At 31.6% G+C, this 144,179-nt stretch overlaps 14 protein-coding genes across 25 annotated transcripts; 5 read left to right on the top strand and 9 right to left on the bottom strand.

Annotated features, from left to right (window-relative positions):
- The first annotated feature begins 14,559 nt into the window (after window positions 1–14,559).
- On the top strand, window positions 14,560–16,085 carry LOC137809672 (uncharacterized). The gene is made up of 5 exons (XM_068610772.1): window positions 14,560–15,124; window positions 15,210–15,338; window positions 15,424–15,526; window positions 15,606–15,696; window positions 15,780–16,085. Exons 1-4 carry the CDS (start codon window positions 15,026–15,028, stop codon window positions 15,629–15,631), a joined length of 357 nt encoding a protein of 118 aa, XP_068466873.1. The 5' UTR covers window positions 14,560–15,025; the 3' UTR covers window positions 15,632–15,696; window positions 15,780–16,085.
- Window positions 16,086–22,627: 6,542 nt separating this feature from the next.
- On the top strand, window positions 22,628–28,546 carry LOC137811155 (putative disease resistance protein RGA3). 2 transcript variants are annotated; one of them, XR_011081037.1, is made up of 3 exons: window positions 22,628–26,042; window positions 26,186–26,278; window positions 28,361–28,546. XR_011081037.1 is itself a non-coding variant. In XM_068612781.1 (2 exons), exons 1-2 carry the CDS (start codon window positions 22,757–22,759, stop codon window positions 26,194–26,196), a joined length of 3,297 nt encoding a protein of 1,098 aa, XP_068468882.1. In that variant the 5' UTR covers window positions 22,628–22,756; the 3' UTR covers window positions 26,197–26,481. The 2 variants fall into 2 exon arrangements, 1 of the variants encoding a protein (XP_068468882.1); XM_068612781.1 differs by lacking the exon at window positions 28,361–28,546 and having other exon boundaries at window positions 26,186–26,481.
- An 844-nt stretch (window positions 28,547–29,390) lies between these two features.
- LOC137811156 (probable methyltransferase PMT20) lies at window positions 29,391–34,182 on the bottom strand. Of its 5 annotated transcripts, none has more exons than XM_068612782.1 (8): window positions 33,722–34,182; window positions 32,046–32,331; window positions 31,815–31,963; window positions 31,518–31,713; window positions 31,096–31,306; window positions 30,237–30,921; window positions 30,056–30,133; window positions 29,391–29,953 (listed from the first exon to the last, which is right to left on the bottom strand). In XM_068612782.1, exons 2-8 carry the CDS (start codon window positions 32,307–32,309, stop codon window positions 29,731–29,733), a joined length of 1,806 nt encoding a protein of 601 aa, XP_068468883.1. In that variant the 5' UTR covers window positions 32,310–32,331; window positions 33,722–34,182; the 3' UTR covers window positions 29,391–29,730. The 5 variants fall into 5 exon arrangements, with proteins under 5 accessions (XP_068468883.1, XP_068468886.1, XP_068468884.1 ...); XM_068612785.1 differs by having other exon boundaries at window positions 33,524–33,889; XM_068612783.1 differs by lacking the exon at window positions 33,722–34,182 and adding an exon at window positions 32,477–33,101.
- Window positions 34,183–57,419: 23,237 nt separating this feature from the next.
- On the bottom strand, window positions 57,420–58,757 carry LOC137809296 (uncharacterized). Its single transcript, XM_068610428.1, has 3 exons — window positions 58,522–58,757; window positions 57,739–58,450; window positions 57,420–57,581 (listed from the first exon to the last, which is right to left on the bottom strand). Exons 1-3 carry the CDS (start codon window positions 58,755–58,757, stop codon window positions 57,420–57,422), a joined length of 1,110 nt encoding a protein of 369 aa, XP_068466529.1.
- A 2,828-nt stretch (window positions 58,758–61,585) lies between these two features.
- Window positions 61,586–63,404, bottom strand: LOC137811153 (uncharacterized). The gene is made up of 3 exons (XM_068612778.1): window positions 63,167–63,404; window positions 62,557–62,843; window positions 61,586–61,865 (listed from the first exon to the last, which is right to left on the bottom strand). The coding sequence occupies exons 2-3, from the start codon at window positions 62,819–62,821 to the stop codon at window positions 61,786–61,788; spliced, it is 345 nt and encodes a 114-aa protein (XP_068468879.1). The 5' UTR covers window positions 62,822–62,843; window positions 63,167–63,404; the 3' UTR covers window positions 61,586–61,785.
- A 2,104-nt stretch (window positions 63,405–65,508) lies between these two features.
- On the bottom strand, window positions 65,509–68,089 carry LOC137811151 (uncharacterized). Of its 4 annotated transcripts, none has more exons than XM_068612774.1 (4): window positions 67,990–68,089; window positions 67,050–67,209; window positions 66,661–66,954; window positions 65,509–66,311 (listed from the first exon to the last, which is right to left on the bottom strand). In XM_068612774.1, the coding sequence occupies exons 2-4, from the start codon at window positions 67,188–67,190 to the stop codon at window positions 65,667–65,669; spliced, it is 1,080 nt and encodes a 359-aa protein (XP_068468875.1). In that variant the 5' UTR covers window positions 67,191–67,209; window positions 67,990–68,089; the 3' UTR covers window positions 65,509–65,666. The 4 variants fall into 4 exon arrangements, with proteins under 4 accessions (XP_068468875.1, XP_068468877.1, XP_068468876.1 ...); XM_068612776.1 differs by having other exon boundaries at window positions 67,050–67,172; window positions 67,990–68,039; XM_068612775.1 differs by having other exon boundaries at window positions 67,779–68,025.
- Window positions 68,090–71,036: 2,947 nt separating this feature from the next.
- Window positions 71,037–74,831, bottom strand: LOC137811150 (replication protein A 70 kDa DNA-binding subunit A). Its single transcript, XM_068612773.1, has 2 exons — window positions 74,301–74,831; window positions 71,037–73,544 (listed from the first exon to the last, which is right to left on the bottom strand). The coding sequence occupies exons 1-2, from the start codon at window positions 74,576–74,578 to the stop codon at window positions 71,222–71,224; spliced, it is 2,601 nt and encodes an 866-aa protein (XP_068468874.1). The 5' UTR covers window positions 74,579–74,831; the 3' UTR covers window positions 71,037–71,221.
- Window positions 74,832–86,058: 11,227 nt separating this feature from the next.
- On the top strand, window positions 86,059–90,682 carry LOC137811149 (uncharacterized). 3 transcript variants are annotated; one of them, XM_068612772.1, is made up of 6 exons: window positions 86,073–86,542; window positions 87,261–87,391; window positions 88,358–88,483; window positions 88,651–88,778; window positions 90,000–90,078; window positions 90,380–90,682. In XM_068612772.1, the coding sequence occupies exons 1-6, from the start codon at window positions 86,323–86,325 to the stop codon at window positions 90,404–90,406; spliced, it is 711 nt and encodes a 236-aa protein (XP_068468873.1). In that variant the 5' UTR covers window positions 86,073–86,322; the 3' UTR covers window positions 90,407–90,682. The 3 variants fall into 3 exon arrangements, with proteins under 3 accessions (XP_068468871.1, XP_068468873.1, XP_068468872.1); XM_068612770.1 differs by having other exon boundaries at window positions 86,059–86,542; window positions 90,000–90,682; XM_068612771.1 differs by having other exon boundaries at window positions 86,094–86,542; window positions 87,274–87,391; window positions 90,000–90,682.
- Window positions 90,683–93,571: 2,889 nt separating this feature from the next.
- Window positions 93,572–99,018, bottom strand: LOC137811148 (protein CYCLOPS-like). 2 transcript variants are annotated; one of them, XM_068612769.1, is made up of 12 exons: window positions 98,912–99,018; window positions 98,209–98,615; window positions 97,137–97,183; window positions 96,745–96,885; window positions 96,504–96,555; window positions 96,371–96,423; window positions 95,561–96,228; window positions 95,103–95,146; window positions 94,969–95,014; window positions 94,516–94,564; window positions 94,287–94,415; window positions 93,572–93,963 (listed from the first exon to the last, which is right to left on the bottom strand). In XM_068612769.1, the coding sequence occupies exons 2-12, from the start codon at window positions 98,392–98,394 to the stop codon at window positions 93,840–93,842; spliced, it is 1,539 nt and encodes a 512-aa protein (XP_068468870.1). In that variant the 5' UTR covers window positions 98,395–98,615; window positions 98,912–99,018; the 3' UTR covers window positions 93,572–93,839. The 2 variants fall into 2 exon arrangements, with proteins under 2 accessions (XP_068468870.1, XP_068468869.1); XM_068612768.1 differs by having other exon boundaries at window positions 98,804–99,005.
- Window positions 99,019–110,239: 11,221 nt separating this feature from the next.
- Window positions 110,240–113,130, bottom strand: LOC137811154 (ATP-dependent Clp protease proteolytic subunit 4, chloroplastic). The gene is made up of 2 exons (XM_068612779.1): window positions 112,577–113,130; window positions 110,240–110,884 (listed from the first exon to the last, which is right to left on the bottom strand). Exons 1-2 carry the CDS (start codon window positions 113,011–113,013, stop codon window positions 110,401–110,403), a joined length of 921 nt encoding a protein of 306 aa, XP_068468880.1. The 5' UTR covers window positions 113,014–113,130; the 3' UTR covers window positions 110,240–110,400.
- A 5,200-nt stretch (window positions 113,131–118,330) lies between these two features.
- On the top strand, window positions 118,331–124,791 carry LOC137811147 (protein NPG1). Its single transcript, XM_068612766.1, has 6 exons — window positions 118,331–118,572; window positions 118,963–119,133; window positions 119,944–120,193; window positions 120,341–121,551; window positions 123,271–123,418; window positions 123,932–124,791. The coding sequence occupies exons 2-6, from the start codon at window positions 118,981–118,983 to the stop codon at window positions 124,249–124,251; spliced, it is 2,082 nt and encodes a 693-aa protein (XP_068468867.1). The 5' UTR covers window positions 118,331–118,572; window positions 118,963–118,980; the 3' UTR covers window positions 124,252–124,791.
- A 1,925-nt stretch (window positions 124,792–126,716) lies between these two features.
- LOC137811146 (uncharacterized) lies at window positions 126,717–128,819 on the bottom strand. Its single transcript, XM_068612765.1, has 2 exons — window positions 128,489–128,819; window positions 126,717–127,495 (listed from the first exon to the last, which is right to left on the bottom strand). The coding sequence occupies exons 1-2, from the start codon at window positions 128,623–128,625 to the stop codon at window positions 126,871–126,873; spliced, it is 762 nt and encodes a 253-aa protein (XP_068468866.1). The 5' UTR covers window positions 128,626–128,819; the 3' UTR covers window positions 126,717–126,870.
- A 5,634-nt stretch (window positions 128,820–134,453) lies between these two features.
- On the top strand, window positions 134,454–135,639 carry LOC137811145 (uncharacterized). The gene has a single exon (XM_068612764.1). The coding sequence runs from the start codon at window positions 134,601–134,603 to the stop codon at window positions 135,360–135,362; it is 762 nt and encodes a 253-aa protein (XP_068468865.1). The 5' UTR covers window positions 134,454–134,600; the 3' UTR covers window positions 135,363–135,639.
- A 3,351-nt stretch (window positions 135,640–138,990) lies between these two features.
- LOC137809671 (uncharacterized) lies at window positions 138,991–140,383 on the bottom strand. Its single transcript, XM_068610771.1, has 4 exons — window positions 140,060–140,383; window positions 139,492–139,587; window positions 139,364–139,412; window positions 138,991–139,216 (listed from the first exon to the last, which is right to left on the bottom strand). The coding sequence occupies exons 1-4, from the start codon at window positions 140,372–140,374 to the stop codon at window positions 139,128–139,130; spliced, it is 549 nt and encodes a 182-aa protein (XP_068466872.1). The 5' UTR covers window positions 140,375–140,383; the 3' UTR covers window positions 138,991–139,127.
- Window positions 140,384–144,179: the final 3,796 nt, after the last annotated feature.

Here is a 144,179-nt window from a genome sequence, read left to right as displayed (position 1 = left end):
CCTTCCTTTTCATAGTACACTTTGAAGGCATTGGCTTGGGTTCAGATGCCAATCCTAAAAAACATACGAAAAGGAGCACATCCTGTGTTTCAACCAAAACCAAGTATGGAGTTGAGTGATAAGTGCCAATGTGTAGTTTTTATGATTGAGAAAATTGAACACTTTGGAACTTAATTGTTGCTTAATGTAAGAAAATTACCCTAATATGAGAATTATTGAATCTGATTATACATTTTGAACCAAGAAACAAATGAAGAAATTTAATCTCAATTTTTGTGTAAATTGTAGATGAATATGAAACATTGAAAGAAAGCAAAAACTTCATTGGATCACAAGAGGATTTAGCTCAAGCTAGAAGATTTAGCTCAAGCTAAATCTGTCCAGAGTTGATTAAAGGTGCAGTACTAATCTAGCCCAGGCTAGAATTGCTAGCTCAAGCTAAAAATGTCTAGAGTTGATTAAAGGTGCAGTACTAATCTAGCCCAGGCTAGAATTGCTAGCTCAAGCTAAAAATGCACCGAAAGATCTAGCTTAAGCTAAATTAGCTCGCTTGAGCTAGAGTTCAATATATAAATTTCGGAACAAAGTGAAAACAAAGGCGGTGGAAAAAGATTGGATTTTTATAGAGAGATTAGTGAGAGAAGAAGAAGAGACCTCTGTTCTTAGGAGAAGAAAGTGCTCAGATCAGCCCTGCTTATGCAATCCAGATCAAGAATGAAGATTGGAGGAGTTGTCATGAGTGGCTAAGTGCTTTCTAACTTGGGATTGAATATAATCTACTTTGATCAAATGTATTATTGGTGATATGTATATATATATATATATAATATTCTCTTTTCTACTCGTTCTTGGTATTTTCGTTTCATGCTTATTGTTGGATTCTATCTGATCAATGGAGTCTTGATTTTGATCCTTAAATTTAATTGGAAAGTACCTTTAAGGATCTGAAATAGACGAAAATACTTGATAACTTGTAATGCTAGGAATAGATTTCAGGTTATTGATTGCATTATAATTCTGTTCCTAAAGCTGGATAATTTGTTAAATATATGAGGAATCAGTGTTTGAGAAATTATCTTATGAATTTCATCTGTGAGGAGTCAAGATGAATGACTTTAAATTAAGCATCAAGAATAAGTAGTTTTGATTATTATATATTGTATTATTCAAAATACAAATGATTGAGATAGACGCAATTCAATCCCAAGTATCTTTCTCTATAATTGATAAGTTAGTTTTGTATTTGGTTGAATCAAACCCTAAATCTCTTAGTTACTTGTGAAATCTTTAATTTGGTAATGAACAAGTTCTCAAAATTATTTTCTATACTTAATGAGTTTTATAACAGAATATCTTAATTAGAATTGTTCCCTGTGGGTTCGACATTCGTACTTTAAAGAGTACTATATTACAGTTGATTCGGTACACTTCCCGAGAAAAATCAACATTGAGCCATTTGGAAAATCTCTTCAGCGTCAGGTACCCCTTGCTTAAAGATAACACTATTCCTCTTCTCCCAGATACATCGAACTATTGCCACCCACATACCTTTCCACACTTGGTTCTGCTTAATGGACATATGAACTAGATAAAAGTTCTCAAAGTTACACCTTAAATCCTTATGTTGAACAAACAAAACACCTATCCACCTGAAGCATAATGACCAAACTCGTTGTGCAAAAGAACACTCTCAGAACAAGTGTTGAGAAGTTTCTTCTGATTCTCTACAAAGCACACAAATTAAAGAGTTTACTGCCACCCCTCTCCTAAGAAGGTTAACAGAAGTTGGGATTGTTAGAGTTAAGCAGTGTCTAAGATCAAGAGGGGAGGGGTGAATGGAGCTTATCAAATTTTCGCAAAACAATCTAATTTACTATGTAACAGAGGTGAAAAGAACATATTGATATTAAACGGAACAGATTGTTTTTACAGATGAATCTAGCACAATCAAAACAAGATCAGCACAGTTTAAATCAATCAGCAGCAATACCAGAACCAAATTGATTAACTTTCTCAGATTATAAAGTTGTAGTTTAAAGCACAGAATTAATCAATTTTTACTTAACATAAGCCATCTAGAATAATGAACCAAATGTCACAGTTTAGTTAAAGAAACCAGTTCACCCTTCTTATTCTATTACAGATTCACACAGCAGCTTGATTTATGATTAGAGGATTGATTAACAAGTTAGAACAGCAGATCTAACCAAGTCCAAAATTAACAGATTTAGTTTCAATATAACAGATTCTTTTCTTGACAGATTATGTGAAATTACAGAATTAAGAGCAGGGATGAGAAAAGAATCACACAAGAATTTTTATACTGGTTCACTCATCAAGAGCTACGTCCAGTTCACCTCACTCCAAGGTGTAATCCACTAAAAACTGATACAATCAATTACAAACACACAGCAGTTCTTGAACCCTTCAAGAACCTCAACTATCAAGACTGAAAAACACTATTCCAGCATACCTTGCACTCCAAGAAACCCTATCTAGAGTGACTAACGCTCAAAACCAATACAAGAAGGAATAAGGAAAAGATTATACCTGAAACAATATTGCAAGAACATAAACCAGTTGTTCTATTTGCTCCAAGACAGTACCAGCACCTTCATCCAGCACAAGGTTCTTCAAGAACAAGCTCACATGTATTTCACTTTTGAAAAACCTTTGCAAAACCTTTTCAATTCACTTTTTCACACACAAAATGTTGTATCTCTGTTAAAACTGTGATTGTTCAGCATCACTCTACGTGAGAGGGGCATTTTATTTTATAGAGAACAGTTTCTAACCACTTTTAAAAAAACAGTTACAGAGCAGTTAGCAAAACAACAGATTGATTCTGAAAAACAACAGGTTGAAAGATAATAAGGCTGCCAGCTCAGCTTAACTGAAATAACAGACTGAGTTGTACCTTTGGTGCCCTAACAGAATTTCGAAAAGCCTTTAACAGAGAAGAAATAAACCGATTGCTTCTCAATAAAACAGATTTATTTTTGTACTGAATCAAACCATTTAAGAAAACTTTAAAAGGCTTTTCCAAAACCGTTTAACCACATCATGAGCTTGATCTTACTGCCTTGATTTGGCATCTAGGATGGGTCATGCAGCAAAAGGCAACCTTGAATACACACAACCCTAAAGAATGAGATCATCTAAGACATATAGCAACCTACAATGCAACCTAGCTAACATCTACATCAAACACACTAAGACTAGGTAGAGATGAGCTTCATCCATCTTCAACAGGGATTCTATCGAGTAAGATTCTCCATGCATTTATAAGGGCTTTAGGCATTGCTCTAGCCTGCCAAAGAGAACAAAAAACACCATCCTGTGCTTCATTGTTTTGGTTAGCCAAACATGCGTAAGCTGACTTCACAGAGAAGTTCCCTGTGGTATCCCCTCCCCATATAATAGAATTCTTGGATTCCTTGTTCATAACGCTTCTATTAATGTGCATAAGCAACTCTTCCTCCAAAGCGGATTCCCATTTAAACCTAGCCCTCCTCCAATTTAACCGCCATTGACATCCATAACCCTCCCATGTACCTACCTCTCCCGCCTTCATTCTTTGATCCATAGAAAGAGAATAAATTCTAGGGTACAAAGACTTAAGATTATTGTTATTAACCCACGCGTCTTCCCAGAATCTTACATTGCCTCCATCACCAACTTTCCACACAATAGTCTTTTGGAACCAGTCATCATCTTCACCCTCCCCACAAGCTTTAGAAAGATCTCTCCACCACCAAGACTGCCATTTCAAGCGAGTTTGACTTCTTCCTATTTCCGAACCATACTTAGAAAACAAGAATGTCTTTCCACTTCCCTTTTTCATCATTCATCAGTCGCCATTTCCATTTTGCCAGCAGAGCATTATTAAAGTTTCTGACATCTTTAATCCAAAACCTCCTTCCTCAAGGGGTTTGCAAACATTCTCCCATCTTACCCATGATGTAGACCTGTTATCTTTATCCCAAGCCCAAAGGAACTTCCTCTGTATACTGATTATTCTGTTACAAACCGATATCGGCGCTTTAAAGAAGGACAAGTAGAAGAGAGGAATAACGGTAAACACCGATTTAAGTAAGCATACTCTTCCTGCCATAGATAAAAATCTTCCCTTCCAGATACTAAGTCTAGCATTGATTTTATTTATGACTGGTTCCCAAAACTATTTCTTCCTTGGGTTGCTGATAAGTGTCTAATTTCAGTAATATTTCATATTAAAATATAGGCACTTATGAGGATTTATTGCTAATTTACATATAAAATAATCCCTAATTTATGAATTTATACATTTTACATTTTTTATGATCTTTATTTGAATAAGAGTATTTTATTCCCAAATTTGGTGTTAATTGCAGATTTCTGAGGAAGATTGGAGATTTGGATTAAAGATGAATGATTTGAGCCAAAAAGATAAAGATAGAAGGTCCTAGAATGAAAGAAAAAAAGAAAGAAAGAAAGATTGGGCCTTTTTATGTTTTATCATTTAGCCCATTAGCGCGACACAATAAACAACCTAACCCTAGAAAACTAGGATAAATAGAGGGCTAGAGGCTCAACCTTAGTGTGCCAGATTGAGAGGAAAACACCATAGAGTGAATTGTAACCCAATTGGGAGAATGGAAGGTGATAGAAGTATGCGTGGCTAATTCTACCCTTTGGGATTGGGAGTAATCTGCTCAAACTCTTATGTATTGAGGTGATATTTTATATATTAATATTCAGTTCTTGATTGATTATTGGTATTGTTGTTTTACTTTTAATTCTCCGTGACAAATTGAGAATCTTAAATCTGACCGGGAGGTATTTTTAGGGTTCGGACCTAAACAACAATACTTAACATATTTGAGTGCTAGGAATAGACTTGAAATGTTAATTGCTATTAAACGTCTGAGCTTCGTTCTAAGTTGTTCTTATAAGTATGCGAGGGATCGATAGTTAGGGAACATTCTTAAGGATTTTATATGCGAGGAATCGATATAAATGATTTTTATACGGGCATCAATTTCAATTAAAGAACTTAATATTAACATGCTAATCAAAATACATGAGAGTGAGAGAGATGAAACTTAATCCCAATTTTTCCAATTGAAGCAACTAATTCTTTGTTTGTTTTCTTATTGATCAGTGCCAACATAATCACTTCACACTCTTTTTTATTGTTCTGTTGTTATATTTAGCGAATATTGTACTCGATGATTCACTGTTCTTTGTGGGATCGATATCCGTCCTTAGGGACAATTATTACTTCTGACAAACGCGGTGCACTTGCCGTAAAAAGTCATCAAGTTTTTGGCGCCGTTGCCGGGGACAGGTTTGATTTGTTGAGTATAATTTCCTAAATATTGTGAATATACTAACTATTTTATTTTTTTATGTGAATAATTTTTTTTTAGTTTTTTTTTTTTTTAATTTGAATATTTTTGTAAATATTTTGTTTTTCTTTTTAGATGTGAATAATTTTGTTTTTTTTTGTTTTCTAGATTTTTTTATTATTTTGTAAAGATTTTGTTTTTTTCTCTAGTTTTGAATACGTACAAAGTTTTTTTTTAGATGTGAATATGTTTATTTTTATTTTTGTAAAACTGTTTTTTATGTTAATTTTTTTTTAAGTTTTTTTTTATTTGTTTACTTTATTTCTTTTATTTTGATTTTGTTATATTTTATTTTTTTTTACTTCTTTTGTTTTTATATTGTTTACGTAGTTTTTTTAATATTTTGTTTTGTTATATTTTATTTTATTTTATTCTTTACTTTTTTTTGTTTTTATATTGTTTACGTAGTTTTTTTTTACTGTAATTATTTTATTTTATTTTTGTATTTATTATATTTTTATTTTATTTTGATTTGGATTTTGTTTTATCATATTTTATTTTTACGTTTAGCTTAAGTTGTTTATTTAGAGTTTACGTAGTTTTTATTTATTTATTATTTATTACTATTAGTTTCTGTTTTATTTTTGTTTCATTTTTTTATAGTTATTTATTTTATTTTATTTTATTTTTATTTTTATTTTTAGTTTTATTATTTTTCTTTGATTTCATTCTTAGTTTTTATTTTACGCAAGTTATTTTTTATCTATGTATTATGTTTTAGTTTTCTTAGTTAGTTATTTAATTTTGTTTATTTTGTATATTTTTAGTTTTTATATATTATTCTTGTTTTTATTTATTTTATTTTTCTTGTTGTTAAAAATTATAGTTTTATTATTTTATTTATTTTTTAGTTTTTATATAAGTAAGTTTTTGTTTTTTTTGTTCTGTTTTTCATTTACTATTTATTTCTCTTTCTCTTGTTATTTTAAATTTTCTGTTTTTCTTTATTTCATTTTTAAAAAAAAAAAACTATTTACTTGTTATACTAATCTTTGCTTGAGTTGTCTTATGATATTAAGAAAACAAGTTTTTATACAATTGAGAAGACAACCCAGAAGAATAGAAGTTAAAAATAAAGAAAAAAGAAGCAAGGAGAGAAGTTAGAAAAGACTGAGAGATGATGATGACGGTACCTATCACCAGTTGAGGGAGAACATATGGTTTTAATAATGAAGTGGCTAGGAAATTCTGTCTAGCCAATCACTTCTATCAAATAAGCCCAACTGGTAAACCATGGAGAATTTCAAGGGAAACCCAACCTATGTTATGTATTTTGACCTGGGGACAGGTTTTATTATTTAGGGGGCAGATCCAGCAAATGAAGCAAAGACTGTAGATAAAGATCTTAACAAAAAGCTGGATGAATTCTTAAGAAGAGAGGATTGAGCAAAAATATGGTTTTATCTTTCTAATTCTCTTTTCTTTTCAGTTATTTGAATTTTGTCTTATTTTATCTATTTTATTTTTCGGTTATTTTGTTTTCTGTTTATTTTCTTATTTGTTTAGTTTGTTTATATTGCTTATTTTGAATAAATTTCATGTTTTGTTAGTTTGTTCGTTTTAAGTCTTGAATTATCTTTCTTGAATAAATTTCAGTTTTAATTTGTTTATTTTTTTTTTCTTCAAATAAAAAAGAACTAGAATATTAATTTTGAATTGTGGAAAAAAGAATTTGTGTTTAAATATTAAATAGTGAGATGAATTAGACACAGGTTAGAAAAGAAAATATGATTGAATCCATATTCAAATGTAGTTAAAATTATGATACATGAAAATTTAACAGGATAATTGATTAGGACAGATAATGACAAGACAAAAAGGAATGAGACCAATTAAACCAAGTGAGTGTGTGAACCTTAAACAGTTTTGAGAGTTTTACTGATGAATTGACAGTTGTGGTTGCTTAATTTTTATTTTTGTTGCATCATAAAAGAGCATGAAGATGATTGAGGCATTTGTTTGTGTTAATTAGGAGCCAGGGCCAAAAAGCCAACCTTTATATTAGAATTCCATTTTTTTTATCCCCTTTGGGCCAAGAATTTTTTGTTAATATTGCACCTTAACCTTTATTGATATAATTTCCTACCCTTTAACATGTTTAAGGAAGGAGAACATAGATGCAATACATATAGAAAAGGGAATGGTTGGTTCTGATTGTGAAAGTCAAAAAGTTGAAAATAGGAAGAATCTTTTCCTATTATTGAAAAGAAAAAAAAAGGAACAGAAGAATAAAAATAAATAGAAAAGAAAGATAGAAAAATTTCATGAAAATCATGAAAAGTCAGAAAGAAAATGAGGGAAAATGTGACATCGAAAGAAAGTGGTAATTAGATAACATATATGTTCTCTATAATTGAATTGTAGATATGTTCTTCTTCTTTAATATGTGCATTTTGTTATCTAAGAAAAACCAATATTTTTTGGAAGCCCAACCTCATTACAACCCTGGAAAAGACCTCAAGATTCATGTTTCTAATATGTTTGTGATTTGAAGATGAAATGAAAAGCAACTGTGATTTGTTATGATTCAGTGAAAATATAGAGAAACACTTACCCGTGAGCATATGAGAAGATATTCCTTGATGAATTGTCATTTATTTGTTTTGATTTGATCCTGGAAATTGATTGTGTCTATAATTTTCTATATTTGAATTTGGAAGCATCATAAGTTTCTAATTTGATCTGTTGTTTAGTGAATTAAGCTGTTTGATATTTCAATTCAAATATATTCATTTACTTTGCTTGAGGACAAGCAAGATTCTAAGTTGGGGAGAGTGATAAGTGTCTAATTTCAGTAATATTTCATATTAAAATATAGGCACTTATGAGGATTTATTGCTAATTTACATATAAAATAATCCCTAATTTATGAATTTATACCTTTTTACATTTTTTATGATCTTTATTTGAATAAGAGTATTTTATTCCCAAATTTGGTGTTAATTGCAGATTTTTAACACCAAATTTGGGAATAAAATACTCTTATTCAAATAAAGATCATAAAAAATGTAAAAAGGTATAAATTCATAAATTAGGGATTATTTTATATGTAAATTAGCAATAAATCCTCATAAGTGCCTATATTTTAATATGAAATATTACTGAAATTAGACACTTATCACTTCCTACTTCTAATCCCAAATATTTAAAAGGGATCGACATGGTCTTGCAATTCAGAGTTTTTGCATAGGTGTTAAGGGAAAAGCTATCAACACCAATGCCTGTCAACTTTGATTTGTGGAAATTGAGTTTTAGACCTGAGGCAAGTTCATAACACCTTAGTATCGCCTTTATAGTGAAGATATTAGAGAATGAATCTTCGCACAAAAACAGAGTGTCATCAGCGAATTGTAACAAACAACACTCGATTTCATTCCTCCCCACCTTCACCCCTTATAGATAATTTAAATATTAAGTTAGAGGATTCAACCAAATTTTAGTTTGGATTATGTGAGTCAAATAGATAAGGGTATTCAGTAATGAAATCAGACAGAGATTTAGAGATTTATAACATCAAGTAAGTTAGTTAGAAGGAATCCTCGATAATGAAACATGTTTCATAAGAAATTTTTAAATGTAATGTATAGCATAAATGGTAAATCATTAAACTAACAAAGTATTATATGTATTATATGAGATGTTTGCCTATAAGTTTGAACTTGATATTAACCTTCTAGGAACAACCAATTGTTATATGTTTTATGTATTTTCTAATATTTTAATTTAATAGTTTTCTTATTTTGATGTTTTGTGATATGTTCTAATACAAGAGTAAATAATTTTATAAGAACAATAGTTACACAGAACCTGTATAGTATAGTTTTTGCTCTTTTTATGTATTTAAATACGAAACTGTATGAGCATTTGAAATTTGTATTTTTATTTAACACATACGTAAGTATCTATGTAATCGCCACTTGATTTTAAACTCTGTCCATGTAATTACCATCTATTACTCTATAAAGATTATATGAACTCTCTTTATTATTTATTTCAAAAACAAGATGCTTAGTTTTTAAGAATATTTTAATAAAATGCTCGGGTATAACTTTATTTATAACACAAAACTAAGTTAAATTTAAGTTGATCAAACAAACTCTATTTTTTTGGTTAAACATTTACATAATAAAATAGTATAAAAGTTTAAAATTTATTTATATTGTTGTATATATTTATTTATATTGTTACAGATATTAAATAAGTATAGTTTTTGTTGAATGTTCTAGAAGGATTGCATCATCAAACATTTATATACTTTTCATTGTAATGAGGTAAAGTTCAAAATAAGATATACTTTGCTTATGTAATCATTTATATTATTCACTCATATTCCATAATCATCGCCTTTCCTTCATTCAAACTCTCCTTCCTCCCAATGGCCGACGCTTTGCTGGGAATTGTGTTTCAAAACTTGCAATCTCTTGTAAAGACCAACTTGCAACTTATTGGGGTGTTGATCAACACACTCAAAAGCTTTCCAGCAATCTAAAGCTTATAATGTAAATGTAGCAATCCAGATTTGTTAAGTAAATATAGTATAATACAAGAGGAGGGACTAAATTCAATGTTTTCTCAAGAACAAGTAGATAAGGAGGAGAGTATGAACACTGACCTTCTTATGATGGCTCTCAGTAATATTCTAAAAAATACAAACAGTTTTTCTGACGAACAAAATTTGTATGGTATATTACCAGATGGAAGACAAATTGCTGTTAAAAGGCTTTGAAAAACATCAGTTCAAGGAGGGAGGAATTCCAAGTTCAAAAACACAATAACATCCATTCATTCAAATCATCAAAACAAAATCAAACAATCTGAAATGCCCTTGAAATAATAAACATAAGTTCATTGACTAAACCTAAAACTTAACAAAGACTTCAAGTATCAAATAAACTTAATATAAGGTTGCAACCAACAACAAATTTTAGCCTACCACAGAAACAACACCATCCCGTCATCTCATTTACCTTTCCTCTAGCCTATAATCTATGCATTTATCTATATTCAATACCCTTGTTGCTCTCTTTCACCCAAAGACAATTTCATCTTCATCTCTCGTATTTCAGAAGAACAAAAATTTTAACCAAGGTATGTGGGTTTTTCAGGTTTGTTTGTCTCTGTTCAAGTTTCACACATACAAACAGGAAAGACAAAACCTTCTCACCTCTTAACTTCTTCTCTCTTTCTTGGCCTTCTCTTTTTCTTTCATTCTTTCACAAACAAAACAAGGCAAATTCTTCCTGCACAATATCAATTTCAAGGAATCCTGCACCATATCAACTTGATGGTAAATTCTTCTTGCACCATATCAATTTTGAATGAATTTGAATCTGGATCCTATCATCTTTCAACATTTCTAAAATTGTCTTTAATTCCGGATTTAAAAATCTGAAATTTAAAACATAGGTTTTGAGAAAAGAAAATCTAAAATACAAAAAAATATATTCTAAAAAAAAAATCTAAAACATAAATTTTGAAAATACATTTCAAAAAAGAAATTCAAAATAATTCAAATTCAAAATTATATTTTTAGAAGTATTTATTTTATCCAAACTTTCTTTTCATTTTATAAATTAATAGTTTGTAAATGATAAAAAACAAATTGATTTGTACAATCCCACATGCAATCCATATTTCAACTACTGTACAAGCCAAGCTTATATTCAAAGATCGGTTATTGTTTTAGTTTTAGGTTGATTTCAACTATTGTTTTTTTTAAGGCCGGACAAAAAATCTAAATTACAAAATCCAATCCATAAGGATCTAAATCATATTAGTTTTAATCCATTTAAATGGATTTATCTTAAATCCAAATCCATATTTTTGGATTTTAAATCCAATCCATTTAATTGGATATGGATTAGATATGGATAGGATATATTTTTGGATTATCCAAATTGCATTTTGGGTTGGGTTTTGACTTGGCCCGATCCAAGTTGAGCCAAGACAATTCGGGCCGATGTCGAGCAGAGCAGGCCCGAACCGATATCGAGTCGTTCGGGCCCGGGTCGTTGTCGAGTCGTCCGGACCGAGGCCGATTTCGAGTTGAGCGGGCCAAGGTCAATATTGAGCCGACCGGGCCCAGGTCGATGTCGAGTCGAGCGAGCCCGGGCTGATGTCAAGTCGACCGGGCCCGAGCTGATGTCGAGTCGAGCGGGCTCGGGCCGTTGTCATGGACCTAGACTGATGTTGAGCCGAGCAGGCCCGAGCCGATGTTGTGCCGAGCGGGCACGGGCCAATGTCGATTCGAGCGGGCTCAGGCCTATGTCAATCCGAGCGGGCATAGGCCGATGTCGAGTCGTACGGGCCCGGGTCGATGTCGAGTCGTACGGGCCCGGGTCGATGTCGAGTCGTACGGGCCCGGGTCGATGTCGAGTCGTACGGGCCCGGGTCGATGTCGAGTCGTACGGGCCCGGGCCGATCTGGAGTCGTACGGGCGTGGGCCAATCTCGAGTTGTATAGGCCCGAGCCGATCTCGAGTCGTACGGGCGTGGGCCAATCTCGAGTTGTATAGGCCCGGGCCGATCTCGAGTCGTGCGGGCTCAGGCCGATCTCGAGTCGTACGGGCCCGGGTCAATGTCGAGTCATACTGGCCCGGGCTGATCTCGAGTTGTACGGGCCCGGGCCAATCTTGAGTCGTACAGGCCTCGAGTCGTACGGGCTTAGGCCGATCTCGAGTCGTACGGGCCCGGGTCGCTCTCGAGTCGTACGGGCCCGGGTCAATCTCGAGTCGTATGGGCCCGGGCCGATCTCGATTCGTACGGGCCCGGGCCGATCTCGAGTTGTACGGGCCCGGCTGATCTCGAGTCATACGGGCCCGGGCCGATCTCTAGTCGTACGGGCTCGGGCCAATGTCGAGTCGTATGGGCCCAGGCCAATGTCGAGTTGTAAGGGCCGGGGTCGCTGTCGAGTCGTACGGGCCTAGGCCGATCTCGAGTCGTACGGGCCCGGGTCGATGTCGAGTCGTACGGGCCCGGGTCGATGTCGAGTTGTACCAGCCCAGGCCATGTCGAGTCGTACGGATTCGAGCCGATGTCGAGTCGTACGGGCCCGGGCCGATGTTAAGTCGTACGGGCCCGTATCGATGTTGAATCGTACGGGCCCAGGCTGATGTCGAGTTGTTCGGTCCCAGGCCTAATGTCTTGTCGTCTGGGCTCGGGCCGATGTCGAGTTGTCCGGTCCCGGGCTTGATGTCTTGTCGTCTGGGCTCAGGCCGATGTCGAGCTGAGAGGGCCCGTTCGATGTCGAGTCATCCGGGCCTGGGCCGATGTCGAGTCGTCCGGGCCCGGGCCGATGTTAAGTCGTACGGGCCCGTATCGATGTTGAATCGTACGGGCCCAGGCTGATGTCGAGTTGTTCGGTCCCAGGCCTAATGTCTTGTCGTCTGGGCTCGGGCCGATGTCGAGTTGTCCGGTCCCGGGCTTGATGTCTTGTCGTCTGGGCTCAGGCCGATGTCGAGCTGAGAGGGCCCGTTCGATGTCGAGTCATCCGGGCCTGGGCCGATGTCGAGTCGTCCGGGCCCGAGCTGATGTCGAGTCATCCAGGCCCGAGTCGATTTTGGTGTGCGTCCAGTTCAAGCCAAGTTAGTGTATGTCCATATCAAAATGGATTGAATGTAATTGACAAAATGGATTTAACAAAGTGGATTTAATCTAGATTCAATCCACTTTAAATGGATTTAAAAAAAATCCAAATATATTTGGTTTAGTTAAAGTGGATATAGATTTTAAATCCAATCCATTTATTTGGATTGGATCTAGATTGGATTTTGGAAAATCCAATCCATGCCAACCCCTAGTTTTTTTTTAGACAATCCAATAAATTATAAGTATTTTCTTATAAATCATTTTTTAAATCTTTATTTTGTTTTTAAATCTTGATGACTCGAAATGAGCAGAAGAAACTCTTTTAAAAATTCATATTATATTGCTTCAAAATCATATGTCAATCCTCTTAAAATCTATATAAAAACATTAAGCGAAGTGCTATATTTATAGAGTTTCTAAATAACAAATAAAAACTAAATCTCACACTTATAATAGATTATTTTAGTATTTAATGGATTAGTAGTCTTTAGAAAATAGATATATATTTTTTTTTAATCGATCAATACTCAGGTATGCATCATTCTTTTAATGTTTCTGTGCTTTTGTTCTCTATCTAGTCACTGATGGTACTTTCCAAAGTGATTTCAAATTTTTATCTACTATATAGTGTTCTATGTGCCTCAAATTTTTATCTGCTATATAGTGTTCTATGTGCCTCAAATTGGTATAAAATTTGGTTTTGAATTTGTTAAGGATCAAATCTTGTTTACTGAATTGTTTTGAAAGTGTAAGTGGTAAGAGAGATTTGTGATTGTTTGCTTAACATGTACAAAATTTTATTTTGAATTGTTTATTTAACATGTATAAAAATTGATTTTGAAAAATGAAATTTGCGAGTCATACGAGACACAGAAAAAAATTCAGAAATGAGGTTCTTCATTCTTCAATTAATAAAAGAAAATGCAAATATCAACTTATACATCCAAAATAACATACAGCGTAAATGGAGAATGAGCTTCTTGAGACTGTGTATTGTAATTTGTAAGACAGCGATAGTAATTTCACTTTGATATGAATGAAAAATGTGACTATGTATACGATATTATTGCGGAAAAAAGAAAAATTGTTCTGCTCTTCCCATTTTCTTCTCATCTGTTTATGGTTTTTATGTTGCTGCTTCTGCTGTTATTAATAAAAATCTTTATAATACACGACATTGAATTTGAAATTATCAGAGTACTAATGTAATACTACCCAGCAGATCATAAGCTTTCTATAGAATTCAAAACTTCCATTTTTTCACATGAATTCACTTGATATTACACAACAACAAAAAAGTAGATATACGAGAGATACCTGATACAATTGATGCCATATAAAGAATAGTATCTATATGAAAATTTTCTATATAATTAACTTAACAAAATCAGATTATTGAGTTACCAATTTTCCATAAGATAAATGTGAAGTGCGTGTTGGTGTTGGTTTTGGTGGGCATGATGTCGGCAGAAAATGCGTTAGATCAGATTTTAGAGTCCATGAGTGTAAGACGGTGTCCAGTGATCACAAATTCACTCAACTTAGGGCATTGTTGTATGTGGTGACCTTAGTAGAAATATGCGGTGACCACATTATAGTTCTTGCACAGTCCCTGTGCAAACTTATTACGTAAATGTGAAGAGCGTGTTAGTGTTGGTTGAGTTGGGCATGATGTGGGCAGAAAGTGTGTTATATCAGGTTTTGAGAGTCCATGAGTGTAGGGCAGTGTCCAGTGATAAGAAATTTACTCAACTTAGAGGATTGCAGTATGTGGTGACCCAAGTAGGAACATGTGGTGACCCGCATTAGACTTCTTGTACACACCCAATGAAAACTTAATTCGTGGGAATCTGTTTTTAGGTGATGTTCTTTGCAACGGGTTTGTTCATGGTTGATCAACTTCAAAAGAATGGAAGGGTCCAACGTTTTTCCTTTAACCCTTTTTTTGCTGTGAGTGGATTGTGGAATTTAAGTTTTTGTTTTCATATGTATACTTTCTATTAATAGCACTACATTTTTTGTTGCATAAAGGATCGTGTTATTGAAGAAATGAAAACAACTTTAGAAAAGAAAGAGTGGGACACGAAGGATTATTGTTCGTTTGCAAAAGATTTGATTCCATTTGAATCACTATCATATTGCGATTTTGTAAGTTTGTATTATGTAATTTTCTATAATGATTTTGGGACATAATTTTTTATGTGTTTAATTAAGTTATATTATTCACTTTTAGGTATTCATCCCAACGGTGCACAATGATCATTGGTGGATCTACGCGTTTAATTTTCATAGTAGGGAATTGCATGTCTTGGACCCTCTCGGCCATAGAAGGGGAAAACGCAACAAAATTGATAAAGCCATGGTAAAGAGTAAAAGATGATGTTTAGTAAAGAATGAAGCAATGAATTTGGTATTTGATTTCTGATTTCTTGTATTGTACGGTGCAGGCTGTGCAAGTTGACCATGTGTACAAAATTCTTGACAAGTTCGGTGGAGTGAATAGTCCCCCATCAAAGTACTCAAACAAAAACTTCCTATACAGCCAAACGGGTTAGTATTTAAATGAAAACTTTTGTTATTTTTATGCATATTCATATGTAAATATTTTTATGTGCTTTCCTGTATGTAGTTATGATTGTGGAGTATTGGTTTTGAAATATATTGAGTTGTGGAATGGTATGGTTGACTATGGCGGGAAGACGATGCCTGAATACAACAGCGTACGTATTTGTTCCCTTCACTAGTAGAGTACAAGTTATAAGTTTTATTATACACTGAAATTGATTTTCAAAATTAATTTCAGGACGAGCTTCAAGCATTCCATGAGGAAATGGTTTGTAATTGGGTCCTTGATGCACGTAATGCAGAACGAGAAAATTTGTTGAGGGAGTTCAACTTTCGTGGAACTTCAGAATGATGGTGGTTGAGAGTGTGTTGCATGTGAATCTGCATGTTCTGCAATTGTGTAGCTATTCATTACATGTTTTAGTGTATCCTAGGAGCATTCATAATTGTAGAAACATAATGGATTACATACACTTCCATTGAGTTGAACAATGTGCGAACTTTTTAATGCTAAGAATTGAAGACGAATATTGTTGTACCATATGATGCAAAAAACCTTCTAATTACACTTAAAATTAGTTTCATCATTTGTAATTATGATGACAAGTTTTTCCAGAAATGATTTTATTCGTATTCAAACCCAAAGGATCCATTAGCAGGTGCCACATACAGTGGAAGGTTAATTTAACGGTCGTTCGTGGTTAAATATGACTTCGTTCTTAGTTCGTTGGACTCAGTCAAAAAAAAGTTATAAATATTTACATTTGTCCATTTTGCTACACTAAAATAAGTTGAAAGTTAACAATAATAAGTTAAAGTTCAAAATTTGGCAACTTTTTTACCAAGTCTTTGGGTAAAACATAAACAACTACGATCAAAGCGAGGAAGACAAAATTTCATGATACTATGCCTAATCAACATTCCAATCCAAAAAATTTCGTGCAAGCTCAAATGGACCCCCCTTCAGCACTGGCCTATTTTCGCTCAATCCAAAAAATTTCGTGTAAGCTAAAATGGACCCCTTCAGCACTGGACTATTTTCGCTCAATCCAAAAAATTTCGTGCAAGCTAAAATGGACCCCTTTAGCACTGTCCTATTTTCGCTCAATCCAAATTATTTTCGCGCAAGCTAAAATGGACTCCTTTAGCACTGGACTATTTTTGCTCAAACCAAAAATTTTCGTGCAAGCTAAAATGGACCCCTTTAGCACTGCCCTATTTTAGATCAATCCAAATTATTTTCGTGCAAGCTAAAATGGACCCCTTCAGCATTGGCCTATTTTCGCTCAATCCAAAATATTTTGTGTAAGCTAATATGGACCCCTTCAGCACTGGACTATTTTCGCTCAATCCAAAAAATTTCGTGCAAGCTAAAATGATCCCCTTCACCACTGTCCTATTTTCGCTCAATCCAAATTATTTTCGCGCAAGCTAAAATGGACCCCTTTAGAACTGCCCCGTTTTCGCTCAATCCAAAAAATTTCGTGCAAGCTAAAATGGACCCCTTCAGCACTGCCCTATTTTCGATCAATCCAAATTATTTTCGTGCAAGCTAAAATGGACCCCTTCAGCACTGCCCTGTTTTCGCTCAATCCAAAAAATTTCGTACAAGCTAAAATGGCTTTCTATCTTAATATAACTGTAAACAACATTGTTAAGGTATGTGGCTTTCATTATAATTATAATACAAAGAATTGTGCCTTTTGTTACAATATTCATGCTATAGGTTTTAAAATTTAACATATGTACACCATCTGATTCATGCCTATAGGTTTTCAAATTTGACAAATGTCCACCATCTGATGAGGAAGTTCGTTGTTCTCATCCAGTAATACGCGATCCACCGACTTTAGGTACAATTTCAAAAATTGTCTATACTTAAAAAACAATGTCTTATATCCAATATTCTAATTCACATTTCAATATCCAAAATATATTCAGATGCAAAGCAATTGGAGTTATTGAATAAGATAGAGGAAGATAGAATCTGACGTTCAAGGATGGTTTAAACTTCCACATCTTACAAACATGGCTACATGCACAATGAAGACTATTATTGTATAATTGAGGATACAAAATTGTATTTATAATTTATAAGCACATGTTTGAACAATGCTTATTACATGTGTTAAGTGAATTTTTTAGTTACTTGTCCTTCTTAGCTTCTATGAACTTAGTTTATGTGTGTTGACACTGCCATACATTCAAATTTAAAAAATATGTTCACTTCAACCACATAAATGGAAGACAATTAAAATTAAATAAAACTTCAAAAAGTCCAACCAAATTAGAGTTACTAAAATTACAACGCAGTTGCTAAATACATGTCTTAAATTCTCTAACCACATTACACCCAATGAAAAAAACATGTATCATTTCTAACAACTACTTCGTAATAAACATACTTAAGTATTAAACACGTCATGTACGATCCCTTTCAATTATGACTAACAAAATCATTTTTGCCCCTTCCATACCTAGTCCATGGTGATTTCATCACAGCCGACTTCACACGTTTCCTTGCTCTATGCTTCACTCGGGTGAATATGTTACTTTTTTCTTCTCCCCCATCTTGGTCTTCGGGTACGTCTTGCTCTTGGGGTACGTCTTGGTCTTCGAGTACGTCTTGTTGTTCGGGTACATGTTGCTCTTCGGGTAAGCCTTGCTCATCGGGTAGGCCTTGCTCTTCGGGTAAGCCTTGCCCTTCAAGTATGCCTTGCTCATCGGGTTCGTCTTTATCATCAACGTAAGACGTCTGCAGATGTTCGTCATCATCTACAAAAGGACTATCACGCACATAAGATTTTGCACGTGCACTTAAAAATTCTTGTAACTCTTTCAACTCTTTCTCCAAATTGTTGATGACAACCTGTTGTTCCTTTGCTTGCCGAAGCATATCAACTACTTTAACCTTCGTTTTACCATAGTCCTTTTTTTTTTACATGTCACTTGTAAATCCACGTCGAACTATCTCAAATGCTTGTACAACAAATTCTTTTTGCAACTCTTGGACGTAGATAAGTCCACAATAACCTGTTCAGGCAGACAACAAATACCAACATAAATAAATAAATAAAAACTAAGTATTGTACATTAAATAAAAAATTTCAATGTATTCTACACACCACATTTTGTTGCAGTCCAAATGCAATTTCAATGTCACCCAGCCTAACATCCATCCAATGTGTGATACGAGGATATCTATTTCCAATCCTCGGCATTTGCCGCTTGTAAGAGAACAAATGTTCAAGAGCCCATATCTACACAATTCATGTCAAATTAATGCCAGTAACCAAAATTTGTATGGGAAGTCAAAACACATATGAAGTAAATATTTTAAATTACCTGCATCAAGTACACACAACCACGAACATGGATATATGTAGCATTAGTTTTCCTCCTCATACACATTGAAGTTGAACACAAACTCTGAACCAAAAAGTCATAAACTAAACCTCCCCAATTAAACCTACCCAATTCGCCTAGATCATTCACAACCCTAAACAACCCACCAGGAACTAAACTCATTCTACTTGGAAATAAAAACTCTGACATTCCTAACAAGATGTACAGCTTGCAAAAGTCATGTATGGAACATTCGTTGCAACGTTTAACAATTTCATCATAAATCATTTTGACATATACATGACTACTTTTGAAAAAACTCCTACTCTTACAATTGTTTTCTGTTTTTTGTAAGTCAAATTTGTCTCCCACAACTCTAAGACCTATACCAAAACAAACATCTAACAAAGTAAATGGGACAACTCTAGAGCTGACTACAAAACCATGACTTCTCTCCACCCACCTAGTACATAACTCCCTTAAAAGACAGCGACTCAATTTCAGGTTCCCATCCAACACAATTAGCCAAACAAAGGGGGTTGACTGAATAATAAACTTTTCTTCATCACTTAAGGTTTTGTTCAAACTTCCCAAAAATTTAGGCATGCAATAAGGCCTAAAGACCTGTATTTATAAAAACGTGTACACTTTACAAAGAATGTGATGTCATCGTATGCCCAACAAAATTAAGCATATTTGAAATCAAACCTTATCATCCAGAAAAGATTTTGCATGACTACTTTCTTCACTTGTCATTATATCCTACAAAACATAAAAAAGCAACATTGAATACGTTATTCAAAACCAAACAACAATCAAAGAACATCAATCTTTAAAAAATCAAACAATTCATAGTTAATGTATTCTGTAAATGTGCTTTTGCAATAAACTGACTTTGGGTCAACACAAGGAACATATGAAGGACAAAAACCTTACAGTATTCCCCACCCCACACTAACTAATAACACAAAAAACCAAACATTTTAAGATGAAATTACCATGCCTCTGTCATAGAACTATAATGTGGGTCACCACATATTCCCTCTAGGGTCACCACATTCTACAACTATCTAAGTTGAGTGAATTTTGTGGTTAGTTTGCACTTTCCTACACTCATGGGTTCTAAAGAACCCATTTAACCCACTTTCTCTCCATCTCATGACCCACCCTTCACCAACACGAACACTCACTTCCCATATCCAGGAAAAAATTTCACTGGGGTTGTGCACGAAGTGTAATGTGGGTCACCACATATTCCCTATAGGGTCACCATTTGATGATATTCTTAGTTGAGTGAATTTTGTGCCCACTTCACAGTGCTCTACACTCATGGCCTCTAAACACTTCAATTAAACTACTTTGTCCCCAGCTCATGCCCCACTACAACCAACATGAACACTCACTTCCCATTTTCAGAAAAAGTTTCCCCACATCATGCCCATCCCAACAAACATGAACACTCACTTCATATTTCCATAACAAGTTTCACTGGGTTTGTGCAGGAGGTAAGAGGTGGGTCACCACATACTGTCAGTCTCTAACTTTACTAAATTTTGGGGTTAATTCACAGGGTCCTACTCTCACACCCTCTAAATCCTAAACCCTAAACCCTCTAAATAACTCATTTAATCCACTTTCTCCCCACCTCGTGTCCCTCTCTAACCAACACGAACACAATTGACATTTCAAGAAAAAGTTCCCCTATTAGGTTTGTGCAGGAACTGTAATGTGGGTCACCACATACTGTAACCGTCTAAGTTGACTGGATTTCTGCTCACTTGCCACTGCCTTACACTCGTGCCCTCTAAAGTCTTGATCTAACACACTTTCTCCCCACATCATGCCCATCCCAACAAACATGAACACTCACTTCATATTTCCATAACAAGTTTCACTGGGTTTGTGCAAGAAGTAAGAAATGGGTCACCACATATTCCCTAAAGGGTCACCACATACTATCAGTCTCTAACTTTACTAAATTTTGGGATTAATTCACAGGGTCCTACTCTCACAGCCTCTAAATAACTCATTTAATCCACTTTCTCCCCGCCTCCTGTCACTCCCTAACCAACACGAACACAATTCACATTTCAAGAAAAACTTCCTCTGTTAAGTTTGTGCAGGAAGTCTCATGTGGGTCACCACATACTCCTATTAGGGTCACCACACACTGCAACCCTCTAAATTCAATGAACATTGTGGTTACTTGACACTATCCTACTTTGTGGCCTATATAAAAAACTGATTTAACCCACTTTCTCCCCACCTAGTGTCCCTCTCCAACCAACATCAACACTAACACTAACACAAACACTAACACTCTCTTTTTAACTTTCTTATCCATGTCAACATTACAAAATTTCCTTAAAAATTTTGGTACCTCATCAACCTAACATTCCAAACAAACACTCTGCACTAATTATATACCAACACACATATTTCCAACAACAGTATTTTCCACAAAAAATCAAGTCATACTCCACAAAAATGGGTCCCGATTTTTGGACAACTCTAAATGAGTTGCTCCACCAATCCCTTTTCTTTGTGTATCCTAACATGCTACTATGAAATCAAATACTACAATAATAGTGAAATATAGACCCACAAAGTAAACCCAACATCAAATACAAATATACATTTATCTTAACAGTCTGTGCGAAAAATCAGCTTTGGCTCATACAAGCGTCACCACAGGACAAATAACAAGAATGACCCAACAACAAAAATCACACAACATCAAGGTTTCACTTAATAAACAAATGAAAAAAATAAATGTATTACCTTTGAAAACAGGATGTCCAAGACGACACCGCCACCCAACCACCATCAAAGGAGGATGTCGAAGACGACACCACCGCCAAACCACCCTGAAAATAGATGCACCTACGACGACCACAAACGTTGTTGCACATAAAGGTTGCGGAGAACTTCGAACAAATACCTTGCAAAGAAGACGATGTTGGTGGAGAAGACGATGTGGTGGAGAAGACGATGTGCTGGAGAAGACGAAGTGGTGGAGAAAACGAGTTCGTGGAGAAGACGAGTTCGTGGAGAAGAAACCTAAATTCAGTCCTTTTCTAAAAACCTAATTTCACATTCTACTGCACCCTAAACACTCAATTTCAGATTTTACCTAGACCCCACAATCCAAATAAAATAATATTTTTTTGTGTCACGTTGGCAGTTGTATGGTGGAACAACAAATTTAGGGTTTTACAAAAATCGGGACCCAATTTTATTAGCAAGAAGGAGTTGAATAGACTATACTTCTCATGGGAAGGTAGTAATGTTAAAGAATGATTAATGTATTAGCCGTGTATATATAATTTAGTCTTTTATATAAATATCATTTTATTTTTCTTTTGATCTCTCAATATATTTTTATTATAAAAACCAATATGTTTTTTTCCCATCATATGTTTTATATGCTGATACAAATAAAGATAACAAGATTTAAACATAATTTGAAAATGTATTTTCCCCTAATTTTAATAACTTATAAATAATTCTGTATTTCTATTTTATGAAATATTTTCGGGAGAAGAGATAAACATGTTGTGGAAAGGGTTGCGAAATTTGAGGGCAAATGAAAGAGAAAGTGAGTGAAGTGCAGTGGAAGGAAGAGAGGGAAGTTGCTATGCAATTCTATGGTTGCTATGCAATTCTATGGTTGCTTTGATTTGTTGACTCATTCTATGAACACTCTTCGTCAACAAAAGCAAAGAGGGGCCACTTGGGAAGGAAGAAAACAACAACTTTTTTCTTGCCAATTGATCATTTTCTAAGATCACCTTCCAATCACCGTTAGCATTTTTCCCCGTACTTCCTTTTCCACAACCACAATTATCCAAAAAACTCTCCTTTCTGCAAATGGCTGAGGCTTTGCTGGGAATTGTAATTCAAAACTTGCAATCTTTTGTCCAAGACCAACTTGCAACGTTTTGGGGTGTTGACCAACAGACTCAAAAGCTTTCCAGCAATCTCACTGCAATCCGTGCTGTACTCAAAGATGCTGAGAAAAAGCAAATAACAAGCGAGGTCCTCAAGAATTGGCTGCAGAAACTCACAGATGCAGCATATGTGCTTGATGATATCTTGGACCAATGTTCAATTCACTCCACAAAGGTCCACTCTGATGAAGGACATGCTTCATGCCTATCCCCTCCCCATCCTAAAGACATTCTCTTTCGTTTCAATATTGGCAAAAGGATGAAAGACATCACCCAAAGATTTCATGACATTCATGAAGAAAAGAGCAGGTTTAATTTAGAACTTGGGGTCACCGAGGTGCAAACAGTGGATGATGATTGGCGCCAAACTAGCTCTGACATTACAGAACCTACACTCTATGGCAGAGACAAGGACCGGGAGCAAATTATGAAATTTCTTCTGGAAGATGCCAGTAACAGTGAAGACCTCTCCGTCTATCCCATAGTTGGTATGGGTGGACTCGGCAAAACAACACTTGCCAAGCAGGTCTTCAATGATCACAAGGTATGCAAACACTTTGACTTGAGAATTTGGGTTTGTGTTTCTGATGATTTCAACACCAAGACAATACTAGAATCCATCATAGAATCTTGCACTGGACAAAATCCCAATCTCAATACCTTAGAAGCAGTGCGGAAAAAGGTTGAATTAGTGTTGCTGAACAAGAGGTATTTACTTGTTCTTGATGATGTGTGGAATGAAGACCAAGAGAAATGGAAGCAGTTGAAGGGAAAGTTGCAGTGTGCAAGGACATCAAAAGGAGCTACCATTTTGGTCACCACTCGACTCCAGGAAGTTGCTTCCACCATGGAGACGCATCCTGTTTACCATTTGACAGAATTGTCAGGAGACGACAGTTGGTCATTGTTCAAACACCATGCGTTTGGACAAAACAGAGAAGAAATAGAAGAGCTTGTGGCAATTGGCAGAGAGATAGTGAGAAGATGCGTTGGTTGGCCACTTGCAATCAAAACACTGGGAAGTCTTTTGCGTGATAAAAGTGAGATAAGCCAATGGGAAAATGTAAAAGAAAGTGAGATTTGGGATATACGAGAGGAAAGTAGTTGTATGACATGTGAGGAAAATTCTATCATGCGTGCTTTGAAACTGAGCTATTCTAATTTGGAGTTGTCTCTCAAGAGATGCTTTTCTTTTTGTGCAATTTTCCCCAAAGATTTTGTAATAGTGAAGGAAGATCTCATTCATCTCTGGATGGCTAATGGATTTATTAAATCTGAAGGAAACGTAGAAGTGGAAGATGTTGGAAATAAAGTGTGGAAAAAATTATACCGTAGATCATTTTTTCAAGAAGCAAAGTCTGATAAGTTTGGTATGATTACAAGCTGCAAGATGCATGATCTATTTCATGATCTTGCCAAGTCTATTACGGGTGAAGAATGTGTGGTTATTGAGGAAGGAAGGTTGTCTGCGTTGTCAACTAGAGTTCACTATGTAAGCTTGTCAAATTCTAAGATGTCTGTTGATATGACTGCTTTCAAGAAAGTTGAATCCCTGCGAACTTTTATGGATTTTAGTAATATTGGTCTGGTGCCATCAACCCATTGTCTTCGAGCATTGTGCACAACTTCTTATTGGTTGTCCCCAGTCAATGATTTAGCACATTTGAGATACTTGAGTTGGAATAGGGGTTCGGGAGCAGCCTTATATAAATTAATTTGTCAGTTGCCGAAATTACAAATATTGAAACTACAAAGTATGAGCCAACTTAGGCTGCCCAAAGAATTGACGCAATTACAGGATCTAAGACATATTGTGATTAATAATTGTGATCCAATACCAGGGATGCCTCCGAATATTGGCAAGTTAAGGCATCTAAGAACACTGAGCACTTTTGTTGTGGGATCACAGGCAGGGTGTGGGTTAGCAGAGTTGCATAGCTTAAAGCTGGGAGGCATGCTGAGAATCAAAGGCCTTGAGAACGTCCCCAATGAATGGGATGCTAAACAGGCAAATTTGATTGGTAAGAAGGACTTGAATATCCTACATTTGTCATGGGGTGGTAGTGCTAATTCAAAAGGTAGTAATGTTAACGTTGACAGAGTACTGGAAGCCCTGCAACCTCCCTCAACTCTGAAGAGTTTTGTGATGGCAGGATATCAGGGGAGACAATTATCGAGTTGGATGAGAAATGGTTCAGTTATGAGAGAGTTGGTGGAAGTTAGACTCTTGGACTGTGACAACTGTGAGGAGCTTCCTCCACTTGGTAAACTACCACACTTGAAAAGGCTAGATGTGCGTGGAATGAAAAATGTGAAGTGGATAGATGGTGAGTCGTATGATGGTGTGGAGGAGAAGGCATTTCCATCGTTAGAGGAATTGAAGGTGGAGAATTTACCAAAATTGGAGAGGATGTTAAGAGAAAAAGGAGTAGAGATGCTACCTCATCTTTATCAATTAACAATTGATGGCGTCTCCAACCTTAAATTTCCACGTCTTCCTTCTGTTGAGGAACTTCGTGCTATAGACATTTACGAAGCTGCTTCCTTGATGGAAGGGGTTGTGGAGAATATGCCTTGTCTAAAGACCTTGGATATTGTAAGGATTGAAGGACTGGTGGTATTACCCGACCAATTTAGCAGGTTGGGTTCACTACAGAAACTAAAGATTTCTTCTTGTTGTGATCTGGAGTATTTCCCAGAATATGTGTTGGAGGGTCTGACCTCTCTTCGAAGTTTGAGTATTAACAACTGTGAGCACTTAAAATCCTTATCTGAAGGTGTGCGACATTTGACATGTCTGGAGTGTTTGAGAATCCACAGTTGTCCAGAGCTGGTGACTCTACCAAGCAATATAACCCAACTAACTGCTCTTCGGTCTGTCAGAATCGGGTGTTTCTTCACATTACCCTATGGCTTACAATGTATCCCCTCCCTACGAGCTTTGGATATATACGATTGCACGTTTACTTCATTGCCGAACTGGCTGGGAGACTTCACTTCTCTTCAAGAATTAGAGATTAGTCGGTGTCGAAAGTTGAGGTCACTACCAAGTAGCATTCAACGCCTCACCAACTTGTCTTCTTTAAATATACGCGAATGCCCATATCTGAAGAAGCGGTGCAAGAGGGAAACGGGAGAGGATTGGCAATACATAAAGCATATTCCAGAAATACAACTGTTTTTCCAAATGAAACCGACTTTTTGTGGTAAATTCAAAAGTGTTTTGTTTACTTCTCTCCCTAATGTGTCACTCTGACCTTCAGTTATTTTATATGCAATTTCTAGGTGATATAATGCCTGATATAAAATCATTTGCATTCTTTAACCTCGTTTTTACTCCTCACCTCAGGATTTTACTGAAGTCCTTGTTGTGGCTAATCTGGATTGCATGCGTGATGCTATGAATAAGCTTAATAGTGATTCTAATAAGATCAATCCTCTGGTATGCATCATTCTTTTACTTTTTCTGTGCTTTTGTTCTCTATGTAGTCATTGATGGTACTTTCCAAAGTGATTTCAAATTTTTATCTGTTATATAGTGTATTGGTATAAAATTTGGTTTTGAATTTGTTTTGGATCAAATATTGTTTACTGAATTGGTTTGAAAGTGTAAGTGGTAAGAGAGATTTGTGATTGTCTGCTTAACATGTACAAAATTTTATTTTGAATTGTTTATTTAACATGTATAAAAATTGATTTTAAAAAAATTGCTTACTAACACTACTGTTGACACTCAGTAATTTGATTCAAAATAACTGTGTAGGCTTAAAGTTTGAATTCAATTGTTTGTGTTTGCAATTCTAAAAGGATATATCTACTAGGCTGCAAGATATCATTTGAGAAACAGAGCATATCGATAAGAAATGGTTAGTTACTAAGTTTTGTATGGTCACGATGCTAGGAGTAGCAAAAGATATTTACAATTTAATAAATGGTTTTGGTTAATAGGATGTTATTTCGTTTGGAAGAGATCAAACAATCACTTTTCATGTTCAGTGCTCAATTCAAATAAAGAAATCTCAAAAAGCGGAAGAGATGGAAACTAAAAATAATGAGAAAGTTTGAACATTATGATCAGATAAAAGAAATTCCAAATCAAACAGGCATAGATCTAAATCCATAGATCAATTTAAAAGAAGTTTAAATGTTTTCATTGTCATAAGAAAGCATGTCATTAATGCTTTATTTGGATTTGAGAGTAGAAATGAGAGAGTGAATTTGAGATGATTTGAAGAGAAAGTGTAAAGAAAGTTAGGATGTTTGAATTAAGGTAAAGAGAGGGGAAAGTGTGAGAAAAGTTTATGAAAGTTTGTGAATGATGTGATGGATGTGATTGAAATTGTATTTTTTTTAATTAATAAAAATGTAACTTTACATATTTGTCCTTATATTTAAAAATTGTTAAAAAATTAATTTAATTTAATTTATTTATTTATAAATTATATTTATTTTAATTAAAATATTTATAATTATAAATATTTAATAAAAACTCATTTTTATATTAAATAAAATTATTTTTATCTTTATTTTTTGTAATTAATAATTTTTATATAAATTTATTTCTTTATTCTTAAAAATATATTTATTATTATTATTTATATTTATAATTTATTATATATAATATAATTAATTATGTTATTTTATAATAATATTTTTTTAATTTTAATTAAATTTTTTATATTTAAATTATAATTCTACTTAAATAAAAATAAAATAACTTGACTTTATAATAAAAAGGACAGAAAAGTAATTTACAATTAATTAATTAAAGAAATATAAATATATAAAAAAAAATTCGAAAATTTGCGAAGAAAGTTTAAAGGTAAAAACTTTTTCGATTTTTGTGTTTTAATATATTTTATTACTTGATTTTCGCATTTTCTCTGTGAAATACAACTTCGCCTTTCTCCGCTAAAAACAAACCGACCTAAAAGGAAGAACTCACAGAAATTTCAAAATTAAGGTGATGCAACACAGCTACTACAAAATATGAAATTGCAGTGTCCTGATTGTCTTAAATTCTGAGATTAAAAATTTGATCAAAGATATTCCATGGTACAGAAACACTACTATTAGGTGTAAGCAATATAAATGTTGGATTAAAAGTCTTGACCACAAATCAATGTTAAATTTTCTGGAGATAACGGAATTTTTTGGACACAAATCAATGTTAAGCACTCATCATGAAGTGTCAAATTTCACGATACAAGTCTTCGATAATGGTTATGATTATTTCGTTTACTTTAGTTGGTAATCTTTTACTGTGACTTATGGTTGCTTACCAATTGCCAATGGACATGTTTCCTATGACTGCATCCAGTGGATGTGATTTTAAGTAGGTCAGTAGGACTTTTATTTATCATCATTTTGTTTACACAAGTTATTAAATAGAAATGTGTATCTCACTCCAAATCTCACATTGACCCAACTTTTATATTTGTCATTTTTTTATTTGAATATGATTTTTGCGACCAAACTTACTACATTCTCACTTGTTTTTTTATCTAACGTGTGTTCCATGCAGGATTTCAGAACATTGAAGATGATTAATTCCTTAGATGAGTTCAGAGAATCTCCTTCAATACTAACTCCTAAATTTTAGTCTAATCATTTTTTTCTTCAACCATTTGAAATCTTCTTATCCTCTCAATGCTTTGTAAGATTTTAAGCTTAGAAACATTTCTACTTATAGAATGACTATGTTGCCTGATTCTATTCTATTTTATGTATCTTTTATGCATACTTGTAATTTCAATCACATATGTAAATCAATCTTTTGACTTAATCTGCTTTAACGTTTAGGGACTTATAAAATTCAAAACCATCAATCATCAAAGGTACTTTTTTTACCGAAGTAGATAATTATATTGGATATTTGAATGTTTTTTTGAGAAAAACAAATTTGATATAGAAAATTGTTTGAGGAATTTTAATAAGATAGGAAATTTAATAAGAAAATTATATTTATCAGAAATGATATTACCTGAACTTGATGTTCGCCGTACCATGAAAGATGAAATTTGCGAGTCATACGAGACACAAGAAAATTCAGAAATGAGGTTTTCATTCTTCAATAATGCAAATATCAACTTATACACCCAAAATAACGTAAGTGGAGAATTATCTTCTTAAAACTGTGTATTGTAATTTGGAAGACAGCGATAATAATTTCACTTTTATATGAATGAAACATGTGACTATGTATACGATATTATTGCGGAAAAAAGAAAAATTGTTCTGCTCTTCCCATTTTCTTCTCATCTGTTATGGTTTTTATGTTGCATGCTTCTGCTGTTATTAATAAAAATCTTTATAATACACGACATTGAATTTGAAATTATCAGAGTACTAATGTAATACTACCCAGCAGATCATAAGCTTTCTGTAGAATTCAAAACTTCCATTTTTTGTTCTGCTCTTCCCATTTTCTTCTCATCTGTTATGGTTTTTATGTTGCATGCTTCTGCTGTTATTAATAAAAATCTTTATAATACACGACATTGAATTTGAAATTATCAGAGTACTAATGTAATACTACCCAGCAGATCATAAGCTTTCTGTAGAATTCAAAACTTCCATTTTTTCACATGAATTCACTTGATATTACACAACAACAACAAAAAAAAAGTAGATATACGAAAGATACCTGATACAATTGATGCCATATAAAGAATAGTATCTATATGAAAATTTTCTATATAATTAACTTAACAAAATCAGATTATTGAGTTACCAATTTTCCATCTGATAAATGAAATTGACCGATTCTTGACTTAAATTATAGAATGAATCAATGTTTTGTAGAGGGTGGCTCTGAAGTCGTTCCCTTAACTTTTGCTTCTGGATTTACGATTCTAGCCACCCACCTCATCACTCCAGAGGTTCCAGAGTTTGTCATCTTGAACCTGTGTTGGATGAATGCCATAGCTTTTTCTGGCATATCAAAACCTTCTCTTTGTCAACTCCATACTCAGTCTTTTCTTTGCGACATATCCATCGCATGCCCTTCCCAACAGTAGCAACAGCATCCACAAAATAAGAGGACTCTCGAATGATAGCATGGCCACCAGGTCTTAAAATTCGGTCCATCTCCAACAACACATACTTCATTTCACATCTGTTAAGGAAAAACTATTGTCAGAAACATATTCAATAATCGAAGTTTAGAGTGAGTCCATATTTGAGTTACTAATGAGAGTAAATAAGTTTACATATTCACCTGTGGTTTTCTGCAGTGAAGAATCCATCAAGATGAAGGAGGTCATAGGTTCGAGGATAGGTTGAAAAAGCCTCACACCTATCAAATAATAAAACTCAAATAAATATCATACCATAGGAAATGACAGAAAGACATTCATAAGTAATAACCTTATGGTTGATAATGAAAAGTTCAAACTTACCAGTCATGGAAGGTTCCAATAAGGCCTCGATCATAAACCACAGGGAGTGTGTTGGGACCATAAGATGAGACCACATTCATGACCCAAAGGGGATCATTGATCAAGGCTGCAGCAAAAGCTCCATACACTGTATTCATGTCCATCACATTTCTTATTTTCTCAGTGCCAAGCTCAGGCAGCAACTTCTTGTAGTGCTGAATGCGTTTTTTCCACTTGCCATCGTCATGATGAAAAGTACTAATACTACCACTTGTACTAGCACCATGAGCAGTTGTGATCCTTTCAGGGGAAGCATGCAACCGTTCGGGCCATTTAGGCATGTAAGTGAGAACAGATTTGGTATACTTTGGATCTGGAAGCACAAAACAAGCACGAAGTGGAGTGTACCATCCTGAATCTGGTTCAAGGCTGTCATCACACTTTGGTGGGTAGGTCTCTTTAGGAAGCTTCTCATAGCAACTGTTATCTTTAGCCTTCTGCCATACAGCAATGTCATCCTTTTTATTGTACAATGTAAAGCACATTGAAGTGAGTAAATTCTGCAAGTTTTCATAATCTGTTTTTTGCTCGGCAACGGTTGTGTTCCATCCACGCCACCTGTGCTCGTAGTTGACAGGTGGACCAGACAAAACCCAAAATCCGCCGGGACGAAGAATACGGTGTATTTCCATGAGATAAATACCACCTAAAAGCACATGAGAATATCCCCATCAGAGAGTGACTCAAAATTTAGAGTGAATTTAGATACAGTTAACAAAACAGGAAAACTGGAATGTGCAAGGTACTAAAAAATCTGAATTGCATAAATAGGAATGAATTCTGTTTGATTGATAAAATTCAATTTGCATAGAAGATTTACCAAATTCCGTCCATGGGATAAGGCATCTGGAGCAATGAGCCATGTCAAAGGAGTTTGATGGGAAAGGAAGTCTCTGTGTAGAAATGACACCAAGAATAGCTGGTATACCACGCTCTAGAGCAAATTGAACTTGAGCTTCATGGTTATCTCTTGGAGCAAGAGAAACTGTTAGAATCCCCCGATCCAACAAATCACCACCCCAGCTAGCAACCTACAATAAATCAGAGTTAAGTAGATTAATTGATGCAGTCCTTGTCTCTCACACGATTGAAATTTGTAAGTGAAATTAAATAGTATTTAAGAAACGTAGTGGTGAATTAGTGTATTTGATGTTTGAGAAGGAATCTTGAGAATTGCTATTTTTCACTGCCATTAGCTAAATGAAATAAACCTCAAGAAAAAGAGGGTATGAGTAAACTCACCCCACAACCAGTATCAATGGCAGTTCTCACTGTCCCATCCTTCATTTCTGGGATTAGTTCTTGCATCATATCAACATATTCACCGACACCGTTGGGAAACATAGTACCCCCACCTGGAAACAGGAATTTCTCCCCTTCCTTAATCAACCAATGCTGGTTAGACTTCTGCTTGTTGATCCAGTCATACGGCACATTCCTGACATTAATGTAACCGAAAAGTTAAACAAGTGGATAACATTGATAGTTAACTCAATTCAGCCTTTTGCTATTTAACTCATAAAGCATATAACATTATACCTGTACCAACACTCATCTCTGCTCTTTGGCCATCTGATTGGAGGCTTGTATCCATCTGGTGGAGGAACCAAGCATTCCTTCCTCTCAAAAATTGGAGGGCAATGTCGTTCTAACAAAGTAAGCCGGAACGTGCCATATTTTCTCCATCTCTGTAAAATTATGCATGCTCAATCAACATTGAAAATTCTTCTACGAATCCTAAAGCATCAGCAAACGACTACCATTTAATACCTTTGGATCTGTGCATGGAGTGTAGTCTTGATAGTCCAAGCTACATTCAGGGAAACTGATGGGTCTCATCACCAGAGAACCTGAGGTTTGCTTAGGAGTATCAAGGGTATTCTTAATGGTATTGGCCACAACCGCATCCTTCCCAGAACAAAAGATTCCTCCCAGATAGAAAGAAAGGCCACATAGAGCAATTAAGGTGACTGCAAAAGTAACAGCCCGGCTCTTGTTTGGCTGGTTGATCGGTTTTCCATCTTTATGTTTCATGTTCCAACAAATATTCCACTATCTGCAAATATACAGCATACAAAACTTCAGTGCCATGCGACTATGCCACTTTCTCCAACAACACATACATGCATTTTGTTTAAACTTTCAATTTAAAAACAAAATGTCACCAATGATTGAAGAAAAAAAGGAAACCTGGAACTTACAAAAGCCACTCTAACCACCCCTTAGAATAAAAATTACAAACAAAGAACCAACATTTACAATTAAGCCCCAACCAGATTATCTGAATGCCCATATACCCTCAAAGAAGTTGCACCATCAAGGAAAGGCCACAACAATTCAGATCACTCCACCACATGATCCAAAAAACCACTCACGATGACAGATTCAATTTTGGAAAATAGAAGAAAAAAAGGGCAAAGAGAAAAAGGAGATTGATGATTAATTCCAGCTGGTCAATACTCCACACACAGTCACCAAGCATTTAAACGACAAGGGGCAAAAAGTCATGGTGTGTAAATACACGAAATCTGATACTGCTACCGACACTAGTTACTTTCCATTCCGTGTCACATTGCCTTTAAGATGTTCACATGACTCTGGGACCCAGCAATAATCGGTTCCATCGTTCGTTGTGAGGCCCCGTTCCACACAAAAAGGGGCATAAGGAAGCGCTGGATCTCACACACCATACCGTGTCATATTCCCCTCTACGTAAAAGGATAAGCCAATCTGAAAATCTTCTTCAGATGTACGAAAAGCTCCATCCTGCATGTGTCAGTGATTCCCGATCCACTGTGTTCTGTCTCAAGGTACATCCACCAATGGCTACGCAAGTGTGACAACCATAAAAATACAAAGACAGGACCGTCCCCATCACGGAAACAAGGCCAGCTAATTTCCCAGCTCAAAAACAAGAAAAAAAAAATCATTTTTTTCAACAATCTAAGAACCCCATCTCTAGTATACATAATAAAAACTCACAAAGCACGTAAATTAAACTTAACCAATGATTATCTTAAAAATGCATTTGTATTAAACACTGAAATAAAGTCTCTTTTTTCATCGTCCTTCTTGCTTCATTTCAAGTAGGATTGCATGGTGTGAAAGATTAAGTCATCTCTTACAAAAAAAATAAGAAAAAATTTATCCTACTAAACAAACTCGACTACTTACATCACGCGATAACTAAATTTAATGACAAAATGAGAAGAGAGATAAGGTCAGAGGAGAAAACCCATCCCACTCACCAGAGCAAGCGTTCAGAAGATTCAAGGATAGCTAATAGAGACTTAAGAAGCAGTAAACCATAGAGAAGAAAGGACGTACGGAATTCAAATCTAAGAGATATAGATTGGGAAGAAGGGAAGAAGGGAAGAAAAAGAGAGAAGAGAGAAAGCAGAAAAGACAAGGAAAGAAGAGAAAAGAAAAAAGAATGAGAGGTGTACCGTTTTACTCTGTTTCTCCCAGACCCTGGATTCTGGCTGGCAGAATGTGAAGGCGCAAAAGGGTATTGCCTAAAATAGTGGAATGGAATGTGAGAGGAAGAAGGTGTGAAGGGCCAAGGTTGAATGGCCAAGGTTGAAGGGAACAACCAAAGAGTCAGATTTGGATGTGAATTTGAACTAAACATAGATCAACCATTTATATAACTATATGTTGGCCATGTGCCTCACTGTCTCCTCTGTTTCTTCCACTTTCTTCCTCTAATCTAATAATTAATACTCACAAACAAAGAAAAACCAAAGTTACCATCAAATAAAGGTTAACGCTTTTCTTAGTACTGCTTTGTGAATGTAATTATTAATTCCGTGTTGACTCAGACCCAAAATCCAGAGAGTTACACTTACGTTGGTAGAGAATTTTGGTGCGTTTGGTATAATCAGTAAATCATGTTTTTTCGGAGAGTTGTAAGCTCTGTTTCCTACGACATCGTTTTCGGAACCCAAGAAAATCTTTTTTTTTTTAAATTTAAAGTAAATGTTTTACATAAAATATCATGTTATTTTATTCAATTATTTAATATAGTAAATAATTAATATTTCTGAGCAAAACATATTAATTTCACTCAATGATTCAAAGTGCAAAGTTAAATAAGTTCATTATAAGTTGGAGATTGAATGGTAAATAATTTTGCACCTTAATCTGGCCAGACTCAGAATTCAACCTATTTTTTTAATTATAGTGTCCTTAAAAACCTAATTTATTTTTGACAAGTATTCATTCATATGAAAAAATATGTCTGATTACTTACTTAAGAAAGAAAATTATTTTTCAAGCATGTACTATTGTTAAAGCAACTTTCCATCTAAATTTGTGGAATAAAGGAAAGATATTTATAATTATTATCTATGACAATTGGATTGTTTTTGTAACTGTTTTTATTTATGATTTTATCTTAAATTTTTTGATAACGGATATAACAAAGCAATTTTTTTAACTATATTAATTTGTTTATTATCAGACAAAATTAATGTAAAAACTTTTTACTTGTGGTAATAAAAATTTTAGTACTCTATTACCTGAAATACTCTTATTCATTCTCATTACATAAATTTGGTGTGAATTTAATCGAATAAAAACAAAGTTTTATTATCATATATCTTTAGTTAAAAAATTTCAGCTAATAATTGTTTCTGGATTATTTTTACAAGTATAATAAAAGTGTCACGTATAAATTAGTTTATAGTTCATGATTGAATGAGAGTGTTAAAAACCAATAATATCAACGTGAATTAAATTTGTAAATTATTAAAAATCTCATATCAATTAGATATTAAAATATTTTATAATATTTAAATAAATTTAAATTTTATTTTAAAATTCAGATTTATGAATTTAAATTTTACTTTAAAAATCAGATTTATGAAATTTAGTTATACTTAAAGTTCCCTTTTAATATAAATAGAATTTGATTACATTTATCGAAATCAAAATCCATTCATTTATAAGTAAAAAAACATCAATTATGTATTTCCTTGCTCGCATGATGAGCCAAACAAAACGAATCAATAAATTATTATCTTGCTTGCCCATTTTATAAGCTAGGAAAAATGTGTTGAGAATAAGAGTTGGATACACATATCATACTGGGATCTAAATCATGATTAGTATGTGTAAACAAACGTAGAACACAAGAAACATGTATACTTGTTCATTTCCTAGAAATACTATCATTATATTAAAAAAATGTCACAAATCAAACCCATTTTTCATGCTTGTCATCATAACAACCACTCTAACATTTTCATAAATTCCATATTGAGAAGTTGGAAAAAATACATTTTATCTCTAATAAAAATTTAAATCAACTTCGGTACACCGAAATTATTTATTTTTCTCCTAAACTTTTTTTAAATGCCTACTTTTCTTGAACCATATACATGCTATAAATTTTCTGAATAAAGTTGCATGTAATTTGGTGATAAGGTAAAAGCATAGAAATAAGCTAAAAAAGAATAGTATTAATAAGTCATTCTAAGCCAAAAATCAGATTGGATCTACCTTATGGCCGCAAAAGTTGACACTCAAAACTCAACTTCACTACCGACACCAAACTGAGAATTAAATGAAAGCTCGTTTAGGTTCATTTTTAGGCTAAGATACATGTAAGTTTTATTTTCTCGACTTCTAAACAATGTAATAAACAATGTAAGATTAAAATAATATTATTAAAATTATTATTTGTTTTGAAATTCGAACTTTCATCCAAACCATCCACCTAAAATTATTGGGTATTTCGAAGTACTTTCAAATAATAAAACACATAAATGTTTCAATTAATTCATTTTTATTTCGAAATAATTGAGATATTTGCAGGAATCTTAGAGATTAATGAAGGAATATTAAGCATCGGGAACATCGTGGTGGATAGAAGCTGAGCACTAAGAACACATTATCTAATAATTGCATGTGTGAGGAGGTGGAAGAGTGGTCTCACGCAGTCACGTTCATGAATTGGTTAATTAATAATCATGTCCCTGACGGTGCTGCTTGCTATGCTGCACCCATCATCTTTCTGCACTTTATATTAACATCACTCACGTCCATCAACAACTCTTTCTTCTTCAATTCTGTGAGGCAGACACGGTTTTTTTAATTGTATTCTGTAATGCTTTTTGCTTCTCTTCTTCAAAACATGTTGCTGCCATTATAATTGTGTTAACAGTAGCAAATATACTTTAGAGAAAGAAAGCAGAAAAAATGGGAAAGAAAAGAAGTGAAGGATCTGGTTTTTGACTTGGTTTAATTATTGCCATGTCACTTCTCTTTTGTCAACACTCACCACCGACTTCCTCGTCACTTTCGAAACTTCATTTTTATTCTTTATATTCTTCTTCAACCGATTACTGTCGGCTGTAAAAATAAAACTACAGGAATTTCACCAAACGTTTTAGTTTATAAATTTTCTTCATGGATTTCATCTCTACAAGTCTGGTGGTGGTCATGTGATTCCTTACAATTACAGAAGTTATTATTAAGATGAATGTAGGATGTTAGAGTATTTTAAGTTTAATGTAAAGTTTGATTTCTGTTAGGCAGTTAGATGAATGTGAAGTTCGAAAATTAGTAGTGGAAGATCGTCAAAAGAAATCTTGTCATGGTCCGCGGAAGAAAGAGAGGTTCGTTGTATGTGGTCGGAATTACCGTCTAAGGGAGTGACCATCCCAGTTCAAAAGATAAAGTCCGGTTCACAGAATCTCGTGGGCAGAAGAGGTTGTCTTTATAAGAGAGAAACTCATAGCCATAGGTCAGATTTAGGATGAACGAGCATGGAAAGGTTCAGGTAGACTAGTCAGAGGTACTTATGGCAGTGGGAGCACGGGTCGTGCTTCAGAGGTTCCTAGACGACAGTGGGTTAAGAGAACCAGTATTCCAACTGTTGAAACATCTCCAGAAAATTTCTTGTAGAGTATGGAGTATGTTTGTTATCAGGCTATTCCAGGATCTGGTCGTTCGTGTAAGTGGGAGCCGGTAGGAACAGAGAACGGGTCAGTGACTGACGTGTTGAAACTCAGGGGAGTTTTAACGAAGTCTTCAAAATGATTAAGAAGGTTGGTGGCAACTAAAGGTGGAACATTGACTTTCGTTGACAGATTACAGAAGTACATGTACACAGTTGAAGCGCAGGTGAACATTGTTCTGTGGCTTCAAGTGGGAGATTGTTGAGTGACCAGGACCAATTGGGTTGGGCTGACTAGACACCATGTTTTAGTGACTGGGCTTAATTATTGTGTCCTCTCTATAATCTCTATTTAAGAGATCTTTGTTCTTGTAATAAAATTGTAACAAACAAAATGAAAACCTAATTAATTGCTTGTGGACATAGGTTGCAGATTGGCGACCGAACCACTTTCAATCCTATGTTATTTATTTTCTGCGGTTGATTCGTGATTGTGTGTTGCTTCCGCGTGCGTGTTTTCCCATCAATGACATCAGAGCTTGGTTTGTTTACACACTAGAGATCCGATCAGCATAAATTAATCAACAAGACATGAAAATTGCGTCTGCAGCGGCGTCCCAGAGCTAGGGTTTCATAGGGGCGGCGGCAACGTCCCATAACTAGGGTTTCGCAGGGCGGCAACGACATCCCAAAGTTAGGGTTTCGCGGGGGCGGCAATAACGTCCCAAAGCTAGGGTTTCGTAGGGGCAGCAGCGGCGTCCCAAAGCTAGGGTTGCATGTGTGTTCTACAGGTGTGTTGGTCTGAGACGGCACAGAGCGCGCAAGTGCGGTGCGAAGTGTGAACAGCGGCGGTGTGTGTCCTGGCAGCTGCGGTCCAGTGCGGCGGAGTGCTAGTGCAGTGGGGACTGCGACCATGTCTATTGGTGAGTGATTTTGGGTGGTGCAATTTTTGCGTTCTTGATTTTTAAAAAAAAAAGATTGTCAAGATCTAAAATTAGTTGTACCGAGTATCTCGACTAGTCGTTTGAGATGGCAAAAGACGGGAAGTTTCGAATTGAAAATTCGATGCTACAGATTTATATTGGTGGAAAATGCAAATTGAGGATTTGCTAGTTCAGTTACTAAGCACATCAATAAAATGAATTCGATCTTAGCCAGACTTACGTCACTGGGCATTAAGTTTGGATGATGAAGTTCAAACTTTACTACTAATATCGTCATCACCTGACGGTTAGTCCATAACGGTTACAACAGTTACCAGTTCAGCGAGATCCGATGGATTCACTTGTGAGAAGATTCGTGATCTCATTCTTGGCGAGGATGTCCGAAGAAGGAGTTATGGGGAATTATCTAGTGAATCGCTATATGTCATCAGAGGTAAGAAAAATATCAGAGATAGTGGGAGCAAGAACAAAAGAAGAAATCAGTCAAAGACTCGGGATTGCTCAAGTGTAACATGTTGGAACTGCAAGGAGGTGGGGCATTTTAGGAATCAATGCCCAAATGATAAACAAGTCAACATTGCAGAAGACTTGGCGGATGAGGACCTTTTAGTCTATTATGCAGATAGCAGTGTGGATTTCTAGGTCATGGATTTTGGTGCTTCATTTCATGTTACCCACAACAGTGAAGCATTGGAGATTTTGTCAAGGTAAGACTAGCAGACAACAGAACCCTTGATGTTACGGGAATGGGTGACATAGTGTTGAAGACACCAGTTGGTTTCTAGACTTTGAAGAATGTCAGAGTTGTTCCAAGCTTAACAAAAAGTTTGATTTCTGTTAGGCAGTTGGACGAATAGGGACATGATGTGAAGTTCGGAAATTAGCAGTGGAAGGTCGTCAAGGGAAATCTTGTCATGGACCGCGGAAGAAAGAGAGGTTTGTTGTATATGGTCGAATTACCGTCTGACGGAGTGACCATCCCAATTCAGAAGATAAACAAAGTCCGGTTCACGAAATCTCGTGGGCAAAAGAGGGTTGTCTTTACAAGAGAGAAACTCAGAGCCACAGGTCAGATTTAGGATGAACGAGCATGGAAAGGTTCAGGTAGACCAGTTAGAGGTACTTATGGCAGTGGGAGCACGGGTCGTGCTTCAGCTGAGGTTCCTAGACGACAATGGGTTAAGAGAACCAGTATTCCAACTGTTGAAACATCTCCAGAAAATTTCTTGTAGAGTATGGAGTATGTTTGTTCTCAGGCTATTCCAGGATCTGGTCGTTCGTGTAAGTGGGAGCCGATAGGAACATAAAACGAGTCAGTGACTGACGTGTTGAAACTCAAGGGAGTTTTAACGAAGTCTTCAAAATGATTAAGAAGGTTGGTGGCAACTAGAGGTGGAACATTGAGTTTCGTTGACAGATTACAGAAGTACATGTATACAGTTGAAGCGCAAATGAACATTGTTTCGTGGCTTTAAGTGGGAGATTGTTGAGTGTGAAGCCATAACCAATTGGGTTGGCTGACTAGACACTATGTTTTAGTGAGTGGACTTAATTATTGTGTCCTCTCTATAATATTTACTTAAGAGATCTTTGTTCTTGTAATAAAATTGTAACAAACAAAATGAAAACCTAATTAATTGCCTGCGAATGTAGGTTGCAGATTGGCGACCGAACCACGTTAAATTCTGTATTGTTTATTTTCTGTTGTTGATTCGTTATTGTGTGTTGTTTTTGCGTGTGTTTTTTCCATCATGTCTGACATGGTGTCAAAATAAAATTTGTGAATTCATACATATATATCCTATATTAACACATTTTGATAAGAATCATTAGGTTGAAGTAGGTGACTTATAATTTATGAGTAAATATTTTTTAATTGTTTTTTTTTCTTTTAAATGGTTCAACTGGTAGAATGAAAGTTGAGAATTCATCATATTGATTAGTTTAAAGGTACATAATGATATGGATTGTAGATCTTTAATTTGTGAATATAAAGTCTTTATGATGAAAGTTTAAGTGGTGTGTTTCATTGAGGCAGAGTGATGAAAGGTCACAATTGAATACTTGTGGATTAAGTCCATTTAAAAAAAAAATAGTAGTCATTTGAAAGAAACTCGGAATTAACCTTTCTTTGTATTATGGGGTGATGTTACGAGTAAAGAAAAGAGAAGAAATATATGAATGGTGTATATTTTGCATCAAGTGATTTGCCAAGAAAAAAAGTGAAAAGAAGGTGGGACTTACATACTCAACATCCCTTTATCAAATCATGAGATTTTGAATGAAAATTTGTTTGGCGCATGCATTATTTCCCAATTTATCCTCCTTTAAGGTGTCGCCTTCATTCTAACATCACTTATGTGAAGAAATACACATAATTAAGGTTAATTCTCTTAGCATCTTCGTTCCTTCTTCTTGCCCATTCATATATTTTTTCAAATTCAATAATACATTTTTTAATATGATAAAAATTTTGTTTTTTATTTTATTTTCAAGTGGTGGTCATTGTTTGTGGTGGCTTGTAATGAACGATGGTGATTAAGATAAGTTTTGTGATGTTTTGGTATTTGCTTTTGTTCTCTTATTTTTATTTTTATTTTAAGCTACAAAACTCAAAAAAAAACTAATGATGTGCAAAAATGGAATACAAAACTAAAAAAAAATTCTTGGTGAACATTGAATACAACAAACACAACTCAAATTATGGAACTGCTCTCTTAGAAGTTGTGGCTAAAAACAAATATAAGTGTTAAGGAAGTATGAGATGTTGGATGCAATTAAGAGATTATTTAAAAATGTAAAATTATACTTTATTTAAGGGGTTTTTTACCATGATGGAGTTTTTTTTTTTTTACCAAAATGGGGTCCGTTTAAAAAAAATTACAAATTTAGGCAAGTCATGCCAATTTGGCACGACTTCATATGCACAAATCGTCCCAATTTGATACATCTCTGTCATGTCATACTGAAGTCGTGCCAACTTGGCACGACTTCTGTCATGTCATACTGAAGTCATGCCAACTAGATCCATACACGATTATCCAATTTTTTGTTCCTTAAAACTAACTCTTAGAAAATTATGTATCAAATTAATTTTTAACATTACATAACTTACTACCCAATATAAACAATAAAATTAAAAAAAAAATTATGACGTGGTAGAAGTTGTGCCAAGTTGGCACAACTTTAGTATGACATGGCAGAAGTCGTGCCAAGTTGGCACGACTTCAGTATGACATGGCAGAGTCGTGTTTAATTGGGACGATTTGTGTATATGAAGTCGTGTCGAATTGACACGACTTGCCTAAATTTGTAATTTTTTTTAAACGGACTCCATTTTAGTAAAAAGCAAAAAAAAATAACCCCATCATAGTCAAAAAAGTCTTATTTAAGGTTATTTAAATTTTTTAAAAAGGTTAAAATTGACTTTTTCATCATTTATATAAAGGTGGAGAGAAATATATGGAGGTGGAAGGAGAATTTGTACATAATCAATCATATATATTAAAAACATAATTAATTGTGTCTTGTTACTAAATTAATTATTTGTTTGGTTTCGTGCATTCAAAAATATCATTAATAATATATAGTAGAAATTCTAAGATTAGATTAGTGAAGTGGAAGATTGTAACTAAATTTATAGGCTGTATAGTATGGATTTTACCTTTTTAAATATGGTTTTAATATCAAATGTTTAAAATAAATATTTGAATAAAGAAATACAATCAAGTTAAATAAACCTCTTCGTAATATATCCTACAATCATTTATATATATTTAGAAAGAATAGGTAATATAATCATTTACATGCTTATAATTATAAAAAAGTTATTTTTAGGATATAATTTCATACTTATCATTACCTTAGTACAAAATATGATATTTACGACTTTCTATAAAGATGGTTTTTAAAGAACAATCGCAATAAGAGAGGTGGTGACAGTTTTTGTAATTTTTTTCAATTTTTCGTTGTTTTTAAAGACAATTCAGATGAGAATCGTCGTTAATTTAGGTAACATGCAAGAATAAAGACGGTTCTATAAAGAATCGTCGTTAATGATCTATTTCAGAGAAGAAAAAAAACTTGTGCGCCCCCAAACTCTCTCTTTCCCTCACTCATTTTCACCAAAACTCATTTTCGGACTCACTCATTGCATTCTCTCTTTCCTCACTTATTTTAACTCTTTCCTCACCCACAGTCACCGCTAGCTACACCACCTCCTTTGACCGCGTCGCCATGAGCAGTCGCCGCTCCGCCAGACCATAGCTCTCGCCGCAACCACGAGCTTCGTTCCAACTCCCGTCGCAACCCTCCCTTGTTTCGTCCCAGCTCCTGGCGCGACCCTCCCTTGTTCCATCTCCTCACAAACCAGATATGCTACAAAGCAAGTTCGTTCAGTTGTTGCAACCGCCGCCAGCCTCCTTCGCGTGTGACACCAGTCGCTAGCCTCCTTCGCATGTCGCATCACTCGCTGGCCTCCTCCGTCGCACCAGCCAACGTCTTTCCCTAGCCAACGCGTCCCGCGCTCGCCACCATCGGACTTTCCTTTTCGTCAACTTCACTGTATCGTGCACGCCAAAACGCAAAAAGGTTAGTTTTTTTATTTATTTAATTAATTTTATAATAAATATTTTGTAAGTATATTTATATTAGTTAGCATTTTAATTTATTTAATTAAATTTATAATAAATATTTGCATTTATATTTATAGTAGTTAGTATTCTAATTTATTTAATTAATTTTATAATAAATATTTGCATGTATGTGTTGATTAGTAATGATTACTCTATGTGTATATTCAACACACATATTCTTGCAAAACTTTTGTAGAATGTTATGTATTCTTAATTTGTTGTACTATTTTTCATATTTAAATTACGATATTAAATACTTTTTATTTTTTTGATATTTTTATGCAGATTTGAAGAATATATATATAACACAAAACTTTAATATATATATATATATATATATATATATATATAAAACGAGAGTTCCATCTAAAACCGTCTTTACAAATCTTTATTTTTTTAAACAAAAATAACCACTTATAACGACAACTCCAAAAAGAATAGTCTTTAAAAAAAATCGTTATTTACTAGTCAAAATAATTATAGTTACACATCTCATTATTACTCATTTATAATGACATCCAAAATAATGACGATTCATAAATCGTTTTTATATATTTTTTTACTAGTGTTAGTGTTAGGTGGTATATAGTTTTTTTATTAATGATATAAATGATTTATTAACTATGTCAAGAATTTATTTATTTTTATAATTATGAAAAAATTTATGACTATGAAAAAAGTTTGTAGAAATTTAAACTCTAAGATTCAATTTGACATAAATTAAATTTTACTTCTCTTTATACCAAATGTTTATTTAGTCTAATATATTGTTTACTATCAAGTTAAATTATACAACAAACTTATAAATGAAATAGGTTAGAAATTTGATCGTGAACTTGAGTTAAGTGGAGTAAATGTATAAAAAAAAACCTCAAGAACTTAATATCTTAAAAATTTAAGTTAAATATTATATTCTCTCATATGAGTTTATTTATGACTAATTCGTATTGGATTTTCTCAGTGTATTTTCTTAAAAGATCTTAATAACAATATTTGAGTAAGTCAAATTTATTTTCGTGACCTGCTTAGACAAAAATATATAGAGTAGATTAACAATCTTTTATTTATAGATTTATTATATTGAAGGGTTTCTACTTAAATCAATACATACCAATATCAAAGAGATTATTTACAAGTGAAAAAAATAATTAAAAATTCAAGTATAAATTTAAATCTTAAATAGCAATGAGAAAGTTGAATAAAAAAATAATACCCACAAACCGATTAATAAAAATAGGTAAACATACTAAAATAAATAATTATCAATATAAATAGTTTTAAAATCATGCTAAAATCAATTAACATTTTACAAAGTTGTTTAACAACTATAAGAGTCATACTTTAATAATTATCCATAAATATATGCAAATAATGATGTATATGTAAATTTTATTTTAACTTATTAAATAATAAATATTTGTTTTAATAGCATTAATAAATTAATTAAATTTGGATTAAAAAATTTCAGGCTAAGTTATTTATAGCTTTGGTGGCTATAAAATTGAATTAGCTTTCACCATTTATTTTCATTTTATTAATTAAGTGTACTTTTTCCATTAAAAATCATAATATTAAGATACACTATTTTTGTTTATTTTAATGTTGTTACACATAGCACGATTTGATAAAATTTATATAATTTAATTATAAGATTTTTTATTTTTTTTACAAACTGCCAGTGTATTAGTATTGTCTATTAACTTATAAAATTAAAAATAATAATATTTTTCAAATAAATTATTTTTAAAAATGGATAAATTATTGCGCTATACGCTAATGAGTTCTCTTGGGATAAAATCAAATTAGTTCATTAGATAAAATAAGTTTTGTATCATAAAATTTGTATTAGTGTCTAAAATCTTTAGAATTATTTCAAACCATACTTAAGTCAAAGCTAAGTACAATTAAAAGAGATAAAGTATGTGATCATAATAGTTATTAATTATTATAAGTAATAACTAAAATTAATACACTTCACAAAGACTTATCTAGTAGTTAGGAAATAGTTGTAAAACATTGAATGATTAAAAAAATAATTAAGAGGGTGAAAACACAATCAAGAGGGGTCAATTGATTGAAAAATGTTCTTTAAATAGTTTTAAAAAATTATTTAAAATTGTTGATATTAGGAAAAATTCAATGTAGTGACTAATGAACATCAAAACAATATAATTTTAAGAGAATGAGAAAAAAAAATAAGAACTTAAGAAAACATACAAAAATTTTATACTGATTTAATTCTTTCAAAAAAAAGCACTTTAAGATACAATTTTAATCGATTATAACCTGATTTAATCGATTTATTTATAAAAAATTGTGTTTTCTTTATAAAAACATGATATAATTGATTATGTTTCAATATCTAAAATGTGTAAAAACCAATTTAGTAGAATATAATTGTACTGGGATGGTCGACCGATGAACTTGACTCAGCCGACTCAGAGAACCAAATCCCAATTTAAACGATAAGGTCGACCACGTGGCACATGTGGCCGACCGACATGAGACGTTTAAGTCAAAGGTTGACCTGGTTAGCAAGACTAACCCATGGTTAAGGATGACCAAATCCAACCCTAATCGCAAACCAACTCCTTAATCCGGCCCAACAACAATGGTCCATCAAGGTAATATAAATATCACACATTCCAAGGAAAAAGGTATGTCATTATCTACAGTATTCTAACAGCCGAACACTACCGTCCTACTAACTTGAGCGTTGGAGTGCCATTTGCAGGTACCTCACCCGCCTGAGGAGCCATTCGGCAAGGAAGGCTGAAGAAAGTGTTGGATACACGAAGATCGACCGAACAACATCCCGAATCAATAATTCTTCCAGTCCCCAAACTAGTTCGAGAACAATAATCAATTAGATGAATAACTTTTAAAAAAAATTTATCTAAACCGAGACAATTAATTATTTTTTATCATCATCAATTATTTTAGAAGCTTATCTAAAAACTTTAATTTTAACTCTAAATAATCAATTATATACTTATCCTACTCAATTAAATGTTCATAAAACAGTTTTTATGCTCAAAATATTATAAAAGTACAATAATTATAATAGCGAGAAAGACATAAGGAGTGTGGCCATATTACTTTGACAACCCATGGAGAGAAAGACATATGGAGTGTGGCCATCATAAAAAATGGCACATGCTTTTGATATTAGTAATAGTTAAAAATTAAATAATGCAAGATTTGCTTATGAATTTTCTTTTAGGCTTCATTTAATTTCAACTATAACTCCTATTATTTAAACTCTTTAGGTGAAATTAAAAAAAAAAAAAGTCAAAGGTGTACTAAAAAATCCAACACCGCGTGGAAAATACAGCTACACAAATAGTATCCTTATGTGCCAATTGGAAGCGTATTTCAAAAGCATTGCATACATAAGTTAAAGTCACTTCTCTCAGATCCTTGTTTTCTTTATGCCAAGTAAAATATAGTTAAGTTTTTGGCCTATCCAAATTGTTAAATTGACCACTGAAAAATCAATTTTCCGTAGCGAAATAAGCACTTTTCTTATGCAATTTGATAAAGAAAAAGGAAAATTGCAAAGGGTAGAAGAAGATTCCACCACCGACGTGAATGTGTGTTCCTCGTGATATCTTTATTCCTTTCTTGGGTTATGTCTGTTCATTTGGTGTGGGAACATCTACTTTTCTTGCTATGCAACATTTACATTAATTACAGAATCATGTTCTTCAGAAATCATAAATTATTATAATCCACACCAAAAATATTTAATCAAACACTAATATTGTTACCATTTTCTTTTTCACTTTTGCCTTTTATCTTTATCCTTTTTTGTAGGTCAATTTAAAATTTGGTGTGGTCCAAGTATGTTATAAATCCAACTAAGGTTCTTCTTTTGACTCACATTTTAGACTATTAAACCTAATTTCCCACAATCGTTGCAACTTCAAGTGGAACCATCCTAATCACCGATCTCCCCAAAAATTTTCTAAATAATTAATTTCACATAAGTCTTATATTTTTTTTCTCTATAAAGATATAAAGTGCTCCTTGAAATTTTAAATTGATTTTTCTATTAAAAAAATAACTAAGCATTCGTGTAATTTATATAATCCCCTTTATGTATAATATTTTTAAATTAGGTTTTGTACTTCACCTAAAATAAATTATAGAAATTGTGATAAACAATTGAATAAGTTATATTTCAGATGGGGAAGTTGTCAATGGTTTAGTGTAATTTTTAAAGAGTGAGTTGTCAATGGTTTAGAAGTGGTTGTCTTGGTTGAAACGAAGACTTGGTTTTGGATTATATTTAAGTCTCTTTCTGATTTTTTTTCATTTTTTATTGGTGTCTCGAACCTTTGGTTTGTATGTTGATATATTTTTGAGTTCAGGTGCTTGTTTTTAGGATGTTTAATTTTGAGTAAGGTTAGGAATATTTTTTAATCATGAAAGTCCGATGGTGCGCGTTTTAGGATAAAATGACTTAGGTCTTTTATTCTATATAAGAATTTGATTGAGTGGTTCACATTTATTATTTTTTATTGCCCATAAAAAAATTATATTTTAAATTTGGAGAAAGGGAATTGTGATGAAAATTGTTTTTAATAAGTCACAATTTATTTTAGAAGTAATTAAATTCAATTTAAATATAGAAAGAAAGAGAGAAGATTTAAAGGAATAGTTTAATTAGGTAAACTAAAAGTGTCACCAATTGACAAAGGCAATAAATTTATCTTGGAAAATGTGAGAAAAGCAACAGTAATTAGAAGGTGACTAATGAGTGGAACTCTACCAGTGTATGTGCTTTAACATCTCAATGAGGTGTAGTTTAGTTAATACACCATTACCCACCAACTTAGGTATGCTAATTATTGAAAAGTTCTTGCTCATTATATTTGTTTTATGTTTTTATTTAACTACATTTAATTTAATCGTTTAGGAGTTTGAGAAGTTAAAGTCAAGAACTTTAAACACACTTTTCTTTCTTTAATTCATCCACAACAATAAAATCATAAAATAAAAATTATTTTTAAAAACAAAAAATAATTAGTTATTAGAAAATCACGAAATAAAAATTATTTTTAAAAACAAAAAATAATTAGTTCCTAGAGTAACTAAATTAGAAATCATTTTAGATATAAAATTTTTTAAATTAGTTTATATTATTGTTTAATGGTTTCTAAATTATCTAATTAGCTACAATTCTAAATTATCTAATTAGCTACAAAGATTTTTGCTATCTAATTTAAAATTGGTAGAAAAACCTTCGTAGATACCAATTTAGAAACCATTTAACAATAATAAAAACTAATTTATAAATCAATTTTGTTTTAGTTTCTAAAATGATCTCTAATCTAGTCAACTAATTATTTTTTGTCTCTAAAATTGGTTTCTATTTCATGATTTTTTTTATAGTAATTAAAATATCTTTCAAAAATAAAATTATAATGAGATATTAAATTTTAAAACAAAAATATATCAAATACAATAATTGATTTTATATTATCTCAACATATATATTTGAGATTGGAATAATTTTAGTTATGTTAGTTCCTTCTCACCAAAAAAATTTATTTGTAAATGAACTTACATAAAGTCTTTAATTTCTTGACTTATGATAGGGTACTGTACTATAATTTGATTATGGTACTGTGGAAAAAGGATAAGTTGTGTCTTAAAAGCACTACACATGCTACAATAACGAATCTACTATAAAATTGTTTTTTTTATTAAGTCAGACTCTACCTAATTTAGGTTCCAATCATGTTGAAATTATAAATTCTCTAGTGTAGAACTATCTAACTTTGTTTGTGATATTATATTATATCCTTTGGTTTCAATATTGTGTTGGGATTTTTTTTTTCAGCTCCTTTTATTTTGCTGGTTTAGATTTGTGAAATATTATACCAATGGATTAGAGTTGTAAGTTGGGCCAAAAAAATTAATGATTTATGTAAAAATCGATCCAGTTCAATACCATTTTATACTTTGGCCCACTGGATGAAATCAAATCATATAGTGTATCAACTTTTAGAAGAACTCATTGATTTTAATTATATTTTAAATTTATTTTAAAAATTAGGTTACTTACTAACTTCATTGGAGTTGTTTCAATAAATCCTTCACCGTTAATTAAAATTATATGTTACATCATATATATTAAGTTAAACTTATTAGGTACAATGTAAAACTCATGCAAATTTGATAACTTTCTAATGCAAAACATGTAATAATGAAATTAAGATAATTAAATTTTAAATTTCTAATAAATTTTGATATTTATAATTGACTTCTTTTAAATATTTTTGTTTTATCGAATGTCTAAAACTTTTATATTTTTTCAATTAAGTCTCTATTATTTAATTTTATCACAACTAAAATGACATGATCATTTACCTTAATTGATTATATATCCTGCATGAAAACTAAAACATAACATAATTAAAGTTTAAGTCTCTTATGAATTTGAATGTACATTATCCACACAACAGCAAAACTAAAGTACCAAAATTCAATTGAAAACTAGAATAAAAAATTTAAACTCAATAGAACAAACTTTTTAATAAAAGTTTAGTTAAAAACATCTAAATTTATAAAGAGTTAAAACTTAATTAAATATAAAAATGATGTATTTAAAAAGATATATTAAACCGTGTCCTTTACAACACCAGGTTTCTCTTTTACTGCTGCATTGATTGCAAATCATGTGTTTGGTCGAGGATAAACAGATTCTAAAAAGAAATATCAGTACCGTATTATTTTATTTAATCTCTTTCATTCGTTTCATCACAAATGAAGTAGAGTTATGAGATTGTGCGCAAGTTATTAGAACGAGTTATATTACAGTGATTCTTAGTAAGAATCGATAATATATATTATTTTATTTTACTTAGAATAATACTGGTTAAGTTATTTAACCGATGTAATATATGACTCATATTTAAAAGACGTGGAAGGTAGTTTCGGTAGATGGTGGAAGGTAGTTATTTAACCGGAGAGTTTTGCTTTCAATTCCTACGATGAAGGGTCTTACAACAACATTTCCGACAGTCGAATTATCAAATGACAGCATTCTGATAGTCGTGTGGATTTTTTTCAACGCCGACCAATTTCACGCCATCGTCCACAACAGCGATCGCACGCGGTCCTTGCTGTTAGTGGCGGAGTTGTTCCCGGTGCGTCATCACGTCGAGCGCGGCAATGACGACATCAAGATCAAGAGCTACAACGTTGCAAACGTCAAGTGATTTGACGACGCAGCTTAGCGAGTGGCAGCTTGGCGATCTGGGAGGGGTCGCAACCCATGAGAACGAAAACTTTCAACTCGGCCTCGTAGCAGAGGAACTTGTTGAGAAGGTGACGAAGCCAAGATATGGAGAGGAGCGTCACCGAAGGACATCGGTGGTGGTGGACAAGAGTTCGGAGAAACCGTCTCCGACATGCTTTTTGAAAATATTATTGTTACAAAACTATCTTTATCACGTCATCATTTTTGGTCACGTTGACAACGTCAAATGTGTGTCATGTTGCACATGGTGTTAACAAAACATTTTTCAATGAAATATTCCAATGTCCTACTTTTAATTTGTATTTATAAATATTTTAATTATTAATTGAACTTATTATTTATTTCCCTGTAAAATGAAAAAAATGGTAAAAAAGGAAAAGAGGTTAATTCTATGATAGTGATCGAAAGCAAGTGAAGACAGAGTTGGGAGCTGATGTGAATTAGGACGTAGTTGTCCCTTCCTCTACCATTCATTTTCTACATATAATCACTTCTCTTCACTCTTCCAATAATCAAACTATTAAATGTGGGAAGATGTTTCAACAATGGTTTCAAACAATTTATTGAATGAATATGACATAATAAATTTTATTGGAAAAAAAAAGCACACACTTAAAAATCAATAATTATTATTGTGGTGCATCAGTCAAATCTGATATTCTCATAAACATATAGGTGCTATGTAATTAAAGATATTAATTTCGTATCAGTAGTGCTATGTAATTAAAGATATTAATTTCGTATCAATAGTGTAAATCAAGGACATTAATATTATAACAATAAAGAAGTAAAGATCTCATAAAATCAACTTAAAATTAAAAGACAATGTTTAATATTAAAAAATACTGAAAATAAAATCAAATACAAAATGAAATCGAAAGAAAACTTTAACTTTATATAATGAAGTAGTAGGAATAACCATTAACAATTTAACTAGAAATTCCTATATTTATAGTAAACCTAATAGTCTAAACCTATATCGTTTTTCTTCTGGAAGAAGAATTATGTTTAGATGATTTTATTTATAAATACTAAATTTTTTTCTTAAAACTAAAATTTCCCTTGTTATGGATAGAAAAATATTTTTTTATTTTTAGTTGAAGTTCTTATTTAGGACAAATCATAACATAAGGTTTTAATTTACATTTTATGAGTCCTATTATATGACGTTATTTTTAAGATCTATTTGTCTATTTTTAAGATCTGATGTGAATGCAAAGGCAGATTAATTAAGGCAATTAAAGAGAGAAAGAGACGAAAAATGTAAGAAAGCAAGAAACAAATGAACATGCATGTGTATGAAAGGTAGATATTGACGTAGCAACTTCTTGTTTCTTTTCATTTCATTTCACTCCAAACTCTCAAACTTCCCTTTTTCATTTTCCTTTTCCTTTATAAACCTCCATATCCCCACTTCCCCCATGTGCACGCATGTCTTAGCCATGTGAAAAAATTAAATGAAAAATCCACATTCAGACCAAACAACTATTTATTTTCATACAACCTCATCATGCTATTCATATATATATATACTTATAAACATGCATGGATACTTATTAAATTCACCTATACTCAAAAATACCTAATGCACGTTTGGTTATGTGTATTTATTTTTTTTAAATGATGCTTAAATTTATAAGATCTATAACATTTCTTTCTCTTGGTAATTTATGATATGAGTAAAAAAAAAATTACAGCATCATTAAACTAAGTTTTTAGCAGAAGTTCACTCATTTATGTAGATCTCCTAAATTTAAACTTTATTCAATGAACCTATGGTTGGTGATGAACCTAAATTGAAGTGAAAAATAAAATAAAGACATTGTGATAATGATTGGGACAATATTGTAATGATGTTTATTAATGAATATGTACTTGAATGGTCACATTCACCTACATTTGTACACACAATTTTTTCCATCACTACCTACGTACTCTCTGATTATTCCATGTCTACGTACTCACATGGATATATCATTTTCTTTAGTTATTGAATGTTTGTTTATCAAGAATATGCATTCTCATGATGAAATGAAGTGTCTTTTACTTTTACTTTTATAACGTAATGAATTCTATTAAATTTTCTTAAGTAATTAAGTGACCCTACCGTTTATTCTAGAGTTCATATTTACCTCAAATAAAAAAATTTTACAAAAAATAATTTCAATATTATGATATACTATTATTACTATAAAATTATTAAATAAAAATCAATTTTAAAGATAAAAAATAATATAATTAATTTATTAATTAAATTAAATATTATGTTAAAGACAATAAAAATTATTAGTATTTAAATTAGTTTTTATTATTAGTAAATAGTTTTAAATTTATAATTAATTAATAACTAATATTTTAGTTACCAATTATTTAGATTCTAAAGTTCGTAGTTGAAATCTACCAACTATTTATCAATAATAAAAATAAATCTAGATACCAATATTTTTTTAATCTATAAAATAGTAAATAATATAGTTAACTATAAAAATATTTTAAAATATCAATTGTTAAATCTAACTTATAAATATTAATTATAACATACTTGAAATTTATTGAAACTTAATAATGAAAATTAAAACTAAAAAATGAGGTGTACCGATATCTTCAATTGGATATACAATAACAAATGAAGATAAGAAGAGAAAGTCACATACACTTATGTGTTATTACCTTTGCGCCCCTTATTTTTCTTTCAACTTTTCTTCACTGACTTGATCACACACTGCATGCATACACTTCATACACAAATTTATTCCATGCAGAGATTCTTGACTTTGACACAATGAATCTCGTTGACTGTCTTGAACGCAATGCCTAGATGTAAGTGGAGTTCATTAATATAACACATTTCACAGAGTTATTATTTATGTAACCTGAGGTTCTCGTAAACATTATATTTGCATTTCCATTGTTGTTTGGTTGATTTGGTTTGGAGAGTTTGGCGAGTGAGGAGAGTGTGAGTGATAGCCATTGGAGAGGGTGTTGAGTGAGGTGTGCTAGTTTCATTAGTTTAACGTTCATCTTCCAAGTCAGGTTAGATATGTTTTACATTTTACACACTGTCTAATCGATTAACCTTGTAAAAACACAACAAACATAATCGATTAAGCCCTAGAAAATAGTTCATAATCGATTAAGCATAAGGCATAATCGATTACCTTTTATTTTTTGGAGCATAATCGATTATGTTCTGTGTGTTAATGGGAGCATAATTGATTATGTTCTATGTGTTAATGGGAGCATAATCGATTATGTTGTTAAAATTGTGTTCATAATCGATTGTGTTTGTTTTTTAAGGTAAGACATAGTCGATTAGGCTCATGAAAATAGTGGATAATTGGTTATGTTGTTTTTTGAAGGCAAAACAGAATCGATTATGTTCTCTCTTTTTTTTCAGATTTTCCAGTTTCAATTTTTTATCAACTTTTCTTAGGTTTTTTAATTTGATGTGGGTGTTTTCAAGTCTTTTGTTGGTGCAAATTCTTCAGACACAACTTCATCTTCACCCATAAGGTTCTTTTGTTCTTCTCCAAGTATATAACTTTTTTTGAAATTTATATTATTTGTCTTTTTGTTGTATTCATGAGTTTATGCATGTATTTATTTATTATGTGTTTATTTATTATATATTTAATTTGTGTAATTTATTTTACAGTTAATTTGAATAAGTTTGTGGTTTATTTGAATATGTTTTAAAAATTATTAGTTGATATGTAAGAATTTATTGTGAATTGTATTAATGTAATGACTTTATATTTTTTTTTCTTCAATTTATTGTGAATTGTATTAATGTAATGACTTTATATATTTTTGTCTTCTATTAATGAGTATTTTATGTTCATCCCATGTTTTATTCTAGTACAATTAGTGTGCATTAATCATAACTACGTGTTTCTCTAATATTTTTATTTTATTTTTTTATAATGCATGTAAAATTAATGAATGATATTAATCATTGAAACGAAATTCAGTGCACCACAACCTTATTCGCATAAGCATCCAATATTTTTTTTCATTATTGTATACCATAATATTCACCCATGCCTTATTGTGTTACATAAGTGCATCACTTTATTCACCCATGTCTTAACAATTTTTTTTGTGTGGAATTAACTAATACCACCCATATTCAACAAATGTAGACCATGGAGTACAAACAACTTCAAATGCCTCAACATGATGTTCAAATCCTTCTAAATAATCATAATTAACAACACTTCCTTAAACATCGATTACCTGATCTCATGCCTCTCTTGGATGCACTAATATTTTATACTTTAATTTCACATTGTCAATGTAAAAGCGATATGACTAATTAAAAGCTTCGGGAAACACGATATTTATTACATTCATAAGAGCAATATCTTTATCACTGACTAAGACACTGGGTAAGAATCAAATTTTAAAAATAACCCTTTAAGTTTTTTCAAGGGTCCACACAAAGTTGTTTATACATTCAGATGCCAATAAAATAAATTTAACAGAAAATGTCATCCAGTTGAAATAACACCAACAATCTCAAGTAAGATTTTCCTATACCTGTGAGTTTTGTAGGTACTATCCATCATGAATACTATGGTAAAGGAATTTTATAGTTTCACAGAGTCATGGTGTGTCCAAAAATATTTGACACCAATTTGTACCCTAACCAATGAATATACATGTTTTGTTGAATTAACATCCTTCAATTATTGCATTTTAGTTCTATGACTTTGATATGATCTATGATGGTCATAACTTGCATTATAAACTTGTTTTTGGGTGGTTACTTTCTTCTCATTATGCTCCTTTATTGTTAACAAAATATTTATAGGTTTCACTAGACTCTTTAGCATATTAATAATAAGCATGGACTTCTCATTATGTATTAATCTACTAACATATGGATGACCAACCACCGTATCTACCATATTGTGATTATAAAAGGCATAAAGTAATTTCACTTTATTCACCACCTTTTATCAATTTCCCTCGCAATCTAAAATGACTCTCACATTTTCTGCTTCTACTAGTAGTTACTTCTAAGTCTTTTATGTATTGTCTTTATTTGATACCTCTCTCACAACCTAATAATATGTATGTCTTCCTTATTTATTGTACACTTGTTGTATCTTACCATAATATAACAATAACAAATTCAAAATTATAAACAACCTTTCTTTCGTAGTCTAACAAGTTATCCCGAGTATCGAATACCTACAAAAACATAATACAACTTTATATATAATTCACAAAATATGTCTAACAAATATACATTATCTAAATATTAATATGTTAATAACATTTACATAATTTATTATAAACATATCACTACATGTGGCCTACATTTACTATTCAATATGTTACAAGATAAAACTTACTCCATATCATTATCCTCGACATCTTAACACATGTCAATCTCATATGATATTTTTGTATAGAAATTTACATCCATATTAACTTTGCAAAAATGAAATTAAGGTGCCAAAAATAAAATAATAAAAAAATAAAATTTTATTGTTCAGAACACCCATTTTGGAACTGAAAATATGTCTTCCAAAATGCTCAATCCATAATACGTATTTTACCATTTGGAAAATGTTTTTTAGAAAAAAAAAATTACTATTTTAGAATGCACTTTCTTGAACATCAACTTACTATTCTAAAATATGTTTTTTAGAATTAACTCTGAATTTTGGCTTCTAAACTTGTTCTCGAAAGTTGAATTTCTCATTTTGAAACACTTGTGAAAGACTTTTGAATTGGGTTTTTTTGGAATCTACAAAAATGCTTTCGCATGAAAAAATTCATAATAAAATTTTCCTTACTACTGCATTTTGGAATAGAGTGCTTCTTCCTGCACCTTTATCCCTTCTTCAGCCACCCCCATAGTAAACTTGATTTTACTATTATGCCCCTTAGTAAAATAATATTAAAAATTTAAAAGTAAACCTAATTTTACCTCTTTCCACTTTGTTTTAGCACTTTGCTTCCTTTCACCAACAGCAGAAGCGCGGCGGCACCCACCCCTCTCCTTCAAAGAACCAACAGTTCACCTCCTTTTCTTCAAACCACCAACAGACCTTCATCCTCTCCCAGCAGCCCCCATCCTCGCCTTCAAAGGAGCACCATTCACTTCCATTGTAAACTCCAAATCACTGTTCAAGCATTGAGCCTCTTCATCCAACATTGAAAATGTTAGTTCCGGATTCTTTGTAGAGGAATTGTTTTAAAGCATGCATTGTCTTTGTTCCACATCACACAGATTTTTAAATCCAATAGTGTGTAGTTAGGTTTCGTATTTAATAATCCGGTAGTCTTTTTCAATAGTTCAAAATTGTGTGAGTTCCGGATTACATAGGTTTTCGGATTAAATAATCCGGTAGTGTTTAATTAGTTCCGGATTATATAATCCGGTATGTGGTTTTGAATGTTTCGGATTACGTTGTTGTTGGTTAAGTTGGTTTCGGATTAGATAATCCAGTAGTATTAATTTTAGGATTTCGGATTAGCTAATCCGGAAGTGACTTTTTTTTGGAGTTTCACGTATGCAATCTTGTTTAGTTTATTTTGTTTCCCGTTGAAGAACTTTTTTTTTAGATTATGTGTCATGGTTCACCTATGACAGATATGGCTAAAACAAGAGGTGGTGGATCTCAAGGTCATGATCGAACAAGACCAACGACATCCGTCCGTAGAAGAGATTAAGGTGTTGTGGAGGAAAGAATTGGTGTTGTATTGATAATGACAATCAACAAGAATTACGTGATGATAGGCAAGTAGACCAGGGAGAAGGGTTTCCTGGAGGACCTTCTGATATGTCTTTGCTGGTAAATTTTGCTGACCATGTTGCTATTAAGTTTTGGGATGGTGAGGTAAGAACGAAAAAACCTTCAATTAAATTGTTTTTGTTAATTATTGTTTAAATTGATTTAATTATATTAAATATATACAAATTTTGTATTAGGATCGGGGAGAACTTAAATTGGTATCCCACGGTAGGAAATTACGTAAATTTGGGATACCTCATGCTGAGACTGAAGTTCTTATACAAAATTCTTGATTATTTAGTATGTGCAATATAAGTTATAAGGTGGGGGACAGGGGTTGATTTCAGCCTTTTTGAAAGGTGGCATATTGAGACAAACTCCTTCCACCTTCCCATAAGTGAGATGACCATCACACTTGATGATGTGTCATCTCTTTTACACCTCCCCATTTTGGGTCAATTCCCTACGTATGTGCCCTTAGAGTACAACGGAGCTGCAACTATTTTAACTGAGTTATTAGGGGTGGAGGAGGCTCGTGGGAAGGCTGAGATGAGGCAGTGCGAAGCGTCCACGTACGATTGAGTTGGCTTCGAGATATATATGCGGAATGTTGCACTCAAGAGGCTTGGGAGTGTGCTGCTAGAGCTTACTTGTTGCATGTGGTTGGATGCACTGTTTTTGCAGATAAAAGTGCCACATCTGTATCTGTTTCGTACTTGTTGTTATTCAACAATCTTCGTATGTGCGGTGGATACGCATGGGGAACAGCAACACTTACACATCTATATGAGTAGTTGAGGGATGCCTCCTACTTTAACACAAAGCAGTTTGGCAGTTATGTGACACTTGTTCAGGTATGAAACCATACAAATAATTAGCAATCACATGTTACATTCCTTAATTTTTTGTATTAAATATTTTATAATTAATATGATCGAATTATGCATGCATGGATTTATGAGCACTTCTCGGACATGGGAAGAAGGGATATTAGGAGTCTTCAAAGATGATGAGCTATCATTTACAATATGGATGCGATCTACATGCTCAAAATATGAAGGGATGCGTTTTGTTGACCTCTGAAATTTGTTTGTTTGACTCTTTTGGGATCTTTTTGTCTTGACTACATTAAGTGGTGCACATAATGTTGTCATGTCTGGGTAGGCAATTTCATGCAACTTGTTTTTAATTGTCACTTTGCCACACATGTCAACCTGTTTGAACCGGGATAGAATGACATCCCATTCTTGTTGAATTGACAACTCAAATGATGAATCAAATTCAGATAAATCTAAAAAGCTTAGTCTCGTCCACATAACATGAACTTCATTAAGAGGAATGACACCCATAGCATATCTGGCTAATTGACAAGCACATGGTAATTCGTGAGTCCGTCTAAGTACACATCCACAACATTCACTATCAAACCCCACATCATTGACCCGATCAAACTCTTCAGCAATGAGAATCAAAGCATGTTTAGATACAAAGCCAACCAACATTTTGTACAACTGCACATTGAATGTGTGTCCTATCACATGTAAACTCATTTCAAAGGATGCCTTGATTTCGTTATGTTGAAGTATAATAACATGCTTGATAGCATCCCAACATGAGCACAAGTTTCCCATGTTATTTTGTAATATTCGTTTCAAAGACCAATGAGCTGATTCAACCCTGTATAAGTATAAAACATAAAACAATTAGACGTTATACATGTTCTAAACAAAGTAAAGGCATTGATTTACCTGTTTGATGTTGTATTTCCCAAATGCATTAATGAATTTGTCCAACACTTTACAAAAATTTTTTTGTGCGGAATAATCCATGTGTTCTTCACATATTCAACAAGTAATGGCCACGGTAAACAAATAGTTTCAAAACTTTTAACAAACTCATCAAATTTAGCAATATCTATACAGTCAATGATAGTCCTCCATGAATCCATCACAACTTCCCAAGCCTCGACAGAATCAACCAACATTTTACACTTTGCTTTAACATTCTTATTGATATGAAACCGACAAAGAAGGTTTCTTGCTTTAGGAAACACAATATTGATGATCTCTATCACAAACAATGACTTCAGGCCCCACATGCGATGTCAAAAGTGACCCTCTAAATTTTTGTAGTGCCCATATGAAGTTCCTTTCCTTCTCGCTATATAAGAATGCAAAACCAGCAGAAAAGGACAAACCTGTACAAGTCACACCAACAATCTCAAGCAAAGGCAGTCGATATTTGTTTGTTTTATAAGTCGTATCCATCAAGAATACAATGTTAAATGCATTCAAAAGTTTCACAGCATCAGTATGAGTCCAAAAAATATCACTAACAATATTGGAAGACTCATGACACGTACTCCAGTTAAGATAGTTGTCACGGTCTAACAACATCATTAACTGTTGTAATTCAGTTCGTGGTCCTCTAACTGATCTCTTGTATGAGTATCTTGCATTGTATACTTGTTTTATTGTTGTCGTATTATTCTCCTTCAAAGTGCGTAGTATGTTACTCGGTTTAACCATGCTTTTAGTCATATCAACAAGCATGGAATGTTCATTCGCTTTTAATCTGCCCGCATATGGATGACCAACTAATGCATCATACAAATCATCATTATGAGTACCACATATTACCATAAGTACCCAACCTTGACCCTTTCCAATAGGTTTACCTCGCAATTTAAAGGGACATTGACATTTTCGAGTACCAGATACAGTAACCTCCAAACCATCTTTATACTTTCTGTACCCCCTTTCACAGCCTAACAAGACATATGTTTTTCTCCCTTGCTTTCCATTTGCTATGTCAGACCTAATAATGACAATAACAAAACCAAGTCTATAAGCAACCCTACGGACCCATTCAAGTAAGTCTTCTGCGAAGGAAAAACCTACACAAAGTTATTCCAACAATATTACAAAATCACTTCTTCAAATTATAAAGCAATAAACATAAATAGAATGAAATTTTATTCACCTCATCTGTTGTAAAATGAGTACCATAATCCTCTTTAACTAATTCAGGTTGATGCACAGAATTCATTAATTCTTCCATATATATCATTTTTACTTCATCCGATCTTTTTGTAATCAATCCAACCTCCATGTCCATACTTACACCTTCATTCATAAAACATAAATTTATATTTTATTCTAATTTTCATAAATTCACACAAGTATGCAAAATAAAAACAACATTCAATTACCCTTCCGGATTGTGTAATCCATAAATAAAATAGTACCTTCCAGATTAGATAATCCGTAATGCATTTCACAACTTCAAAGTGACTTCCGGATTGTTTAATCCATAAGTCAAATTAAAACAGCAAATTGCATTCCGGATTACATAATCCATAAGTCATATTTAAAGTTCTAAAATGTCTTCCGAATTATGTAATCCATAGTTCATTTTGTACCGGATTACACAATTCGGAAAAGTGAGTATGTTTGTTCCGGATCCGATTTACCTCCGGTTTAACTAATTCGGATCACTTTAATGTTGTCTTACGGATTGTAAAAACATTCTGGATTATAGGGGTGGATAACATGAGGTTCATTGCATGGATTATACAATCCGGTGATCTAGTGGGTTAACCCAATCCGGGGAAATAAGTGTTTAAAGCACCGAAGACTTACCTTACAATGACAAAATGAGAATACGAGTCGTGAAGACCACCCACCACAGCAACACTGTTGTCACCACCACCACGGTTACCACTGGCACTACCACCACAAGCACCACTATCACCACGACTACGGCAGGCACCAAGCACCAAGGACCAAACACCTTCGTTTTCACTATGCGAAGAAAGGTAAAACAAATTTTCTATTTTTATCTTTTTTTACTGAAGGATAATTTTAGAATTTTAAAAGTGTATGGAGGTGGCTGAAGAAGGGATGGAGGTGCAGGAAGAAACACTCTTTGGAATATGCTTTCCAGAGTTTAAAACCACAACTTCCGGATTCCCCAAAACCCAATTGTTTTCAAAACACATTTCTGAATGTGTATTTTGGAAGTCAATTTCTGGATGTCGAATTTTTTGTAACCCAATTTGCTCCATTACAACGAAACCAAGTAAAATAAATCTATCCTTTCATACCTTCTCAACATACCCTAAGCTAAACTACTTCAAAACACCATCACCACCCCCTCACTGGACTTCTTCAGCTTCTAACCTTCAAGGACAAAATTAACATTGGAATAACACTGGCACAGGAGAAGACCGTTCAAAATAAAATGCCATAAAGGCAAAATGTAATTCAAAACATGTGTGGGTGCATGTAGCAAATAAGGGAGGTGTAGGAAGCAAAAGTCTTCCTTAAGTGGTTAAAAAATAAACTAAATACACATTCTGAGAGAGGGAGAGAGATTACCGTTACTTATTAGTAGTAACGTTCTTGTTTATGCCAAAACTTTCACTACTTTGTTATTGTTTCTATCATCTCTATGTACATATTCTTCATTATCATTCATCATCATTTTTATTACAACAGTTACATTACATTACCCATATATATTGTTGTTATTATAATAACTATCGCAATTTTTTTATTATTGTTATTATTATTAGTATATTTGTACACTTTTTTTTATCATGATTTACATAAAATAAGATTATGTTGCTTCTATTCTATTATTCTATTATGTTGTTACATATAAATATATTTTTGTAATATAGCATGACCAACAAACTAGCTGGTGTTTACTTTCTTCATTTTTACTCTACTGTACTAAAAGAACTTAGTAATATGTTTTATTATTTAATTGTAGGTTCCTTTTAGTAAACTTATTTTTACAAATAAAAGGTTAAACAAAGATTATTATTATAGTAGTAAAAGAATTTGGGTCAAAGCACATGTGTTTGTATAATTTCAAAGGTCCTGTGACTCAACTCTCTATACATATCCAACTTGGTTACTCCAATGCTATCTCTGCTTAGCTAAACACAAATTTGATCATTACAAAGTTTTCAAGGTATAGCTCCATTACTCGTTTACAGGAATGCTCTAATAATCAGGGATGGCAGAAAAGCGATATCCTTGAGCACCCCTCCATGCATAATATGCAATTCGAGTCTCATAAAAACCTGTATCCAGAAATTAAGGAAAATTATGTTTCCACCAAAAGATCCACGAGACAGATATCTTAATATGTGCATAACCATGGTAGATACAAACTAAATTAATATTTATTATTGAAGAAGCATCTATGAGTGAACGAAGTGAGTGAGACATTTGAAGCTCTAGGACAAATAAAACAGGCTAAAAATTACAGCAAGAAACATCATTCCGTATATGATGGAAATAATCATTAATTCATAACTGTAAACATAATCATAGAGATGAAGATCACCTCTATCCATTCCATGCCCGTCTCATATTCTACTCCCATCAATGAAGCACACATTGAAGTGCTTTTTTAATAAGGAAATGTGTTACTATAGTATTAATGGCACGTTAATGTCTAGGTATGCTTCGTTGGTATTATATGCAATGATATTCTCATCAGGTGAGTATTGGTATGTCACATTTCTTCGAAACATTTTGAACTGATTCATTGTAAAGGCTTATCAACGCAAACGGCATAGTTTATGCAGTTTATGATTTGTGAATTATCTCTCAGCTAATCATGAAGTGCATCCACTATCCCCCGTTTCAACAATTTCAATTGAACATCGACAGAATTGGCATGGTTTGTGTGTTTCTGAGGGTAAAGACCAAATGCAGTTTAATACTTAACATACATAAAGCATATGACATTGAGAGAATTGAAGATACCTGGTAGAAAGCTAAGGACGCCAAGGGCTAAAAGACCATATGCTTGAGAACGTTCTCCCCCCATATGACCAGTGAAGATAAAGTATGAAAGAAAGAGAAGTGCTGTACCAAGGAATAACAGGAAGAGTGCAAGGACAATGGATTTCCAGGGAACTTTATCCAAGGCCTTCGGTGTATAATCAAAACGTGGGTCAAATGATCTATTAATAGCATCATCATTGTCATCTGTAGCAAGAGGGGAGTAACGAACACGTCTAGTAGCCATATCTTTCCAGAGCTATTTGATCCTAAACAAAAAAGGACCACATTAGATTGGGATCTGATGGGGAAACCAGAAACTTTAACACGACAAGGGATCAAAAGACTTGCAATCAATGTTCTGAAACTAGAGTATTTCCTAAGGTGATCGGAAAGGAGATAGTAAGAGTTACTAGTATATAAAAAATTATATTAAATACGTAACACAATTAACATCAGTAACTCCGGGAAACTATTATAAATATCAGCCACTTCACTGCACTGAAAAAAAAAATTAAAACAGGAGAGAAGAACAGAATCAGACAGATGGAAGCACTCAACAAAATAAACAGAAAAGAGAAGAAGGAACAACCGCATAACAGAGGAACAGAAAACACGAGCGGCGGCGGGCGGAGAGCGCGACGGCGGCTGAGCGCGATCAAGAACGGAGGGCGAAACGCGAGCTAGATGATCGGAAAGATGAACGCGATGACGTGAGCCGCGGAGACCGAGCCGTGAGCGGCGCAATTTCAGCGAGATACGAAGTTCGTTTTCGGTGACCGCAAAGTGAACGAAGTTCGATTTTCTGTGAAATGAGGTTGGTTTTCCTTGGGATTCACTGAAACGCGTTGGGCTTTATCCTTGGGCCTTCAAAACATCTGATACAGGATTTTTTGGCAATTACTTCCGGCACCCTATTACTGAACCCCGGTTTAAGTGTGATACGACGAAAATACCCTTAAATAAAATGGGGCTACCAATAAAAATATATTCTGGACCCTCCTTTCCATAGTATGTTTCTAGATTTCTTTTTGTTAAACGAATTTTTTATATTGAAGAATTATTTCTGCAGAATGGGATTTTAATTTTAAATTATATTCCAGATTTTATTTCTCAAACTTAATAATTTCATCTCTCATCTCAAATAAAATCTCATCTCATCTCCTATCTCTTACCTCAGATCATATCATATTTCATACCTAATCTCATATCATATTTCATATCTCATATCTCATATCTCATTTCATATCTCATCTCATATCTCATATGTCATCTCATTTCTCATATCTCATATATTTTCTGATCTCATATATCATCTCATTTCTTATCTCATATATCAAATCTAATCTCATATGTCATCTCATATCCCATATTTCATCTCTCATCTCAAATAAAATCCCATCTCATATCTCATATCTCATCTCTCATCTCACATCTCTAATCTCTCATCTCTCATCTCTCATCTCTCATCTCTCATCTCCTATCTCTTATCTCACTTCTCACCTCAGATCATATCATATCCCATATCTCATTTCAGATCTCATATCTCATATGTCATCTCATTTCTCATATCTCATCTCTTTTTTTATCTCATATATCATCTCATATCTCATATCTCATATCTCATCTCATATATCAAATATAATCTCATATGTCATCTCATATCCTATATTTCATCTCTCATCTCAAATAAAATTTCATCTCATATCTCACCTCTCATCTCTCATCTCTCATCTCTCATCTCTCATCTCACATCTCTCGTCTCTCGTCTCTCGTCTCTCGTCTCTCGTTGCTCGTCTCTCGTTGCTCGTCTCTCATCTCTCGTCTCTTATCTCTTATCTCTCATCTCATCTCCTATCTCTTATCTCACCTCTCACCTAAGATCATATCATATCTCATATCTCATATCTCATATGTCATCTCATCTCTCATCTCTCATCTCTCATCTCACATCTCTCGTCTCTCGTCTCTTATCTCTCGTCTCTTGTCTCTCGTCTCTCGTTGCTCGTCTCTCATCTCTCGTCTCTTATCTCTCATCTCTCATCTCATCTCCTATCTCTTATCTCACCTCTCACCTAAGATCATATCATATCTCATATCTCATTTCATATCTCATATCTCATATGTCATCTCATATCTCATATGTCATCTCATTTCTCATATCTCATCTCTCATCTCTTTTCTGATCTCATATCTCATCTCATATCTTATATTCAATCTTATTTCTTATCTCATATCTCATCTCATATATCAAATATAATCTCATATGTCATCTCATATCTCATATGTCATCACAAATCTCATCTCATATGTCATCTCATATCTCATCTCATATACTATGTCATATCTCATCTCATATCTCATCTCATATCATATATCCAATATCTCGTTTCTTATCTCTCATGTTATTTATGATTATTTTATTTTTTTTATTCATTTTTTAATTAATATTATTTAATTCTATGAATAATATAATTAAATAATTTTGTTAGTTAAATTTATGTATTTAGATAATTTTAATATTATTTTATAATTTAGATAATTTATAATTATTTTATATTTTATTTATATAAAAATATTAATATTAATGATGATTTTTTCATTAGTATTATTATGAAAAGGTTAATATATTTTAAAAGTAAATGGTTATTTAAAAAAATTCTAACAAATTTTTTTGTGTGTATCTTTTAACATAAGATTTAAAAGATCACTTCTCCTCCCTCCTCCATAATCATTTCCGTAGGTTTTATATTTTGGAGTTCTGGTACAAAGAGAGGTGTAGGGTGAAAGTATTAATCTAAAACATAATATTTTTTTCAAGCATTAAATGAAATTGTAATCGATTCCAACGCACTTTAACAAAATATAAGAATATTGATAAAACTAGACAAACTGAAATTTGATCAGAATTCAGTGATCAATTGTCCAGATACGTTTCTGCGTGTAAAGTAGTTGCATGTCTAAATTTCTATTCATGTTATACATAGTTCACAAAGCTTATCTATATACATTAATCAAATTTTTTTAACATATAAGTTCATCATCATTGTTCAAAATAGAACTTGAATTTATTCATTTCCCATCTTTATAGGTCAATAACACACTCCAGCAGTTGAAGAAGATCCTGTATTCTTCACAGGAATTGACGACTTGAGGACCATTCCTTCAGCACTGCACTGATTGACCCTAATATCACCAAGCTTCCTGGAATTATAGTCTTCCATGCTGCATACTGTCTCTGTTTTCACTTTTCCCATCTCAGTAGCGATTGTTTTCAGACGGATACGCTCAGCTCTCGATCCAATAACTTGCCCGATGATAGAAGCTGCAATGGTCAGTACCATAGCTGATTTAGGCATCACCACTGATTTCCGAAGCATGGCTATAAAGGGAACAGCAGCATGCACGGCCACAAACCACGATAACGAGAATTTCTTGGTATGTTCCTTCCACATGCCAAAGGGCACGTTAACCGCCATGCCCAGAGCTGCAATAACTAGCATTTTTGCAGGAAGAGGCTGAGGGCGCAAGTTTTTCACAAAGGCTGTACGGGCAAGGGCAGCCCTTGCGGCAACAACTGCTGGTGGACATTTAAACTTCATTCCACTTGGTGGCTTTAAAGCTGTTGCAACAAGGGGTAGAACGTTGCTTACAGCTCTGTAAGATTTGGCAATCGGGCAATTTCCGTTTGCCAACCATTCGTTTCCAAGGGCCTCGTGCTTTGATACATCTCCCTTCTGGAATGAAGCTCAACAGAGAAAGAAAATTCAATATAAATAGAGTTTTGAATGTTACTTAACCTGGTTAACATAATTAGTAAGCAACACGAAGAGAAAATCATGATTGCCAACACTGACAGCAAAGTTATTGCTAATAAGATGGGTTTAGATTTATCAAAATGATAGACAACTTGATTATTGATGATCTTGTTCCTATAATAAAAAGCAAATTCTTACTACCAGAAACTAACTTCATGATGCAATACTAAATGACACAACAGATTTCCTTCAGCAAACATGCTTTTTCAAGTGTTTGTGTGTGAAACAAGAAGAGAAAGGAAAAAAGAAAATAAAGAAAAATGTTTACCTGAGATGAGTGTTCCTTTTTACTTGATGATTCAGAATTGTTCTGCTTCTTCCATTTCTCGGAAAAATTCCCAAAATTAAACGGGCCACCTGGTCCAAAGGTTGACAAACTGATGGTGGCAACTCTTCCTGCTAGAGGATTGAAAGCAGGCAAAGAAACAGCAGCTTCTGCACTGCCACGGTGAAAGTCAGATTTCTCAGATAGGGGAATCACCCCATCCTTCCCATGAAATAGCTTAAATGCTATGTCAAAACTGGGACCATCTTCAAATATAGGACCCTTGGCTCCATGCACCTAAATATTAAAATGAAGAAACAAGCTCACATACTGCCTCAAATTTGAACTGAGACACAAAAATAGTAGGAAGGGCACAAAGATGAATCGCTTACAGGAGATGAGATTTTAGCTTGGAAGAAAGAGAAGTTTGTAGGTTTATTGATGTTTCTTAAAAACGGGCATCTTTGGATGTCATTCACATCAAAAGGGCACTCAGATCCATCCCCGTTCATTCCCTTTGAAAAGAAGTCCATTGTCTTGGTGAAAAAATTTCTTATAGAAACAAGGAAAAAAATCATAAATCAGGTGACATGAAACCAATCATTTTAAAGAGAATCTACGTTATTTTGCAAGGAACAAAGTTCACAATCACATAATATGGCATGAAATATATGACAGAAATGAAAGAACTAAAAGGAGTAAATGTAAAAATCAAGAAAATTATGCTGGTAGCATCAGTGAATCTACTACAAAGGGAACAGAAACTTCAAGGAAGAAATTGCCTTCTAAATTAAACAACCAATTACATGTGTCTTTGGCTGTCGAGAGAGAGACCAAGTCGAAAACATGAAGGCTAAACTACTAAAATAGGAATACAGATATATCAGAACAGAATTCCCCACAGTTCCTTGTTCACGTAAGGGATGAAAATGCCACGGTATGACAAAATCACAAAAATAGGATAAAATTGTGCTATAATTAAAAATTATAGACTGCATCTTTATGCAATGACATTCTGCTGCTACGGTATCATGCAATAATTGGACAATTCTACACAACACATACACATGCACAGGAATAAATTCATAATTCAAAATTATTAAGGCTAGTCTAGTGCGTACCAATCGATCAATTATAGAAGAATGGGGAAACTGCAAAAATTGTGAGCCGTGAAAATATTGATAAATTTGAACCCTAATTCGTTTCCCTCCTCGAATATATAATGAAAACGATTGAATAGAGAGAAGGAAACTACGCTACGGAAAATCGAAAATCGAAAAAATCGAGAAACGAAAAGAAGCGAGAATAAGAAGAAGAAGAGGGAAGAGATACCGCAAGGAGAGAACTACGATGACGTGTGGCTACCACAGGCACGTGGGAAGGGAGGAAACGGGTTTTAAATAGAGGAAGGACACGTGCCTTCACTAATGCCGCTTTTTTTGTGTGGACCTCGTGCATCAACTTTGACTTCACCGTACGACAAACAAAATCAACTTTACTCACAATTCTCTAATTACTTATTTATTTCTCGCTAAATTTTAAGAAATTCTATTTATTATTATAATAAATAATTGAGTTATGAGATGGATATCAGTGTTAGGAAACAAATCTCGTATTATAAATTGGTTTCTAAAGATTAGATTAAATTTAAATTTTATAATATTAAAATTATTTTAAAAATATATTATAAATTATTTTTTTAAGATTGAATTAAAATCAAGTTAAATTTAAAATTTATATTATATTAAAACTATTAGGAAAGTATGAGAGTTTATTAAATTTATTTTACTATCTGTTATTAATTGTTATGAAATCATTTATAAATATTTAATCTTAAATACTAACAGTTTGTTTACTTTTTGGGTGTGGAAATTTTGCAAGTAAAGAAATCGAGATAAAAATGTTTAATTTTTTTTTAAATATGTAAACATTTATGAGGAATCTAAAGTTAAATATATATTATATTAAATATATGTTATAATTATTAAAAATTTACAGTTAAAATTATCTTTAATTTTATTTGTATTAAATATTTAATAATATTATTAATAAAAGTAAATAATAATTATTATGAAAAATAAATATATAAATTAATTATTTTTTATTATTACTTTTTATTATTTAAATATTTTTAAAAATAGAATAAATTTGTAAATTTACATTTTACACATTTTTAAAAAAATTACACAATCTTTCCAACTCATAAATTTCACAAACTATAAAATATTTTCACAAATCTACAATAACACACATCAATTCAAACAATCTCATCTTCTTCTCAAATCACTCTAAATTCAGTCTTTCAAATCTCCTTCTCAGTATAAAAATATATATAAAATAAGATTAATAGGTGTAAGTATGAATGAATATTGCATGTATTGTGGTCAACATAGTAACCAGACTCAAATATGGCATGAATATTGCTGTGAACACATTTGAAGAGAATATGGATGGCATGGAGAAAAGCAGTAAACTCAGATTTTTGGACGTCACCGTCACCATGACATGAGAGGAACGAATATCAACATTCAATTTAACAATACTCAAACTAGGGGAAGAACAAGTTGGAAAATATAATAATAATACAGGGCGAACAAATAAAAGATGTCATTTTTATTTAAATTACATAAAATAGATTTTTTTTTTTTAGATAATACATAGGTATATCTACCTCTTCATAGAGAGAAGCACAAAATTTCTTCTAAGTATCTCTTAAAAAGTTATGCTATCATCAATGAAAAGAGAATGAGAGAATGGTAATTGTATACTCAAAATATAACTCTTATTGTGCTTTTATAATGCTTTAGAAAAACTAATTTTTATCTTAATCAGAAAATCAAAATAAATATTGTAACAACATTTGTTATTTTTTATATTGATAAATCAAACTGAAAATTATGATATATTCTATTTTTACAATAGATAATAGTATTTTTGTATGTAACAAATCAATAAAAATAATAAAAAAATATATTGTTTCTAAATATATAATAACATTTACAATTTGTTACCAAATCAATTAGAGAATTATAATATATTTTATTTATATATAATAAAATTTGCTATTTTATGATTATAACATATAACAAATTTCTTAACAATAATATTTTCTTCATACTAATTATATTTCTCTTAACAAGAATATTTTCTTTATATTAATTATATATCACGTGTTAATAAATAATATAATAATATTTAATCTAAAATAATAATTTATTTGATCAAGTTAAATTATCTAATTTAACAATCAAATAATAATCTCTATAATGAAGATCAGAACACTCATTTGTATGATATTGTAAGTTTAAAATTAAGTAAATAATATATTAATCAAATAAATGTGTTGATACTTCTCAACGTTCCAATAAAAAACATTACTTAAATTTTTTATTTTATCACCTTAGTTCTAGAATATAGTACAAATATTAAACTATAACCAGTTAATTTATCATAAATGTGACTTGAGAAAATATTTTTTTCCTACATTTAATTTATCTTGACCAAGGTTTTAGTTTTATTATAAAGTTCAAACTCATTATCTAAAATTGATGAATCTTTTTTTAACGGTTACCAGTTCCATAGGTATATAGTTATATTAAATATTCATTCAATAAGTATTTTAAAGAATGATCTTTAAAATTAAAATATTACAAATAATTTTTTAATTATCATAATAATTTTATATCAAAGAAGGTTTTTATATTTTTTCTTAAAGATTTCTCATTTAATTTAGAAAGTAATATTAGTTACGAAGAAATCTCATAAGTACAAGTCTATAAATAAGATCTGATAATATTCCACCCATACACATATATCTAAATTATTATGAAAAAAATTCATAATAATTTTATTATTAAGGATAATTGGATTAAAATTATAATGCTTTTTATTATCATAATCTCTATTTTCGTTTCTGTTATTGATTCTTCAGTCACATCGTTTCAATTTTAGCTTCCAACTCCAAAATAGCTTTCTCTAATAAAAATCACTTCCATTGCATATGAAGGTTTCCTTTTTCTTTGCAAGAAGAAAAAGTGAATCTAAAACATGCTATTTAAATTATTTTCTTGTACTACAAATTTTAACATTTAAACAAGCTATTTATACATCATTTTATAATTTTAAGCGTTTTTCCTGTTAAAACTTAATGTATACATTTAAAATTTATCTAAATAAAAATGAACCAATTAATGTTTTGTACCTTCAGAATTAGTGCAAAAGCTAATACGTAGTATTTTAATTATAAGGATATTAATGAAAAAATTTATTGGTAGTAATTATAAATTAATTAATAAAGAAAATCATTGGTTATAACATTTTGAAGGAACAAACATTTAAGCATATCTATTATGATCAACTGCATCAGCTAAAGGAGAAAATGGTCGAAATCAACAGACAAGGTTTGCACGTTGCATTGTCTGTCGGCACCGATAAACGTCGCACTAATAGCACATAATTATGTCCTGTATATACAAAGTTAGGTCGAAACTGCTTACATGACAGGAACTTGAAACAAAAGAAAATGAGCTCCAAAAAATACACAAAATATGGGCTTGCAAAAATTTCAATATCCTCCAAACTGTTGGTTTTGAGCGATACCATATCTTCCCTGCATTGTATTAGCGCTTCCATATGATGCAGTTGGTGCACTGGAACCAGGACAGTCTCTTGCCCAGTGGCCAGGTTGATGGCATTTGAAGCATTCACCAGAAGCACCGCCACCTGATCCACCATATGATGCCCTGTTGGAAAAGCCCCCACCTGAAGACTGTCCAGGCAGATTTCTAATATTTGGGCAAAGCATAGAAGTATGACCAGAACCTCCACAGTTGGTGCATGAAGTATATGCACTAGGAGCACCTGCTGAACCAAAATTGCCATATTGGTTTCCATACTGTTGACCGACTTGATTTGCTGGCATCCCAAAATCTCTACTGCTATTAGTGCTACTCTTTATTGTGTTATAAGCTGATGGCGTTACTTGTCTAGTTTCAACACTCCCCTGTCCAGCATTACCGGATAAAGAGTTTGGAACGGTGGTAGTACCTTCTGATTTCCCAGTCAAGAGTTTATCAATCAATTCCAAACTAACTCTGGATTTGGATGCATAGTTTACCTTTTCTGCTTTAACTACCGTTGACTTAACGCGTTGTTCATCACTGAATGTCTCCTCCTTTACTTTCAACTTGAACACATACTCGGTGAAGAGAATCTTCCGGATGATTTCAGCAAATCTTACATCATCTTGCTCTTCATACTTCAGATAATACAAATCTTTTGCAGGCACGCCCATGATCTCCTCACCACTCTCCTGGAAAGCAGTAACCCATGTTACACCTGTGTGATCCATTATCTGGAATGACAGTATGTACCTATAATCACAAGCATCAACAGATTGGTTACACCTATCACAAATCCATTTTCCATCACCATTATTAGTCACTTTTTTGTTACATTGCCTATCCCCTATCATGATAGGACATCCTGGGTAACAGAAGTTATCATACTTAATGTATGAAATAGTTGCACAGACAGATATCCAATCAGGCTTCTCTGAAGTCCCTAACTTCTCGTCTTTAATTTGAGATACAGTCTTCCGATTATCATTCTTAGGAAAATTAGATGTATCCCTAGAAATAGAGAGAGTTGGGACACTCTTCCCTTCATTTTCAAACCATCTTTTAAGTGTGTAAGCCTCTTGAAAATCAGGCTCTACGAACAGAAGGCTAGTCATTATAGTCCCAACAGACTTTCCATTGAAATCATTAATTCTGACAGCTTTTGCAGCCAAAACTGGAAATGCCCCATCATCACAGATATTTTGCAGCTTTTGTCCTTCCACGTTGCAAAAATTTCCCCACAAAGTTAACTCAACACTTCGGCCAGACATGTCTTTCAACTGGAGTGTTCTCTTCTGAGTTTCAGTACCATTTTTTCTCATGATTGAAGCTGTAGGACTAATTGAAGTTACCACACCAATCACATCCACAATTGTGTTGCTTTCCAAACTTTCAATTTCACTAATGGGGCGAAAATTAAAAGTCTGTTTTGGAATTGAGTTATCATCATCAGGGCATGGCTGTATAATCGATGTCATATCAAGAGTTAGCTCTTGGTCATTGGGAAGGTGATTGAAATTCTTCTGAGCTGGCTTTACGCTTCCCCTGGAAACTAGGTATACCTTACCAGCTTCAATTAAATTATAGAACTGATCAGCCACACTATTGAAGCAAGTTGCCCGAATTTGCCCACCATCAGAATCCAAAAGGTCAAATGAAAACACCTTGCCATCACCTCGAGCATTGTTATAGTGCCTGAGTTCTCCCTTAGCTGTTACCCTGGCTTTAATCGTCCACATATTCTGGTAAGGATTCAATGCTGCTATTGGAATTATCCTGGGGGCAGCTTCATTTTTTCCCATTGGCCCTCTGTTATTGTACATTGGAGATGGCTGCCGATACATAGGCTGAGGTGGACGAGCATAAGAGTTTGGAAAGGACCTTGAAGCCTCAGATTGGGGATGACCAATACCCGAGCTCTGATCACCATGAGATCCAGTGAAAGGTGCTGATCTAGAATTAACTCCAGATTCTACTTTAGGATATGTAGGAGGTGCATTGCTGGAATAACTAGATCCAGAGTTAGAAATACCAGTATAAACACTACTGGCATTCACTCTTGGATGATCTGGAGATGGTACAGCCATGTTCGGTCTAGCAGTCACGCCGCCTGAGTGTGAACGGTTATTCAAAGGTTGTGAATTTCCAGGGGTGACTCCTGATTGACCAGTGCTAGATTCTGCAGGTCCATCTTTTGGTAACGCGACAGGTTCTCCAATCAACTCACATTTTTCCACAACAACATCTAGGTCAATTATAACAATAATCCTGTTCACAAAAATATAGACAGCCAAATCATGAGCCAACCCCTATTATGAAAAGAGATACAACTATAATTAACAAGCAAAACAGTCTCCCACTGGGCAGTAAAGCACTCAACTAGTTTACAACAGTAAAAACCAACAAAAGCATCTGGTAATAGCATTTTCCTTTCACGGAACTATACAACCATCACAAAAAATAACCACCCATGTTCCAAAAATCTTTCTCCTTCGCCATTCAGATTATCAAGTCTTGAAAAACACAAAAGTAATACAGAAAACATAACGTGAACGACTATCATCTCTAACCTTCCAATAAATACCGAACTAACATCAACTGCATTAGCAATAGTAAATATCAATATCCAAACTAAAACATAATGCATGCATGACATCAATGTAGATGATGAAACATCAGAATAAAAACCAAACCAAAGAACGCAGGTTAAAAACAGCCTGGAACTGCAACGTCAAGATATTTTGGGTTCTGCAACAACACTGCAACTCATCCACAATTGACATTCAGCATTCGTCCACGACATCAAGAACCGCTACCCAAATTTAACCACAATCATTCAATGAAACGCCCGACAAAAAAAGAGGATTTGAACGCTTAAAAACCATCATCACCATCTAAAATTTCACACAATGATATAAAATGCATTGCACCTTCTCTCCCAACGAAATTTCAAAAACCCGAAACACAAAAAACAAATAAAAAAAGAAAAAAGACAAAACCCGGTTAACAAGAAGTAGAACTCACTTGCGGTTCTGGACATCGTTGCAGATAAACTGAACGAGCCTAACAACGGAACCTTTTTGCAACTTTCCGGAATGAACCAGTTCGTTCATCTGCGTGGCAAGCATGCCTTGCTGGTAAAAGGAACCGTCGGAGAGAACCAGCCGGTACCTCTCGGTGTTGCTGGCTTGTTGCGACTGCACTAGCTTCAAATCTATAACTTGCAAAACCGGCTTCAAACCACTGGAACAATTGGCACCGCATATTTCCTTTATCGCCCCTGGCGTCAGTGACCCAGCCATTGCTGATGTCTTTTTCTTCTCCCGAATCGGGAGAAATTATAGGATCGAAAAGAGAGAAGCCTAGAAAATTGGATCGAATCAAACGCAGAGTGAGAGTGGAAGGTTACGAGAGAGAGTGAAACCCTAACGCGATTGAATAATTTAAAGAAGGCGCCATAAGTGGTTCAGTTTGGAGAGAGAGAGGGAACCGCGAATTGCATACGGGGGAATTCATTTCGGAATTGTCCACAAAGGGTATTACCATTTTTTTTAATTCCGACCATATCCTGAATCTTTGAGTCTTATAGCAACTTATCTGACCTTTACATATTTATTTTACAGCTTAATGAAAAGTGACAAATATATTTTTAAACTTTATAATTGATATTAAATTAGTTATTAAAATATATACACTTTATACTTAAATATTGTAATTTTAAGATAGAATGGTATATGTAGCACTGAGCTTTCAATAAGATTCTACTTTCTAAGATATTCATTAAAAATGTAGTAAACATCATATAAATCATGATTAAAGACAGTCAAAATTAATTGACCAAAGCTTAATCCTTTCCGTTAAAAATTCAAAATTATTACTATAAATAGGTAAATAATAATATTGTATTTGAATCTAAATGAACATTATTCACTCAAATAAACTAACAAGAACAAATTTTATTTGTTTCCATTGAATTGCAAAAATTAAAAGCGATGATTTACAATAGATGAATACAAGCAATTCCCTGTATTAAGCGAAAAAAAAATGTATAGAAAGCTATAAAAAATTACATAATATTATTAAAAAGTCAAAATACCACTGACTGTTTTTTTATACAAATATAAAATAACACTTTATGTATATTACAAAAAGAAAATATTATATATTTATAATTTAAATAAAAATAAATATTAATTATAAAGTTTATAACATAATTTATTTTATATTAAACTTAAGTTATAACTTTTATAAAATAAATATATTTAGTTATTATAATAATATAATATAATAGTAATAAAATAACATATTTATATAATAATAATATAAATGTATTTATATAATAATAGTAAAAGAGAATAAATTAGTAATATAAGTGCAAAAACTATGAAATAATATTAATAATATATTTAAAATTTAAAATTGTAATAATATATATAAAAAAAGTACTAAGTTATAAATAATAATAGTAATTGAAATAAATTTTTAAAATAATAATAAAATTAAAAATAAGTATAAATTACTTATTTAAAAATAATTAAAATGAATTTATTAAATAATAATATTAACAATAATAAAAAAAAATACTTTTGATTTGATTTTATGAAATTATTTTTTATATGTATTTATAATAATAAAAAAATAATTTTTTACATCAAAATTTATTTTGAAGTTGAAATAAAAAAAATTAAAATTTATTACATTCCTAAATTTATAAATGAAAGTTTTATTTTTATGATAATCTTTCAAATTTTCCACAATGTTAAATAATTGTAATTTTTTCAAAAATAATTAGTTAACAGTAGCTCAAAAAAATTATAAAATTTTAATTATCTCAAATTTACACAAAAATATCTCATATTTTATTATTCAAATATTTTTAAAGATAAAGATAAATTTGTAAACTTACATTTTACACATTTTTAAAAAATCAAACAAATTCTTATATAATAATTATATCACTCACAAAATTCTATAAATTTTCATTCGCTCAAATCTTCTTTCCAATCCAAACACAATGTAAAAAAAAGTAATGAATTTCTTAGACTAAAGTAATAATATCATTATTTAAACTCAATGACTTAATGTTAAAATATATAACTACACGTAACTAGATAAAAAAAAATTGAAAATATCTAAAAGTGTGAAGATCCCTAAATGAAAAGCTAAGGGTGTGTTTGGATTGGGGAGGAGATTTGGAGTGATTTGAAAGGAGAGTAAGATTGTTTAGATTGGAGTATATTAGAGTAGATTTGCGAAAAAAATTTATTGAATTTTGTGAATGATGTGATGGTTACGTGAAAACTTTTAATTTTTTAAAAATATGTAAAATACAAGTTTACAAATTTATCCTTATTTTTTTAAAAATATATGAATAATAAAAATAATTAATTAATTTATATAGTTATTTTATAATTAATAATATTATTATTATATAAATAATTATATTTTATTATTATTATTATTATTTATTTTTATTAATAATATTATTAAATACAAATAAATTAAGAGTAATTTTGAGATTTTAATAATATTATGTAAATTTTTAATAATTATAAAATATATTATAAATTAATTTTAGTTTTACTACTATTTATTTATTTATAATCATTATTAATTATTATTTATAATTTTTAATAATAGTTATTATTTCATAAATTTATTATTAATATTTTTATTTTTATTGTCATTTTATATATTTTATATATTTATTAATATTTTAATTATTATTATTATTATTATTTACATTATTTTAATCATATTCTTAGTAAATCTTCCCAAATCTTCGAAAATTTGCAAAGAAATAATGGTGCAATGCTTTTGCCTCGATTTTTATGTTTTATTAATTTTTTATTTATTGGTTTCTTCGCTTCTCACAATCCGTCGTTAGATACAAACAGAGTGTAAAGCTTGCAGGAACATACTATACAAAATTTAAGTAATTCATAAATCTATCTCTTTATATATATACTTATCTATCTATATTTATATTTATACTTAATACATTTCAAGAACAAAACGTGGAGAATTAAGTTTTTCATTTGCAGTGTAAACGTATCCTAAAGTTGCTATCTCTCTTACCCAATCCTAAATTGGGATGGTCTGCTTGCAAACTTTATCGAAGTAAGGCAACTTACACAACACAAGGTAATCATTTTTTAATTTCAAATTTAAAATCTCAATTGATTTTTTTATTTCTGATGAAGTTTGGAACCTCTTTTTCATTATTTATGCTTTTTTCATGGATTATGCATTGCACTTCTCAATCCTACCCATTTCAAAAACTCCAAAACCCCTTCAAGAGTTTTTGGTAAGCTTTTTTTCACAGCATGACTGGAAAATAATCTTTTGCATTTTTGTATATTGCTCTTCATGCGTTTTTTCTCGTGGTATTGCTTTTCATTTGGTGAAATCATTTTGTTTTTATGCACATCTACAATAACTAAAAACCTATTTCTTTTGTGCAAACACCATTTTAAAATACAAATTGGTTTAAGAGAAGCATTTGTTATGTGATACTAATACTTTGTGAGCAAATACTCCTCCTTTATTCGTTATTTTCTCACACAAGGAAACACATATGCACTCTTTTTTTTATTGAATAATTCATAAATTTGTCTTGTTAATGATATATCAGTACAAACTATTTTTTTATTATAATTTACTTTATTTTATCCTTTTTAGGTTTGGAAAATTCCAAACATTGAATTTAAATCTTTAAGTGCCAAATTTTCAGTTTTATCATACATTTTTGAAAATATATTGGTTTAGTAAATATTGATGCGGTTAATAGAACACGTTGACATTTGCAAATTTGCAAAACTCCTTAAAATTTACTGATATAGAATTTACTTTTGCATGTAAATGTGTTTCTTGCTCCACTCGTCTTCCTCCAAAACATTTGTTCACTGTTTTATCACGGTGCAGCCAACCATGTTTTTTTTTGTTGAACATAATGCAAATTGCATATGAACAATCAACTCCTATTATTATAGTTATATATCATGCATTAACATTTTTTTAAGTTATATTCATGAGTTTTTTTTTAGATTGATCATCATCCATAGTGGATTGATTTTCCAACATGTGTTACTTATCCAACTTATTTGTTATGATTTTGTTTTTAAAACTTGATGATACATTTACGTTCCTGAAATCAACCAAAGTCGTCAGTTATTTATTGTTGCTGCGAGAAAATGGAGGTGGTGCCAAACACAAAGTAATATACATATAGGAATAAAAAATAAACAATTTATGACATTTAAAATGATTATTCTGTTTGAAAACTAATTTTTACCGCATTGAATATTGCACTGTGAATGATGGAGGTGGTAAACACAAAGTAATATACATAGAGGAATAAAAAACAAACAATTTATGACATTCAAAATGAATATTCTCTCATTCTTTTCTAAATTATTTAAAATTCTAAATAAATACACATCCTAAATTATTAAATATAGTACTTAAATAAAAAAAATTCAATAAATAAAATACCTAAATTATTTAAAATTATAAATAGATACAAATCCTAAATTATTGAATGTCATATTTAAATAAAAAGTTACAATAAATAAAATTCTTAAATTATTTTAAAGTAAAAATAAATAAAAATCATAAATTATTGAATGTCACACTTAAAAATAATAGAATAAATAAAATTCCTAAATTATTCAAAATTTTAAACAAAATTATAAATTATTTAATGTCCTACTTAAATAAAATATATGAAATAAAAAAAATTCTTAATAAATCAAAATTATTTAATGTCCCACTTAAATAAATATTTGAAATAAATAATTTTTTTTCTAAAATATTCAAAATCCTAAATAAACATAAACTCTAAGTTATTTTATGTGATACATAAATGAAATTTCAAAAGTTTTTAAGAATCCTAAATAAATACAAAATCAAAAATTATTTTATTTTCTATTTAAATAAAGATATAAAATAAATAACATTTCTAAGTTTTTCAAAATCCTAAATAAATAAAAATCCAAAAAAATTGTAATCTTATTCTTAAATAAAAATAGAAAATTAATCAAAATTCTAAATAAATCCACATCCTACATTATTTAATGTCATTTTTAGATAAAAATCTAAAATTAATAAAATTTCTAGATTTTCCAATATCATAAATTATTTTATGTCCTACTTAAATAAAAATTGAAAATAAATAAAATTAATATTTTTTTCAAAATCATAAATTAATATAAATCCAAAATATTTAATGTCATTCTTAAATAAAAAAAAATAACAAAATTTTAACAGTGTTATTCTACTTCTTGTGAAATTTAACAGTGTTATTCATTAAAAATTACGTAATAAACATCATATAAATTATAATTAAAAACAATATTGAGCAAAGTTTAATCATCATACAGTCAAAAATCTCAAATTACTACTATTAATAAAAAAAATATTATAAATAAGAAAATATTAATGTTATGTTTATATCCAAGTGATTATTATTCCCTTAAATAGAAAAATGAAAACAAATTTTGTTTGTTTCGATTCAGTTACAAGAATTGGAAAGAGATGATTTACGAGAAATGAATAAAAACAATTCCCTCAAATGTTATATATTAGAAATGAATAAAAATAATTCTCTGAATTATGCGAAAAAAAAAGTTAAAAAAATTACATAATATTATTAAAAAGTTAACTACCGTTAACTATTTTTTTATACAAATATAAAATAACACTTTATATATATTAAAAAAGAAAATATTATATATATTTATAATATAAATAAAAATAAAAGAATTAATTATAAAATTTATAACATAATTGATTATATATTAAACTTAATCTATTATGTTATAACTTGTATAATATATATATATATATATATATATATATAATTATTATAATAATATAATATAATAGTAATAAAATAAACATATTTATATAATAATAATATAAATGTCTTTATATAATAATTGTAAAAGAAAATGATTTAGTAAAATAAATGTAAAAAATATGAAATAAAAATAATAATATATTTAAAATTTAAAATCGTAATAATATATAAAAAAATTAATAAAATTATAAATAATAATAGTAATTAAAATAATTTTTTAAAATAATAATAATAAATTTAAACAATAAAAAATATAAATATAAATTACATAATTAATAATAATTAAAATAAATGGATTAAATAATAATATTAACAATAATAATAAAAAAATTGATTTTAATTTTGATTTGATTTTATGAAAATATTTTTTATATGTATTTATAATTAAAATGAATTATTTTTTTACATAAAAATTTATTTGAAGTTGAAATAAAAGTTTTTAATTTATTACATTCCTAAGTTTATAATTGAAAATTTTATTTTTATGATAATTTTTTATATTTTCGACAATGTTAAATAATTTATAGTTTTTCTGAAAATAATTATTTAACAATATCTCAAACAAAATTTATAAACTTTAATTAACTTAAATCTAAATAAAAAAATCTCATACAGATAATTAAATTTATTTATTTTATTTATGAACTAATTTAGGATTTTTATTTGTTTAGAATTTTGAATAATTTTATAAATTTATACTCTATTGAAATAATTTAAATGTAGTAATGCATGTGTTGAAGAATAAAGAGCATATCGATCCTAAGTATATAACATAAACACCTCCTTGAATTTTGAATGGATGTATATAACAATGTTTGCCATTCATCCTAAATATAAAGTACAATAAAAGCTTCTTCATCACAACAGTCAACCAAGGTATCCAATGTATGAAAATTAGTTTCATAGGTAAAAAAATCTGCTTTGATGTTTTCCAAATGGTGCTCCAAATTGGTCACACAATTTTTTAAAACTACTGAGTCAATGTAATTCAATGGCACGCTTTAAAAATGTTTTGTACAGCTGTTCAAGTTCATAATTGCATGCCTAAAATGTGGATCAGAAGCTGTTGTAGGTAAGATTTGCTCACAGAGAATCAACATTTCCAATCAAAAATTCAATTTCGTATATAAAAAAAATGTGTGTTGACTTTCCTGGAATGGTGCTCCATTGTTCTGACTTATGGAAAGCGAAAGCAATTGCCCAAGCTGCCAATTCATTAAGCTTTTGGTGGTAGAGCAAAAGTTTTGTGGTTTCCTTTCTCGAACGTTGTTTAAGTTGGCTGACAAAATAGAAAGTTGAATTTGGAAAATAACACAAAAACTGTCCTATTTTTTATTGTTTTATAACAGTCTTTGAATGAAGTTTATGACAGCAATGCACATTTTCTAATATTTTCTGTGTATAAAGTCGAAGAGGCATCCCAATGCTGTAAAAAGTATGTGCATAATTGTTTTTCTATATAATTGTTTTTCTATATAGCAGGCTTATTGTGGGCTTATTGTGGACAATGTGTTGTAACTATCAATTGAGGACAAGAGAGAAATCTTGCAAGATCATTAACTTATGTGTTTTTTTAAAAACATGTGTTTTGGGTTTTCCTTAACGGTGTCAAAAAGATGTTGACACATGCAAAGTTCAAACTCGAAAGCAGAAAAACAAGTGCATTTTGAAGGTGTGTTATACAATTAGGTAATGCAGTTAGTGACAATTTTATTTTTAAACTTTATAATTGGTATTAAAGTAGTTATTAAAATATATACACTTTATGCTTAAATATTGTAATTTTAAGATAGAATGGTATATGTAACACTAAGCTTTAAGTTTCTTCCCATCTCAATATACTAAATAATAGGCTGGTTATGGATTTGTTCTTTTAAAATTCAATCTAAATCTAATCCATATCTAATAAAATAGCATATTCATTTTCACTAGATTAAATTTATTTGGATTTTTTCAAATCCATTTAAAATAGATTAAAACTAGATTAAATATACTTTGTTAATTAAATTCAATCTACTTTGTAAATTATATTAAATCCAACTCTGTCAATTAGATTAAATCCATCTCGATCTGGGTTCTGGCCGCTTCAACTTGGCATAGACTTGGACCCACTCGACTCAACATGGCCCTAGGTTGACTTAACTAGACATGGACCCGGGTCAACTCGACTTGAATCCGAACCAACTCAACTTGATGTCGATTTGACCTCGGTTTGATGCCGACTCGACCTAGGCTTGGGGGTCAACTCGGCTATACATGAGCCCGGATCGACTCAGATCGACATGGGCTTGAACCAAATCGACTTGACATTAGCTCGATCAACTTGGCACCACATGGGCCTGGTGCCAACTTGACTCGACATAGGCATAGGCCGACTTGGCTCGACATGGCCTTAGGCTGACTTGGCTCAACTTGGGTACGAGTCCACTTAGATCGACATGGGCTCTGGCCGACTCATATCGACATGGGCCCAGGCTGCTTAGATCGACATGAGCCCATACCGACTTGGCTTAACATGGGCACGAGTTGACTCAGATCGACATGGGCTTAGGTCGACTCATATCGACATGGGCCTAGGCCGACCGAAATCGACATGAGCATGGGCTAACTCGGCTCGACATGGGTCTGGTACCGACTCAACCTTGGCTCCGTGCCGACTTGACTTTGACCAGGTCAACTGATGTGAGTTGATTTTAAGGTTACACATTTTAAGGAGTTTCACTTGTTTGAGTTTTTGATTTTAAACAAATATGGTGAGAAACCCAAAGAAGATTCCCATTGGACACGAACTTAACCAAGTGATTAAATAAATGTGAAGGTTCACTTCTAAAGGACAAAGAGAAAACACAATTATATGGTGTTGATGATGAAGAGGTGCAAAATTAAAGAACATATGATGGAAAGAAACAAGATGGAAACCGAATAAGAAAGGAAGAACACAATAACATAAAAAGAAATGGAAATGGCGCAAATAAGAAAGGAAAAAGATGAAGAAAACTTATGGAAAATGGGGCAAGGAATCACACCACTTGGAGGGTGAAGGAATTCCAATATGAGTGGTGAGAAGCCGCCACTTGAGGTGCAACACTCTAAAGATAAGACCCAAGAACAATTTAGAAGAGAAAACTCACTAATCACCTAAGCAAAGTTTCTCTTCTTAATTCAAATTCAAGTGTCAATACACGAGGCAATAGACCCTTTATATATGAAAGAGTGACTTGGAGGGCAAGATGAGTGAAGGGTAGAAAGAGAAGGGGAGAGGGGCTACCTAGGGGTTTTACTAGGGTCAAAACCGCCCCTTAAGCCTAGTTTATAGAAGCTAGGTTAAAAACCATAATCTTAGGTGCACGTGTCATGAAAAGTGGGCTTGACACAAACCCAATTATCTAAGTACACTTATATTTGTGCTATGTAAACATACTCTGGCTTATTTTCTTTTTGGACCCCCAAAGTGAACCCAATTTATTTATAAACATTTTTGTCTTGTAAAAAGACCAGAAGAAAGAACATTTAATGCTCTAGTCTATGCCCAATCCTTCTTCTATTGAGGTCATTCTGACATTTGGTGGGACCATGCCTTGGATATTGAGATAACAAATCAAAGTGTGAAGTGTCTCTTGTGTCCTTGGTCATTTGCTTGGCTATTTGGGTTGTATGACTGACTCAGCTCGACTTGGGCCCGGATCGACTCGGCTCGACATGGGCCAGTGATGACTCGACTCAACATGGACTCAATGCCAACTAGACCTTGGCCCGTTGTCAACTATGCTCGACTTGGGTCTGGGTCGACTCTTCTCAACTTGGACTCAGGCCAACTCTCCTCGAATTGAGCCCAAACCGACTCAGTTTGACTTGGGCTCAGGTAGACCAACTCAAAATCCAACCAAAAATCCATTTTGGATAATCAAAATATGTATCCAATTTATATCTAATTGATATCTAGTTAAAATGAATTGGATTTAAAATCCAAAAATATAGATTTAGATTTGAGATAAATCTATTTAAATGGATTAAAAATAATATGGATTTAGATAATTATAAATTGAATTTATCAATTTGTATTTTTTTCCCACCCTTAACTAAAAATTCAAGTCATCAAAACCTCAAAAGAATTAAGAATCAAAACCAATTTCTCTCAATCCCAATAAAAAAACTAAATCAATTACATGAAAAACCTCAAAGCAAAATTACAATAAAATGAAAAGAAAAAGGAAGAAACTTACTTTGAAAAAAAAAAGACTTTATGCTCTCACTGGCTTAAACAATTAGTGGCACAAGACACTTAAAAAATGAAAACTTAAATTCTTTTTAAAAATATGAAAGAAAAAGAAAAAAAAGTGAATATACTTATTTCGGTATGTTGTGATTCTACCTTTTTGTGAGATTTAACAATGTCATTCATTAAAAATAACGTAACAAACATCATATAAATCATTATTAAAGACAGTCGAAATTGATTGAGGAAAGCTTAATCATACCTAAAGTCAAAAGTGCAAAATTGGTAAATAGAAAAAAACCATAACAAATTTTGTTTACTTCATTACAAGAATTGAAAAGCATAATTTACAACAAATGAATAAAGAAGAAAGCTAAAAAAATACATAATATTATTAAAAATTTAAAAATATATTTAACTATTTTTTTTATACAAATATAAAATAAAATTTTATATATATTACAAAAAGAAAATATTATATATATTTATAATAAAAATAAAAATAAAAAAATTAATTATAAATTTATAACATAATTGATTATATATTAAACTTAATCGATTATGTTATAACTTTTATAATATATATAATTAATTATTATAATAATATAATATAATAATAATAAAAAATAAACATATTTATATAATAATAATATAAATGTATTTATATAATAATAGTAAAAGAAAATAAATTAGTAATATAAATGTAAAAACTATGAAATAATAATAATAATATATTAAAAATTGAAAATTGCAATAATATATAAAAAAGTAATAAAATTATAAATAATAGTAATTAAAATATATTTTTAAAATAATAATAATAATAAATTATAAACAATAAAAAAATATAAATATATATTACATATTTAATAATAATTAAAATAAATTTACTAAATAATATTAACAATAATAAAGGAATTAATTTTTATTTTTATTTGATTTTGTAAAAATATTTTTGTATGTATTTATAATAAAAATAAAAGTATTAAATAAAAATAAATTACTTTTTTTACATCAAAATTTAGTTGAAGTTGAAATAAAAGTTTTTAAAATTCATTACATTCCTAATTTTATAAATGAAAGTTTTATTTTTATGATAAATTTTCATTCCGGCAATGTTAAATAATATATAATTTTCTCAAAAATAATTATTTAATAATATCTTAAACAAAATTTATAAAATTTTAATTAACTTAAATTTACACAAAAATATCTCATATTTTATTATTTAAATATTTTTAAGAATAAATATAAATTTGTAAAGTTATATTTTATATATTTTTTTAAAAAATTCCTGTATAATAATCTTATTATTCACAAATTGCAATAATTTTTATTCACAAATTAACTTAATCCAGCCACTCACTTTTTTATTATTTTTATTTTACAAATTCACTTTTTCAAATAATTTTGTCAATCCAAATACAAACTAAGAAAAAAAAATAATGAAGTGCTGACACTAAGTTAATAATATCATTATTTAGACTCAAATGTTAAAATAGTACTACATGTAACTAGGTAAAATATAGAAAATCCGAAAATACCTAAAAGACAGAAGATCCCTAAATTCAATGAAAAGCTAAATTTTGCAGGAACACAGTATACAAGTAATTGATAAATTAGTATACATTTTACATACTGAATTATCCAAGTCAATTTTATTTTGTTCAATGTTATAAAGTAGCACCGTTTTAACTATTGGAGACGAAAATTGACATATATCCAAAAATTTAAAGGAGGCAAGGCATAAGGAGTTGAGTGATCAAAGTCTACACTCTTTTGTGGTATTTGTTTGACCATGACCACGTGACGAAACAAACCCCGTTTTCCGTTACCCCACAAATATCTCGTTCCGTTGGGTTGTCCAACAGAAACCCCTTTCCTCCGATCACCGGTTAAATGGTTCCGGCCACCGGTGACCGGCATCGACACCACCACCATTCCGGCCAGGCCTAACCCTTTCCAGATTCATGGATCCTTCTGATTCTCACTCCCACTCCCAGGAACAGGACGCGCCCAAGAAGAACGGCGTCGTATTTGTCATACTGCGATGGGTTCTTTCGATTGTCTTCCCCTTCCTCCTTTTTCTCTTGATTCCCTTTCTGGTTGGTTTGCTGATTCTCATGTTCGCCGATTTCTCTATCCCCAACCCCATTTCTCTCCCCTCACAGTGCAAAATCGTCTCCACCGGTTAGTTAGTTAATCTTCGATGCTTAGTTTGGGAACTTTTTTTTTTTCCTTTTGTTTTGTATTTTCGACACAGGGCAAAGTGTAGGAAGGTGTTAAAGCTGAAAATCAAAGCAGAGGAAGTTGATTAAGTGCTTGGATTGACAGATTTAACTTAGTTATTTTGGCTGCTCATACTGCTTGATTACTTAATTTTCAGTTCAAAATCAAAATGGTTATATTGAATTTCAAAATGATGTGGGAACTGGGAAATACTGACCTGCTTTGTGTAAGCATGTAGTTCTACAATTTTTATTTGTAATACATGTGTAAGCCTTAGACAATGCTTTTACCAAATTTTCCGTTCTGATGAATCTGAGTATACTTTGGAGGCCTTCAACCTGCAAGAATTTGAAATTTTGAAAGCTTTAAAAACTCTGTATTCTGGGGTAGATGCATGACAGCCCTTGTTAAGTTTGTCCTGAAAAAAACAGTCCTGATTGTTTCTTTTATCTTGATAGCAAAAATGTATATGCATATATTTCCATTAATTGATTTTTGAAAAGGCAAGCTAATTCTATATGCTGCCTTCAAATTACTTACACTTCCTTCTGATTGATTTGATTATGTTTCCCATACTGATCTTTGTATGATTAGTAATAGTCGCTTGCTTCAAAGATAATTGAATGCGTTATTGCTTGTTTTACTTCACACTACACTGTATGTCATAATTATTTTACAGGTGTTGATATCAGGTCATCTAAGATTTGCGAGCTTGGATTGTTAAATTATAAAGCAAAGGATGTGTTTCAGCATTTTGAAAGAAGCAAATTTCGTTGTCGTTATGATTACTATTGGGCTTCAGTATTCAAGGTTATTATAACTAATTAACGTTTTTATTATTTTAGTAAAAACAGATTTTTTTTGCTATAAGATTGAGAATGAAGATAAAATTTTATCCCTAACAATGACTATGAAATGGAAACTAGTGTTAATAAACAAGTTAAAAGTGTATTGCTGAAGTGTATTGGACTGTATCTCTGAGATAGAACCTCACAAAACTTTAGTAGTAATCAGTGGTAAAAGTTTTCTGTGGTCTGTGAACCTGTGGCTAACTGTTAGTAATAGTCCTTTCAAGAGCTTAGGTGTTAGTGCTGAATATATCCTTTCTGATCTATCTTCCTTATATGCTTATCTCTTTTGATTGAGAAACTTACACAGTTTTCTCTTCTTATCCAAGTTCATTGGGCAGTAAAGCTCTCCAATAGTCAGATCACTTGGCAAGGACAGCGAGAAATACCCTGGAAATTTCAATCTTATACTAAAGAGCTATAGAAATTACTCACTGTCTTAAGCTTTCCCCCCATTTGCTCCTCTCGCCCTCTCAAAAATTTGTTAATAGAACTGCTCCAAAGTCTAAGGATAAATCCAACATTCATCAATTATTTAGAACAGTGTATTGGACTGTATTTCTGAGATAGAACCTCACAAAACTTTAGTAGTAATCAGTGGTAAAAGTTTTCTATGGTCTGTGAACCTGTGGCTAACTGTTAGTAATAGTCCTTTCAAGAGCTTAGATGTTAGTGCTGAATATATCCTTTCTCATCTATCTTCCTTATATGCTTATCTCTTTTGATTGAGAAACTTACACAGTTTTCTCTTCTTATCCAAGTGACATGTATCTAAATATAGAGCATGCTAGCATATCTGACAACCAATACATTGTGCATCAGTATGCACACAACTCATCTATGGTTTATTTTTTAATGGTTACGATGACTAGAGAGTTAGGCAATCTTTTTGGGTGGCTATAAATAATATATATAAGCATTGTTTCAGGTAGAATATAAAGATCACTTTTCTGGTCAGACACAAGTTGCATTTGCTGAGGCTCCAAATGAGGCCCTTCCTCTTTATTGCAGGCCTAATTTTGGTGCTGCATGGCTGACACAATATAAATTTAAGGTAGGGGTCTCAACTTGTGGGCCTTTTGTATTATGTTGTCTAGCTGAACCTCTTTGATTGGATGTATATTTCATAATGACGTCTTATATAATAAAATTTGCAATATTTACCAGTTCAACAGAGTTCTAAATATTATGCCATTTTTAATTTTCTCTTTCCTTTATTAGGTCAATGAGACTTATAATTGCTGGTACACATCTGGCATTTCCAAAGTTCGTTTACGTCAAGATAATCTTTTTGGCTGTCATGCCCACCAGCAGTCTACTCTTGAAAAGAGTAGACAATATTCTACCATGTGAGTACTCTATACTATTTTCATATATTCGATTGTGCGTTTTCTATGAAAGTATAGGTTATATTACTAAATTAAAATGGGACTGCAGAATGAGAATTCTGAAACTAATAATTGTAAGCTTCACATTTACAGGAGTTATTATTCTCTGTTCAACTATTAGTTGCATTTTTGTTTTATGTCAAGGAAATAATAGAATTTTGTATACTTTAATCCAAATCCGAGGCCTCTGTATCAAGGTGATAAGGGTTCTGAATGCTAAAGAAATGAATGAACAAAGAGGCCTAGGCAATTTGAGAGTGCTCACTCTTTTCTGAAAGTCCCAACTCCCGACTAATTTCTGCCTCCCTCTCACCATCCCATTGCTGTGTTGTAGAGCCTCCACAACAGAATTCTCATGCTCCCCTTTCTCCTTGCCAGCTCAGCAGTCAGTTACATAGGAATTAATATTGTTTCCTCTCTCTGTTAGCTATGATTTCCTTGGCACCCAGCTTTTACCCTTTTGTCCACACACCCTGGTTACTCTTGGGGTCCTATCATTATTATTTAATATAAATTTAACTGATTAATTCATGATAACTCCTTGATATACCTAAGAAAACAAATAGTGGAGAATCTTTTTTTTTTCAATCAATCTTTAGTCCATGTATAAAATCTCTAGTTAATATTCTTTGTACCAAAGGTTCTGTGAACGCATAATTATTATTGTTTCTAGACAGGAAGTGTTGAGATATAGTCGTTTCTCATGGTAAAGATATCTTATGAAGAAAAATATGAAAATCCCCGCTGATCATAACAAGTTAGTGATGTCGATTGTGAACACAGTGAAAGCTAGGCTACTTGGATGGGGTTGAATTGTATTACTACCTTTTATTTCTGGTAACGTTGTTTATTACAGAAAATTGAGCGGTCTGTTATATCTTCTCTGAGTCGTTAATTATGTATAAAGTCAATGAACTTCAAGACTGGAATGAGTATTGAATTTGATTTGAGAGTTATAGGTGAGGGTGGTCATAGCCCCCAATCTGTCATCCTATAAGAGCTGGTGCTTCCATGACAGTGCAGTATTGACAACCTAAACTTATAAATTGTACATTGTGATTTTTTTTTGTATCAAGATAATTATTTTGTTTGAGTAGCATTTCATATAAATATATGTAGTTTAATTACAAAAACAGTATTTTTTATCAAACAATTAGCTTATAAGTATAGATATCCTATTAGGGCTATGGAGATGGCAATATCCTGGTTATCCGGAAGAGGAAGGACCAAGCATTGGAGGTGGGAAACTTTAGCTGGAGTTGTAAGTGGATTCTTAACTTCATTGATTTCCATAACCTTCATTAGGTTCGCACATATACTGCTATCGTCTATATATCAATCTTTCACAACATGGATATTTCCATGGCGTGTCAATGCTGTTTTCATCAGGCGCTCTTGTTTTCTTTTGGCATACTTATCTTTTGTGGCTTGGTTAGCTATAGAATATGGGAAGAGACTTGGTCTCATGGACATATTTAGTTTCCCTAAATTATAGCACTGGTTTTTTAAGAAGAGCAGTGTCCTTTTCACAGAATCCCAATGTAATATTATAGCTGCAGCAGGTGATATTCTTGTTCCATGATAAATGAGTGTTGCTCCGTGTAACGAAGTCATGTACAGTTCGAGGAGGGGAGGAATGAAAACTGCATTAGTTTACAGTAAACGGATTCATTTACTATTAAAAGAAAGAATGTTAAGCTTAGTTAAAACAGTAATTGTATCTTACATGTCGGATCTGTTTGAAATGCTGGTGAGTCACCTATGCACTATTTAAAAAAGTTGTAAAAGTCATTACGGTAGCATTTGGTTTGTTGGAATGATTTTTGTGGACATGAGAATGAAATGAAATTACCATTTATTTTTCATGTTTGATGTCATGGTCATGAAAGGAAAAATGTAACCTAACCTTGAACATGCGAATCATTTGCAAATCAATCCCAAATTCTAAATATATGCAAATTATTTGTCAATGTTAATAAATGTTCTAAAATAAATCTTATACTACATAACAGTAATACACCTTGATAAAAACACCTTTGTTTACTCAATATATCGATTATAGAAATTGCAGTCATCTCTTCATTCTTCAAATGCATGGTGCAAATAGTATCTGTGTTATTTCAGAGTTTGCTTATATCAGGCTATCTAAAATGATCCTGAAGATTGAGAACGTATATAAAGTGGTTCATTGCATGGACAACTTTTGATGTTTTTTATATTTCGAACACCATTTTCTATCTTCAATAATATTATTGGGCCTTATTAGATTCAGTATAATTAGAGATAACAATTGACGTATCATTTCAATCAATTGTTTGAATGTTTATTTCCACTAATTGTTCAACAGTATCATATTCATATTTTTTTAGTACACAGGTGCTCTTTGAAAATGTTGCAGTCAAATTTGTTTCGAGAATTATTGTTTATAGCTAGCAATTTGACTCTAGTAATGACATAATTTTATGATTTGATTCTGAGATCATATTGAAAACTTTGAATCAAAAACCTTTTTCTGGATTTTGACAAGTCAAGCAAGGTAGTTGAATGACGTGTATGAGTTAAAATCTTATTTATCTGAATAGATTAAGACCTTGATTTGTATGATTAAGACCTTATTTCGTTCGGTTACTACTAAAATATGGATTTAGTTCTTAAGAATAAAAATTGTTTTAGTTCTCTAATTTAGTGTTTAGGCGTTAAAATAATATCTTCTTATTTTTAAAGAATTAAAATAAAGAATTTAAAATTTGAAGAACCAAAATTATAATAATATTAAGTTTTAGAGACTACAAGCATAATTAAGTCCTGTTCATAGGTTAGTTGTATGAAATAATTTTTTAATTATACTCAGCACAAGTTCTCAAGTTGCTAAATATTAGTTTCTGTTTGAATAAAGTGCAAGTTTTTTAACAAATTGGTTTGACTCTAATTTTGAATTTGAGAGAAATGTTACAAAAGTGAAGATATGTACCAATGCGAGTGTCAGGTTAATTTAACAAACTCATGTGATTTTTTTTAAAAATTTAACATAATGTTTAAATTTAAAAAATATATATAAATAGATAAGTAGTATTTAAATGCATTAGTCCATAATGGAAAAAAAATCGTATTTCAATTCATTACTTTTATAGGTAATAATTCCTTTTTTAATATTTATAACGAAGTTTCAAAACAAAAAATTCAACTGAAATTATTTTTTAGAAGAAATTATATGTAATCACGCTACTTTTTTTTTTCTATTTTCTCATACTCTTAAAGTCATATGATCTTATATGAAGTTTTTGAATATCAAAGTCGTCACATAACATGACTTTCATATTTTTTTTTAATATATTGAAAGTCCAGACATACGACTTTCTTTTATTTAAAGTTGTTTTTGAACATATAATTTTATTTACTTAGAAACTGATGCTGTTTATGTTTCATTTAATTCAATCTTTTTAATATTGAAAATACAATCACTTAAATTTTTTATGATTGTAATGACTTTTAAAATAATTTTGCAGTTTTTTAATGATGTAAAAAAAATAAAAAAAAATTGTATTTTTTTTCAAGTAAAAGAAATTGCAGATTAGTAAGGAAGATAAATACTATAATATATGATATTTATTGCATACATAAACAAATTTTTAAATTTTGACATTGGTTCTAGAAGAATTTTTTTATTTTCAATTGTCTTCATATAACTATAATTTCATTTGGATTTAACTAATTTTATTATTATACGCTTGCATAAACATTATCACACAAAAAAATTGTAATGACTTACTAATTCATTATATATTTTTCATATAATAGATACTTTCGATTTTTACTTTTTAGTTAAATTGAAAAAGTTTAATTGCTCTTAATACATCAAATGAAGTTTAGTCTGAGTTTTACTCACATCTGTTAACTAATCAACTAATTGATTACCTAGATATTACACCATGAAAAAAATTAGTGACAATTAGTTTCTATTATTCAGGTAAGTTATTTATTATTTTTAATTAAAATATTTTTTAAATACAAAATATTATTATATTCAATTGTTTTAAAAAGCCTTCTATGGTCATTAATAATTTTTCTTTAAAATTTAATTAAATGTAATAACATTTTTTTTATATTTAAAGGAATTATTTTAGTTAAAAATAATTCAACCTATAGTTAATTATATAGATAACTTATCTTCTCCGCAATTCAATGTTCAGCTAAACCTTTCACTCATTAGTTAATTTATGTGAGTAAAACACAAGTGAAATTATAATTATGGTACAGATAACGGGCAATTTTTTCTCATTTTGCTCAAAAAGAATTTGCAAATACTTGTTGTATATTTCAACCTAATAAAAATCATATAGATTGAATTTTAAATATTAAGATAAGAAGGGGAAAATCCTTGTGGATCTATTTAAGGTCTACATAAATATTTTAATTAAGATGAATTATTAATAAACTCGGATAATATGAAAGTGAATTTTAAACCTAATTCAATTTTATAAAATCAACCGATTTAATAAAGTGAAATTTATATCTATATTTATGTATATATAAAGTGATAATAGATTGACAATCTTGCACTAGATTAGAACTATAGAGAAAATTTGTTTTTTTATTAAAATTGAACAAGTTTAAAATTGTATTTTACCACTAAAATTTGTAAACGGATGTCTTCCATTTTGTAATTGTCAAATGATTCTTCTAATAATGTTCTTTGAGGAGAAATTGAAGGCATAACTTTCAATCATAATAATGTGTAGGTTGATGCACTCATCTAAGACTCAAAATCCCTTAGAAGCATACAGATAATGAGAATGGTTTAATTTACCATATCCACGTCCACTGTTCTTGTCTCTAAAATCTTGAATAAGAGTTAGATTTTACCAAATACATTATCACACTAATAATTTAGAGATCCAAGCAATTAAATTTACCAAGAGATTCCAGAGGTTCACTATTTACCATCAAATGCTCTAAAACTGTGTCCCCCTTAAGTTAACTGTAGTAAGATTTCTCAGCAGAATGTGGTAAGGAAACAAAACATTAGATCTTTCCAGTTTCAGAAAGAATTCTTTCAATCTCTTCAAGCAGACGCTCCTTTTCATCTGCCAACTCTTCATTCTGCTTCTGAAGGTCCTCTATCTGCTTTGTCTGTTCAGAATCCTTCCTGAAAATTTACAGTGTTTGAGTTCAGTATATCAAATTTATTCAGTCCTTTTGTATAGTGCAGACAAAGTCTAACTGCTAATTCAATTCATTTTCCTATGTCTTACATTTTGGAAATTATATGAAGCATCCGTGTTCATGTCATAACAGTGTCCCCAGTGTCCCCGTGTGTTAGTACTACATATGTTTTAAGTCTTTCAAGTTCAAACTAGTTCTAGTCTATATTTTTAAAACAATGATTTTGGTTCTTGTATATTGTTTATAATTGGTGGATTAAGGCAACCAAAAGACATTATAGACTAACAGTGAATTGATTTTGATTACCTATTCATGAAGGACAAGTTAAGTTTGAGTGATCGAACTTCCTTCTCAAGGGTTTCACACCTCTTCAAGACAGCTTGCATGTCAGAAGGAACTGATGGTGTCAAATTTCTTTCCTTTGCCTCAGCCATTCTGATTCACAATGTTATCATTAGAATAAGCCTTAAAAAGGTTAAAGCTATAACAAATACAATATTACATAGAATGAGACTGTCTGTTTATTTTCACATACTTCCTTGAACGCTCCACTCTACGCTTTTTTGTGGTGTCACCTTTCTCCTCTGCACAATCATTTGGTAAGAGGGTCATAGTCAAATTATGAAAAGAACACCTTAAAATTCAGCACTTTCTCTACATATTTGTCACATGGCCAAATAACATGAAATGCTGTTTGAAAATTGACCAGAAGGTGAAATTTGCTGTAAAAGTAAATCTTTGAACCACTAAGAAAAATGTCTACCCTGCAAGATTTGACCAGGTAATGCTATTTGCATAAGTGTTCATTGAAAGAAAGAGCTATTAGCAACAAAACCATTACATTGCTTCATAATAATCTTGACCTGAGTTTTCTAATATTAAGGTCAAAAAAAGCTTCACAACAGGTCAAGCAATAGAGAGAATCAAAGTTATAAAGTATTCTTTAGAGCAAAATAGATCCATTTAACATAAAATAATAAATGGCTACCTGAAACAGCTGATGTTATAGATCCGTATCTTTCTAGACTTTTTCTCTGCATAATTTAGCCAGATTAATTCATATTTAAAAAAAAAGTTAAAATATTTTGGTAAAGTCACAATTGAAAATAAAATAGGTTATACCTTCCGGTCATCTTTTATATTGTCCATTATCTGTTCTCTGACACCTGCATTTCCACAGAAAACACACTGTAATAAAAATAAATGGACACAAATTTAAATAATCAAGAAAAAAATCATTTTTTACCTAATATGTTTTGTGTAAAGGATTTTGATTTAAGTGATACTTGTGTGCTACTAAGTATGATTATATAAGAAAAGTGAAGTAATTACTGTGGGGGCTTCAAGTTAGTAGTCACAGCTTTGGTGCATTGATTTTCACATAAAATGCTACCAAATTCAACTGATTTCAATTCCTGAGCATAATGTTCCATCCATATTGCTTTTTCCAAAACTTAATAAATAGGAAAATGGAGAAAAAACAGATAGAAATACCTAAGCAAATGAATATGATGCAAGAAGTGAAATGAACACTGATTTAGGCCAACTAATGCAACTCCATCATCATGTAATTTTTATACCTTTGACCCTGTTTTGAGTATTTTCTGAACTTCTGCTCACTCCCACTTGTTTCCACGAGCTTTCACAAAGATTTTGATTTGAATTGCTGGGACCTTCACATGCATCTAAACCAGAAGAGATTACTGGTGCAGCAGCAGAAGATTCGCTTTGAGAAGGTTCTCGGGAAGCATTTCCCACATATGTTAGATTTGTCTGATTTGCAAAACCATCTGAGCCAAAGTAAACTCCAGGATCCTTAATTTGACCAGTAGAGGCTCCTTGCACATTTATTACCTTTTGATGATTCCAATTTTCCTGTTCTTCACTGAAACCAATTTGGAAAAGTGGTTCTTGATGACAAAAAAGTCCATTTAAGCTATCTCCTGCAGCTTCTTTCTCAACTTGGTTCCATAGTCTCTTGCGTTGTAATGTACCCTTTAGCATACTTACACAAGATGATACTTTATCAGCATTAGCCAATTGATGACCGTGGAAGGTAGATGAAGATGAGTTTGATGGAGACATGAATGTTCCCTTTTGGCTTGGAAGCTCACGCACAGTAATGTAATCAAAACCATTAAAATTTGCAATTTCTTGCTTTGTAGTGTCCACAACATGTTGAGGGGCCATGCTCATTGATTCCATTCCTTGTTTTGTTTGAGCATTTTGCATTTCAGTATACCTCCGCCTGAGAATAAGTGGTTTTAAATTTCTCAGACAAATAGTTCATTAACTCACAACAACAATGAAGTAAACATGTAAAACTTTAGGATCTAACGTATGACTTTGCATAGATGTAACCATAGAAAAAACAACAGATGCAATGGTACCTCAATTCAGAGGACCGGCTTCTTGTTACTCTTTGATCACTAAGAAACCATGCCTGCATTAATAATTAGACATTGAATGACCATGAAGCTTTGTGAAACTAAAGCTTAAGCAATGAGTTTGGCATATACAAACCTTGGCCAGAAACAGGTCACTGCTGGATTGTAGTTCTCTGTTAACAGGATCTCTGAAAAAAATTGGCAGTCAGCAAAGCAATAATATTGAACAACTTTCTAAATCATAACATTTATTGAATTGCTGACAAAGAAAATCACAATAAAGATAATAAGGAAGAAATAATAAAGTCCAATGAAATCAAATTATGTTTGAAAAGATTTCTTAAGTATAGTAGTTTGAGGAAGACTACAACAATTACCCGATTTGAAAATTGATGTCACCTGAAACACCATTGACCAAAAGGTTATTTTGCGTGTATAATTTGTCATTGTTTCTTCCCTCTGAAGCTATATTAACATGTTGGTGATTAGACACATTATTTGCTAGTTCGGTGGAGATCCTGCAGCAAAATTTCAAAACAAAACACGGATAAGGACTTATGCTTCAGGAAATTCGTGTGTTGCCCCAGAAAATATATAACTAAAACTTAAAATTATTGAAACCATGATTCAATGAAGGATGAATCGGAAAACCACAGTTAATTTCAACTGAATATCTTGATTAACACTATCATGATAGACATACCTTTTTTAATTTTGAAATTCACCCAACTAATACTATAAAACATGTTTCTTTCTCTAACATACTCACCTCTTTGATAATCGACTGTTTAGTCCCATGCTTGATGAATTGTATCCCTGATTTAGAAAACAGATATCATCAATTGAAAAAAGTGTAAGCAGAAATGAAGCATGAAAAATCTCTACACAGCATTAATTCATCATCAAGAAAACTAAAGAGGTGTCATATTATTGTGTATTTGCAGAAATCACAACAGTACTTAAAAGTATAAACTCTGGTCAACTAAAGATCATAAAAATAGAGGAAAATAATTCCACTCTAGAAGAAGAAAATTTTCGTATTTGTTGTGGCCTGGTAATCCAACCCTACATGACATAACATTCTTTAGATAAAATCCAAATTGCCTCTCTTTTGTTGGGGTAAGAGCTTCACATGTTAAAATGACAATATTTGTTCATCATTCTTTTTGTTTGCTCTGCTGTTTTGTTCAACCAGTGTTTCTTTAAACCTAAGGAGAAAAACCAGTGAACCTTGATGCTTCAATTAAGATCCACAAATAAATCCTCATTAATCTTTACTCTTTACCTTCTTCACGACCAATTGTCGTGTGATATTGTATGTATCCTTGTATATTATAATTTAAGAAGACAATACCAACTAATTGAACAGCCTTCATTTCACTTCAAAAATCTTATCAGGGTGAAATATAATAGAGTATCAATAGAAGAAGATTCATGAAAGGTAGTATGCTTTTTAACGTAGAAATCTAATTCTGACTGAAAGACACCAAAAGCACATGAGGAATCTAAGTCGTGTTCTTAAGTTATAGAGGATGTGGGGTTTCACATATTCTCTTGGTAGGGAAAGTGATCATGAATGAGACCCAGAAGACTGGTAGTTACTGAATTTTTTACTTCCTATGCTCCTCTCTTAATCATAGTCAACCAGTATATGTGCTCAAATATACAGTAGAAAGAGATGTGAAGTTCAGAAATTCTTTAGAATCTTGAAAGGATAATATGTATGTCCAGCAAAATGGCATCAAGGAAATTTCCTGCTTTGATCTTATATTCAACACAAACAAGAACATAAACAACAAACATCAAAGTAACATGATCATATATCATATATAGTGGCTTGCCTCTCCATTTGTTAACCAACGTTTAAAGAGCTCCTCACTGTCGGTGCGAAAGCTTTGTGAAACGGCCTTGAAACCTAACATATCCATTGTAGGCACTGGCATACCAATAGGACTCTCCATCACTGTCTTCAGGAACAACTCCTCACTTGAATTCTTGTATAAGCCAGAAAAACCCCTCCCTTCCATTTCCTTGAGCCTCAGATCAACACTAATTGAACTGCTTGATACTGTTTTCAACTCAAGTTTGGTTGAGCCTTTCAGGTTTCACAACAAAGCTTTCAGCTGAATTCTGTGTCGTATATGATAATACCATCATCCAAAACCAGAGGAATAAATAGCCTACTTCATTTTTAAAACGTATATATCACTCTCTGAAAATTCAACCCCACAATCCAAGCCTCTAAACTCTGTCAAAATAGTTATAAAAGGAAGAAAAAAAACAAAGAGTTGATGAGTAACAGTACAGAAACGGTTTTATCCAAAAAGAATAAAACTAACATGCAACACAGGAACATGTCCCTGCAAAAATCAACACGTGAAACATCACAAAAACAGTTCTACAGAAAAACGAACTGTGTTAGGACTCAGTATTTACTTTGTTCCATGTCAAGCTTAATAGTAAATTCTTTTCCTCACTAAATTAAACAAATATCAGAACAGTGGCCCAATAGTGAAAAATAAATTCTCTAAAGATTCTTTGCACCATTCATTTGTCTCTTGTGTGCTACCAAAGTGAAAATGTTGCGGCGGTAAATGAAGTCTTGAATGGTTAGAAACCGCGTGGAATTTTAATGGGCAGGTTTAAAAGTAAGAAAAGTTTATAGCTTTTGAAGGAAGCAAAGAGAATCATTACATTAAAATAATGAGGATTTGGTGATCTTAAGCACTAAACAAATGCCGCAGGTGGTGCAATTGGAAGAAGTTAGTGTGAAATGGACGTTGAGGAATATTCATTGGATTTTCTGATTTTAAAATTGGAAGCTGTTGAGATGGTGCTTTCATTGTTGGCCAAGCACCGCAGCAACGTTCTTTCAACTCTCTTCCACACAGTAATTTCTTCACAGGATATGAAAATCATTGCTCAGTGCTGCTTACATGGTAAATTCCTTCATGTCTTATGAATAGTTGCAGAAAAAGATTTACATTTCAAGCTTTATATTATCACCATTTTTGTGAGAGCAGAAGGATGAAGTTAAAACTAATAAGAAATCATTATTGAAAAACATAAAAAAAAAAGTTAAAAATAATTTATACATAAAAATGACTTATAAAGACTCTTTTATATTAGCTTTTTTTTCAAAATATACAGTATAAAAAACATTTCACGTTTTTCTAATTTTCATGCCCTAAAAATGTTTATTCAAATACCCTTTTATCTTATTTTCTTACTTTTGAAACTAGTTCATTTGTTTTTTTCTTAAGTTGTGTTTCAATAGGTTAGATAAATTATGAGAATCATTATATAATTAAATTAGGAGTTTAAAGGCTTATAATATTTCACTTTCTCTTAAGTTAAAAAGTGTAAAACTATTTTCTTTAATGATTAATGTATTCAGGTTCAATTTAGTTTTTCTTTTATTTTATGTGGTTGTATTTCTTGTACTATAAAAATAATAATATTGCATTTAAAACATCTATACTATTATATAAAGATGATATATAGTTTAGTATTTTTCATTGATATCATCTTTTAATTAGATAATTTTATCCTTTAACAAATAAATATAATATATTTTTTAGTTAAAAAAATAAATAATTGAATTAAAAAATTTATTTCAAAATAGTTTCTCTTTTCAAAAGTAACGTAATTTTTTAATACTACTTTTATAAAATTATATATTTTTTAAATTGTGTTATTTCTTTTTTTAATTAATTACTCATAAAAATAATAAAATTATTTATACCATTATATAAAAAGGATACACTATTATATTTTAATGTAATAAAAATGTTATATATATATATATATAATTCAATTCATTCTAATACGTGTTTAAATAAGTAAATAGCTTTTTATTTCAAAATAACTAAAAAAATATTTTAAAATAATGGTTAAATAATTTTTTTAGTATTACTTTTATAAAATTACACACACGCATATATATATATATATATATATATTCTATTGTTTTTTATTTTTTAGTTAATTACTCATAAAAAATACAATTATTTATACCATTATATAAAAAAGAATATAACTTTATTTAGTGAATTCTTTAATAAATATAATATTATATATAGTATTCTTTATGGTAACCATAAACTATTTCTATCATTTAACTGTACACCGTATTTATTATATTTAATTCTTGTTTACCAAAATTTACACTACAAAAAGTAATGATGGTATAATCTCAAAAAAACGACATAAAAAACAAAAGAAAGACATTACATGAGATTAGTGTGGGCTTAACATCTCAATAGAAAGTGTTGATTAAACCTACATAAAGAAAAAATATTAGTTAACTATAACGTAGATTTGGGAGAGACTAAAATGGATATAAAATTAAATAATTATTAAGAAGTGAATTTTAAGTCTAACTTTAATCTCATAAAATCAATGAGGGTTTGCACCTATATACTATGAAATATCCTAATCTTTAGTGTGATTATATATTATGGGTGATCCGACCTGATAGCGAGTGGCCTGATAAGACCAATCAAACAATTGCTAGAATAAACTCAAAATGATTTTAACTTCTTATTATTATTTTAATAATTTTTAGTGTGAGTTAAAAGTCTCTATTGTGAACATAATATTTGACATTTATTTTTGTTTCCAACTTGAGTAGACTTCACCTATACTAATGACTTCTTTTTTATAGTTCTCATTTTTTATTAGCAACTAAAATGGATTTTTCTTGTAGTGTTAATATACTACATTAACAAATATTAATCTCAATTTTGTTATAATTTGAAATGCAAACATATAAACATTTGAAAATTCAATTCTACTAGTATACATAACAAATGTTAGTCAGTCACGAACAAAATTGATGCAAATATGGTTTAGGGTTTAAGTTGCAGTAATATTTCCATCTCTAATTTTAGAAGTTACTAGAAATTTAGTTTAGACAAATTTTACCCATGTGTTAAAAAATAGAGAAACCGTTTTTTAAGAGTAAATATAATGAGAAAAAGTGCTCACTTTTATTGAATATAGATGACTATTATATAGCATTTACAGAATAACCTAAACAATATTATAATTACCCACTAGTAACAATAACAAAACTGTCCATGACTAATCAAATCCTAAAACTGAATTAAATTCCATAATAATATGTATTTATTATTGATTGAATGGTAAAATCTATAATCTTAACAATTCCTCCCTTAAACTGAATGCTAGTATTCAATTTATCTTTTTCCCATAAAAAACTCCTAATAGTCCTCTTAGCTTCAAGAAAACATCCAACTTCAACGGTTTAGTCATCACATATGTAAATTGTTCCTTTGTGCCACAATGTACCAATTCCACAGCCTTTGTGAGCTCTAAAAGGAAATGACACCGCACATCTATGTGCTTACTGCGACCATGCATAATTGGGTTCTTTGAGAGTTTGATTGCAGAACTGCTATCACAATAAATAATAGTTGGATTGGCTTGATTCTGAACCAACTTTTCTAACACTCCTTTTAGCCATAATGCTTGACATGCACATGAAGTTGTAACAATAAATTATGCCTCAGTGGAAGATAAACTTACTATTGGTTGTTTTTTTTTATGACCATGAAATTGCTCCTGAACTCAATAAGAACACATAACCTGAAGTACTTTTCTTCTCATCCAAATCTCTAGCATAATCACTGTCAGTGTAAGCAACAAATTTATCATCTCCTCCCTTCCTATAAAAAAATACCCAACCCAGTTGTTCCCTTCAAACATCTCAGGACCCTTTTTTGCTGCTTGTAAATGAAGTCAGTAGGATTCTCCATATACCTACTAATAAGACTTACCACAAACATCATGTCATGTCGAGTTGTTGTGAGGTACATGAGACTACCCACAACTGTTTATAGTAAGTCTTGTCCACCTTTACTCCATCTTCATTTTTCATGAGTTTATAGCTAGGAACAATAAGATTATGAACTGAGTTACTGTTGTCCATTCCAAACCGTTTTAGCACCTCCAATGCATATTTCTTTTGACTGATAAAAACACCATCAGATCTTTGCAGGACTTCAAGACCAAGGAAATACCTCATCTTACCAAGATATACTGAATCAAACTCATGCTTCATGGAAGCTTTGAACTCTGTAAACATCAACTCATTATTTCTAGTAAAAATAAGATCATCAACATAAAGACTTACGGTTAACAATTTGCCTTCTTTTCTTGTCTTGATGATGAGTTGATGTTTACAGAGTTTAAAGCTTCCATGAAACATGAGTTTGATATGGCAGATCTTGGTAAGGTGAGGTATTTCCTTGGTCTTGAAGTCCTGCAAAGATCTGATGGTGTTTTTATCAGTCAGAAGAAGTATGCATTGGAGGTGTTAAAACGGTTTGGAATGAACAACAGTAACTCTACATAATCCTATTATTCCTAGCTATAAACTCATGAAAGATGAAGATGAAGTAAAGGTGGACAAGACTTACTATAAACAAGTTGTGGGTAGTATCATGTACCTCACAGCAACTCGACCAGACATGATGTTTGTGGTAAGTCTTATTAGTAGGTATATGGAGAATCCTACTGAACTTCATTTACAAGCAACAAAAAGGGTCATGAGATATTTGAAGGGAACAATTGGGTTGGGTATATTTTATAGAAAGGGAGGAGATGATAATTTTTTTGCTTACACGGACAATGATTATGCTGAAGATTTGGATGAAAGGAAAAGTACTTCAAGTTATGTGTTCTTATTGAGTTCGGGAGTAGTTTCATGGTCATAAAAAAACGACCAATAGTAAGTTTATCTTCCACTATGATAGCAGTTATGCAATCAAACTCTCAAAGAACCCAATTATGCATGGTCGCAGTAAGCACATAGATGTGCGGTTTCATTTCCTTCGAGAGCTCACAAATTCTGTGGAATTGGTACATTGTGGCACAAAGGAACACTGTACTGATGTGATGACTAAACCGTTGAAGTTGGATGTTTTCTTGAAGCTAAGATGACTATCAGGAGTTTGTTATGAGAAAGAGATGAACTGAATACTAACATTCATTTTAAGGGAGGAATTGTTAAGATTATAGATGTTAGGTTTTTACCATTCAGTCAACAATAAATACCTATTATTATGAGATTTAATTCAGTTTTAGGATTTGATTAGTCATACTGTTACTAATGGGTATTTAATATTGTTTGGGTTATTCTGTAAAGGCTATATAATATTGAATTCTTGTGATGTAAACTCTCCTCCTCAATCAGTACGTAAGGCTCTAATAAATGAGTTTCTTTCTTTCTCAACATGAGTCTTAAATTTTTTAAAAACAACAAAATAGACCAATGTTTTTATACTAAAATCATCAGTGAAAGTAATCAAATACCGTTTCTTGTTGTTAGAAATGGGTGTGATCGGTCCACAAATGCCAGCATTCGATTTGAAGTCATCTTGGTCTCCATGATTAAGCCAGAATCATTTGAAACAGAATCGTAAGCCCTTTTTCTTGTAATTGCCCAATACTCAACAAATTGTTCTTCAGTTATGGAACATAGAATACCCCTGTAATTATCTGTGCTATTCCATTTACTTGCAGCCGTATATTACTCTTACCTGATACGACCATGCTTGTTGCTTGTGTTGTTACCCAACTTCACTAATTCTCTAAAACTTTCATCAAATTTTGAGAAATATTCCTTCTTCCCACACATATGATTGTTGCACCCTAAGTCAAGAAACCACACATTTGCTTCTTCAGTTTCTGCATAGTTGGCCTCCTCCTTGCTTGGACATTCCCATTGAAAATGGCCTAGCTTGTGACAATGATAACACTCTACTGTGGCCTCTTGAAGCTTTGTCTACCTCATCCCTGTCCTCTTCCTCTGCCACGACCTCGAACCCTTCCTCCAGATTGTGTTACGTAAGTAATCTTCAAAGTGTGTTCTTCTTCTATATGATAACTCATGCGTTGTGCATTCACAGATTTGCCTTCCTTCATGTGAAGGATTTCAAACTTCTTTCGAAGAGCTTGTAAGCTTAACGCAAGACGAACCTTGATATTTTTGCTTCAAAGAATCCCATATGTTCTTTGATGTATCCTTATGAATGATCGTCTCCAAGATAAAACGATCTAATGCTTGAAATAGATAGTTCTTTGCTTTCGAATCTTTCAACTTCTGATTGTCAATGTGTTTTCTCTGGGCATATGTGAGGCCAACACCTTTTGCTGTTGCAGGAACCTCATTTTCAACCACGCCCCAGTACTCTTTAGAGCGCATAAAAGTTTTCATGTGCATTGCCCAATGATCATAGTGCCCATCAAATTTTGGAACTGTTGGTTGCACAAATGAACTTTCTGACATATTTTCTCTCGTAGAAGATTGCTGCTTCTAGGTTTAATCAGGCCCCATGATGGAGATCTGATACCAAATGTTATAAAACAAAGACGTCCTTTTTTAAGAGTGGATAATATGAGAGAAAGTACTCACTTTTATTGAATAATAGTTTACTATTATATAGCTAGAATAACCTAAATAATTTTATAACTATCCACTAGTACAGTAACAAAACTGCACATAACTAATTAAATTCTAAAACTGAATTAAAACTGAATTAAGTTCCATAATAATAGATATTTATGGTTGACTGAATGGTAAAAACCTAACGTCTATAATTTTGTTGGTCTATAATTTTGACAATAACATGCTCTCGTATGTTTTTTCTTTCAATTTAATTCATATTTTTATAAGTTTTTATTTATTTAATTTATTTATTACTGTTAAAAAAACACGAAACAAAATCTTCACTTTTGATGTTACACCAACTTCTATCCAATATATGATTTTAAGTTTTTATATCTTTTATTATTATAATAATATATATCAGACCATTCTGTTTTGCTATATAACGTATTACGAATTGAACATTAATCCATATTATAATTTTTTATTAATTCAACCCTAGCGAATGACATTTTTTTAAATATTTTAAAGCTGAGAAATAAAAATATAATCGAATTTAATTAAATTTAAGGCTTTAGTAAAAAATAATCCAAATATAATCTATTTGGATTTTTTTTTACTCCTCCATTTTTTTTGGGTTAGTTTTATCTGTTGGTGTTCTCTTTCAGTCTCTATCTTAAATTATAATTATTTTAATACTAAAAAAATGTTAATTAAAATAGTTAACGTAATATAAAATATTTTAAATGTGTAATTTAATTAGGTAATATATTTATTATTTTATACAAATAAAGTGATTACATATAATTTGCTTATTCTCAATATTGTTCTTAACTTTTTCATTCAATTAATTACTTTTAACATTATTTTTTAAATTATAATTTATTTAGATGTTTATAATTTAATTGCATTACATTTCTTTTGAAATTATAATTATAATTCCAATTTATTGCAATATAATTTTTCTAATACAGAAATTATTATCATGCAGTGTATTTGTGTATTCGTGAGTCTCCATCAAGTTCCATTATTGAGATCGCTGACACAGTTTGTCTCTAATATGGATGACAAAATAAGTCAATAAAATAATGTCATTTAGTGCTTCTTTTTTATTAATATCTTTTGGCTTCATTATTTTGTGTTCTTACTAAATTGCTCTGACTTTGATTCCTTTTTTAAATTAATAATGCTTTGTTGATAATAAATTTTCTAATTGATTTTTTCTATATATCAATCTTTTGCATCACTCATTTCTCCCTTAAATTATTTGGTATATATGTACATCCTATTTAAACTTTGAACACAACTTTTGCAATAGAAACATCTCGAGTAACATTGTAGAACATTTGAATTTGGTATAACATTAACTAGTTTGTTTTTACATAATTAATTATATGCTATCTACTTTTTACCTAGCATATAACTTCATCTTCAAACTTCAGTTTTAACAAACTTAAGTTTTAACCATTTCTCAAATACAAATCTCTTCACAATTAACATTCTTGCAACATTCATGTATGAAAACATTTTATGTATTTTATGTATGAGTAGTATAATAACTCTTAAAACTTAACAATAAGAATATATATATATATATATATATATAACAGTTTTAGAATTATTTTCGTTACAATCATGGTTAAAAATCATATATATTATGATGATGGTTATAATTATTAGATGAAATCATTATTGTTTTGCTGATGTAATAAAAAAAATTCATAATGACAAATTGATAACATAATTTGTGTTTTTTTAAAGAGAGATGTGATAATAAGAATATAATTATTTCTTATTTTTGAGAAGACATAATCATTATTTTTATTTTTCTAAAGGTACCCTTATTCTTTTTAAAGAGAGGTGTGATAATAAGAATATAATTATTTTTTATTCTTGGGAAGACATAATCATTATTTTTATTTTTGTAAAGGTATCCTTATTCTTCTCTTCTTCATGAAGAGGCGCATAATAACGACAATGTGACAACACAACAATATAGTACAATAATGACGATATATCACACAATATTAACGACACAATCTTTCTTCTTCTTATGGATATACAATAAAAACTTATCCAATGTGTTTGTCACTGCAAAATTCTTCATAATCAAAACATGTAATTACCATCAAATATTCTCTAGCTGAGTCCAGTAGTTCAGAACGAAACAAACACAGTGAGAGGCAAAATGAACCAAATTCTATAATATCTTTGCAATAAAATTTGAAAGAGCTAGAAGGTAGATAGGGTGATAGAGAACAAATTTGCGTTTAATATTTTTGTGTATGTAAAGGAACATTGCTATTGCTAGTAATATCTAAATACTAACAATGCATTTTGTTTTATAAGTTTGTTAGGTGAATTTTGTTTGAATACCAAATAATTCTAGTTTATAGTTAGCTAGTTAGAAGTGCTGTAAAAAAACAAATCATAAATATCTTCAAAATTGTGTAAGAAGAATAATAAGTAGAAGAAATGAAAGAAAAAGGATTTAACGTGACTTTTGACATTTAAAGTGCCAAACGACAATATTTAACTTGTAATCATCGTTGAAAGATTTCAATAAAATTGTGATTGTTGTCTTTTCAATGACAATTAAAAAAAGAAAAGTTGTCTTATCATCAAAAGTTTAAAGTTGGATTCCAAAATTAAATTAATTATAAAATTGTCATCTTCACTTTCAACAGTCGTTGTTATTATTATTTTTAAGAATAATTGACAAAAAATTATTATTAATGGTGACTTCAAAATTTTAAAATTGTCACCACACCTTTTTTTGAAATAATTATTAAAAAATTGTCATTAAAATATATTAAAAATCTTATATTAACAAAAATTAACACCATTTTAAAGTTTATACGTGGGAGAAATTTTACCTTACTAAACCAATTGATTCACTTAAACTTAAATTCACTACCTTAATTAAAAAAACATCGAAATACACAATAGTACTTGGAATTAATTATTTCCATCACTGGTGCTTCTCTCCTGATATTACTAACACACATGTAATAAACAATTAACACTCAACACCCTTCATCTTCATCTGGTGATTTTTAGGATAATCAAATCACAAAAAAATTGTGGCTAGTAGTTCGTAAAAACTTTTACCCAACTTTCGATAGAATAAAATATATATGCTGCACACTGACGTGTTTACAAACATACATATACCTAAATACAGATCAAATAATATTATACTAACAGTGAGGCATCAATTCTGGAAGTATATATATATATATATATATATATATATATATATATATATATATATATATATATATATTATCATTACCAAGCAATTATATCAGCAGCAGCAGCCTGGCTGCTTGCAACATCAATTTTGGTTACGTAATTGAAGAACAAAAACAAGAGAACATGGTTAAGCACCTCTCTTAATCATGCAACTCTTGCAGGCAAATTAATCAATATGCTACTTGCATCCTCCATAGCTAATCACAACAATTCTTCAAATAAATATTCCCTTAAAACAAAAATGTGCTTTTAGTTGATGATCACATTTTTCTGATCGATAAATTCAGTTTTGGTTCAATATATCAAAAAATTTTACTTTGTTTAAAAGTTCATACTAAATATAATGTATAAACATTTCTTTCCTAATCTATGAAAATGCTTTTAGCATAAAACCGTAACAGAGCTCTTTTAACACATTTTCAATACTAAACTATAGAAAATAACTCACAGAACATGGACCTCTTTGCATGAGACAGCAGTTATGGTAGTTTTTTGCATGTTTTAACTGCTGCATGCTGAGACAGGGAGAGAAGAGAATTGAAGATAAAAAATGGAATATATTTTCTGTCGTGCAGGCATAAATGGAGAGACTTTGATTGTGAATAATAATATATTGTTGTGAAGTTTGAATATATGAGAGTCAAAGTATGGAACGGCATCATAAGGAGAGAGGGAACATTTGGTTCATCCGGCAGAAGTTACCTAATTTTCGACCAAAACAAGACAAGGCTGCTCTTTTTGGCCTTCAAACTGTGACAGACACTGATAGTAATTGCTCCTCATTAATTATTATTTCACACTAATCACCAATTATTTCACTAATCACCAATTCGTACTAACTACTGGTTCCACTCTTCATCAGTCGGCACCAGGTTGACCTACACACCAGTATCTATCACTATTCACACTTTTTTTTTGTGGTTTTCTTTATATTATATAATACAAGACTAAAATATTACTGTTCATAATTCATGGTTGGTGAAAATTTTATATGATTACTTTATTACATTTTTTTAACCATTTTTTTTCTATTCACAACAACACTTGTACAACTGTATTTTTCAATAAACTTTTGCACGCCTTTTTTAACTATATTTTTTAGGAACAAATATTTCGTTTAATCCTTATCCTACAATTACTTTCACATATAAGAAAGACAAACTATTGTTTCTCAACAAATGTAATTGTTCCCTAAATATATTGTGAACAGAAAAAATCTAAATCTCCAAACCTATATAAGATACTATAACGATTAGAAAAAGATTCGATAGAGTGAAGTTGAATTTCCAAAAAATAAGGAACAAAATATAACGGATTCAATGAGAATATAATTAAACTTTAATTTTTAAATGATGAATATAAAAATATTTACAACAAAATGTGGCCTTCTGCTATTGAATGACAAGTTTTGTTAGGTGGTTAATGAAGGTATTAGATAGGAGCTAATGTATAGAGTTTTAAAATAAAGATGATGACATCCTTATTTGAAGCTTGAATGTGTGACAACAGAACACTACAATGTAGTTTTTGGGACGTTTATGTTGTTTTGGTCTGTTGGAACAAAATTTAGTAACCGATCTAATCTTTTCAAATTGGTTTTTATTTGCTTGTTAAGTTTGAACAAACCTTTACAAACTATACACAATGTGATCATTTACGTTTTATGTATAATGCTTCTATAATTATCAAATTTATTATCGATTATTCAAATAGAAATTATAAGCATCTATCTAATTATGATAAAACAGAGTTGTATTCTGGGATGAAAATTGTGGGAAGCGTTCAAACGTACTAGTTTAGAGTATTTCTAATTTTTTTATTGACAATGGGAGAGTACTTTACAACAAATTTATACCCAAATTGCCTCATAATTTTATGTTTAGATTATATGACGTATTTACTTACAAAACCCAGCTAAAATGGAGTATTTCTATACCACGCAAAAGGCCTAATGAAGCCAATGCAATGCAACTTTGAAGTTTTGATGAAAAAATCAGTGATAGAGAATATTATGCGTATTTATATTAATTACAAAAGTTAGAAGTTTAACTCTCCTAAATTAAGATATTCCATGAGAAAAATAAAGAGAAGATTTTGAACCGAACAAGAAGATTTTGACCATAAAATCTGCCACAACTTCATTTTTATAAATGAGAAAAAAAAGCTAGTAAGTAAGTGATTTAACCAAGAAACAATCGAGCTAATTATAGCCAACAAAATTCTCCATAAAAGAACCATGATTTTTGAGTCACCTACACAAATAAAAGACAGAACATAAATACGAACATAAATAAGATAACCCTGGTATCACCCTAACATTGAGTTCAAGGATATACCACTAGGAATCACTACTATGAATCACTAGCTAGTATATCTCATCATCAGGAATTTCTGGGTTTAGGAATTTCCTGGGGTCTTTACTTATCTCTTCGTAGTTTAGTGTTGATTTCACCCTGTCTGGCACTGGCATGAGAGGAATGATTCTATCTCTGTCGATTACACCATCAATAATTCCATATTCGACTGCTTCAATTGGAGACATATATTTATCCCTATCAATATCTTTCTGTACTTGCTCAAATGAGCGTCCACTGAAACTTGATATAATTCTTGTGATATTATTCTTGTTGTGCATGACTTCTTTAGCCTGAATTTCTACATCTATAGCTTGTCCACTAGCACCTCCAAGAGGTTGATGAATCATAATTCGTGTATTTGGCATAGCAAAGCGCTTGCCTTTGGTGCCACCACCCAGGATAATAGAAGCTGTTGATGCTGCAATTCCAAGAGCAACTGTTGAAACATCGGCCCTCACAAGCTGTACGGCGTCATAGATAGCCATTGTAGCACTAAAATAAAAACAAGCAAAGTAAATAAGCAGAGAAAAAGGATTAAGCCATCAAACAGAACACGAATTTGCAATGGAAAAGCCACCTTGAAGAGAAGATTGATTATTCAATAATTTAACAAAAGAAATCCAACAGATGCTACATAACTCCAAGCAAATCTATATTCTGTACAGACTGCCAATTAATTCTCGTAGTTTCCTAACATCAGAAGGGACCAATTTGTCAACCATATATGAAAGGGAACCTTATAGTTTGATCAGCATTACTTATTGTGTTTGTTTTAGTTTCTAGACCCCAGGCATCTGTTGAAGTCAATCACACCAACCACATGGATTGGCTTTAATCTGCAGACTGAAAAACAAACATGGACTTAGCCAGCCCTAAAGAGTAGGAAAAACATTAAGAGCAAACTCATGGTTGAAACCTGATCAATTGTCTACACACCCCAATCTTTGTCTTGTTCACCATATGAAATATAATTATTTGCCGTATACCACAGACAAAGTCGAATCTCTATAAATTCCAAGCAGTTTTACTCTTTTTACTAGTTTTACTTCACTGGTTTAATTTAAGTTAAACTACACAGTAGCATGGCAGAATCTAAAATATGCTAATTACAAATCAAGAACAAGATATTTCATAGGCAAACAGAAACACGCAAGTGTGCTAAGGGCAACCTTATGGGAGAAATGAAAAGAAACTGGATTATTAGATTATCATAACAAACGAGACCAAAATACCATGTCATGAAACGTTATAAAATGGTTGTAAGCCATGATTAGAACCAATTCCTTATATCTGAGTGTACAAAAGTATAACTTAAATAAACCTGGTACACCTTAAACCATTTTTAGTCTCGCTTAAAACAAGGTGAAGATTTTGCAAATACTGATGAACATATCAATTGAAAACTAAAACATAAGGCAAAGGAACCTAAAATTTTCTAGTCGGGAACAATATGTCCTTCTCAAGTACAGCAAACTCAGAAGGCGAAAGTAACAACTAAGCAAAACTCTTCAACAGAAATTAGAACAAAATTGGCAATGCCACAACTAAACTAGAAGAATAATATCATCAACATCTGGAGACCATTCAATAGTTTTAACATTGAAAAATATAAACTGCAGGCAGGAAAATAAAAGGCATTTCACTGTCAACAGCCCAAAATAATCTATCAGAAAACCAATAAGAAAAAGACACAAAGCCCATTCCAAATTAAACATGAACTCCCTTGTTCAATCAAAGGAGCCTGTTCATGTCTTAAGTTAACTTCATTCAATGCAAACTTCAACTAGCAGCAGTATCATCAATTAAACATTCCGTTACCAGCAACCACCACTACAAACAGTAATGAAAGACAATATTTTTTGGTTCCTCAAAGGTATCCTTATAATGTTCGAGATACTATCAAACAGTAAATGTAAAAACTCACCCCAGGCTAGAATTTCCAAACCTTAATTTGTCAAGTCGTGAAGCCCTTCCTCTTCCCTTAGACCTAAGTTTGGTTCTTAAGAGTTGTCATTTACCCTAATTCTCCATATCTACCTTTTTTATCAGAAAAAAGAGTAAAAAAAGAAGTATCTTTGTTCCTACCCTTTGAACTTCCATTCCTAATACAGACACTTTATCATACACATTTGCATTAACATTCACAAAAATAAGAGAAACCCCACAACCAAAACCTCATCTAACCTGAGAGAGCCACCAGTGGAATTAATAAAGAGCCTTATATCCTTAGTGGGGTCTTTGGCGTCCAACAGCAGCAATTGACTCATAACAGCATCAGCCACAAAATCATCGATGCTGCTCCCAAGGAATACGATTCTCTCCCTGAGCAACAGCCCCATGACGTCGCCCTCCGCCCCTCTCGAAGCCGTCGCCGGCGTCTGCGGCGAGGAGAGCTCGAAACTGAGACTTGGGCTTTGATATTCGGAGCCAAAGATTGGGGTTTTGGAGGGAATTGGCGATGCGGTGAAGAGGCATCGTGGTGGGGTTCTAATGGGTTTGGAAAAGCGCGAAAGCGAGAGAGAGGGTTTGGGGGAGAAAGAGAAAATGGGGGGCTTAGGGTTTGGGGAAAGGGTGCGAAGGGAAGGCAAAGGGTGAGAGGGAGAAATTGAGAGCAAATCCATGGTGTGAACAATCAAAGAGTGTTGGAGAAGTGCAGAGGGAAGTTTCACAAACTGGTCGCTACTTCTTCGTTAGATAATACTTTCAAATTTCCTTGTATTTTGAGGATAAAATATTTTATTGTTATTATTTAGTGGGTTGTTATATTATTTTTAAAAATGAAAGGTATTATTGTTTTATATAATTGGTTGGAATATTATTTTGATGAGTAAATTTATAATTAAATAATAATTTCAAAAATTAAAGGTAATTATTATTTTATATAAGACATATTATATTTTAATAAAATATATTTTATGTTTTTATTAAGTTATCATAAAATATATTTTATGTTTTTACTATTTTTCGGAGTATTGTTAACTTGTGGAGTTCTTCATTCTATTATCATTTTCAAACATCATATGATGATGATAACTGTGACTTAAAATTGCTTATATGAAATATCTTGAAGATCACTAAACTTCGAGTTATGATGAGAACACTGACAAAAAAAAAAGTTATATATTTTTAAAAAATATGCTAGGTTTTTTTATTATTTAAAAGGTCCTGGAACGAGTAATTCTCTCTTGCATTGTTAATTATATATAAAAAAAATAGTAGCAGTAAATGGAGAAACTAAGATTCAATTTTTTGTTAAAAAATATGTTTATTTAGTATTTAATCTAGATTAAACATAACTTCTTTTTATAAAGAAAACTTAGTTAAGCAAATCTCGCTTCTCAGCCGAGTATATGGCATTTATTGGGAAGTTTGATTTGTTTTTATACATAGGGTGTTTATTTTTTTTATAAATAGGATAAGTTGCTTGATTTATTATTTGATGCTTTTATGTAACAAAATGTCAACAATCAATTCATATAAGTTGAAATCATTTTGAATATCATTATTTGGATTGTGGAGGAATGTTTGTGACATTATTTTTAATGCATTTAGGAAAAAAATCTAAGATTTTGAAAATAACTTTTAAGCAAACGATTTTTATTAGATTTTTTTATGACGAATTAAAAATTAAATAAAGTGTGTATATGTAACACTTAATAAAGAGTTTTTAAAAATATTTTTACATTTTCTTTTAAGATTTTTCTTTATGTTTTGGAACTACTTTTTAGTTGTGATACTATAACAACTAAACATTGAGAATAAAGTGTTTTTAGGACTTTTGAGATAAGATATTGCGATTAGGGTTTGTTGTATCTTTGGTGGTTATCTTTCGAAGTGGAGTGACTCGTTTGTCATTATTTTTGTGTTCGGTGGTAAGTGTTTTGTCCTTGGTGGCTTGATTTGTCCTAGTTAGTTCTTTTTTGTGGGATGAAGATGAATTCTTTTGGTTTTCAAATTTTTTGGGGGTATCTCAAGGACAATGGTTGCTCTTTCCAGGTCAAGTCATCTTATGTGTGTCAAGCACAAAAGAAAACTTCAGCACAAGTCTTGAATAATGTTTGTCTCTCTATTGCCTTCTCCTTGCATCAAGGGAGATTTGATATATATTTAGATCGATGAAGATGTGTATCTCGCAAGTCTTGAAGATTGTGAAAATCACCTTCATGGAATAATAATATTATCCAAATGTGACCAACCTTATACTGACATGGACATATGTAAAAAGTTTGATCTTACTTGCAAATCTCTAGAATCCTGGAAGTTATTCTTCTGAGAAAATGATTTTATGAATTTGTTTTTTCTTCCCTTGAAGACATGAGAAAAGTCTTAATAGTGGAGTCTTGGAATCTCAATTCGAGTATTTTTACTTAGCCTAAAGACTTTGTGTCATCTTCCATAAAATTCACCAAAGCTCAATGTTGGATAAGGATTCACGGTCTTCCCATGAAATATTAACAACCAAAAACAATTTTCTTTATAGTGAGGGGGATTGATACTCATCTTTCTCTTAATGACTACACCGATTTTTGGCTAAGTGTTGGTTGATATTGAAATGTTATCTACTTTGCCTAATCAAAATTTGGTAGAAATATCCAATTTTGTTTTTATTCCGATGTTGAATTTGAGAAGTTGTCTTCATCTTGCTTTTCATGCAAAATGATAGGGCGTGATATTTTTATATGCAAACCACGTCTTGATAACCTCGCTAGCATGACCAAACCTTTCTCCAAACTTGTTAACTTGTTGTTGATTGATATAAACATGTGAGTGTTTAGACCAAAGAAACTAATGATGTCCCTCATAAGTGGTCGGTGTCACAAAAACAAAATTTTGGTACATATATATGAGGTAGTACATGTTCGTACTACAAGGGTGGTGGAAGTTGAAGGAGTTGATACCTTGTTGAAGTTGTTCTTGGTCAAGTGGAAAGTGAATCTTTGTTTGGTCAAAAGTTTAAGAAATTTGTTGAAAATAGTTCACAATGAGATATTTTTGCTAATATGAGGATGTCCTAACTTATTTCTCAAAATGTAATCTTGTAAAATTATTTTGATGAAAAAGAAGAAGAAGACGAAGATGAAGAAGGAGACGAAGAAGAGGACAAGGAAGACATGACTAACCTCTCAGGAAAGGAGGACAGTGCACCAGGATGAGTATGTTTTGTGTGTTGGAGCAAGAAAGCGGTGACTCGAAACAGTGAGGGGACCACTATTTATAGCCTTTGGAGTGGCCGGAAGACAACGTCATTTCTATCTCAACCGTTAGATCTCCCTCGATCCAATGGTTCACAACGAATGATGCAAAAAACTTCGTCATTAATACGCGTCACATCACGCGTTCGACACCGCCAATGTCACGTCCAACCTTGGATAAAGACTCTTTTGATTAACCATCATCGAGTCTGGAGAACAATTGTACCGATATGATTCGCATGACCGATACCCTGACTTGGCCTCTGGTTCAAGAGCGACTAATACAACCAAAACTGTTATGCATAAGCAGGATTAACGAGACTAATCAACGTTCAACCGTCTCAATAGTCATATCTTACCATGTTAGCATTAGATATAATTTATTCTCTAAATTATGAAAATGAATAAATGGATAAGGAATTTTTTTTTTACCTCTTATCTTTATGTTTTCATTTTTTTTAAACTATCAATGTAATTGTTTTATACTTTGAAAGTTTTTTATATTTTATTTTTCTATTAGTTTGGTCTAGTCTCTTGATGTTTTTTTTTTAATTTTATGCTAAAAAAATATTTAAAAACAAAATTATTTTTATATATAATTTAACTATTGTTTTACTACAATAATTATTACATTAACTGATTTTTTTTAATCTCGATTTTAAGAGAAGTATAAGTGTCTCTCTGTTTGATTTATAATTTTCAAAAAATCATTATAAAAATCAATAAGTTTACTATATATAATCATTTATAATTTAGTAATACTATAAGTATTTTCAAATAAAATTCTTTAATTGATAGTATATAGTAAAATTATTATTATTTTATATAAAAAAATCTGACATTACTTTGTTGCATTATTTATAACATATCGCCAATAAATAGAATAGATTTGAGGTGATTCTGTATCCACAAAATTTAATGAGTAAAAAAGAATATTAAACGGTGACGTTCACCAAAAAATCAATTTTCATGAAGTTAGAGTGACGTACAAGTTTCTCATAAATATTCTTATATATTGGTATCAAATTTGTATGTTTAAAATCACACAGTATGATACTAAAGATAATTGGAAATTACATAAAAAAAAACAATTAATTGAAATTGGGAAATTACATAAAAAAAACAATTAATCAATGTCTCTTTTTGTTTTTATCGAATCAATTAGATATATTTATAACTGTTTTTCTCATTTCTCTTTTTTCATTATCTTTTCTTTAGTTCAAATAAAAAAATTATCATATTTTTCTTTCTTTTCTTCATTTTTTACTTTCCCAATTTTCCCTCCATAACTCCAAAATAGTGTTAGAATGTTTGCACTTGAAAATAAAAAATAAAGAAAAACATTGAAATATGTGTGAAACACATAAAAACAAAAATGTCAACTACACATATTTGAAAAAAAACATATTAAAAGTCATATATATTTTTAGACATAGTGATATTATTAAAATATGTACCATTATATTAAGAATATAATAAATTATACTGTAATTATTTTAATAATACTTATATTTAATCAATTATATAACTGTATAGTTAGTTGTATTTTAAATATATTATTTTACAGGTATTGTATTAATATTTACATTTTAATAATATCAATAAATGTATTTAAATTATAAATTGTATTTGTATAAAACCTATATATTATCTGTTATGTATTATAATGAATAATATATTTATAAGAAACTATTTATTCTTGTGTAAAAATATTTACTTAAAGTGTTTATAATGGACAATTTCATTTATAGGTTGTACTTAATGTATATTTTTGTTAAAGCAACATTAATTGATGTATCGTGTTACCAAGTTATTTTATTGATCTCGTGTCTCTTTATTTTATCTAAATGTATTGAATCTATTCGGTTAATGTATTGAGTTTATGCGGTTGGTCAACTTTTGATACATAGTGATTTGGTCTACTCGACTCCTATCGATAGATAAACAAAAATAAAATTATTGATGATAAAAAAATCACTTCTTTTTTGTTTTCACTTTTTTTTCTTAATACAAACAATATTTTATTTATTTATTTCTCTTCCCTTTATTTATTTTTCTTTCCTTTTTTACTATTTTACTTTTAAATATAAGTATATTAAAATAAAAAAAATTATTACAACATCTCATCACTCGACCAATTGTACGTCACCACTACTTAATATAAGTAATAATAACAATTCTTTGTTATTCAAAACACTTTTAATTAAAATAATTTTTAGACTAATCGTAATATTATTTTATATTAATTTTAAAATTTATGCATAAAAGTAAGTAGGATATAAATATAAGAAAGACTCAATTAAAAAATATAAAGTTACAATGTAAATACTAATGACAAGATTAATATTAATTTTGAATTGAATATATATTTAATTATATCATAATTAGAAATGTACTTCAGGTAGGTATCTTACAAGTCAACACTCTTACATAAGTGATATTAAAAGAAAAGATAAAATAGGAAATCGTGTAAACATTTCAGTAAGATAGAAAAAAAATTACATTATGTATTTTAACGGTGGTGCATATATATAAGTTTATTTTTAAAAGATGTATAAAAAAAATATTAAATTGCTATGCTCAACATGATTAATTATTTTAATAATTATTAGAAGCTATAAATAAACTAAGTCTGGATTAATTAAGACTGTAAGAATATCTACATTATCCATAGTGGTAAAATTAAAATTTGCAAAAAATAAAGTTTTGTATTTGATTTAAAAAAAAAAAGTCAGAGTATTTAGTTGTTACTTTTCTTGGGCATTCAATTTTGGTCATTCTCTTCTCTCACCAGCTGTAACAGCGGTTGACCTCACACCACCCACCACTCTTCTTCTGTTTCTTTCTATTTGTTGTTTTTTTCCTTCAAACAGGACAATGCAATCAACTTTGATCAAATGATGATCAGATTCAAGGGTCCCCTCTCATAGATCTTCCTTTAGGTCACTGTTGCATCTCTTTCCTTTTCTCCAACGCCACGTTGCTTTGGTCAGTCTCAACCTTTTCTTATTCATTCTTCCATTTTTCAGCTTCTTCCCTGGATCTGCAATTTCTTCCCTCTCCCATTTAATTTCTTATTGCAATTTTCAATTTTTCTTCCAAAGTTTGATGATTTTTGTGTTGTCACGGAACCCCATTACATTGAAAACGAGTTTTGAAGTGAAAAGCATGCATTTTTAGGGAGTTGTATCGTGTGTGACAATGGTAGGATCAGTTTTGAGCAATGCCGTGTGAAACGGGGAACTCTGTTTTTCTTGTGTTTGAGTTTTTGTTGAGATTTTGTGAAATGTGAATGACCACTGTGCAATGGCACTGAAGCTTCTAAGAGACCAAAAAAATGGAACTTATGTGGAAAGGTTGGTTATGGAGTGTGTGCAGGTTGGAGGGAAATGATTGATGGAGTCCACTGAGCATGGGAGCGTGTCAGTTAGAGAGTTCCATGCGAATGGAAGCCGCATGGTTGCATCAGAAGTTGAGGCCAAGCTTGATCAAGGAAATATTCAAGAAGCAGAAGATTCGTTAAAAGAAGGATTGTCACTCAATTTTGAGGTTTGTTTGTTAATAGTAATACTCCCACATTTTACTAGTTTGTGTCGGCCACTTATTTGTGTTGCAAAATATTCCCTATTTCCCCCTTTGTTTCTCTTTTATGACATTTGGTGGCAGCTGTTTCTGGATTGTGCATTTCATATTTTCAAATAGTAAGAAGCAAAAACCAAGGGCCAAATTGTCACTTATTTCTGTTGCAGGGAGCTGATCTTGATGTCAAATGGATGCAATAATTGTCTCTGAAGTCTTTGGTTGTTGGAAGTCAGCATGTACTTAATACTCATTCATCATGTTTGCTAATTATTTAGACTTCATTATGTTGTCTTGATTTATTTTTCTGGTTTGGACCAAGACTTAGATTTACAGGAATAACGTCTGCCTTATCTAGGTAACAGTAGTAACTATTTTGTTGTCAACACCTTCAATAGCAAGGCGAAAAATTTCTTCTATGTGCCAAACCTTAGGATCCCTCCATCCAAAAGAACAAATCTTTGAATATGAGAGCATGCAGTTTTGGTGTGCCGTAGTACTCATATTATTCTTATCTGAGCATCAAACATATTATGGATGGAAATTTGTACATATGAACATAATATAATTGAATATTTTGAAGCTAGAAAAATGTCAATACAAGAAATAGACCTCATAATTTGTACTATATGTAAATTTGATACAAATGATATCTTGAATGTTTGTATATGAAGATATTGCATGCATTGATTCTTGGCACTGGATTCGAGCAGCTGTTTTTTGGGAGAAATTAGTTAGATCATTGAGTTGTTCCCTGATGTTACTTTTAAAACCTTGCAGGAAGCAAGAGCTCTTCTTGGTAAGTTGGAGTATCAGAGAGGTAATGTAGAAGGTGCTCTTCGTGTGTTTGATGGGATTGATCTCCAAGCTGCCATACAACGGTTGCAATCTTCCTTTTCTGAAAAAACACCAGTCAAGAAAGGTCGTGCTCCCACTGAATCAGTCTCAGTCTCTCAGCATGCTGCTAGTTTGGTGCTTGAAGCCATCTACTTAAAAGCCAAGTCTCTGCAAAAACTGGGGAAATTTACTGGTATCATATATAACCTTGACTGTTGAAAGTTGTTCTCCACCTTACCTTCATTTTCTTATTTACTGCTTTTTCTTCTAGAAGGGAATGATTTCTTAATCAGAATGGATACATTGAAATTTGAAATGCTTGTTTAATGGATTTATGCAGAGGCTGCTAATAATTGTAAACATATTCTTGATGCCGTTGAGAAGATATTTTATCTGGGTATTACTGATATTCAAGTGGATAATAAATTGCAAGAGATAGTCAGTCATGCAGTAGAGCTCCTTCCGGAGCTTTGGAAACAAGCTGGTTGCTATGATGAGGCAATCTCTGCTTATAGGCGAGCCCTTCTTAGTAAATGGAACCTTGATAATGATTACTGTGCAAGAATTCAGAAGTCATTTGTTATTATTTTGCTATACAGTGGGGTGGAGGCAAGTCCACCTAGTTTAGCAGTTCAGGTTGAGGGATCATATGTGCCTAAAAATAATCTTGAAGAGGCTATTCTGTTATTGATGATTCTTTTGAGAAAGTTTAGCCTTGGTAAGATGAAATGGGATCCTTCAGTCATGGAACACCTTACTTTTGCACTTTCTATATGTACCCAAACCTCTATTTTAGCAAAGCAACTTGAAGAATTGATGCCTGGAGTATACCATCGAATTGATTGTTGGAACTCTTTAGCTTTATGTTATAGTGGAGCTGGACAAAATGAATGTGCTTTGAGCCTGCTAAGGAAATCTTTGCACAAACATGAACGACCAAATGACCTTACATCATTATTGTTAGCAGCTCGCATCTGCAGTGAGGATTCCCATTTTGCTGCTGAGGGAGTGAACTATGCACTGAGGGCAGTCAATAATGCTCATGATCAAAAAGAGCATTTGAAAGGTGTTGCTCTTCGGATGTTGGGACTTTGTCTGGGAAAGCAAGCTAAGGTTTCTTCCTCTGACTCTGAGAGATCTCACCTTCAGTCCAAAGCTTTGGAGTCATTGGTGGCGGCAATCAAATTGGAGCCAAACAATTGTGATCTGATTTTTGAATTGGCTGTTCATTATGCACAACACCGAAATTTGTCTGCTGCTTTGCGCTCTGCGAGGCATTTCTTTAATCAAACAGGTGGTTCTGTGTTGAAAGCTTGGAGATTGCTTGCTCTAATTTTGTCAGCACAGCAAAGATTTTCAGAAGCTGAAGTTGTGATAGATGCTGCTTTAGATCAGACTGCAAGATGGGAGCAGGGGCCACTGCTTAGGCTGAAAGCAAAGCTGAAGATCTCCCAATCACGACCCATGGATGCTATTGAAACCTATAGATACCTTCTTGCATTGGTTCAAGCCCAGAAGAAATCCTTTGGGTCATTCCAAATTAGTTCAAAGGTAATATTCCTTTAGGTCCTTTGGATAGAGGAGACACACTGGACAGATTTGACAAATTTTATTTTGGATTGTAATGGATTAGATGAAAAAAGTCATTAACCAATTTTGATCCATTAAAAAAATATGATCCATCTTGATTCATTTGATAGAAATTAAATCCAAACCAATCTACCATAAAATTAATATATTTTAAAAATAAAACATAAGTTTTTAAAATTATATTTTTAAATCAAATTTCAAAAATAGATTTTGTTAGAAAAAATTTTAAAATATATTTTTTGAAGTAAATTTAAGAAAGATTAATTATGAAAATAAATAATTAGAGTGATTTTGATCCATTAAGTATTTATGGAAGGATTCATTGGATTTTTAAAAATAGTAGTTGGATCATTAACTTTCCAGATAATTAAATGACTGGATTTCATCGGATCTATTTGTTTTATATTTTTGTAATGGGTGGATTGGATGGATGATAGATTAATAGATTGCTCTGCCACACTTAGTTTTTCGGATAAAAACTATTGCATTTTTCTTATAACAAATTCAGCCCCAAAAGCTGACTCATGGGAGTCTATAGTTGATCTGGGATCACAACACACCTCTATCTAACCAGGATTGGTCATTTGGTATCGAGTAGATTGTAGGTCTGATTTTTTAATTTGCATTGCACTAGGAAAACTGCAGGCCAAGTAGGACTGTTTTTTTTGTTAAAGTGCAACTTTGGTCCCCATTTAATCATGATCTGTGATTTTAGTTTTTTTTTTCCATGATTTATAGTCTCTACAATTTAGAAAATCTGCAATTTTTTTCCAATCTTTAATTTTGCATAATTTTACATTTTAATTAATTAAATTATGCCTGCATGGTACCAAAATAAAAGAAAGAGAAGTATGTAAAATTACAGATGAAACCAAAATTGTGAATTTTCTTAAATGCCGAGACTAGAATCTCGGGAAAGAAATAGGGAGACCAAAATCATGGATCAATAATTAAAGAAGGATCACAATTGCTAAGAAACATGATGAAAAACTCCAATATCAATTAGTAAGAACAGTTAGAGAACCACACCACAATGTTTAGGCTTTGTAGTTAGATAGTCCAAGGCCTTATAAACCTCAAATAGAAATCTCATGCTTCTAATATGGAACTCAAAAAGTTCAACACCTTGTAATTGGATTCTAACAGTTTCCTCTAAATTCTCTGTCAGTTGAAGACACTTGAAGAGGAGATTCCTATTGTGCAAAATGATACTCCAAAATACAGTTCTGTACCATTTTAGATTTGACTTGGAAAAAACTTGTAGATGTTAATTACCAAACAAAATTCACAGTAGCAAGCATTCTTAGTGTTACAAAGGGGTAACCTGAGTAAAAAAGTTAAGTTGGTTTTGTGTAGATGGCTGTTGTCTGTAAAAATGAGTGTCAAAGATGTGTCAAGAAAAAAATACATATGAAAGACATTTGTTTTTTATACATTTCTTTTATGCTGTTCTTATGTTCGGATATTTCCTTTTGATTGTCATTTTGTACAATGTACACTGAGTTTTAAGTGATTCCTTCCTCTTTCATTCGGGTTTTACTTAGAAATTTTTGGTTGATGGGGACAAAGGAAAGAAATGTCCCTCCTCCCCCCAACTGAGATATTAATTGCTTCATTGGACTTCAGTTATAAATTGTTGATTTCTAAATCAATGACTTCAATTTTGTCAACTTTTTCCAGGTTTTGGATGATAAAATAAATGAATTTGATATTTGGCATGGTCTGGCAAATTTATATGGTAGTCTTTCTCATTGGAAGGATGCTGAAATCTGTCTGCAGAAGGGGAGGGAGTTGAAGAAATACTCTGCAGCATTAATGCACACTCAAGGCAAGACCAAAGCCTTTGTGTTGTTTAAAGTTTCCTATTTAAGCATGTTAAACTTAACCCTCATCCCACCCCTTTTGATCTAATAGAACCAAGGCAGGACCGTGTATTGAGTTCCTTACCTGAATTACTCCTACCCTACTGTTCTAGTGCTTATGATAGAAGTAAGGACCCAATTGGATCCAAAAAGACACTAATGTATCTGGGGAGCATCTAGTCTTACTTATCCTTTATTATTACTTCTCTGTTTTTTGTATAATACAATCTCGCTTTCTGTTAGATAGGAGTTGAATCGAATCAGTTGCTGCTTTCATTGAGGGAAGTTTAGGAGAGCATTTGTTAGATAGGCAAAAGCTTTTACTGGGTACCATATGGAATCCATAATACTATCAGCTTATGCCTGGTCATAGGCCTAAGGCTGGATCCACATGCCATCCTTAAAATTTTAAGATTTTATTTTATGAATATTTGAGGGGATCTTCATAGAACTTTATATTTTCCTGTGTGCTTTGGCAGGGGTTTTGTTTGAAGGGCGTGGGCAATATGAAGATGCTCTTCTTGCTACTATTAATGGTGTACTAATTGAACCAAACCATGTTCCATGCAAGATCTTGATGGGTTCTATGATTCAAAAAATAGGCCCAAAGTATTTGGCTGCTGCAAGAAGCTCAATGTCTGATGCAATCCGAATAGAACCCACTAACCGCATGGCTTGGCATTACTTGGGATTGCTTAACAAGAAAGATGGCCGAATAAGTGATGCCGCTGACTGCTTCCAAGCAGCTTCAATGCTTGAAGAATCTGATCCCATCGAAAGTTTCAGCTCTATACTTTGACAGGATTCAATTCCTGATCAGTTAACTCTGCAGCCAGCACTGAGATTTATGTCATAATGTTTTTGGGTTGATATGTCATCCGAGTTCAGTGGAACACATCCAAGAGTTTTGGAACTTTATTCCTTTTTTTTTTTCATTTTAAATTCTTGTCTTCACAAACTAGGATCAACGAAAAGGAATTAAAAAATATAGTAAATAAGATAAGAAAGGGATTGATGTTAAACTGGTTGTGGGATGGATGAATTGTAAAGAACTTCTTGGACTAGCAGAGAGATATTAATGTTGAACTGCTGCTCAGCCTTGTAAATATCTGTTGAGCAGTATCATTGTAAGGATAGTAGAGATTCAGCTTTCTTCTTTGTGTTTTAGTTTGTTGGCTAGATCTACAAAACACAGAAACTGTTCTGTTATGTACATTTCTATAATTTTTTTGATCTTTGAGGATGTTTCATTTTATATGTATTAAGCCCTGAATATTTTCTCACAACATGTTACATGGGCATGTATACCCATTTTTATGATGGATGCCTTTGTTTATTATCCTCCTTGCAATACACAGCGATAAGCTTTGGTTTTGTTTTCGATGAACTTAATGCTGTGATTGATAATTAGAAATTAAAGAGGTTTTTCAACAGCTCACTTTTGCTAAATGCTTTTAACTCACGACTTTATTTTCTTCTTTTATTAAAAAAACTATATGCTATATGTGTGATACGTTAGAGTGGTGCCTACTTCCGTGTGCAATAGTTATGAATATATAAAGTGTATTGAGACATTATAAATATTTGCAAATGAATAGTTAGAATACTCGTTTACTGGGGAAGAGTCCAAAATGATTATTATGTTAGATAATTATGTTTAGCTTGGTTATATCTCATGTTTGAATGACTTAAATATGTTTAGTTGTTTTAAATATTGTGTTTAAGGAAATTAAGAATGAAATTTTAATTTCTTTTATAGGCAGAATGGTTTTTTGAGAAAATAGGATTTCTGATTGAAATATAACATTTGTCAGACTTTGATTAAAAAAAAGGCTATCCAAGAGGTTATTTTGAACCCGTAATAATATTTTCATAATTGGCCATTAATTTGTCTAACAATTTTATTCCCAATTGGAAGTCACACATGACAAGGTCTATGTTGTTGTAAATGTTGTGAAGGAATACAAACTCTTACTGTTATTTTGTTTTGTAGTGAAATAAATTTTCTGTGATAGGTTTTGGTTTCTTGGTTCCTAAATCCTAACACTGTTTAAGTTGATTCTTATCTTGTTTGAAAACTAATATAATTATTTATAAATTTATGTCCACCACTTTTCATAATTGGATAAAAAAATCATACTTAAATGGGACTGTGATCTTTAAAAGTGAAATGCACATTGCATTGGGTCTCCAACACTCCTGTTTCTGAAACCACACTTCTGTAGATGAATATATGATACAATTTTTTACATTCAGCATGTCTCTCACGTTTCTATAAACTTAATCACGCCTTTAGGAAGAGATCTCTGAATACTAATATCAACTCAGAGTTCAACATTAAACTAAAAATCATTGTATCAACACCATAAAACTCTTAACATAAAATCATTTACATAGTTCAATATCAATTTAAAAGAGTCATCGTTCATTCCATTTCACAATCAAGTTCTATTTTAACAAAGTAACAAACAAAACACCCTAGTTTACATCAAATAACAAAAATAATTAACTTTTGATTTTCCATTTCACATACAAGTCTCAAAACCCAAAACTAAAACCAATACAAGTTTTTACTTGTATTTTAGATTAAATTCAAAATAGAGTTAGTTTTTCTTATCCTAATCTTGTATTCTAGGGCATTAAATTGTGAAAGGGAGGATGTCTCCAGAACATAAAAAGAAACTCCTAAATCACCTTAAAAATGGAAATCTTCATCCCAAAATTTCCTTGTTCCAAAATAGAATCTCTCGTGCATCCCTACCTCTGTGATACCCCTTTGATGAGAAAGATGAAGATTTGAAGTAAAAAGATAGAAGATAACTTACCATTGTTATACTCTATTTCATAGCTAGATTGTATCCTTGAAAATGACTAAGGAAAATGAAAGAGTTTAAGTTTTGCTTTTGAAAGGTGTTAAAGAAATGTAGAAGAAGATAGTTCGAAGAAGCAAGCTTCTATATTTGTAAATGAAGAAAATGAAGTTTTTATATTTCTAGTAGCATACATTTGCTATATAAACTCACACCCCTATTCTATTTTGTTTCAATTTCAATTCAAATGTAAGAATCTATTCCAACCTCAAGCCCAATGAATTTATCATAACCTCCACTCATTTTCTATTATGTTTCATATACTTATTTATTATACAAAAACACATGTTGAACTGGTTTAATAGAAAAGAGGCTAACTTCTACAGTCGCATATATGACAAGCAAATTATCAGCTAAAATGCGAAGTCGCACGTGGAAACTGAATAGGATAATCTAATCTATCAAGATAAAATAGTATTAATCCAGAATAAGTTGTTATTAACAGTCTACAGATAGCTAGTCCAGTAACCCAACAAAGGGATTCCAAAGCAGATACTATTAACTACATTACAATAACAAAATGTAAGCTCTACTGTGCCTATACCAACCTACATGTTCTCTTCTTCTAGGGTATCATCTGAACTTTGGAGATGGCTTAACTTAACTCTCGCTTTTTTTGGTTGTGACGACTCTACTCTTGCGCCATCTTCATTAACCTTTCTCTTTTTTCTTGCATTGTTTTCTTCATCAAGAGCAGCTGCAGGAGGTTCAGCATTCAAATCACCTTCCGATCCCAATTCAGATGTCTTGGGATCAAATTCTTCAGCTTTATCTTTATCTTTATCGTTATCTTTCTTTCCCAATTCTCCATTCTTTGCCGACTTCTCAAATTCCTCCAGAAAGGATCGGATTTCTTCATTGCTAGCAAGATCCAAAGGGGTCTTTCCTGCCTTTGTCTGGGCACCAAGGTTTGCACCTTTCTTGGCCAAATACTTGACGAGTTCCAGATGGGAACCTTGAACAGCATAGTGTAATGAAGTCATGCCTTTGCGGGTAAATGCTTTGAGAGAGGCTCCAGCTGAAAGTAGAGCTCGAACAACTTCTAAATGTCCCTTCTGTGAAGCAAAGTGCATTGCGGCCATGTCATCCATAGCAGAAGCACCAGCATCAGCCTTGTGGTTGCAGAGATAAGTGACTACCTCTGTTTGCCCAGAAAATGCCGCTAAATGTAGACTATTGGCCAAAGTTGATAGTCAAAGAAAACAAAGTGGCAGGGCAATGCAAAAAAGAATTCCAAAGAAAAACCTAGGTTTTATACTTCATTTCTATTTAAAAAAAAAAAACTCACACCAAGCTCATGTAACCACAAACAATACCACTCCAAATGACCCACTCCTTTGAGTTGACCATGAAACTGAAGAAGTGGATGAAAAGACATCTCCTAATTTTTTGGTTTTTGGTTTCTAAAATACATGTGCTGAAAACAATTTTCAAAACTTAACCCGATGAAAAATAATTAGTTGAAAACATTATTTTAGAAAATAATTTTCAAAACCAAAAAGTGGGAAGTAAATCGAACAGACCACTAGTTAGTACTTCACCCACAAATTTTTTTGCTCCAATTCTGCCTACAATGCAATCTGAAGAAACATTAACTGCCCATACGGATATGGATAGATATGATGTTACACGATGTTACCATCATGTTACCGTGTCATAACATGTTCACCATCATGTTACCTATGACAGACAAAATTCGGTGGTATCGTTCTCCAGTCACAATTGAAATTTTCCACAGTAATTTACATACTAAAGGTTTGCACGAAAATTAGCATAGACTACTGAAGTGAATTTCTGATCAGACTACCAAAATCCCATAAAAACTGGACATAGTTTTGTTCAATAATAGGGGTGATAATGATGTATAAAATGGATGGTTCAAACAAGAGAGCAAAATATGCAATGCATAGAATAGGAATGAATGAAACAAATGCAGCAACGAATCATATCATTGAAATAACCAACTAAAAGAAATTGTCAATGTCAGCTACTGTGTTGTATAGTGAAAACTAGAAGGAACGAAAAGTATTCAGCATCAAAAAGAGAGTATTGTTATCTAGAACAACAATACATTGAAGAAATATAGTTATTAGGGTTTCTACCGCGCTGTGCTCAATCGAATTAATTAACGAATTGAACAACATAAAAAGAGAATGAAGAGGATACGGTGTTCTGGAATGCTTATCTCTGGAATTAACGGCCAAAGGATTTGAAGCCAAAATTGACTGAACGGCGGTGAGATCCCCGGACCTTGCCGCCGTATGAAGGTCGTCGGCGGCCTTCGATCTCCGTGGATTACCCATCTGCTCCTTCTTCTTCGCCACCACAAACCCTTCTCAATTCTGAATCTATAACACTACTTCCTCAACCCTTTTCTCTTTTCTTTTTTCTCCTTTCTTTAATATTAATTAGAACATTGCTTAATTCATTTTATCTTAAGCAACCTTGTTCTCTAGGTACTAATTGGTAACATTAACCGTTGAAGCATTTGAACGTTAATATTTTAACTGTATAAAAATTACATATAATAGGGTGAAATTTGAAAGTAGGAGTGAAAAAGGGGGAATTTCCAAATGTTGAGAGCTTGTTAGAAAACCTAATTCTTTTACATCTTGTCACAAAGAAACATGATTTTACTTGGACCATATAAACAAGAGTGGTGAGAATTAACAATTATTTTATAATAATATTTTAAAAATTCACATGACTTTGTGAATATATGTTCTAAACATTCTTTTTCTTATATAATAACTCCTCTCTTTACTAATAAAACATTAGTTTGTTTTATATATATATAAAAGCTTTTAGTTAAATATTATTATGCAACTTCACAACACCTCAATCAACAACAATCATTTATCATTAATATTATTAAAAAAATTATAAAATATGAAATATTAAACCAAAACTTAAATGTTAACAAAAACGATACATAATTTTTATAAATAATTATAAGAACAAATAAGATGGAAACATATTATAACAATAAAATGGTTATTTATGAATAAAACACAGTTATTTAAGTTTCATAATTTTCTAAGGTAAATCAAATATTTGAAACATGAAAATAAAATCATATAATAAAACAAAATTTAGATTAATATTCGTTACTAAAGAAGGATAAAGTTTGATAAAGTTTTCTTATAAACTATGACTTAATATTTCGAATGATGTAACTATGAAAGTAGATGGAAAGGGTCAGGATTACTATAAATACTACTAGTATTGTGATTATTTTAAAAAATAAAATAAAAACCCAACAAAATTTTAATGGCATATGCTACAAGAAAAAAATAGTTTTATAAACTAATTTATTAGTCTATATAAAATAATAAAATTAATTATTAATTTAATTAGATTATGAAAAAATTAGATTAATTAAAGATTATATAATTTAAAATTAAGTAGTAAGTAATCAATATCTTAGTGATAATAATGTTAGATAGTAATTTATAAACTATTTAATAATTTTTATTAATAATATAAATTACTTTACATATTAATATTTTTTTTAATTTATAAAATAATACCTACTTAACCAAGTAATTATTTTTTATTTTAAATTAGTTTATATTTAATAATTTTTTATAATAATAAATTAAATATCGTCATTCAAAAGTTTGTCCAACTCTACAAACAAATTGTCTAAAAAGAAAGAGTCATTCTCAAAATTTGTAACTTCCTTTAAAATTCATGTAAAGATGTATACTATGAGATCCGAGAAAAAAGAAAATCAAGAGGGATTTACATTCCTAAGATACAAATATGTTGTTTGTCATCACTAAATATAATAAAGAAAAAGTACATGTTAATGAAAATAAAACCAACTTAGATATGTATAACAAACTTTAAGAAAATCGTGTTATTAAGTGGTGAATATGATCCACAATTACCTATTATGGATACTGAGGGCATGAAATACATTGGAAAGTTTATGTAAAAAGTTAAAAAAAATTGGTATATGATTTAAGTTTAATAAGGTGACAAATGATAAATTATCTCTTTTGTTTAGATTAATGAGTGAACTGTGAGAAATTATGTAAATTAATTTTTATAAAGTGATTCACATGATATAGAGTTTGGACTTTGTGTCCGAATATGATTTAATAATAATAATAGAATAAATGATTTATTGGTTAACGTGAAAAATATATATCTGATGATACGTAATGAAAACCTACATTTGATGGATATTGGAAATTAAGAGTAATAGGGTTTTATTTTTACAAATAAAAGTTGTCTCATTGTTAACCATCAAGAAGGTGTGTGACAATAACAGAATTATCAAAGAGATAGATTAAAAATAAATGAGGTATAGAAAAAGCTCACGTAAGATCTCTCATGGATCAAGGTAAGTGTTTATCTCTTTCCTAATTGTATGTAAAGCATGTGAGAATCAAAGACGAATAAGATTTGTATGTGAACATTATTGTATGTTGCGTTCATTCATGTTTTAATTTACATGTGGTATCAGAGTCTCTTTGCTCATTTTATGATTCTCCAATGTTTTAAAAAATCTTAAGAACCCTAATTTCAAAATATTCCCATTTTGTGAACCCTAATTTTAAATTAGGGTATCAATCACAATATCCATTCCTCAATAACAGATCCCTAACCTTCCTGCACCCAACACCATTAACGCCGTTAACACCCTGTACACAAACTCATTATTGGAGTCGTTGTCGGTGCGGAATCGCAAGCTACCGTCGCTCGCATATTCTCCTTCGTCATTCGTCCATCTCTGTTGCTGGTAATGCTTGCAGCGACGACGCGGTTGGCCGCGACCTGGTTCAGCGTCTAGGATCAAGATCGAACCCAAGCGTGGCAGTTCGTTGGTTGACGCGGTGGTTCCTGCGCCCTTTGGCGGCGTGGTGGCGTTGGGGTTGGAGAGGGAGAGCAACAGCGTCGCGCGGTGATCGTTTGGTGGCCTGGTGGTCGTCTCCCTGAACGGGATCCAACACCTTTTGTTCGTGCGACACGCGCTGGTTCATGACTGGCGGCAGCGGTGGTTGTGATTATGTTTTAGGGTTTTAGCAAAAGGGAAAAAGTAACATAGTGTTTTGAATTATTTACTGCACCTTAAGATGCAAGTTATTATAATATAATGTTAAATTCAATTTATGAACCGCATGTGTGAATTCCCTGCACCTTACGTTATATCGTCATTAATTCCTGCACCTTACGTTATATCGTTATGTTATAATGTAATTCAATTTATATTAAATTAAAGTTTAATTAATGAAATAGTTAAGTGACCCTCGGGTTGGCTACTCTGCTTTGAGCAGCATACTTAATGCGCTTTGATGTGTATGATGCGTAAATGACGCGTGGTGCACCACCTGAGTTTGGGGAGTTGGTATTTTGTCCCGGATTGATGTGTTGGTGGTGTCGGTGCACGGGAGTGTCCTTCCGTTCGGATTCTTCAAGTCACTGAAGTAGTCTTTTGTTATGCTCCTTTAGTTGAGCCATTTCCTCTACTTGCCGACGTCGTTCTTCTTCTTGCTTACGCTAATCCTCCTCATGATGCAACTGATCTGCAATTCCTTTCTGCAATAGCTCTTGCATCTGGGCTTGAAGGGCCTGCAACATCGCCATTTGATCCTCTACCGTGTTGTCATTATTTGCGTTATTCACTGTGGATACCATTCACTACAAGAAAAATTGGAATTACATACAGTCAAAATCCGTATGTAAGACCCAAAATCCATATATAAAACAGGTTTACATACGGATTACATACGGACAAAAATCCATATGTAAAATTGTCGTAGGTAAGCATTACATACAGATTCTGAATCCGTATGTAAATTACATACGGATAAATCTGTATGTAATATCCGTATGTAATGTAAAAAATTTATTTTTTAATTTTTTTATTATTATTTATCTCTATCTATATTTTTTATTAATCCTAAAGGCATTCTGCACTGGCTAGGACTCGAACCCAAGCCATAGGACTCGAAACCAAACCCCAAATAATATTGCAAGCAAATTGCAACAGCCAGGATTTGAACCCAAGTCTTTCTAGTGACCAGTGGTTAAATTTTTTTTGATTGCTGAAGGAACCTGGCTTCGAATCCCATTCACTGCTAATTTTATTTTATGGTGTCAATATTTACATACGGATTATATCCGTATGTAAACTTGTTTACATACGGAAAAAAATCTGTATGTAAACTTGTTTACATACGGATTTTAATTCCCGCGCTCCATGGTGCCAAAAATTACATACGGAAAAATCTGTATGTAATACCTGTTTACATACGGAATTTAATCGGTATGTAAAAATCCGTATGTAATGTTGATTTTACATACGGATTTTGATCCGTATGTAATAATTTGTATGTAATTCGCGTTTTTCTTGTAGTGATTGTTGCTTATCGAAGTCCTTGTGATTGAAAGGTTGGAAATTACTCAGGCCCCACGATGGGCGCCAATTGTACCTGCGGGGATGATGAGGCCTGAGTAATGTTGATCCACTTGGTACATAATTTGTTGTCGTGCTGGTAGTTCCTTATTTCTTCAAAGTTCTTCCTCTCCTACGCGTGTGCTCCGTCGGTCGGAGGAGTACCTGCAATTGCATTTCAACACTCAAGTCAATGCTAGTGATTAGTCTGTTCTCTTAGGATATAAAAAACGTACTTTTCCCCCCTTCGGAAGTCTTATTTATAGGTTGACCTGGACTTTCCTTTGTGTGGGTCAGATAATTAGTTCACTAAGACGTGTGTAGTGGTTCTCAGTTCATGTAGTGGCTTCCTGAAATCGTAGAAGTGTACTCAAAGTGTATCTTTGACTTATTCAACGCTAATTATAACCGTTTTTTTACCACGTATTTATTATGTTATATTATTAATTCATAGCTTTGGTCATTTGGGTATACATCTTTTATTATATATTTTTTAAAACTGTCATTGGTATATAACTCTATAAATTGTAGAAGTGGAATTTGTTAATATAAAAAAAAAACATGCATTATAAAAAGTATCATAAGAAGATTATATTTTACGGATGTTTTGTGATTTCAAAATGGGCAGTCAAGATTTATCTCACAAAGATAAACAAAAACTTAAACGAGTTTGTCACTTGACTTTCACTTGGCATATAGTTGATGTGACAATATTCCCCTGTTGACATATCATTCCATTGATTTCATATTGATTAAACATAAAAGATATTTTCTAATATATATATATAATATAAATGAAAAAATTATTTATAAAGTTAAATTAAATTTAAAATTTATTTTTTAATATAATATCACGTCAACTTATTCGAATGAGAATATGTTAGATATATTGTGTCACTGATAATAGTGTTATACTAAAAATAATAATATTTGTGGATACATTTTATAATATATGTGAATGAATTTTTTTTTATCTTAAATCGATTTAATAATAAGATTGATAAGTTAAAATGTATTCTTTTAATAGCTATAAAATATATATTTTTTACTTGAGTTAAATTTAAAGTGAAATTCTTAATAGAAACCTTAATAAAATGAAATGTAAGTGTAATGTAATGTAATGAGGTGGATTGTGGAAGCAAGCAAAGTGGTTGATAGAGGTCTGCTTAAATGTGGCATGATGGGTGGAAGGGTTTTATTTGCAGAGGTTTCTGATGAGAGCGACCTCATTATGATACCTTTAACTTGAATAATACAATCAATTAATCTATTTATCATTCCTTCATTAGCCTTGCGTGAACGATAATCTCTATCAATTCATTTCACTTTCACTTCTTCCCTACAATCATGGCTTTCTCCATCACTACTTTCATTATTCTATTCATTCATTTTTATTTTTTTTCATCTACCCGTTATCTTCTCTACTCACACTTGAAAAAACACAAAATTGGAGGCACACTTAAAGCTAACAAAACATACAAAAAGCAGCCCAAGAAACGGTGCCACCTTACCTTTTGCATGCGCTCTACGCACCACGCGTACCTCCCTCTATCATCCTTTTCCGCTTCTGCAACTGCAAAACTGTTTCTCATTCATACTAATTTTAAATAATCCAATTTATATTCAGATACTTTTATTTATTTATTTTAAAATAATATAAATGTTTTATCTTTTACAATTTTCTTAAGTTTCCAGAAAATTTGATGGGCCCCCAGCCAGTTGTCCCAACGTCTTTAATCTCCCTCCTCCATCTCACTCCCATGCCAAAATCCACAAACGACAAAACAATGCAGAACCTACGTTCGGAAATTCCAAACATAGAAAAACTGTTGGGTTTCTCTTTCGACGAAAACATGAGATGAGAGATATGATATGTATGCGGTCATGAAAATCACGCTCACGAAACCATTCATCCTAAGGTGTTTCCTCGTCTGCCTCTTCCTCTCCCTCCCATTCCTCTTCTTCTACCTGTTATTCCCACAACAACAACAACCCTTCCATCATTCTGTAACAACCAAAGACCTCACAATCCGACCCGGCTACTCCTCCTACCAATCCTACATACAGCGCCAGCTTAACAAGACCCTCAATCCCAGGCTCCGCAAAATATGGACAACCCGAGACTGGGACCGCAAGATTCCCGTCTTTGCGCGCTTCTTCAACGACCTTAGGGACAAAAACCTTCTCCGGAACACCTCCAAGGCGCTCTGCATCGGTGCGCGGGTGGGCCAGGAGGTGGAGGCGCTGCGGCGAATCGGAGTGGCTGACTCCGTCGGAATGGATTTGGTTCCTTATCCACCTCTCGTTGTCGAGGGTGACTTTCACAACCAACCGTTCCGCAACGACACGTTTGATTTCGAATTCTCCAACGTCTTCGACCACGCGCTGTACCCGCAGCGGTTCGTGGCGGAGATCGAACGCACGCTGAAGCCGGAGGGGGTGTGTGTTCTCCACGTGGCGTTGTCCCGGCGCGCCGATAAGTACTCCGCCAACGACCTCTACAGCGTCCAGCCCCTCGTCGAACTCTTCAACCACTCCGCTTTGGTTCACGTTCGCACCGTCGATGGCTTTGGATTGGACACCGAGGTTGCGTTTCGCAAGAACGGACCAACTCATCACCACCACCGTTTGTGATTGTTTTTCTCCCTCTTTTTTTTTTCCTTTTTTTTGTTTTCCGTGATAGGGTGGCCATTCTTTCTTTTCTGATACATTTTATTTTGTTTTTGTTTTTGTTTTTGATCTTTAGTGAAGTGGAATGGTTGAGTGGTGATAATCCGTGTGTAGTTTTGCTTTGCCATTTAGTTTATTGCACTGTGCAATTGCTTTGGTGACAGTCATTATATTAATTATGATGTAGAAGAATTTGTTTACTCAGACATATATTTTGAACTATTATTTTTACTTAAAATAATTGCAACAGTGCTTTTTTGTAGCATTTTTCTCTTTATTTTTTCAATTTTAATAAATAATGTGTGTGTCAATGAATTCAATAATAATTAGAAATAAAACCTGTGTCAGTTCGAATTTGTATTCAAGTAAGAAAATGCACTGGATAGTAGCGTGCAAGTATTGCTTAGGTTCCATCCGTGCCTGAGTAAGCAGAAATAAATTATATGTTATTATAATGAAATAGTAACAAAAAAACGCTCTTAATAGTAAGGAAAAGGAGTTATTGAATCACTATATTATTTATGTATATACTTTTAGATATAAAGTATAAGTGCTTTTTAAAGTTTTTAGAAATTTTACTACTAAGAAAATTTATATATTTTCGAAAAAATAAAAACACTTCTATTCCGTGCATGATTCAGCATATTTATTAAAGAAAATTTATGACAAAAAGTTAACAGATTTAATTACATACGCAACAAAATTAAATAAAAATCACACTCTAGGGACCACTGTCCAATAAAATACTCAACAACATATAATATAATGAGAAAATAAGTTATATTTAATCATATCAATTCTCTAATACTTTTGGGATATATAATTAGAAGTAGTTTTTAAAGTTTTTGGAATTTTTTCTGTGAAAAAGAAAAACATTTTCTCAATAAAAAGATACAAACACGTTTATATTATAACCAAAATTAGTAAAATTTGTAAGAGATATACTTTAAATCTAAATCAATCTTATAAAATCGAAGGTTTGAATTCAGTTATATACTATAAAATGTTTTAATATCTAGTTAATGTGAGATCTCAACACTTCTCTCTCGTCAAGACTTTCATTTATGATAAACTACAAAATGACTCTGATATCATATTAAGAATTGAATTTTAAATGTAATTTAACGTTATAAAATCGACTTATATGATAAAGATTTGCACTCAATATATTATGGAATGCTTTAATATCTAATCCATGTGAGATGAAAAAAAAAACACTCCTATCTTATATTGAAATATCAATTTAATACCACATCCATATTTTAAACATTTAATGTAGTATTATAATGACTTCCAAAAAAATGCACGTGCTTATATTGGTACTTTTTATTTCATTCAGAATTATATAATTTTTTTATAAATAATTAATTAAAAGTAAAAAATAATACAACTTAATATATATAATTTTTTAAAAATGGTATTAAAAAGCTTATATAAAAAATATTTTAAAACATGATTAAACTATTTTGAAATAAAAAATTATTATTATTTCTTTTATTAAATAAATAAATAATTTTTTATTTATCTATTAAAGTATAAAGTTATTTAATTAAAAATGACATAAAAATTATCACATGATGTATCTCTTTACATAATGGTATTTATATAACCGTATTTTTTAAGTTATTTAATTATTTTGAAATAAAAAAAATTATTTATTTATTTTATTTAATAAATAAATAATTTATTTAGATTTAATGAAAGATAAAATGATTCAATTAAAAAAAACATAAAAAATAATAATATAGATATTATGAAAGTGGGAGTAGAGGCTTAGGTTGTGCGGCTCCTTAAGATGGCCGCCATTACTAATGAGTTATCCAAAGTTTTGAGTAGGGAATCTATAAACACAACTAATCTGCTCTGTCAAATTTACTACCAATCAAAGCAACAATTGTCTACAGCCAAATTCAAAGATCAACAATGAACTGGAAATTTTGTTGGACATATACAGGACCATGACTCGTAAAACTTTACAAAACGGTATTAATTGCAAATTTAAGAACCGTTTGATAGGGTCGCAAACTCAAGTTTATGTTAATGTTTCAAGTTTTTTGTCAGCATTTGTCATTGAAGTGAACTTTCTTTATAAAAATGTAAACTGATTTCTAAACACATATGAAACAATGAAATGTGTAGGCCGCGGAAGAATATCCTCCAACCTATCCCAGGTTGATTATTCCTCCAGAATCCAAAACGCAAAAAAACTTGTCCTTTTCCTTACCATAATTGGATTGATTTCTAACTTTAGAATGTAGATCATTGTGATAGAAATTATAATTTAGATATTTATGATATATCATATAGAATAATATTACTCTTATATTTAGCAATTTACAATCATCTGGTCTTTTTATTTATTTGTTTATGTATCATATTGCTCTATGTCAACTCCTTATAATATACTAACATGCCGAAAAGTTGTACAGGTCTAAGTTTGTTGTCCAATTCTTGCCACTGTGACCAGTGGAATTATCTACAATTTTGTACCAAGCTTTAATAATTGGTCAAGTATTGTATCGGTTTTTGGTAAGAAAGAGGAGACGCCGAGTAACCCCAAAATTTAATAGACTATAAATAATTGGACGGCACTTAACCTCAAAACAAATACTAAAATCTGATTTCAATGAGAATGCTACTCTTTTTTGTTTTTGCGTAGCTGCACTTTTCACTAACTTCCACTAGTAAGTTTCACTATTTCAGGATGGTTACCCTTCTAGGTGGTTGTTTTCGGAGAGTTTCACAATTGGAATGAAACAAATACAATAGATGAAACCAGAAATAAAAAAATAATGATGATTTATCATTTAATCTCAACTGTTAGCTATTATTCGTTTTATTTGGATGGACTTTATCTATTTAATTTGGCATGTTCTGTGTCTCACTTTTAACATTACAATAAGAAAAGTGCTTCTCCTCAACCAACTTTTTTACGATTTAAGAGAAAAAGTAATAAGATTAATGAAAAAAAATGTGTAATAAAATAGACCACTGTGAGGGAGAGCAACAAAACGAAGAAAAAGTTCTAGAAGACAACAAAAAAGTCATTCTCTCTCACATTTTATTAGTAGTTTATTGAAATTTTTTATCATTTTTTTAATTTTAGTTGGGGATAGGATGTCAAATGAACCCATATAGGGTCTATTGTCCTCATTGACAGAAAATTTGTACAGAGAATTTGCGTATTGAGTGCCTGCAAATATGAGTATATATAATGGTTAACTTTTTAAGTTAAATATGGGAACAAAAATAAGTATATATTCATATCATATCCGTCTCCATACTCCATACTCGTTCATGTCCTCGTACTTATTCGTTAGATAAAAAAAAGTTTATATCCGTTACATGTAAAGATAGAGATGAAGATAAATCTTTATTTTAAAATAGAGAAGAAGATAAATCTTTATTTTAAAAAAATGAAGATAAAGGTTGTGAAACTCTCACCCTCTTCTCCTACTTATCATCCATATTTGAGGATGATTGATTTCTGCTCCCCTTCCATTCTTAAAACAATTTGTGATAAATGCTAACTCTCGTCAATATTTCAAATTTCAACAGAACATATATAAAATCATTCAAGGAAATTGTCATTCGTGGCTTAACTAAAACGCTAGAAGAACGAATACGGAGCAAACCGTTCGTAATCCCATAGATCATGAAAGACGTCAAAGAGTTGAAGTTTACCTTAAATCAATCAGTGAGCAACTGAGCATCTACAAAGTTACATGGCTAATTTGATGAAGTTCCATAGCGTTTTCGAAGAGAGTCAATCGTCTTCTCAAACGACTGCGAAAGCTCAACGATAGAAGTTTTGCATGCTGAAATTTTGAAATCAAATAACTATCTGACTAATGAAATTCCGTAAAAAGGACATTTAAATACAAGAATGTTGAACATAACAGCATCTCAAATTTTGTGATGAATGAGAATAAAAGCATTTTTGGAATTGATTGTACTATGCATACCCCGAGATGCGCTAGCCTGTGCTTCTACCATGAATTCTTCATAAGAAGCCTGAAAAAAAAAAAAAACCATTAGACTCTAAAAGTGTTTCCAAACGATAGTTTAAAAGTGACAGTGAAGGAAACAACACCTTCATTGCATCTCGGCTTTCCGTTATCCGTTCAGAAACCTTTTTGTATTCCTTCTCTGCTTCATCCATTACTTGCTGGTATGCTTGAGTCTGCATCTAAATTTCAAATTAGAAACAACTAAGTGATTATTAATGATTAATCCAGAGGTTTATTTCGATTAAAACAAAATAGTGACTCTCAGGTTTCCTAATGTTGATCAAAGGAATTAATCTTCAGATTTCCTTTTCCCCTTATTCTGTTTTCAATTTTCTCCTAAACTAGACAGAATGTGCTAGCAATTGATATCAAGCAAAACCAGAACAGAGGTAATTACGCAAATATTCTATAACAATCTGTTTGAATTAAATCACAGAATCCAAATTCACGATTTAACATGTTCTAGTCCTTGAATATTTTCAGTTGCTTAATACATTTTCTGTTTCATTTGTTTCCCGATCAGTCAGGTGAGAATTCATTAATTGACAATCTTAAGAAATTCTTAGCGCATTCTATAAAGCGATCTCAGAAATGCGAAATGCGATGTTATGCTGTTTGTGAGAAACTGAAGGAAAACTCTAGAGAAGAAACCTTGAAGCGTTTGTGGAGACGCGAGTTAGAGGCCTCGAGATCCTTGAGGAACTCGGAGTGAGAGTATTCGATGCGACGCTTGAGATCGTCGACGCCGGAAGAGGTGAAGTTTCTGAGGTCGGAAATGTTGCTCGGAGCTCTGTGACTGCGAGGTGGAGAAGAGCTGGTGGGGAGAGTAACTCTCTTCGCGCGCTTGGAGGTGGAAGTCGATCTCGTGAAAATCACCGGAGAATCCGCCTCCGGTGAATCCACCGGCGACGGTGTTTTCAGGAAATCGGCCACCATTGGTTTGGTTTTCTTTCCCGTTTTCTTCATCTCTTTCCACACGAGTTTCCAATTGATGAGATTAGGCGGTTAACTTAGCGCGAGTATTTAAATCTTACAAGTTTTTTTTTTTTGAGGTCATTTTTGAAGTGATTTTTGAAAATGCGTGGTGACTAGAGAAGGAGTTAAATAATTTAAATCAAAATTGCTAAACTATTTATTGTATTATATTAAAAATTTAAATCTTTATTATTGAAAATTACATAACCGCCTCTCTTCATTCTGAAATACATCTTTTAGGTTTTTATGTTAATGAAATAAATTTTTTTTGACAAGAAATAGAATGAAAACCGTAACAACAAGTGACATGATGTAATGAAAATATACTGTTGAGAAATTTTTCCTCTCTCTTTCTTGGAGTAATAAATAAGATTTTATACTTCAAAAACTATTGTACTCTATGTTGAAGAGAAAAGTATGAAAACCTTTAATTAATTAAACATATCAATACAATTATATTTTATATACTATAAAAAATTCATTAAATACAAATTAATTTTAAAAATAAAAAATAATTAATTATTATTTGACTAAAATATATATTATTTTATAGACTAAATATCTAACGTAATTTTTATTTTTAATAAAAAATAATAATTAATTTTTAAATTAATATTTAATTAGCTATCATAACTTCCATTAAGTAATTAGTTCCAATTAGTTAGTATAAAGCTCGGACACTCCTCTTAAATGGTATGTCCGCCGAACAAACGTATCAAATACTGACACTCATAGGACACATATTAGTGAAGTGTCCAATTCAATAAATATGTGTTGGATTTCTGACAATTCTAACATGGGTCTAACACAATTTTAAAAATAAAAAATACATTAATTTTTTAAAAACTCAAATTTATTGTAATTATTTTTGTTCCTGATTGGAACGGTGATGGAGAAGGCACACGCGAATGCCCTTCACGTTCAGGTTGTTCGAGTCTGTCCAACAATCTCTTGTTCTGTTCTTTCAATTGGGCTATCTCTTCTGCGTGTTGCTGACGCTCTTCTTCTCGTCTTTTCCTTTCTTCATCCTGGCGAAGTTGATCGATGACCCTTTTTTGGAGTAACTCCTGCATCTGAATCTGGAGGGTTTGTAGTATGGTCCTATGCTCTTCAGAGATATCATTGTTGTTGTTTGCCGTTGAGCCCATCTTCAAGCGTTGGGATCTTTGGGTCTAGGAATAATGATTACTCGGCCCCACGGTGGGCGCCAATTGTACCTGTATGGATATCGGGGACTGAGTAATGTTTATCCACGTCGATACAAGGTGTCTGCTCCACTCTCAATTGTCCTGTCCTTCGAGTTTCCTTCTTCCTTGCGTGCCTCGGTCGGCCGGCGGGGGTACCTGCGATTGCGCTCCGACGCTCAAGTCAGTAATCTCTCTCAGTGGGAGTCCTTTCGAGAATGAATAACATACCTTTCTCTCTTTCTTTCTCTTCTTTTGTATGTCCCCTTGGGCTTGGGCCCTCCGGGTCGTTAGTGGTTCGCGACCTGTTTTGTGGTCCTTGGGTCGTGGGTCGTGTTAGATGGTTTCCTGGGATCTAGGGGGTGTTCCCGAAAATCCAGGGAGTGCTCACGTGTGTTTGTTGCTCAGTGGGAATTGTAACCGTTTGTCCCACGTGTAACCACGTTCTTTGCTTAATTAGATAATTTACTTCGAACCACGCGGTCGTCCGGTGCCGACCGGTACATACCTACTTTCCACATTCTTTTTTTACCATACTTTCCACATTTTGTGAAAAAACTAATATATTATAAAAAATAATAAGAAAAAAAGAGAAAATTGAAGAGAGGAATAAAGATTATGAATAAATTGATAGTATGTTTTTCATGTTTTAATAATAGTTAAAAATTTTCAATTTTTATTGTGTTATAATATGTGAGTTTTTAAAGACAAAAACAGTCATATGAGATCAATTAAAAAAAGTATTCTATAATGTTATCATTTGCATTTAAAATTGATCAATATCACATTTTGGATATTTTCTTTTTTTTTCTTAAATTTTATAAGAAAGAAATATCACATAAGTTCCTTTGAAGATAAATTAATATTATTAACAAATATGAATTTTACTTGAAATTAATATATCAATACTCTTATATGTTTATTTTATTATTTATTAACTTACTTTTCTTTACTTTAATTAGTTTTATCAAAAAATAGTATTAAAAAGTTATATAATTTTTTTAAAAAAATTATTTACAATTTTAAAATTGTTTAATTAAAAGTAAATACAAATATTTAATTTTTATAACTTTTTAAATATTTTTTTCATTTATTATTTTTTCAAATTTTAATAGATACATACCAAACACAAATTTGAAGACTAAATGTTAAAAATAGAAAAGAGAAGTGAATACACGAAAAAGATCTTATAGAGAAAGGAGGAACAATACTATTCATATGACAAATATTGCTTCAGAAATGAAATTGACATATATTTGACATTTGGCTCAATCAATAAAAAATGCAGTTAACAAAAATGTTATTAGTGCTCCATACTACGATTTTTTTATTGGTGATTATATGCTTTTTAAAAATTTATTTAATTTGATTAAAATTTATATTTAATCAAAATAAAACTAAATTGAATAATCAGTAAATTTACCATGTATTACTATTATGTTAGCTATATTTTGATAAAATTTATGTGTTTTCTTACATTTGTATTTATTAAAATGAACTTAAATTTATATTGATAATACAAGTGTGTGAATAATAATATTGTTTGTTCAATTTTAATATTAAACATAATTATATATAAATAAAAAATAAAAAATGTGGATACACAACTCACTAGTATTTATAATAAAATATTTTTATATATTTATAATAAAATAAAAAGTATTATGTATATTAATAAAAAAATTAAAATTAATTAATTATATTATAAAATTTATATATAATGAATTATGTATAGAAATCTTATAACGTAATCAATTATAATAACTTATATGTAATATATATAATAGGTTATGTTATAGAATTTATATACACTAGCGGGCACACAGGCTCTCGTATATCCGATTTTTTATTTTTATTTTATTTTATATAATTAAATATAAAATTTAATCAAATTAAATAATATATTATTATTTGTGTTAATTTGTTATTACTTATATTTATATTTATTTTTAATTAAATATGTTTAAAATAATTATATTTTTTTATCACAATAAATCAAATGTAATATTTTTGAAGAACTTAATATTTTAACAATGTGATTCTTAATGAGTTATAGAAATTGAAGTTATTAATTTATAAAATAAACTAAACATCTCTATTGAAAAAAAATAAAATAAAATGTATACATTAGAGAAATAGGAAAAGCAAAATAAGATAAATAAAAGAGATGAAATATGAAGAAAATTAACAATACACAATTTCAGAATCTCAACATTAGGATTTTTGAAGCATTGAGGAGACGGAAGACCGGTGAAGTGGCGGTGATGAAATGTGAAGAAGAATAACAATACAGTTTCAGAATCTCAAAATTAGGATTTTGGAGACATTAAGATGTTTTCTTATATGTCACTCTTTCATAATCTCAAAATTAAGATTTTGGAGACATAAGTTTTTATATTATTTCTCTTTCACAGTTTTCTTATATATTACTCTTTTGCCTAAAAAAGAGTAACCATTCATAAATTCACATTTCACCACTCTCTCTCCACTATTCCCTAATAAAAGGCACCAATCTTTTCACTTTCCTGTCAATTAAGTGAGAACAAATAAAATAAAATTTTAAAATTAAAAATATGCTTATTTAATAAAGAAGAATATCAGTTTAAAACAAA

The sequence above is a fragment of the Phaseolus vulgaris genome, chromosome 2, assembly GCF_000499845.2.
Source record: "Phaseolus vulgaris cultivar G19833 chromosome 2, P. vulgaris v2.0, whole genome shotgun sequence".
In the NCBI taxonomy this organism is placed as follows: Eukaryota; Viridiplantae; Streptophyta; class Magnoliopsida; order Fabales; family Fabaceae; genus Phaseolus; species Phaseolus vulgaris.
The sequence above is the reverse complement of the archived record's forward strand: the minus strand, read 5'-3'. Positions and strand labels throughout refer to the sequence as shown.

Coding starts and splice junctions, on each gene's coding strand:
- LOC137811150 (XM_068612773.1), bottom strand. CDS start 74,578: ATGGCTGGGTCACTGACGCCAGGGGCGATAAAGGAAATATGCGGTGCC. Junction 73,545..74,300: donor AACGATGTCCAGAACCGCAA/GTGAGTTCTACT, acceptor TTTTGTGAACAG/GATTATTGTTATAATTGACC.
- LOC137811154 (XM_068612779.1), bottom strand. CDS start 113,013: ATGGATTTGCTCTCAATTTCTCCCTCTCACCCTTTGCCTTCCCTTCGC. Junction 110,885..112,576: donor TCCACTGGTGGCTCTCTCAG/GTTAGATGAGGT, acceptor TTTTTATTTTAG/TGCTACAATGGCTATCTATG.
- LOC137811146 (XM_068612765.1), bottom strand. CDS start 128,625: ATGGGTAATCCACGGAGATCGAAGGCCGCCGACGACCTTCATACGGCG. Junction 127,496..128,488: donor GATAAGCATTCCAGAACACC/GTATCCTCTTCA, acceptor TTTGGCCAATAG/TCTACATTTAGCGGCATTTT.
- LOC137811153 (XM_068612778.1), bottom strand. CDS start 62,821: ATGGCTACTAGACGTGTTCGTTACTCCCCTCTTGCTACAGATGACAAT. Junction 61,866..62,556: donor CGTCCTTAGCTTTCTACCAG/GTATCTTCAATT, acceptor TTCTGGATACAG/GTTTTTATGAGACTCGAATT.
- LOC137809296 (XM_068610428.1), bottom strand. CDS start 58,757: ATGTTGGTTGATTCTGTCGAGGCTTGGGAAGTTGTGATGGATTCATGG. Junction 58,451..58,521: donor GGAAATACAACATCAAACAG/GTAAATCAATGC, acceptor ATACTTATACAG/GGTTGAATCAGCTCATTGGT. Junction 57,582..57,738: donor CTTCTTCCCATGTCCGAGAA/GTGCTCATAAAT, acceptor GTGTTAAAGTAG/GAGGCATCCCTCAACTACTC.
- LOC137809671 (XM_068610771.1), bottom strand. CDS start 140,374: ATGAAGAAAACGGGAAAGAAAACCAAACCAATGGTGGCCGATTTCCTG. Junction 139,413..139,491: donor AAAGCCGAGATGCAATGAAG/GTGTTGTTTCCT, acceptor TTTTTTTTTCAG/GCTTCTTATGAAGAATTCAT. Junction 139,217..139,363: donor ACAGGCTAGCGCATCTCGGG/GTATGCATAGTA, acceptor TCAAAATTTCAG/CATGCAAAACTTCTATCGTT.
- LOC137811148 (XM_068612769.1), bottom strand. CDS start 98,394: ATGGAAGGGAGGGGTTTTTCTGGCTTATACAAGAATTCAAGTGAGGAG. Junction 96,229..96,370: donor AGCCGGTCCTCTGAATTGAG/GTACCATTGCAT, acceptor ACTTATTCTCAG/GCGGAGGTATACTGAAATGC. Junction 94,416..94,515: donor AGAGTGGAGCGTTCAAGGAA/GTATGTGAAAAT, acceptor ATTGTGAATCAG/AATGGCTGAGGCAAAGGAAA.
- LOC137811147 (XM_068612766.1), top strand. CDS start 118,981: ATGGAGTCCACTGAGCATGGGAGCGTGTCAGTTAGAGAGTTCCATGCG. Junction 119,134..119,943: donor GATTGTCACTCAATTTTGAG/GTTTGTTTGTTA, acceptor AAAACCTTGCAG/GAAGCAAGAGCTCTTCTTGG. Junction 123,419..123,931: donor AGCATTAATGCACACTCAAG/GCAAGACCAAAG, acceptor GTGCTTTGGCAG/GGGTTTTGTTTGAAGGGCGT.
- LOC137809672 (XM_068610772.1), top strand. CDS start 15,026: ATGAAAACAACTTTAGAAAAGAAAGAGTGGGACACGAAGGATTATTGT. Junction 15,339..15,423: donor ACAAAATTGATAAAGCCATG/GTAAAGAGTAAA, acceptor TGTACGGTGCAG/GCTGTGCAAGTTGACCATGT. Junction 15,527..15,605: donor CTTCCTATACAGCCAAACGG/GTTAGTATTTAA, acceptor TCCTGTATGTAG/TTATGATTGTGGAGTATTGG.
- LOC137811156 (XM_068612782.1), bottom strand. CDS start 32,309: ATGAAACATAAAGATGGAAAACCGATCAACCAGCCAAACAAGAGCCGG. Junction 31,714..31,814: donor AGAGATGAGTGTTGGTACAG/GTATAATGTTAT, acceptor CATTAATGTCAG/GAATGTGCCGTATGACTGGA. Junction 31,307..31,517: donor CCATTGATACTGGTTGTGGG/GTGAGTTTACTC, acceptor GATTTATTGTAG/GTTGCTAGCTGGGGTGGTGA.
- LOC137811155 (XM_068612781.1), top strand. CDS start 22,757: ATGGCTGAGGCTTTGCTGGGAATTGTAATTCAAAACTTGCAATCTTTT.
- LOC137811145 (XM_068612764.1), top strand. CDS start 134,601: ATGTATGCGGTCATGAAAATCACGCTCACGAAACCATTCATCCTAAGG.
- LOC137811151 (XM_068612774.1), bottom strand. CDS start 67,190: ATGGACTTCTTTTCAAAGGGAATGAACGGGGATGGATCTGAGTGCCCT. Junction 66,955..67,049: donor AAGCTAAAATCTCATCTCCT/GTAAGCGATTCA, acceptor TTTAATATTTAG/GTGCATGGAGCCAAGGGTCC. Junction 66,312..66,660: donor AAAAGGAACACTCATCTCAG/GTAAACATTTTT, acceptor GCTTCATTCCAG/AAGGGAGATGTATCAAAGCA.
- LOC137811149 (XM_068612770.1), top strand. CDS start 86,323: ATGGATCCTTCTGATTCTCACTCCCACTCCCAGGAACAGGACGCGCCC. Junction 86,543..87,260: donor GTGCAAAATCGTCTCCACCG/GTTAGTTAGTTA, acceptor ATTATTTTACAG/GTGTTGATATCAGGTCATCT. Junction 88,779..89,999: donor AGTAGACAATATTCTACCAT/GTGAGTACTCTA, acceptor ATATCCTATTAG/GGCTATGGAGATGGCAATAT.